Here is a 144,179-nt window from a genome sequence, read left to right on the forward strand (position 1 = left end):
GTTTTTGATTTGTTGATCTTTTCTCACATCTAAGCCCACATCAAAGGCTGAAAGCTATTCAAAAAAGGTGGAGAATATGGCATCTTCTCTTTATATGAGCTAATCCAAACCAGGAGGAAGCAGGAGAGAGGATTGATGGCCTGACGTAGAAACGTAGCTCGTAGTATTGCCAAACATCAGGTTCTGTGAAGCCTGTTTACCCCAGCCCTGCTTCAGAGGCTTTGGTGGAGAATCTACCACTGACGCTTTTGTTTCTTATGCTCCGAGTGTGCTTGTGCTGATTTGTGCACATCTGAAGCTTGAATTAATAAATTCACATGGGGAAATTTAGAGCCTTCAATTGTCACTATACCCCGGTCCCAATGCTAAACCCAATACTAGGCTAAACTCAAGCTACTGAATGTTTTAACTTCATCACATGACATAGATGGATCCAGTATATTGTTGGGAAACATAAGGATGAGGTTGGGTTCGAGTTGAGGAAGCTACCGTTTACAGGTCTGAGATTGGGTAGGTTTCAAACAGGGTTTATTTAAGTCTACCGTGAAATTTATAACCCTAATCCCAACTCTGAACAAACATGCCCTTAGAAAATGCTACTCCTTAATCCTAAAATCTTTCCTTTAGCAGCAATTTTTTTCACCCGAAATCAACAGGCTCAACCAAACTAGACTCTTTTATAAACTCCGCTCCTAATTAGTGGGCAGTTCCTGAAATGACCAGATGTGACTCATCAGATTAGTTTTTACTAGGGGAGCAGTACACTGTTTGCTCACCATTACCTGTAAGCTCAGTGGGGAAAGTCACAAAGCTGTAACTTAAGACAAAGATTCACACTAGCACATAAAAGGTTTAACTGTGTGTACACATGAACCTACATCACTTGAGCGTCTAATTATCCTTCTATTATAAAAGCTGCTGAGACCTGGAACATCACCATTTATAAAAAGATCTACAAATATCAGGTTTCCTAAGTTTAGGTGACAAAGCCAAGATGCAGTGGAACCTGAGAAAATAAAACAGTTTTCAACAAAAGCAATGAAGAGGGAAACAAAGGGCTTTAAACTGATAAAAAAACATGAACTCTACTGACAGAAAAGGAGAAGGAAGACAGAAACTTGTCGATGAAGGAATTCAACATCAAAATCACCTGGCAAAAGGATGGGTTTTGTTATAACGTTCAGGTTTGGAAGGATTTTTAGCTCAGAAAAAGAAAAGGGAAAGATCCTGGAGCAAGTGGGATGCTTCATCTGTTGAGCATTAACTGTTCATTCATCATAAGGGGAACGTGCAGACCACAGGATAACCTTCAGGCAAGTACAAATGACATAATCAGTGATGAAATCTCAGAAAACAAGTGTTTGTTCATTCTCTCCAGCTGTGCAACAAACTTCACTTTAACTGAATTTATGGACTTGGCTTTCAACTTAAAAGTCTTGTTTTGATAAAAACTGGAAAGTCATTTCCAAGGGATTGACTTAGTGTAAACTTGAGACATGTTGCAACTGTCGATTTTCTGATTTCGGACGTAATTATACAAGACTACAGTAACTTAATGGAGAACTGGAGCTTATGGTCAGCCATAAAACATCTCTTTCGAAAATCCTCCTCAGTCTTTGCTGGTTAGTCGACGAAAACAACAGAGAACAGATGCCCTGCAGCCATAAAAAAGGGAAAAGGGTAACGAAAACAAATCCTTTTCAGTTGTTTAAACTTGAACTCCAGCAGACTGATGGGAGGTAGGTTTTGGGGTCATCGGTGCCAGAAGGATTCCCCTCTAAGCGTTGCCTCCATGCGCACATCAAAGATCCTCAGCCTCTGCAGATAGCGGGTCCAACCCTGTGAGCAAAAACAGCTGGGCCCGAGCAAAACAAAGATGATATAAGCGGCTTCCTCCTCAGTGGCGGCACCGGAGCAGTCGGAGATGATAAGCCCCAGCTCTTATTGTGTTTGAAGCGCAGTGTCCCCCTCTCCACCACCAGCACCACCGAAAAACCAGACAATTTAGAGTCCCATGTAATGCAAGAGGAAATATAAACTGTGATCTTTTGAACCCTGTCAAAAGAAAAGGTCTGGCTTTTGTCTTTGTGGCCATTTTGGGGAAGTGGGAGTGACTTTGACTTGCAGGGACTGTGATCATTTAAAGCATTCAAACATGCCATCATGTCAGCAAGGGGGAATAAAGGAAGGATATAAAGGAGCTACACAGGATATGATGGGAAATAAAAATGATATACACAAGATTCCTCTCTGGAGTTTAAAGTAGAGCAAATTGTTTCCTTGTTTTTCTCTTGCTCATCTAAATCAGCCATGACAGACTGCTGCAGTTTCAATGAAACAACAGTTCCATGTGTATGTACCCCGGAGACAAATAAGACTCAACCAAGTTCTTAACATCTTCCATGTAACCTCACCACACCTACTGATGCAACGCAGACAACATTTTCACAATCAAAGTTTCCTTCTCAAACTAGGACACGAGTGCAATGAAATTCAGACGCAGCACTGAGCATGTTGACGGACACGGCAGCCAAATAAAAGAAATACTTCTCAAATGACTCAAACTGGGAGAAGCAGAACAGACCGAGCAGTCCGTGCTGACTGCAAATCTTTCATACGAACAGAAAATCTTCTTTAAAAAGAGGACATTTTCCTGGATGGCACCCAAGTTGGAGGTAAACATTTTTGGTGGGATGGACAATTTCCCGTTGGATTTATCTGACAGTGCTCCAGGCCTGAAGGACAAGGGGCACGCATGGATCCAACTTTAGAGGTTTCTCAAGTCTTGGTAGCACACACAAGAAATTTTCTTTTTTACAAACAGAAAACAATCTAAAATACTTTATTCCCCTACGTCTAAATGCATAGCCATAGTCATCTCTATTAACAGATTCTGTATGTGAATATGCAGAATTTGTAGATGAGCGACAAGACTTTCTGGTTTTCGTTTCTAGTTTGACAGATCACATTGGAGCAGGCTTTGCCCACAGTTAAACCTCCTCGTGTCTGCGTGGGTTTTCTCTGGGTGCTCTGGCTTCCTCCCAGCCGCAGATTGGGGTTAGGTTGACTTTAAATTGACCGTAGGTGTGAATGTGAGTGTCAATGGTTGTTTGTGTCTGAATGTTGGCCCTGTGATCCGCACAATGTTAGCTGGGATTGGCTCCAGCTTCACTCAAAGGATAAGCTGTGTTGATGATTCATGGATGGATGGATTATCATCTTCTTACTGATCGTGGCAGTTCTATTGTATCGATGATTTGGGCGCATTTAATGTTTTTTTTGGACTAGGCCCATACAAAGCCTCCTCTTGCCAGTTCAAGCTAACAGCACTTGACTCGAAGGAACATCACTGCCCCCCCAGATTACATTGACTTTGGAGAGCAGGAGGGGCCAGCACCCAGAACCCCCCCCTCATCCCCTAGAGGCCATCCTGAGCCACAGCCACGTCTGGTGAAGGTGTGACTTAGGGATCTCACAGTCAGGCTGTTACGCCTCCATCTGGGCCCCTGAATTAAACATCAGCGAGGCAGATGGGCGCCCTGGCTCTAGAGCTCCGAGGACCAGGAACTGAGGCCAATTAACCCGTGCCCGGTCTATTCAGTCGTTACTTTGTAGCCAATTAACAGGGCATGTTACAGAAGGGGATTAGGAGGGATGATAAAATGATTGGGTTTGATCGGACAATGGGAAAAATACTGACTGAAAGAAGCACTTTGACCTCTGCCATTAATGCAGACATCATGAACTAAGTAAATACATAAAACATGTAATGGATAATAATAATGATGATAATTTAGTTTACTTCTGCTTCCCTAAAGTTTCCAAGGGCACCTACAACATTTACTTGCAGTAATTAGAGGATAACCGAGCCTGTTTTATTGAGCAGTTGAATCCTGGACTTAGAAAATATCGCCCTGACACACGACACTGTCACATTTTATCTCTGTGATCAGACAGTAGTTTGTCTTCACTGCAGCTCAGTTCCCCTTCAGTAACTCTGACGTCCTTCTGGTGTGAGGAAAGACTGCAGATGAGACGAGGACAGGAAACAGTGAATTACAAGAGCAGAAGGGAACTGAATCAGGAATCTGTTGTTTTCTTGTACTACTTCACCAGATGGAAGTGACCCCAGATGTGACCTGCTGTACTAATGTACTGTATATTTATATTGTTATTATATATTTCCTCTCAAGAAAAACTATGATGGCAATTATATCACTGATTATATCACGCTTACATTAGTCAATTTAGTTTTTATGGAACGGTTTCACAAGTGTCCCTGAAAAATATATATGAAATGCATTTTTATACTGTGCAGTCTGTCAGAATTAGTGATGCATTTTTCATTGTTTTGACTTTGCTCCAGTTGGTTGAATTTGAAATTAAACCCTTTCTCTGAGGTGAAAGTGCTGACTCTTTACTCTGAGGGTGTTTGTGGATGTTCACATTAATATTAGATGATCAGTGAAGAACCTTTAGTTGGATGGAAGAGGAGCACACTATATGAGAACTGATCCAATTCCTGTAAATGTAAGTACCCTCTGTTTAAAATTTAAAGTCAGTGATTTCTTGATTCTTAAGAAGTTGTCACGCCTGAAAGTCACAACCAAAGTTCATGCCTTTGTTTCACATTTAATTGTGTCTGACGTTGCTGTGTTGTCTATTCAGTTATTGTATTCTCTAACTATTTTGAATAAAGTTATTATGGTATTACCACCAGCAAAATGAACACCCTCGTCATTTTTAAAGTTATTTTGTTGTAGGCAAAGACTACAAGCAGTCCTGACAGCCGCTTCCACTTCTTCTTCTATTGTTTAATGCCGTGTCAACTTCCTGAGGTTGCGCCAAAAGTCTAAAATATCCAAAGAAGTGTTTTCCCACTGCAAATAAACCAGAACATGGTTCTGTTTGATCCGAACTGAGACCGCCTCCTTTGGTATGTTGGTCCAGACCTTTCACTCCGGTTATTTTGGTTGGAACTAAACTGAAAAGTCACAAGGTCCAGACCAAGCAGGGTGCTTGCAGGTGTGAAAGTGCCTTTAGTCCCCATTTAATGTTAATACAAAGTGCTGAATCACAGAAGCGAAACAAAACTGTCCTAAAACATTCAAAATGTCCTGTAAAACACTGAGGTGTGTACTCAAGTTAGTCATCCAAAATGTCCATGTACATGTCTGTGCAATTTTCCTCATAATTTGCAGTGATTTATTATTGAAATGTGTCAGAGTTTCATAGGAACCAGATGGATCATTACTGAACATAGAAACCTACACTATGAAAGAAAATAAATCTGATACATGTTTTCATTTCCTCGCTTCATTTATCTTCGGCCGGTTGTGCTGACACAACTGCAGTGGATGCTGAAACTGTAAAAAGCTGGGTGATGAAACTTCCAGCTGACGATTTTTTTGCTGCCAGGTCCTGCAAGATGAACCTGGTGTTGCAGACCTTGATCAAAAAAGGTGTCGAGTGTGGACAAGGCTCGTGTCAGCTGTGATGTAAGACTCGAGCTTGCCGTAGGTCTGCTCACCTCTTCTTAAACCTCTATCTGTGAACCTGCTGCTTTCGACTACGCGCACACGGCACACACTGTCAGATGGCAGATATTATCTTTACAACATTTTTAACTAGGAGTTCATTGCATTCAGCTCTGGATACACACCCCTCCTCCGAATAGCTAACATTTTACATCAATCTATTCCCTCGGGGGAGGAAAAAGTGTAATGATGGGCCAAACTGAGAGAAACAGGTGTTCTTCTTGCTGTGGGTATCTTTGAAGGTGTTGAGAGTCGCAACAAAGAGTGTGAATCACTGCTAATTGCATGAGATTATAGTTGTGGGGTGTAATATGAACTCATTCCAGTGGAGCTTGAGCCAACACAGTTACAGACGCAGTGTTGAGTTGGTTGAGGATGGCATGAGTTATGGGATGATGTTGGTTTACTGGAAACGCTGCAAGGGATTTACTGAAAGTTTACTTGATGTTTGGACTGCATTCAAATGTAAATTGTTTATTTTATATCATGTTCACTCAAGTTTCAGACACACTAAATTAAAATCATAAGGGAGCTGAAATTACCTAAAAATTTGGGGATTAAAACCACTGAGTCAAAAGAGGTCAGAATGTGACTGGATCTGACTGGAGCCTCCGTGTTATTGTCTTTAAAATTAAATCAACTGTGGCTTAGAAGGAGATATATTGGAATAATGGGATTTAAATTTTAAATGACAGCATCGCCACCGTCTCTAATTACACAACACAATCACTCTTTAGTTAAGCTGCTCAGCAGAGGCCATCGAAAGAAAAGCGTTTACAACAGATATTAACACGAGGGGGTGGCCTCTCATTGTTCCGTGACTAAATCTATTTAGTTCCGACAAATAAAAAATCATCTGTATTCTTTGACAAACAAAACCCTATAACTAGGATAAATCATGGAAAAGCCAACATGGGAAATACCTGACTGACAGTCAAGTGTAAAACTACCTTCATGCATTTCAATAAATTTATATTCAACATTGTGTATATTGTATATCTGAAATATTCTACTGTGATTTGCTGACTGAGTTTCGTTTTCAAAACTCATATTAAGCCATCACACAGTTCCTTTTCTTGTAGTCTCTTTTTAAGTCACATTTGAACAGAATATGTTAAATGAGTTCAGTTTGATGCAAGATGTAGGGTTTTAAATAAGCTGAAAGTGATGCATAAAGGATGAATTAAAGCTGCATTCAATCAAATCTGAACGCTCAGAGAACAAGAGTTGCCTCTTAGCAGAAGATTATCAGCATCATGTCTGTGGCCGCCTGGCAAATGTCCAACACTGACCATTGTTTTGTTCTTGTTGCTTCTTTGTTCGTCTTTGTTCGTGTTTGAATCACCAACTACTGAGGAAAACATCTGCGTTTCAGCTGCTTCACTTGCTTCACCAGCCACTCTGTCACTTTCAGCCTGGGCAGGTACTTTATAGGCTGGTTCACATTTAGCTTGTTTGAGCTTGTTGGCTGTAATTCTCAGTGGAAATACTGGTGACGTTCTCATAGTTCTACCACTAAGCTCTGACAGGAGTTAAAGAGTCTGACTGGCAGGCAGAGTTTTGAGTGGCATGTGCAAACCAGTTCCTCAACAAAGACTTGACTTGATTCTAAAACAAATGAAACCATCTACTGTCTAACCTGATTTCAGAGGGAAATATTGTACTTTTTACTCCACTACATCTACTTCAGCTACAAGTTAGAGTACTTGATTATTGATACAAAATAAATATATATATTTACAAATACAAAAATCAAATAAATTATGACATAGGCAAAAAATTATCAATCAATCAAATGTTATGTGTATATCCCATATTCACTTTCATATTCCATATGCTAAGTTATTTAGCTTTTGCTTATTTTGATGCTCAAAATTTTGAATACTTATAAACTTGTATTAGAGTATTTGTTACTATTCGTACATATTAAGTAATAAACCACAAAGTGAGTATCTAAAGGTTGTATTGTTGTAATGGTTGTGTATGAGTAATGAATGACACATTAGTTCAAGTGTTTTTAAAAATAGAAGTAAAAGTCATATGGTGTTTAGCGATACTTTGGCCATCAGGTCAAGCCTGGAATCATCACAGTTAGTTACGTACATAAGCCGCAGATTTCTAAACACATGTGATTGAAACACAGGAGTGGAAACTGGGAGTTGACACATCACTTTAGTCGTCTTCTGAGAACTGAAAGTAGACTCTTGGCTAATAGATGTTCCTTCCTGCTGAAGAGTCACTTCTCTTGAAGTTTGTCACTTGTGTGCCACTTATATTTTGGATCGCCAGTGTGAGGTCTCATCTTCACAGGACGGCATCTCGATCACCGCTTGAATAGATTAGATAAGGATAGTTTAACGCTCAAGTGATTGATTATTCATCACAAATTTCCTGTCATCATTCAGAAGGGACATCTTGGGCTCCCCTTGGTTATCATGGCATGTTTTGCTGTGATCATTCTGTCTGGATTCATCAGCATCTCAGCAGCAAAGGAAGCATGTGATCACTATGCTGCAGTTGGACAGAGTCTGACTCTGCGTCTTGACTTTAAGGGACTGAAAAACACACATGGGCTGAGTTGGTATCACAATGCTAAGATCCTGTTTGACAGACAAGGAGGCAAAGTTATTGTTGGAAAGCCAGGGGACGTTTCTGCAACCGGAGATCTTCAGCTGAAGAACCTGCAGTTCTCCAGTGCAGGCATTTACCATGCAGATTACGGTATTTCGAAGGAAGATTGGAGTCTCTGTGTGATGGACAAGGTGTCAAAACCTCAACTAACTTATGTGTGTGACTTCAAGTCCAGCACTGTTAATCTAAACTGCGATGTATCCAAGCCTCAGGGTTTGGATTTCTCATGGATGCCCGATGACACGTCGTCAACGAGACAAACGTTGAGCGTATCGTTCAAAGAGCAGAGGAGCTTCACATGCAGCGTGGGAAACAACGTCAGCAGTGCGAGGAGTGACACTGTTCGTCCAACCTGCACACATCCATCACCGTCACCACCCAATTTGCTTTGTTTTCCATCCAAAACTGTTGTGGCAGCGGTCGCAGGAGGCGTGAGTCTGATTCTGCTTTTGATCGTCATCGTCATCGTATTATGTTTCTACTACAGATGCAACAAGACTCAAAAGGGACTCAGGGAGAAAGGGGCCGTCAGAATGCTTTCTGTAAACATGCGAGAACCGGACATCAGCCCAGATTATGAGACCATGAACCCGACTGAGAACCCTCCTCCCCCGAGCCCCAAGCCTCCACCGAGAGTATGTAACCAGAACGTTCCTCCGCCCGAAGCTCAGACTGGAAACGGCCTTCTGCAGCTGTCCACCGTCGCTGAGAGACAACCACCTTCGCCTGTGCCGAAGCCGAGGACCAAGACAACAAATATCGGAATGTGTCTCCCTCAAGAAACTTTCAGCGACAAAGAAAAAATTTGTGGCTTAAACACATACAACTGAAAGTTTACATTTTTATCCTGCATAGTCTTTATCGCTGTGTCAATATCTTTGTAGGAGTGATGGGTTAAATGTTTATAAATATGTGGCGAAATTATATTTCAGAATAAAAAAGATTTTGTGTAAAAAAGTGACGGTGCAGTAGATTGAGGATGGGGAGGTTGATGTTCTGTATTTTTATTAAAGTCCACAAATGGAAACCAAAGTCTTGTTCTGTCTTCCTAACTTCCTGAATCGTGTCTGTGACACTCGGCCTGAAACTCACCACATTAAGTTGAATTTGTTAACATCATTTACTAAAACAACAAGACAGTGTAGAGTTTAGTTTCTCAAACAAGAGTAAATTGTATATTTATTGGGGACTGTACTTTCAACACCTTTGTTGCTTTAGTGCCTGTTTCCGACTGCAGGTGTGACTGGCTAAAAATAAACTGCAGTGTTTTCATGAGGACACATGAGTGACATTTCTTTAATATAAAGTAGGGGATTTTTCAACATTTACAAGTTTTTTTTCTGGAGAATAATTCATGGGTCTTTTAAAATAGTTTAAAATAGCTTTAGATTCGGTTCAACTAATTCTTGGTTTTGTCCTTTTCATGAAATTTAACAAGAATGATAAAGGAAACTTAAACACTTTGAAGCTAAGGTGTCCCACATTACCCAAATTCAAATAGTTACAGTCTGTTTATTTCCTGTTCCAACAAAATCTAGTCAACAGGACTTTTACAGTAAGTGTAGCATGGACATCATGTGATTGAAATCACTGAAGTGATATAAGTGATATAAGTGTCAACTTGCATTATGGTTATAAATCTGTCATAAATAAAACAATGTTACTAATTGTTATCAAAGTATAATAGTTTGTGATATATTCAAGCAACAAAATATGAATTTAGTTGTGTTTTAGTTAGTTTTTTTTAAAAACATTTTTTAGTTGTCCCACTTTATCAAACATCCCTGATAATGTGGGACATCATGCGTTGGGTAATCTGTGACAGTCATTTCACTTCTCTAAATGGGGAAAATATGTATTTAAAGACTTCCTAAAGTTAAAAATAGACTAAAGACATGTAGCATATGATCTGCAGTTGTCAGACAGGAGTAACTGGTAAACTTAGTCTGTCCCTGTCTGTTTAAACTGATTGTCTGGTTAACTAACTAGCACATAATTCAGCTCTGTAGGACAGCGATGATCCAGAAAGCACAGAAGAGTTTCTGTCCTGTCGTCTGCAGCCATTGGTTTCACCAAAACAGTTTGTAAAACAGATATCAGAATAAGTCACAGAAGTCAAAATTGCAAAAAATGTCAAGGATTACCAGAATTCACCATATTGGAATTGTATGAGTAAAATGAAATTGACACAAATAGGAAAAGAAAACATAAACATGACTTTATCTCTTACCCAAGATAGTTTATCCAGTAATCTTTCAAGATTAATAAGCAGGTTTCCTGTAATATAACCACACTGAGTGTTTATATATATGGCTTGTTATAAATAAAGTTACATCTTTACATCTCTGTTTGTATGAAACCTACATTAAGCAGCTTTTCCGTGTCAAACGCAGCCCCTTTGTTCCAGCCTCTTACACGTCAGCATTCTTGCACTTATTAAAATTTGCTTGCTTGCAAGAAGTTATTAAAGGGGAAAAAAAATCAATAGAGGGATGGATTAGCTAAGGCAAATATCTGTTATCTCCAATGGGTAAATGGTAATCCACACATGAAAGTGTTTGCTCTCTCGCCTAATGCTGTGTGACAGCCACACAATGGAATCCCCCTGAGCGTCATCGCCTAAAACTTACAAGCCAATGTCATCTTTTGTCAGGGCCCCCGCTCCACTCCTGCTCCCTTTACATGGCTGAAATTTCAGTCCAGCCGGCAGGGATTTGGCAGTAAAGCTGGTATCTGCTCCTGGAACAATGTCATTTGTCTTCCTTGAGAAACACTGAGACTTGGCTGGCAGCGCGCCGAGTCACTTCCCCTCGCCAGCTAAAAGTGTACACGATATACATAGGACATACACATGCACCTACATCGGCATGTTGTGTTCTCACACACATTTTACACATGTAACACACAAGGGAGGGCGTTCCATGATTAAACTTAATGAAATACATCTCATACGTCTTTGCTTGATCTGTCCTAGATAAGGAGGGAAATACTTGTGAAATGTGTTTAATCAGTGGCTCTTGGAGTCTAGAGGATTTACCCTTTGATCTTTGGAGTGTGTGTGTCCAGGAAAAGGGTCAATTATCCATGGAAGGTATTTATACTCATGTCAGATCATTCCTTGTTACAGGCCTTTAGTTGTCATGTGCTGCCAAGTCTGGGGGAACATGAAAAAAACAAATCAGAGAATCAGAGGTCAGCCAGAACCGTGGCCTTTTTCATCAGATTTGTCTGAAAATACAGAGATGATTACGGACGTTTAGCATTCTTCAGTCAACATGACATCCTTTGACCTCGGGCCTTTTTCAGAAAATTAAACCAGACAAAGCGATGAGTTAGTTAACCGGTAAATGGACTAGTTTTTCTAGTTTTAACGACCACTCTAAGGACTTTACAGTCACATTGACCCGTTCACACAGGCATTCATACAGTTTATATATAGAGCTTCTGCATCCATCGAAAGCCGTTTTCAGGCATTAACTCCGGAGCACCCAATTTGCTCTTTCACACATGAGGAACACAGCAGGAGATTGTCTGGGTCAAACGTGCTAACAACTGTAAAATGTACGAAACATTCAGGCGAGGGGTGGCGCCTGGATAGAGCAGGCACTCCCGTGCAGAAATCACATGTTTTTGTTTTACAGCACATCAACACCGGCATCGACCCTCATCGTCAAAAGCTTTCGAATATCGTTGTCTTTCCAAGTTGGCATCTTTGTCTGTGTCTTCTTTGTGTATGGCTCTTTTTTTCATCCTGAGATATTTGTATTTTTATATATTTTTTTTTTCAGTTTTGCTTCTGTTGTGTGTCACCAACACTCGCTTACTGCAAATTTCCCAGACATTTTACCAGAGAAAGGTTCTGGAAAATTAACGAAGAAAACCAACTTATACATTTGCCCAAAGTATTTCTTTATCATAAACCATTGGTGATATTAATTAATACTGAAAAAAGGTATGATAATAAATGATTTCTACTAGACATTAGAACATCAGTGCAAACCCTATGAGAAACAGCTCTACATCCACACTGTCATAGGGGACAATTCCATTTTTATTGAAAAAAGAAAAATGGCCAATCACTGTTTGAACCAAACCTGTGTTGTTTAGAGTGTGTTGTTTCCATGGAAAGCTGAGGCTCTGAACTTTCTGACCACATGACATGATTGAATTATCAGTATCTGTCAAAACACCAGTCCTGTTTATTTGTTCTCCTCCATATGTGCACCTCACATGGGTTTTCACACACTTCTTTTATACAGCACGTTTAATTTGTGGACCGGCTCTGCACAGTCTGCTACACACCAAATCAATTTCACAAATTTGCTGAGGAATCAGGCAGCACTGATTTTTAAATGGTGGCAGAATACTTTCCAGAACTCAGCAAGATTAAGCAACTCACAGTCCCTGGATGTCTGGGGTCGACGCTCAGAGCATTTCAGTCTTCTAACATTTGGCTGACTCTAATCTGACTTGTTAGAAGATTGTGTCCTTGAAGGTCGAATTGAATGTTCACCTGAGCACAAAACGTAGCCATACCATGCATTACTACTTAGGATAAAGAAATCATTTACTGACAGACTTTTTACGTAGTCGGTCAGTTGTCTTAGGATGTCCCATCCATTAACATGGAGAAGATAGAGTTTATGACCTATACTGTAGCCAGCCACCAGGGGACCATTTAGACACTTAGGCTTAATCTCTGGGAGCTTTGTTTTCTGTCTTCATATACAGTACAGTCTGTGGGCTATTGAAATAAATCTGACTTGACTTGATATACTGTTTATGTTGATTTAGACTGAGATGCCATTTTTATTGTTTTGGAATTGTAATTTAACCTATAGTGTGTTGTTTTTGTTGAATGAAACTTAAATGCTAAATGCAGTGTATCCCATTACGTTTTTAATCTCCACACCAAATGGCTAACACATGATTAGCAAATTAATGTTAGCATTGTCAGTCTAGTCAACAGGACGTTTAGTCAGTTTGCTACCAAAACATTACATTTAGCAGAGAATGGGTGAACTAATCTCTATATAAGAACTTGTTTGTGGGCTGGAAAGTTTAGGCCAATGTTCGTAATGTTTAGCTTGAACCACAGACTGTATAAAAAGATGGATGATGCATCTCCACTTCCTCCAACTTTCCAGACCTGAGGCCAAAATATCCTGGATCCAAACGCTGCCATCTTGTGCATTTGGAGCCAGTCTGTGCAGTAGTGATCGGGGGATGTTAATGAGGTCTTACCGATATGTGCACTTTTACAGCTTCAAATAATTTGTTAAAACCAAACCTACTAGAAAAATGAGTACTGGAAAAAACAATAGTGTGACAAGAACTAAATCAAATAACAGAAACCATCTTTAAGTAGAATTTATTGGACGTGTACTTTGACTTTTCAGTTTGGTCCATGTCCTGTGTTCACTTTTGGGGAGCTGACATGTCGTCCAACCTATTGAACCTATTGATCCGGTACAACTGTCTCTTGGGATAACAGGGATTGATTAAATGACATGTTTGGTATTCATGTGATTCTGTTTTTCTTAAGAATAAATACACAAACCACAGTACAAGTAGATACAAAAGTCATAACTTAAGTGGATATTTAACGTGAGTTTACAGTGGAAATTAAAAGCTCCAGGAAACCAAATAAAAACTGAAGACAGCTGTAAATTAGAAGGGATTTTCCCAGCACTGTCTTCATCAGCGGAGCAGACACTTGGAATCATGGCAGATTAAAGCCAGGACCTTCCAACTGGAGGACTTTTGGTTCGAGACCTTAAAGAACCTGAAAACTACATGTTTGTCACACAAATGATGCACAGGCTGAGAATCGTCAAGGACAGGTCACCTGACATTTCAGTTGATATGAAGTGTAAACCAAAAATGAATGACCACACATCCTGCCCTCGGAAACGTAGTTACGGGTTTTTCTTTGTCATGGTTACACAAAGATAGCTTGTTTAATCTCTGTTTAGAAAAGGATTTTACAGGATTTCTAAATACTCCATGATTCCATGAGAACCCATGACCAACAGGCTTCAAGCACGTCTCATATCTGCAGCCAATTTCATTTTATAATTTTCTTCATGGATGACTCATGGATGAAAATTGTACAAGCACATGTTTTCCAACAGGATGTTGGAATAAAAATGACAGAGTTCGATTGCCTCGGAGGGTCTTTGGATTCAGTTTAGTGTTCTGCTAATGTCTGCACATTAAAAACAACAGTTCATCCAAATTGAGTTTTGTAGGTCTTCTGAGGTCATGACGTACAAATACAAACATTCATACTGTGTCTGGCCAAGGCTTTGTGTGGGCCTTTCATCAGGGACACATTTACACTTATCATCACAAAGAAAATGTAGAAAATGCTGGTTGAGTCTCTAATTTGCCTTCTGCAACGGTTAGAGATGCATATATGAATCACCCTGATACCGTATCATGTGTCCAGAGAGTGAGACATCATACAGGAAGAATCATCATGCCAGGGAGTAGAAGAAATATTCTCTTAATTTTATTGTAATGCCTCGGCAGCTGCTCTGAGCCAAGATGCTGTGTGAAAAGGAAAAGGCAGTGAAAACAACAGATGTAGACAGAAGCACTGCTTCCTCTTCATGAAGGATTGTGACGACACCAAGCTCTATGGACACGATCATCACCGCCCCAACCAAACACGTCACTACTGTGGTAACAGAGATTTGATCCCTCACTGGTGTCTTAACTGTGACCTCCATTACACACGGACCGGGGTGTGATGGAGGTCACAGTCAAGCTGGAGATTTAAGACAATTCACCCTGGTGGTAAAAACCTTCCAGAACTGATTTGTAACTTTTTGGTCCTTGCCACATCCTGTAAATAAGTGTTTGAGATAATAAGAGGTGACCTGTCCTCTTTCCAATAAGTCAAGTTTGGACCAATTTGAATAAATTCAGAAACGTTAAGGTGTAATGGGCCATTTCACACCGTGATACAGCAGAGTGTTGTGAATGAATGTGGTGAAAAGTCAGATGAGGCTGAACTGATCAGTCAGCAGATCATGTGATACATCCACCACAATACACACGACTGCAAACTGTCTGTTGTGCTCATAGAGTCCATTTTGAAGAGAAGCAGGTCATAGGGTTAGTATTTCATATAATACATTTTTCATGTTTGAATTTGGAATAAACAGTGAGAGCTCCACATCACGATCCACTTGAAATCTGCCAGATAACTGCCAGATTTTCTTCCCTCTCTTGTTTGAAAGAAGAGCAAAAATAAACAGGTTACTGGCTGGTTCGAAACCTCATGCACACAGTTGCACTGACTGTAAAACTGAACAAACCCCCTTTATTAGTGCCATCAACCAGGCTTTGCACTTAAAATGGTCTTAAGCCTGAATAAACCCTGTTTATGTTACCTTCCCATTAACCCCCTAATATGCTGTAACTGATATCATGTTAAATTCCCAAATCCTGTCGTTGTCTTCTAATTCTATTAATTCGGGGGTTTTGAGTGATGCACCAACTGGAAAGTGCTGCCATTATGTATCTGGTGTTTTATCATTTTGTACAAATTTAAAATTGGTTTATTAAAATTGGTCCCCTTCCAGGTTCCCATATACTGTACAGTCACAAAAAACAATTAATACAACTTTATTTCTATAGCATTTTTGTAAACGAGGTTACAAAGTGCTTTACAAAATACACAGGAATACAACAACACATGAAAATATATGACCAAAATAAGAAAGATAATATAAAATAAAATATAAAAAACCAACAATATCCTTTAAAACCAGTTAAAATCCGGCATTAAACTGGTTCCATAGCTGGGGGCCAGATGCTGCTAAGCTTTAAAAGTTATTAAAAGAATCTTAACATCAATCCTAAATTGAACTGGCAGCCAATGACGTGAGGCAAGAATTGAAGAGTTATGGGCCCTAAGCTTGGTGTTGGATAAAATGTGAGCAGCAGAATCCTGCACCAGCTGAAGATTAACAGGATCACTTCAGTTTTTTAAAGTCAAAGTCTGTGTTTTATATCTCTATTACTTTACTGAGTGTGATAATGTCTAGATGGTGTGAGAGATGTCTGCAGTGGTTGAAGGAGGCTTTCCAGGAGGCTTAATCTTGTGTGTTTTGTTTTATCCCTCACCAGGTATATCTCACTGCTCGTCTCCATCGTGGAAGCTGCCAGGAGTTCCAGGTGAAGCTCGTGCGCGGGGATGAGTCTAAACAAACATTCCAGGAGAATCAGCTGCAGACAACAGCAAGGGGGTAAACTCCAGTCCACAAACTCTGCAAAGCAGGCCTATCATTTCCAGCACGACCACAGCTCTGTAATAAAAATGCTTCCATCAGCCAAATTACCCATCCACAGACTTACACCTGATATAAATCAGATGGAGGAAAAATTCCACCTCCAGCTCTAATAAGCATCTTTTGTGCACAGACTCAACACTCATTACTGAGATCAAACATTCCTGTAACATTCTTGGAGATATAGTGTGTGTGTGTGTGTGTGTGTGTGTGTGTGTGGGTGTGTGTGGGTTGCACAAATTACAACCTGGCAGAAAAACAAAAGGAGGAAAAGTCAACACCCCGCTGCTTATGATGTACATTTAGCACAATAAGACCTTTTTGCTTTGACATGTAGGGTAAAATCATTTAAGATGATTCCCTCAGATAGCTATAATTCCTTTTGAGGAGCACCAAGAAGAGATCATTTGGATTGTCTCGGTCTACAGGCCTATCTCACGACAGAGAAGACAATCCCTTGAGCCTTATTGTGCGTGTGGATTCATGCAGGGATAACAGCATGTCAGTGAAGGGCCGTGCAACAATAGGTCAAGATGAGAGAGGTGTAAAGGTGCGACAGAGGGCCGGCAACACAAGGCTTTGCTTTGGCTATGCCGTGACTATCAAGCGAAGCATCAACACAACACTCCTGTGGACTCTCTGTGTGGCCGTGGTTTCTTCAAACGTCTTTGAAAAGGTACACTGCGCTTTGCACTGGCCTCATAGTAGAAAAACTGCCTTGAAAAAAGTTTATGACTGAAATAGATAAGAGCTTTGGGGGGGGGGGGGGGAATGTGTGTTTACTGCAGCCATGGAGACAAAGGGGTTGAGTGAATTGATAAAAAAAGTAAACACAAATTAAAGCCAAGTAAGGCCAAGAATAGAAATTTGCAATACCTGTAAAAGTAAAATATGAAACTGCTATTACATGAGACACGTGTCATTGTTAATCTTTTTTTTTACAAAAGGAGCATTAACAGGAATAACAGCAGTAAAGCAGAAATGATAGTAAAAAAAAACATTATTTATGTAGCACTTTTCAAAACAAAGTTACAAAGTTCTTCACAGGTCAAAATGATAAAAAGCAATACATGGCAGATTAAATGTCAAGCAATCATTAATCAAAAGAAGCAGGATGAAAGAAATAAAGTCAAGTAGAACAATATGAAATAGTTTTAGGGGTTATGATGCCATTGTATAAAATTGGTGTTATAGGGTGTCTTTAGAAAATAAAGTTTTAGACCACAAGCCTCGTAAAAGCCCATTTATACAAACTTGTTTTTAAGAGTGATTCAACCAGTCTGATCTCCTCGGGGAGATGGCTCCATAGCTTGGGCGACCTAACAAAAAATCCCCATCACCTTTGGTCCTCAGGTTGTCTGTGGTGTCAGAAGATCAGTGATGAACATGCGTACGAGTCCAGAGCCAATCCATTAAAAGGTTATTACCAGTGTCTTGAAGTCAATTCTGAAGTTTAACAGGAGCGACTGAAGTGATGTTGAAATTGGGATAATGTGCTCACTCTGTTTGTTTCGGTGATGAGTGTTGCTATGGTTGCTACGGCATTTTGGAGAAGTTACAAAGTTCAAAGTATGAGCCACTTATAAAAAGACATCATGAGGTCAGGAGTGGTCACACAGACAAAAGAAGAAGTAGAAAATAGAATAGAAAATAGTATATTAGAATAATAATAGGTTATAACGCTTTATAGGCCAATTATATGCTGTGCCATATTAGTGATAGGAGCAAACAGTACAAATCATACTAACAAATTAGTACGCTGAAGCATGACTGTTTAATTAGAATACGTCTAATCATGTGTCTAACAAGTCGTCTGGGCCAATTAATCGGAGTCAAATCTTGGTCCTTATGGCAACTGACAGACAGTCTGGTCGAGGTGGCCACTGACGCTGCTCTCTGTGCCAGGAAATGTGTCACAAGCAGCTGGGTACTGTACGTTGTTGAGCTGCGCTACCATATGGAGTGTTAAAGCCGAATCATAAAACCCTCCTGCCAGCGTGGCATGCGAAAAGCTCCCGATTACTCCGTCAAGGAGCAGAACATTTCGTCTGACACTGAACAACCCGTGTGCAATATAGGAACAATGGGTTGGGGGCATAAGGCTTAGATTTGAGGTTCTTTGGAAAACAACGCGGGAGGCTTCAGTAGAGAACGCAGCAACATGCCAGCAGAAAGATTGATCAGCTGTCTTCTGACATGGAAGTTAAGAATCCGTGCTAAAGTTTGGACGTATAGAGCCCACAGTCTCTCTTTCCTTTAGAATATTATTCAACTCTCCCAGTTAACAGAGAATGTTCCCTTTTTATGGCATCAGTGGTAATTATGTACAAACGCAGGAACAGCCAGAAGCTCAAATGATCTGTGTATGTACAACAGTTCTATGTTCTGCATTTCATTACTTTCAATAAAGTCAAACCTTTAACACGTCTGTAAAACACTTTTACTTAATTACACTTCAATTAATATTTACATTCTATCTAGTCTAGTGCCATATGTATCGTGTCATATGTGGTATTGATAGATGTTTGTGTCTCCTTGTCTGATTTTGACTTGAACATTTGGTTTTACTTGAAGTTTTCAAGTGTTTATTTATGAATTATGTGTCCAGAAAGGCGCCATGAAATAAAATGTATTCTGCATTATGCGGAGTCAGTAGCTTCCTTTAAATTATAGAAGAAAATGTACTTTGATGGTACCGCATTCCCTGATTTGACTTTTTATCATTGTTTGGGAGATTATGCTAAAAAACACATTTAGTGTTGTTATGCTTTGGTTTAATTTTTCAATTCTTTCTTCAAATATTTACTTTACTATAGAGTCTTCATGTGTCCACTCTAATTTTTTGGGATTTTTTTTTTTATTTGCTTGTATTTATTTTTTATTTTTGAAGCACTTTGTTTTGAGATGTGCCGATTCAATAAAGTTATTATTATATTGTGGATAACACCTACATAGACAAAAGACTTTGGCACAAAAATAACCTAACCTGCACGTTTCTGGACTGAATGGGGAAATTCTCACAGACTCAAACACATTCAAATTATATGTAAAACTAAAGATCAAATGCCTACAACAGTACACCTGACTTCAAAAAACAATGTAATCTCATCTCTGTGCCATAGACCTCTACCCTCTCATGTGCACATTTGAATGTAAGTATATGATAGAATATGCAGATGGAAGACAGATGCTCACACGATAGTGTGATAAAAGCTTATCATGTGCTATTGTGCTGGTCTACTGAAGTGGCTTTGTCTGGGTCTGAGTAGCACCATCAGTGTGTGTGTGTGTGTGTGTGTGTGTGTGTGTGTGTGTATGTGTGTGTGTGTGTGTGTGTGTGTGTGTGTGTGTGTGTGTGTGTGTGTGTGTGTGTGTGTGTGTGTGTGTAGCCCAGACAGGAAGACATGCCCAACTCGACAGCGGCACTTAGACTGGCTCCTAATTAGAGCAGGTAGACGGAGGGGTGGAGATGTTTTGGGGGGAACGACATTGTTGGGGTTTAAGGGCCGTTTGAAGGATGAAAAGCTGGACGATAGCGAGGCTTTGTTGTGGGTCTAATAAGATCACACCCTCGTGCAAAGAAACACGGATTGATAATCACAACACAAGTTCTTTTTTATTGAGTCCCGCGGATCGAGTGTGCAACCAAGTGTCTGGGAATTTCCTATTTTTCTCTCGTCTGCAGTTTGTATCTTCCCTCGACAGAGCAGGACTCGCCTACATGTCTCTTTGGTAGAAGAAACCAGATCCTATTATTTAGTCAAGCACAGAGAAAAAGTGGCTTATGAGAGCAGAGGACCTTCAGAGTAGTGATTGATGTTAGTTAACCCTGTCAAATGCAGGGTTATGGATCAGTGCAAACCGGCACATAAATCACTTCCAAATGGTCTGACCTACCGCTGTTAGATCCCACTGATACACTCTTTGCTCTTTCTGCCATCTCTGTGAATGTCTAGAGTATCACTGTATTCTACCATTTCAGCTGCTTTATTAGTACAACTGCAGGAGTTGGTTACCTCTGCTAGGTTATGTTGTTATCTGCATCTGTTATTGAGCCGAATTATGCAAAAACGACGAGATGGATTTCCATGAGACTTGGTGGAAGGATGTGGTATGGGGTCACGTAAGAACATTTCGTGCAGATCTGGATCAGGGGGCAGATCCAGGAATTTTTTCCCCCCCACTTTCTTTAACGTTGCCAGAGACTGCGTTTGTCAACATTTCCGTGGATTTCTTAGAGAATAATTCATGGATCTTGCTGGAAAAAAATTGACAATTTAAAGGGACATGTTTTTACGAGTGTGTGTAATTTGGTGCAGATCCAAATGAAAATCTGGATTTGGTGAATTTTAATGTGGTTTCATGAGGGGAGCGTTGGATCTGTCATGTTAGCCAGAGGTTCTTTGTCTATTTATCTCTGTGAATGTATTAAAATCCTCTAATCACATATTCCATCCTATTATGTTAAATCCTGAAATGTAGCAAAGTATTGAAATGTTAAACCTCATCTTTGCCAGAAACTGGACTTGAACATTTAATTTAGGGGGGAAAATACAGAAATTACCATAAAGATTTAATATTACACTAATAAGAAAACATATTCATGTTTTGTATCTTACATTGTTTTTATAACTTACATGAACTTAAGTCCATCAGAGACATAGGAAAGAGCAGAATGTTTTCCTTATAAATGTTCAAATAAATAAACTACAAAAGGAGAATGCAAATAGACACATTTTAGATTTAGGAGTACCACTGTGTAAAAAGTATTGTTAACACCAACCACTGACATATAACACAACTAGAGTAGCACTCAAAAGAGCACATAGCTTCGCTAAGGCCCAATAGTCCTCTTAAATTCAATCAAGCCACATCATATATCAGTCCCACAAACATTTCTGAATCTGCCCTCTGATCCAGATCCGCACCAAAATTTCATTGCTTCTTTCTGGACCCATACCGCATCCTTCCACCATGTTTCCTGGAAATCTGTACAGTATTTTTTGCGTAAACCCAAAATTCCACTGTATTTAACCAAGGAGTAATGAAGTACCAAGAATTCCGTATAGTTTTTTATGAGGTGGCTTCATGTCTTTGAGGAGGAGCCCCCCCTCTCTGTGTATTCATCCTCTATAGAAAACACAGTCCTCCTCAGCAGGAAAACAATTGACTATGGAAAAATGGACATAATCTATTCTGAGGTACCTTGACAAGAATTCCCTCATGACCGCTAACGTCTTTTTCATAAGCTTTGCAAATGTTTCCACTGAAGACATAACATGTCGCCTCACAGTATGAAACCCCCGAAATGCTGAAGCCACAAGAAAAGAAAATGTGGGACTTTACTCTTTTTTTTTTTCTGGAGGAGAATTTGAGTTGCTTGTATGGCCTGTTGTCTGTCTCATCACATGGCAGGGTGTGTGTGTGTGTGTGTGTGTGTGTGTGTGTGTGTGTGTGTGTGTGTGTGTGTGTGTGTGTGTGTGTGTGTGTGTGTGTGTGTGAGAAACTGGGCTCTACAGTATGTAGCTCACAGGCCTCGTGTTAGAGTGAACTTTCTGTTAAGAGGTTTATTAAACCCTGATGACGTGAGGCACAACAGTGTGTAAAAATCTGCAGAAGGCTCATTTGATTGGAGCGCTAAGCTGTTAAAAATAATAAGCTTTATACCACCCCCCCACCTCCTGTTATCGAGAGTCCTGCCTGCACACACACACACACACACACACACACACACACACACACACAATACTGACCACAGCTCACAGTTGTAGCCGCACTGGCCTTTGCCTCATTCATTCTGACTATTCTGACGTGGGGTAGCATTTTCCAGCGCTGCTTAATGGTCGCAAGTTTTACAATGGGAAAGTATTTTCTGCAATGAAAACACACCCACTGGTCATAATGTGTGCATTTCCTAAATGTCAGTCAGGAGGCTTTTATGACTATTATGCTTTGTTCACTGTGAGAACCAAAGTTGGAGCATTGGTTGGGTAACTGCATTCACATGCTTCTCTGAAGGTACCATTTAAGTTGTGAAGTCGTATTTAAACAGCACCTTGACACCTATTTCCAATATGTGCATAATAATGAAGCGTTAGAAGCCACCCGCCAATAAACCGAACTAAGAAGAACAAGAAAGTTCCAGGTGAGACAGGCATATGAATAATTAAAAAACGGATGCATGTTAATAATAAATTCACCTATTTGGACCCTGTTCGCACGGCGGCCATTTTCCTCTGATGTCACGCTCAGGGTGGGAAGCTCTGCTCTGAACAGACTTATGTGTCAGTGCTGTGATCCAGGTTTATAAGTCACATAAACACAGCGACTGTGACAAATTGTTTTCATTTCATAGGCCACCAACCGATCAGCAACTGAAAGGACAATGGTTGGTTAAAACCTGGTGGGACCTGTTAAAATAGCTTGAAGGTTTAATGAGATATTTGATCGCTCATGAGCTACAATTAGACAGCGGCTCTGATAGTTGCACAGTGGTCTCTGGTGCTTGTGAGACATGGACATACAGTGTATTGTTTGACAAGTTGACATTAGAAGCTACTATTTAGATCTTATTGTAAATGATGTTTATTGGCTTATAAATAACTGGAACCTGCCTGTTTGGAATGGGCTGTTTGCTTGACCTGTTATGGGAATGGAATTTGCTAATGTGAAGGAGCTTCATCCGAATTATTCCTTGTCTTCAGTGAGACCTCCTCCAACCGTTCTACAATAGACTGTCCCTCTTCATTCTTTTTGTGCTGGACATTGTGTGCAGAGCTTTTTATAAACTGTCTATGGTGCAGAGAGAAGTGTATCCTACCTGGTTTATCTGCGATAAAGATTTTATAGTGTGTTTTTCACTAAATTTAACTGAATTTACAAAACAAACATGTTGCTACCAAACAGGGAGTGGGTCTGTGAAATGTTGCTGCCATGACGGAGATCAGCACATGTTAATGTCTGTGTCCGTCTGATATGGTGAAATAAAAATCATCAAATTATCACAATGATCTGACTGTAAATTTGACCTCCGGTTCGACCCAGTTGCCGACCACTGCTGTAGTTTATCTGAGGACCTAGAAGGAGACATGTTCAACTCAGTCCACAAACTGAATTTTGTTTTTGTTTTTATTGATATTGAAATCGTGTTAAATTCAACACTGCACTTCTCTGAGCCACTAAGAACACACATGCCAAGTGTGAAGTCTATAAGATGAAGAAAGACAGGCAGGGAACATGTGACGTTTGTGGAATTAGTTGATAGATGACAACAGCAACTCATGGACCAAACGTTTTGCAGGCTTTTCCGAATTGTTCTGAGTTGAGATGACGTTCACGGGAATTTTCCCAGTCAAGACTATTTTTTTCCGATTGTTCTGACACTACTTGCATGCACAATAACAAATAGAACATTCTATGCTCAACAATGTCAAACAATACCTCGCTGTTTTGTGTTCAATCTTAACAAAAATCCTCCGGTGATTTGTGAGAGCGTTCTGATCTCCGGTCGCCTTAATGTGCGATTCATGCCAGAGTCTCCTGTTCACGGATCAAACAATGCGAGTCCATTTTTCATCAGACAACATGTGCGTACGGGGCATTCGCACATACTTGTGCACCCCAGGGGTCCGACACCAACCCCTTACCCCCTTCATACCTCCTCCAGTCGGATCTTGCCCGTCCCTGACAGCATACCACCCCAGTCATGTGCAGTGAATAGGTGGTCAGCTTTGGACCAAGGCACACACACACACACACACACACACACACACACACACACACACACACACACACACACACACACACACGGCACACGCAGCTGTTACAAAATGGACACTCTAGACATGTAACACAATACCTAAAAATGACCTCATTCAGTCTCAGCCAGTTAAAGTCAAAGCTGACAGTATTTCCTTCAAAAGCATTGGCAGCCAGGCTGACAGTACAGTCCGTAACGCCTGTGAGGCAAAGTGCCAACAGCATCTAACCCCCCCCCCACCCCAAAAAAAAAACTCCTGATAGCCCTGTTGGCAGCGGAGATAACTGTGTAATCGTGTGTGGTTTTCATGGATTTTGAAGCAGACATGGTGCATCAAAAGATGAAACTGATACTGTTCAAGGCCAACTGTTCCACCAGAGGATGTGTGTGAGTGTGAGAGTGTGTGAGTGAGGGGTGGGAGTTATGTGAGTATGTGTGAGGAACCGTATACAAGGATTTGAGCTCGCTTAAACAACCTCCTCCTGCTGCAGCGGCTCTCGGTGTGAAAATCATTTCAAGGACTGCTGAACTGGGAAACTGGATGTTTGTGTCCACTGCTGTTTATACAGATGCACATAACCAACGCTGTGGGAAAATATAGGAGAGGAGCTGGAGCATAGTCTGGATTACAGACCTTGAGAGTGTGGAGGAAATCCACTATTTTATATATTTTACTTTCACACCACTTCAGTCAGGCAATCACCATGCACACACACACTTGTCTTTCTATAGTTGTGACAACACTCATTGACATAGTGTATTCCTTAGCCCCATACCCTAACCTTACCATCGGAACTATGTCTAAACCTAACCCCTTACCCTAACCCCAAAATATCCTCACAACAATGGTATTCAACCAAAATTGGCTCTCAAAACTATAGAAAGACAAGGACGCACACATGCAAACATGCACACATACACACAAACACACGCACACACACACACACACACACACACACACACACGCACACACTCGCTTCCACTCTGTGGTGACTACGGACAAAACCTCCCAAATACCGCAAAGGCAGGGCATGTATGACACAGTGTTAATGTAAAATACATTTGTAGGAATTACTTATGGAAATAAACTCACTTAATAATTGATATACATCAGTGTTTTCTCTTGGGCTCAGTGTTAACCTGCAGTAGTCTAAAGAAACTCCATTGAAGCAAGCAGTGGTTTTTCTAATGTTTTGTCGCCATCTACTGGTCAACAGTAAAAGTGCTTTATGTTTTTTTTACAGTGAGCTTCATCAGTTCAGTTCCATTGAAAGTGTAAATATAGTGTTGAATTGTAAAGTTCCTGCTGGTTCTCTTCTACAATCTTTGTGTGTGCTGTGGACCTGAAGATGTTGGTCTCAACACAGACACTCAGGAGGAAATGCAAGGGAGAAAGGAGGTGCTGATATCAGTGTTGTTTCTTTCAGGGTTTTCTGTTCATTGTGTTCAGGAATCAGTAGCATTGTGTGAATAAGTTTACTAGTTTTCTTAAGGACATTTCACATTGTCTCACAGGTTGTCCCAGTCTCAGTTTTTAATGATATGCCTTATGTTGCGCCTTTCTTCTTTGTTCAATGTAACAGTATTATTGGATGAATATGCTTTCACCTTTTCCACCAACCTCTCCTCTCTCCCCCATTTCTCTCCCCCCAAACGGTCGAGACAGATAGTTGCCAAGTGTTTGCTTTTTTTGTCGGGAACTGTTGTGTTTCTCTGTAATATTCTAAGGTCTCGGCCTTACTATGCAAAGTGCCTTAAAATAATATAATCATTCATCATCATTATTATATATAATAATATAATCGCTGAACAAATATAATCGGATTGAATTGAAACAGCCATAACTCACCAGCATTTCATATTGCTGAGGATTTTGTACGTACCTTTTCACGAAGGCTTGTGTGTAGCCACAGCATCTGTCAACAGGGGACAGTAGATGTAGAGTCTTATATGGTACACTAGGGGTCACTGTTTGCTCAGTTTAAAAAAATAGAATTTCATTGGGTCACTCTGTGGATGCTTTGCCTTTTGGTCTAAATTTAAGTCAGTGTTGTTGAAACGTTATTAAAAGTGCTAAATATTGTATTGCAGATAGAGATATTGATGCAATCTTATTGCAGTGATAATAAAATATATAATATCATATAATTACTTGTCTATGAAAACTGAGTAAAATTGTGATTTGATTGGATCCAGTTAAAACACCTCATTAATGTAACCATTCCTTGATATCTTACCTAAAAGTGAGATTAATCAAAGGTCGTATATGTGTTGTCTCAGTCAGTATGAACCAGTTATAACAGTCTCTGGATACTTACTCTTCAGAGCAGGTTGCAGCTGCAGATTACACTGAGACGTCTGTGCCGTTACCTCACAGCAGACTGCTCCATGGTGAACGTTCATCATTAGTGTCTTTTTATGAGGATCCTCTGTGCGTGTTTGTGTTTTTCACTTCAGTCATTAAAGATGTCTGGTTTATGCTCTACAGCGAGCAGAGCAGGGAAGCTTTTTCCTAACTTGTCCATAGCCCAGAGAGCCTGAAAGGACCTGAGCACAGCTTGATTTCACTGGAAAACTGCTTTGGAGGGGAGTTGTTGTCGTGCTTCAGGTCTCTTCCAAATCCTGAGATTAGATTTTGGGAGCCGAGGCAGACTTCTGGCAAGAAATCAAAGCAACTCTTGAGGGACCGCTGTATCTGTTTTCATTTAATGTACAAAGCTATCTCAGTGCAATGAACCCTGGTGGAGTGGCTTGTATATGGACAGTTTGCCTTTGGCTGAAGTACCTGCCCCTTTATTACAGCGTCATTCTGGTGATACAATTGCTTGAAAATGGTACTTTCCAAGTTTTTGAAGCTTACTTGGAACTTAGCTCAGTCCTTAATTCAACATAACAATTCGATGACATCGCCTCAGCTGTTTCCAGATCCTGAGAAAACGTGTGCTTCAGTGAGAAATGGATTTAAAGGTATCACCCTGTTTATGTGTCTCTTAAGTAGAACTGACCTCAAGAGTCATTAGAATCCTTTCACTAATAATAAATTGGCCTCTGTCAGGAAGAGGAACTTTTCAGTGGTGAAAATAAGATTTGGCTCAGCTTTTTATGTTGCGCCTCTTTTTGTCTGTGTAATATTTGAAATATTTAAAAATGTGTTCTTTCTAAATGTTTGACCTTCACTGTGCAGTAACATATATTGTATATGCAGAGTTTGACACAGACAAATTCTGAACTGAAAAATGTTTACATCTACTCATGGTGACCTTATTTATTCAGGAACAAAGATTCAATCTTGTAGTTTTTGGTAATAGAGATTTTTTGTGAAACAATCATACCAGATATAATTATTATTATTCCAAGTGGATAATTATTTGATTTATTATATATGTTTACAGGGGATCTTTAATATTGCATAAATGTTTATGTTTGAAATATAAAACTGTAGTTACAGCCCTGTGGTTCCTGACATATTACATTCACAATAACATGAGGTGACTGTGACAGTTGACCCCTGAAATCTAATCAGTCTTGAGTCCAAGTGACAATTTGTCAAATTTAAAGAAATTCCCTGAAGGCAGACTTGAGATATAATTTTCAAGAGGCCAAAAACATGTTGTGTTCTTGATTACCTCAAATTTTTTAATCAGATCATCCTTTAATCCAAGTGAATGTTTGTACAACATTTGAGAGAATTCCCTCAAGGCTTTCTTGAGATATCATGTTCACAAAACCAAAAACAAGTTTTGTTAAGTCAAAGTGACCGTAACCTTCGACCATCAAATTCTGATCCGTTCATCTATTAGTCCAAGTAACCGCTAGTATCAAATTTGAAAATATTTCCCGGAAGACGTTGCTAAGACAAGGCAAAAATTGTGTTTTGTGAGGTCAAAGTGACCTTTGACCACCAAAATCTTTATCAGTTCATCCTTGAGTTCAACTAAACTTTTTGTTCCTTCAACTTATTTTGAAGATGTCGTGTTCACAAGAATGACAGACGGACAACTTGAAAACGAGACGCCTCTGGCCAATGTCTGTCGCCGACATAAACATAAATAAATCAAACAGTAAATCAGCTGAAAGCATGTTTTATTAATACTTATGTCTGGACAGTGTTAGTACACGTAGTAGCATGGCATACAGTATTGGTACGATTAGTAACCATAGCACCAGAATCAATCATTCATTTCTTTTATACAGGCTACATACATACTGTAGGTACATATGATTCTTAAAAACATCTTTGGATAAAGCATGGCAAACAAGCACACTATCTCTCTATTCAGTACAATGACCATTCAATATTTAGCACACTGTTTACAATTCAAGTATGAATATTAAAAATACACATATATCATAAGTTACAAATCTTAATGGTTATTACAAAAAACAAACAGGATTACATTTCTACAAAATTCATGGCACATAGTGCATCAAGTATTCTTTAAATTTCTGATACAGACCTCATAGAACAATTGACCATCATAGAAATGAATGATAGCCAAAGGTTTTCTAGCTGCTCATTGACGTATTTATCATTTATCAGCCATTCTTTAAATCAAAAATAAGCTGCATTGTCTGAGAAGAAGAAAAATAAATCTGCATCTATCTTCTAACTTTGGTTAAAGCTGAACATCGGAGTAGCAGGGTGTTAGGTTGTTTGTGGTGGTGGTCACGGTGAAAGTCGTTTATGTGTTTGACAGATCCCGCATGCTAGTTTTTTCTCCAGCTCCATTTATAAGAGGAGCATGGCATACATTTATAAGCTGATGCTACATACAGAATGAACTGAAGCTCTGCCGCAGCACATCTTATTCCCCAAAGCCAGTGTTTTCCTTCTCAAGTTGTCTCAGAGGTAATTCCAGTAGTTCAAAAGCACCATTCAAAAGATCCTCATTTAAGGTTAGTGGTTATACACTACAAACTGCAGGCTAATAACTTTCTCTTAGCGAAGCAGACAACGGCTTCTCTGTTGGTAGTAGTCATTGTACATTAACACAGAACGCATCTACGATACAGTCAATACAGAATAAATATGGTCAGACATAAATATATTACAACACATATCTCCTAGACAATGGATGTGTGTGAGAGGTAGGGGTTGCAGGGACCCACGGGCCCAGTGGAGAGTGTGACGTGAGTCATCACACTTGATACTGTGTCGCGGCGTAACAGATGAGAACTTGTATGAGTAATGTCATCGAAGAGTAACACTAATAAAACTTCAAAAATAAAAAATAAATCCTCATGGTTTTAAAAAACTCCATGAAAAATGTTTATGCAGTAAATGAACACCAGGAAATATTGAAATATTTCAGTTATTTCCTCACAGCACTGGTGTTGATCAGTCAGTGGACAATTGTCAGTGATTCTCTGAAATGACCAGTGTTAGGCAAGTAACTGAAAATGAGGAATTGGTTACAGTTACTTCTCTCCAAAGTAACTGAGTTACCTTTCCAATAACTGCATTCAAAAAGTAATTAGCAACTAGGGAAAGTAACGTTCACTTTAATAATGTCTACTTCACTTCACGTCTCCACCACATACCTGTGTGGAGGAAAGGGTATTGCTCCAATGTGGAACAACACAAGTGTCAAACTGGATCTATCACTGTTCCCATCACCACTGTGGCCTTCAACTCTAAGTCAGTAATACTGTTGTAGAAGTTTGAAATGAACTGTTTCTCAGATATTTACCAGGTGCTTCAGGAGATTTGATTTACTAATTGAATGTGGACGAGGTCCTCACACCAGTGCATAGAATATCCGCCCTAAGAGATCAGGACACTAGTGATCAGCGTTCAGTTCACGTGATAACACCCGACATTGAAATGTGTCCTGAATGTGTCTCCTGTGACCGCTTGTGATCAGATCTCACTTCCCTGCTCTGAATGCAAATAATCACGTATATACGTCATTTTTGTTCATAAAGAGCAAATTATGTCGTTTTAACCCAGTCTGAGTTTAACGAGGTGTTCGATGTCACTGTGTATGTGTGTGTGAGAGAGAGAAAGAGAGCGAGAGGAGTCAGGAGGGATGAAATGAATGGATGTGTGCAGCTATGAAGGAAGATTTTACCAATTTTAAGAAAAGTATTAGTCATAGTGTGTCCCTCAGTGTTGATATTGTGAGTGTAAACGAACACATTTGATTCATTGTGAAACTGTAGCAGGTCAGAGGATATACCAGCAGAGAAGATGGGTCTCAGACAAACTCCCTATGTGGTTTGAGTGAACAGATCTCAGGACACATTTCGGTTTGTTTAAACCTGTACTCAGCGCTAACCACTTGTGATCTGATCACTCAGGATGGATTTTAATACCGAGTCTGAACAGGGTTTATAACTCACTAGTATAATTTTATCCTTATCCTCTAGGACAAAATAAAAAAATATATATATATTTCCAGGGGAAACTGCTTGGACTCGATTGTTTGGGCTGATGGCTAATGCAAGTTTAGTTGCGACACAGTAAAGTCAGGTGAAGGCTGTAACTGAGCCAGTCTGCAGCCTTTCATCTCATGTTAGGAATTAGTTACACTACTTGTTTCTGTCCAAAGTAGTCGTGTTACAGAAACACTACTCCCAACTCTGCAAATGACTGCAATGACTACAAATACACTAAAAGTAAATCCTAATCTTAAATGTATTTTTTTCCTAAAGGCTCCTGCTGATCTGCTACAGTTTGACCCCTGACACGAAGCAGATTAGGAAGAATGTCAGTAGTTACTTGCTACGTCACTGTTTGTATAAGTCCTGCACCCTAAAGGAAGAGTTTACAGTTTGGTAAATAAACTGAATACGGTGGTCAGTTGCTTAGTTGCTGTGTGTGCGTAGCTACAGTAAGCTAACTGGCAACTAACTTAATATTTACTGAAGAGACGTGAGAGGGTTGTTGAACTTGTCATCTATATAAATACCAAAAATGTTGAACTATGCCTTTAAGGCCAAAACGTGAGGTGGCACAGCTTTTAGCATTTAGTATAGTCGGGGAAAAAAAGGTTTTGTATGATTGTAGGTTTTGTAAAGCAAAGCCATCCCTCTCATCCTATCCTCAATGTAGCACTTCTTCATCACTGCAGGACTTCAGTTGTTATTGCACACATACAATGTGATATTTTATGTTGTCTCCTCGATTGCAAGTCAGTAAGATTGGTAAGGTACAATATAAAAAAATTAGTAATAATGAAATCCTGGACTTTTAAGCATAAATGTTCTTTTGTTGTTGTTTTTTTTCACATAATTCACTTCACAGAATACCAGAGACAGCTGTTTTTTTTTGTTAAGATTTGAATTTGTTCCTTGAAGAGAGAGGAGACGTCTGTAAATCCTTTCCCAATGTTTTGAAGCTCTTTATCCCTTTGTATGATGCTAAAAAAATTCACAACAGTATCAGAAAAAGAAAACACTTGAGGTTTCAAAGCACAGATGTGTTGGATCGCCACTGCTGGCTCCTCCTCAGAGTTAGCAGTTTGGATGAGGGACCCGACAGTGGCCCTGTGAAGCACAGCACAGTACGTAGTGTGTTGTATGGTTTAGCTGCCATTTGGGAACTGGGGCTGTTACTACAGGATGATTAGTGTTGCATGCACCTCCACCAGACTCGTACATGCCTATTCCATGTTCCTGGGCCACTGTCTTTAGGGAAAGATTTAGGGGTTTGGTCTCTGCATGGCCCTCAGTAGACTTCAAGGAGTAGGCCATTGTGAGCCTGGGGAATGCACTTCCCACAGAATCCACCACAGCGGCCGTAGATTCTTGTCCCGTCCTACGTACCGAAACAAATGAGAGGGGAAGGGTTGGGCAAAGGGCAGCCTTTTACGCAGAGAATGAGAGCTTCATAAATGTCACTGGGGATTCCTCTTCAATGAATCAGCGAGAGATACGACATGACATTTCAGATGACATTTCACAACCACACTCCAAGACCCGACAAGAAGGACAATTATCCTGACAACTTTACATTCAGGCCAAAATCCATGACTCAAGAGTCACAGAGTGTCGGCCACACCACAGACAACCAGCTTATGAGTCGACTGTTAGATTCTTACCTCAGATCTGTGGACTTTGACGGACACGTAGTTGCCCTGAGATGTCCACTTGGTGGCCTCAGATACTTTGAGGCCGGTGCCGATCAGATTGATGCTGAACTGACCCTGTGAGCACACAGCACATCGAGCAATTTAAAAGCTTATTTAACCAGGAGGGTCAAGCGTTTAACACACAAACAGTAACTACAGATACATTGTGTTAATGAGAACTCTCAAATAGTCCAAGAGAGTCATAGTGTACACTTGAAAAAGTGGAGTAAATATTTGTATTAGTCTTAAAGCTAGGGTTTGTAATCCTGGAAAAGTTATCAAGAGCAGGCTACACTTTGAAAATATGTGTCGTTGGAAGCACTTAATTTCTTCAAGTGCATATTCCAAGTAGCTCCAGGGAATTATAGCAGCTTTTCTCTGACTTTCAGGACACTTTAATACAAAGACACATGAATGACACCATGTACTGCGTTTCACTCACCTGTGGACACTTGGCTGCACTGTAACAATCTCCTGCTGTAGCAAAGGGCACAGGTCGCCCGAGAAGAGTCTGGGAAAACTGGAGGTCCGTGACTGGTGAACAGAGCAGACGCAGATCCAGAGTCACATTGAGGTAAACACAGAGTGGAGGCAGCTGCTCAGAAGTAAACAACCACTGCACAGATAGCCACAGAGCATCAGCAACTACACTTTATGTCATTAAACTTCACTGCAGGGTTGATGTCACTGCACTGTCACTTTGCCAGATGTTTTAAAAAAAGAACTTTTCCACTAAAAGATTCTTCCAATGAAGTTGTAGCTTGAATCTGAAATAAGCAATAAGAAATAATGTAAATTAGATTAAATCCTTTGTCAAGTCTATTAGGTTCAGTGATTCAATGATTTTAAGTCTCCAAAGTCACAAAAAGTATATTTTTTAAGAATAAAACCTCAAATTAAAAGTTGCTATGCTGTGGCAATTGTTAGTACTTTTGTTAAAAACCTGATTATTTTGTGCAATAAAGTTTTGATGAGAGATGTATTACTCATGGAAGACATTTGAATCTAAACATTTTACATTTGACAGTTGTAAGAATTCAGCCATAACGATAACAGCATACTTTATATATTCTGTTTGTGAGTAAATCAATTAAACCTTTTTTTTTATAATAACAGAAACTTAACATAACTCACCAAAGAACAGACGAACACAATAAACACAACATAAAAATCACATTAAACAATACCAGACCAGACTGAAACATTCACACAAGCACAACCGTACCAACAGGCGGAACAACCTGATTAGTTCAACAAGGAAAAAAATAAAGGAATAAACAAACAAACTACATGAATAAATAAATAATATTTTGGTTAAATAAAAGTTTCATTCCAGGGCTCAGCCTCAATGAACTTTACCCATCTATCCCGATAATTTGAAGTCAATCATTTCTCTTTGCCTCAAAATAAAGTAAAATTTCATTAAAACAACAATCTAAATTAATAAATATTCAAAGAATCCACATCCTTGGCTTTAAAAATTAACCTTTTTCAAAACAAAACGATCAAGTTATGAACTAAACTGTCTGTTTTTGAAACATCTCCCAAAACCATAGAAATTAAATCAGGGTTTGAAACGTGATTTCATTGCTGCTCATAAACAAAATGAAAGTTCCATTGTCTTATCTTTTCTGGGGCTAAATCAAACCTTTTCCTCTTTCATTTTGAATTGAGTGACTCGATCTGGATCCTGTCTGCGCGAGTCTTTTGTTTTATCATTTTCCGTTTACCCTGCAGTGTCACACACGACGTCGAGGACCTCATCCTGCCCTTCCTGTCACTGTGCCTGCATAAAATGATGATTAAGTTCACGAGATGCGCAAGGCCCACTGCAGCAGAGCCTCCTCATAATGATCCCTTCATCTTGAACTCATTACCCCCCCCCTCCCTCAGCTCTCTTCAAGCCGCTTGAAGGCCAAATGAGTACCATGCAGCGGGAGGGAGGGTGGGAACATGTGCTGTCAGGGTCCAGACGAGAGGAAGAGGATGGAGGGATGAATGTGTAAGTTATAATCCAACTTCCCTTATAACACACACACACACGCACGCACACACACACACACACTGTATGCTGTATACTAATCCACATACTCTAATCAAAGGCATATGTGGACACAACGGGGAAGGTGGATCTGACTGTTATAATGAGCAGAGGAATATGGCCCGGAGATCCGTGTGTGTGATTGCTTGTTTGATTTGGATGCGACTACATGCACTGGTGTGTGCCTGCTTCTTGTACCTTCACATCTCGATGCGTGTGCTCGCAACAGCAAAGACGTGCGAGGCAGCATCACGTAGCGTATGTGCTCGAGAGCAGGCGTGTATGTCTCTATGTGCATGCATGCATTCCATTATTCCCATGCTCACATGTTTGCACAGAGGGGCCCGGCGTCAAGTCCTCCCCTGGTGATGTGAACACGGAGCGCTGAAAGGTCATTATTTGGATTTTCGGAGGAGAGAGCGTGTGGAGAGAGCACTGCGTTTGGACGGCGCAGACGTTTTGAGGGAGGTCTTATTAGCAGTACGAGGCGTATGAGGGTTAAAACAACAGCGATGTGTGGTCTCATTACAGCAGACAGTGTAAGGCAATCACACAGTAATTACGCACTCATTATCCTCAGGGAGCTCAGGTCCAGACGAACTTTGTGGAAAAGAGTGTATCCCGCTGCTGAGTAGTCGTTCCTGCAGTCGCAGTCCTGTCTTCGGCTGCCGTTGTACGGGCATTCAAAAGGGTTCAGCAACCTTTGCATATAAGATAATGAGTTTAAGAAAAAACACAGCAATCTCAACACAAATGGTGTATTTTCATGGTGTGGCAGCAAAACAATCCTGATTTACACGTTACAAGATCCTAATACAAAGCCACACTGTCATCACCACATTATACACACCTGTGACCGTAAACCTCCGAGAAGTTGTCCGTCTGACCGCTTCGCAAGGTCACGTACTCTTTGGGGAAATCAGTCTGCATCTCAGCACAGTAAATCTGAGGGCAGACACGTTTAGACACGATGTGAGAGCCTGCGGGAGAGTTGCCAGGTTGAGTCATGATGTGTGCAGGAGCAGTTGTGACAGAACAGACGCACCTGTAGGATCCGGGACCTGACTTTGAGATAGTACTCGCCATCTATCCTCAGACCCTGTCTCATCTGGACCTCCAGACAGGACGCCAACAACTGGCCTGGGAGGAGGAAAATGTAGGGAAGAAGGAGAGTGAGGAAACAGGAGGCTTTGACTTTAAAGACTACCACAACTTTTCAAAGTTATCTGAGCTCTCTTTTACGACGGAGTATTAGGGCCATACGGAGAAATAAGAAATTGGGAGCTCTCAAGAATAATGTCGTAGTATTACGAGGAAAAAGTCATAATATTATGAGAATAAAGGAAAAAAAAATCTTTCACTGGAATTCCGCTCCTTCTGGATCTAGAATCTTGACTCAATCTGATAGTTATTTAAGAAACTTCAAAGATCCTTTGAATAAAACACTGATGTAACCAACGTTAACCTGACACTCGACCACTACCAAACATTTTCTCCAACTCTGACATAATGTCAAATTTTAGCCTTTTCCTTAAAAAACTAAAGCGTATTCATGACAATTTTAGACTTTACTAAAATTTTTGGGACTTTTTCTCATAAAATTACGAGATTATTTTTTCCCCCTTTAACTTACAACCCTGTCATACTCTTTAGCCACTTCTGCACATTAGTGCATGAATCATTTGCCGAATGCCAGAGAGATAACAAAAAAATTTAATAAACACAACTAACAGAACGATTTGTCTTCTTAAATACGAGCTCTTGTTAATGTCCCATTATTTGTGTGGCCTCCTCTGTTGTCCAACAGTGCTGTAGAGCTCCCATCACGCTGATTAGCTGATTAGCATTAATACTTGACTGCAGAACTGGCTGTCATCCGAGCATATCATTTTAATTTTGCTAGTGCCTGACTTGGCAGAAGCCAAGTAGGGAATGAACAGTCCAGTGCGCCAGTACTGAAACATCTGAAATGTGGGGGAGCGAACCTGCAAACTTTGGCCCGCTGCCGAGTTTTACACTGCCTGCAAGTCCACAATGTAGGCAGCTCCCGACACACTGCCCTGCGGCGCGCTGACAAACTCTCCATATCACAACTTTGTACAAAATGAATGACTGTCTATTTATTGCTCCAGTAAGTAATCACTCCGAGAAGTTTTCAGTGAGGGCCGCCGTTCTGCTCAATGTGCTAAACAAAGCAAAAGGTTGAGTTTCTATAAACACAATCAGATACAGGGTTGGTGGCAATATACAGTACAGTCCATTTGATACTATTACTGAGGAGATGAGAGGAAGAGGAAGAGGAAGAGGAAGAGGAAGACTCACACTCTCTGTCTTGACATGCAGCTTGAGACTCAGGTCTCTCTGATGGACGGCAGTGTTTGGAAGGTTGGCCTTTAGAGTTCACACACTCCACCCTGCGCTCCATCACTCCTGCACCACAGGTCTGCGAGCACTGGTACACACACACACACACACACACACACACACACACACAAAATGATTCCCACACACCGTAACAAAACAATTAACAAATAAGCTGCAACCAAATCCACAAATGTGATTCATCAGCAGAACTGAAAAATGCAAAGGTCATCGAAAGGTTTTGTGGAAACAGCGATTGGCGGGAGGAGAAGGTCTCCCACTGCCGAACAAGGATTTTGTGTTTCACCTTGCTCCACGGGCCAACTTTCCAGTAGATCGTGTGCGGGCAGTCTCTGAGGAGGCACGGCCGGCTTCCAGGGGGATGAGGCTCGGAGCAGTAGGTGCTGCTGGCAGCGGACGACTGGGCAGCAGTGTACGGGTGAGCAGCCTGGGAGGAGGGAACCACGGAGCAGGAGACAATACGCTGCTGGTAGCCAAGACCACAGCTGGCAGAGCACTGAGACACACACACACACACACTAACAGTTACTAACATGGACATGAGTAAACGTTTGTACGGAGCAGTAACATTAAACACAGAAGTGCATCTCTTCATCTGGGCCTCTGTGGCACTAATGCACTAATAATGTGAATCTATCATCTTCCTTCTTCCTTTTTTTTTACACCTATATTTATTGAAAAATAGTGATTATATATGCATATACAGTATAAATCTGCTCGTGAAAGTTTTCACAATATTTCTGTCAGTCAGGTCTCTTTAAATGTATTGAGATTTATATACTATTCTATTTCTCAATTAATAAAAAAAATTAAATTGAATACAAGAGAATTTATGAGGCAAAATTACATAATCCTTATTGCCCTATTAAAAACATGTGTCTCCAAGACGTTTACATATTTGTTTATGTTTTTTAGCTGATATCGTTGTTTTTTTCTTGAGATTATCTGAAAAGTTAAAAATCACCTACGTTGGAGGATACATTTAGACAAAGGGGGTCCACCTTGTTTGAGCATTTGTGTTTTTTGTTCCATATGATTTTTGAATTTGAACTGTTGGTTTAATAAAACTCTCATGACTACTTTTTCCCAGCTATAAGAACAAAGCTCAGGGTTCCTACCTGTGACCACTCCCCTGTGATCCACATGTAGTTGCAGGGAGCTCTCGTGCACTGCTGGTGTGACGCAGGCCGGGACGGCGGCTCACAGTAATCGTCCTGGACGGGTGTCATCCCTGGGCCCATGCACCCCACCTTCCTCCCCTGCATACCCTCTCCGCAGGTTGCGTTACACTGCAAGAAAAGAAGGAGGGAAGAACTGAGTAGGAGTGGAGAGGAGCTGGCAGAGGGGGGGCAGTGTTGTACTTCCAGCAGCAGCAGCAGCAGCAGCATCATTGACCTCTCAGACTCCAGCTTGTCTGTTTGGTTCTCCAGATGGTCACAGATGAGCAGCCCTTATCGTATAAAGCCTCTCACAAGAAGACACATTTAATGGTTGTGAGACAGTGGTACCATTACCTCACAATCTCAAATGTGTTCTGGTTGGAAATGTCCCCATAAAAGATAAAAAGTTCCGCTGGTTTGCCTTGGGCCTAGTGATCGTTTATAGGAGTATTTAAAAGTAAGGATATGGAGCACAATCTTAAAATGTACTCATGTAAAACAAAAAAAATCTGCTGTGTGTGGATTTTAATGTCATTTTATTTGCACCTCTTGAGAAGAGAAAAGATCTCAGGGCCGAGCTGTGAATGGAAGGAGTCTGCGAGTTCTCGAGGCAACGCAGACAAGAATCTGAAGAGAGCAAACATTCCTGCAGCAGGAGGATACAGCGCTGCGTCCCTACATGGTGCCCCTCTTTTCATGCCTCACTTTTGAGGACAAAGCACGGGACATTAAAGATAGATGAGCCAAGGAAAAACAAACAGACTGCTCAGCAGAACCAAAGGGATGATGCCCATCGCTACCTCGAGGTTTGATACAGAAAGATATTGTGACTGATGGTTATCACTTAAGCCCTCACGACAGACGCAAGGCAGCGAGGGTATCTACAGGTCGTCTGTTTAATGGTGCAGAGAGAGACGGAGGGAGAGAGAGAGAGAGAGAGAGAGAGAGAGAGAGAGAGAGAGAGAGAGAGAGAGAGAGAGAGAGAGAGAGACCTCAGCCAATAAAAACCTTAATAAGATGGTTAAACATCTCTACATCTGTCTCACCCTGGGAACGAGGACGAGGGGGAATTACACGTAGAAAGAGGAGGAAAAGAGTCTCTTACTTACTTCTTCCCATTCACCGGCGACCCAAGAGTAACGTGTGCATTCTGCCGTTTGGCACGGTTGGGTAACAGCAGGACGCTCGTGAGCGTCGCAGAGATCCTCCCTGACCCGACCGGTGCCCTTGAGCCGGCAGTAAATGTCTCGGCTCTGAACTCCGACTCCACAGGTGACAGAGCACTGGTAAAAACACACACATCGATATGAGAGAAAGGCAGCTACATGGAAAATCCGTTTGTGACATGTTTGTTCTTGTGTTTCTCATTCAGGAACAGCTGCAAGGAAATAATGTAATATAATTATAATTTCCAGGCATTCCAACCTCATTTGTCTCACAGACTGGATGTTACACGTGAAGTTCAATTTACTTGTCGGGAGGAGAATTACTCAGCTTTGTGTGTGCGGAGTGTTTTCTGTGTCTCTGGAGGACACTTTGCAAAGTTTGATCAAATAACCCTGATTATAATGATCTCACTGGGGTAATACTGGCTTAGGCTTACAGACTTGGGGTATTTTTTGTAGAAAGTTTGCAGCACAACTTAATGGGTGCCATTGAAAAAACAAGTGGAAAACGTACCTCAGTGGCTAACCATGGTACTGCAACTTAAAATATAGTGAATTCCAACATTTCTCTTATAGAAGACGACATATGTAAAGACTTCTCTAATCTCCAAGAATGAAAACTTTAATGGCGTGTTTGTTAGGTGAGCAACTTTAATTGCAATTCATGGGTGGAATCTTAAGGGAGACATATTCTGCTCATATTCTTTATATTACTTGAAAAGGTCGACGTGCTCTAATGCTCACTTTCCCCAATCTGTCTATTGCTGCAGCTCCTCTTTCAGCCTCTGTCTGAAACACTTTGTTTTAGCTGTTTTAGCTCTTTAAGGGCCCCTTTCCGATAAAGCCCAGTCTGCTTTGATTGACTAGCTACCCCTCTCTGTTGTGATTGGATAACTGCTTCCAGCATGTGTTGGAAATGTCTGCCTCTGCTCTCGCTTCACCTGGCTTTGTTGGGGGCCAGACTAATCGCTAGGCGTGCAATGTGCAAATGTGGGGCGTGTGACATCCCAATGATGTGGAGGTATCAGGAGATGTGTTTGCTGTGGGGGAGAGGAGCTCCCTTTACCAACGACTGGGGTTTTACATACAGAAAAAAACTTATAACACACAAGAAAAAAAAGAAAAGAAAACCCACGATATGTCTCCTTTAAAATACTTATTATATTCAGTTATCCTAATACAGGTAGGGGGGAATTGCAGAATTGCAGTGTGGGATGTAGTTATTTATTTGTTGCTAACACAAACCAACTAGTTGACATAGGCTAATGGCCTTACCAGACCAAGTAAGCAGCAAAACTCGCCTGAGTGCATTGAATTGATTTGACCACTTATGATGAGTGAAGTTGTTATTTGCAAGAGGAAGATTGAGATAATTCCTCTTTCAATGATTTCAAAATGTTTGGTCTGCTGCGTCAGAGTCGCTGCTTTGAAGCTCCAGCACCATGTCCTCCATTAACCCAGTTTGTCGCTTCCTTGCGAGCTGTATCAGTTGGGTCACACAGAGGTCTATCTCACCCATCTCTTTGATGTCCTTTGAGAAGCATACCTGCATACTGAGGAAGCACTCTGTAAGGCTTGAGCTGATTCCCCCCCCCCCCCAGACCTCAAAGAACCATGCCAAGCTTCAGCAAATTCACACAGTCAGAAAATCTGCACATTATAACACCGAGTATCAAATTCCCCCGAAAACGTCCAGATGTATTTGTGTTGTGCGTTTCTCGCTGCTGCAATTGTGACCGTGTTATCATTGCAGAGCGTGAGGTTAGATGTTAAGGGTCAAGTCTGTGAGTTTGGAAAGAGAACAAAAAGCACCACAGGAAATCTGACCTTCAAATCAAAAGCTGTGTTTTTAAAACTCGTACAAAGCCTGAAAATAGAACCTGCTCTTGAAGTGACTCTAGCAACTGTTAACTGCTACAGCTGCAGTGTGTATTCCAGCGAAAATGAGCTGCAGCTCTTTTATCGCAGATGGTGGGGACGCCATGAAACCGTGGAAGTGCTGAGTGAGCAGCTCCAGACGTAAAAGGGTAATTTCACCCAAAATACAAAACATATTTTCTCACTTATCTTATCTTGTGGGTATTGAGCCATGCAGTTAATTTTAGTTCTTGGCCATGCTTAGATTTCTGCTGCCGCGTTTCTAAGAAGCGTGGGCAAATAAAACCTAAACTGAAGCAATATAAACAACTTAGACGGCTTTGGGCCAAAAGTAGAAAATACATTTTAGTGTAAATCAGATAAAACAACCTTTTAACTGGAATTTAGCATTAGAAAAAGCGGAGAACGGTTCTCGAAAACCAGTAAAATGCTCAAAGCCTACACCCTCCTAGGCTTCACTGACTTGCTGCCCATTACACCCCCAGTCAGAGGTGACTGAGAGGACTGGGTAGCTGTGGAATAACTCAAACAGTGGGGCTGAGGTTTCAAAGTTGTCACATGCATGGATATTAAGATATAAAACATGTCTTTATGCTCTAGTTGAGGATTTCATGGTTGCTGGTGGTATGCGGAGGAAGATGATTGCTTCCAGACAGCGGCGGGGGAGAGAGTGAGAGGGGAGGAGGACACCCTCAAAGAGCGGGGAGTGGCAGGGAGTCCTGTGGAGGGAGGTGGACGAGGGTCTGCCTGGACCTTTTGGGATTTTACACTTAAATTGAAAAGAAGAAGAAAGAAAAAAAATTACCAAGAATTTGTAATATTGGACAAATATCCTTCAGCGGTGGATTCATAGTGTCAGAGGAGATGTTGACACTTCCCGCATCAATCAACAGATGTCATATTTCTGTACTTGAACACACATGCACAGTGCTCCTCAAGGTACTTAAATTTGGTTTTGAGCGTTGCCCTCCCTCCGTGAGCTCAGCGGGACTCGAGGCCAAAACTGTGTGGCGGCTGCACACGGAGCCTCTTGGTCGCAGATACCGTGACTGTGTGGTCGGCTCCAAGATGCCTGTGACCTCAAACCCCCCCCTCCCCAGGGTGACTCCTCTACGCATGGCTTTTACTTTTCCAGTGTCTGGTTGCACTAGTGTACGGTGGTACAGAAAAACCCTGCAGCTCCAGGACGTTCATCATGCTGGATCGCAACGCTTTCATCTGCAAGGGAGGCGCTCGACCACATCAGCTGCACCTCTGGATGCTCATATTTACTGTGTTTCATTACGACGGCTTTTTGTGTATTTGAGCTGCAAACACATCCTTAAAAAGATTGAGTGGATGAAATGTGATTTGCATGAACATGCTTTTGTGCTCTCGGATCGCCTCTGGTCCGCTTCCAAAGGAAAAAAACTATTTCAACATTTTGTTTGAACATTTTAACATGATATATAAATGTCCTGAGCACTATGTAAACAGATTTGCACATCCAGCCTGCGGTGTTTAGTGCACACTTAGGGGAAAGGACACATTTCGTTTGAACAAGAATAAACTGAGTGGTGATTGAACAGGTGCTCTGTGTGTACATGTCCTACATCTGCAGCCTCTGGGAAGCCGTCGGTCGTGTTTGTGCTTGTGTCTCAGCTGCTTGCAGCAGTCGCTGTTATCACAAGTCCCCGAGAGGCTATTCTGTGAGGCAGAAGAGAGCAAACATACCTCCCTCCACTTATTGGCTTTCCAACTGGGGCATCCCCGTGCCCGACAGGCCTTCTGTGTTCGCGGGCGAGGCAGATGGCTGCAGTGCTCCTCCTCTGTTTTGGTTTGGTTCTGGAGAGCGCAGGCTATCTCTCGCTTCTTGGTCCCGCGACCGCAAGTCACTGAACACTGGGGAGGTAAGAGGAGAGGGGGGGGGGATTAGCAAAGTCCTGTTGAAGTTCACAACATTATATCTTTACCATTCGTGCTCATGATTACAAAAGTAAAACGCTTTAAAAACAAAACTGTAGGGTTATGCTGCATTGAATTTTGAGCTTATATTTTATCCAATTCAAAACTTAAACATTATAAGCCACAATATTTTTTTATAAAATGTTTGTGATTTATTGGGTGTCGAATTTTTTTATAGATAAAGTATAAAGTGTGTTGAGACAGGACACTGTTTCCAGAAAGACACTTTAATAACCTCCATATTCAATTTTGTATTGTTTGTGTGCAGAGCTTTTTATTAATGGTGCAGAGTGAAGTTAGAAAAGTTTGGTTTATATATAAGTTTGAATGATTTACTGAACTGTTTTTCAGGTCTGTTAAGCATCGACACGATCTTCACACCCAAGTTCAAAGCTTTTTCAAAATGAATGCTCTGTAATTTAGCTCGATATAAAGCATTAAAGCAACAAACTGAATGTTGTGCTTTTACTTAGTAGGCAATTGCAACTTTTAAAAATGATGCTGCCATGACGGAGACCAGCCCCCACTACACCCATGAATGTCTGTGTCAGTTCGATAATAATATGATTATCAAAATGATCTGGCGGGACACATATTATTGGTTGCAGGCTGCCAGTTTCTATCCACTGCTATAGTTTATCAGAGGACGTAGAAGAAGACACGTTCAATTCGGGCTGCAGGCTAGAGGCACACTGCCCCTCCCCCACTGACTGCCACAGAGCGCTGGTCACTTGTTTATTCAATTTGTATTTGTATTGAACGTTTTATGGGTCAATGTCAGAAATGTATATCGCTAGATACCTCAAGCATATCCAGACATCAAATGCCATCTAGTTCTTTTTGTTTTACGTTTTGAAACACAACACCGACAAACAGCCATAATGGACATAAATAATTCCCTCAGCACCGCATAACACAGGATTTAAACACAACTCAACACAAGAAACCCAGCAGCTTCCTTGTTTAATTTCATGGCCAACTGAACTCACTGCATACAAATCTCAGCTCAACAAACCCAAATAGATGTCACTGAAAACCTTTTGTCAAACACACGCACGCTGATGGAATGCAGCCAACTATTTAACCTGTAAACAGAGGAATTACTTTTAGAGCTGCTGCGAACGGCAGAGGGCCGGGGCAGCAGAGAAAAGATGCAGAGCCAAAACGTGGATGCATGGCGAGACAATCATCTGGTACCAATAAGGAACCTCGAAATTCTGCAGGACAGCTAGAGAGAGACGACAACGAAGAAGAAGAAAAAAATAACCCGTAATGAATAAAAACCAGACACCCTGATGAAAGCCTTGAAAAAGAGAGGCCTTTGCCTGTGATGGCAGATGAAAAATATTCTAGAGTCCACGGTCCCCATGAGGCCAGACAGCAATTAGGGTGCCCGCTATTTCTGCTTGACGAGTGAGCGCCCCTATACAAAGCCACTCCAAAAATGGGGTGCTGGAATCAAATACACAAGATGAGAAGAGTTACATTTTGTCTTAGCGTATTTTCCAGTCCAGATAATACACATAATATTGCATTGTCCTCTAATTATGATCTCAGAATGTTGCATAACACCAAACACACTTTTTTTCATCCTGTGTGCTCATGGCACTGATCATACTACAGACGGTGATGGGGGAATCGGAAGAAGAATCTAGATTCACGAACGCGTCTCGAGGACTTTTTGTCTTTTTGCTCTCCACTTTTCAGAAGCTGAAAGACTTTTATTCCCGCCGGGAAAAGAAAAAAGGAGTCTACCGATCAAGATCGGAGTACCCATTTGAACCTTTCAAACAAAGCCACCTCCTGGTCCTGTTCTGTGGTGCGGGCAGTGGTTTGACACTGCACACACATGCATCACACACATTGTAATTACACAGGCATTTTAAACACAGGGCTGGCTCAGCTGACACAGAACATCAAAGCCGAGGCCGGACCTGAGCGACTGGTCCTGAGCGTGGCAGATTCACATACCCGCTGCACACCCCCTCAAAAATGATAACAGAACTCCCTCTACCTCAGACAAAAGCAGAGACAGGCAAACATGTTGGAGGGGGTGGTGGTGGTGGTGGTGATGGAGAGGGGGGTTGGCCCCTCCTTACTGCTGTAGAAGCAGGAGGAGGAAAAAAAAAAGAGAGAGAGAGAGAGAGAGAAAGAAAAAAAAGGAGAGGAAGAAAGGAAATCGCAGCCATACGGGCTACGCTCCCCCGGCTGAACTGTATCTGCGTTTTGAGCGGTGAGAGAGAGGGGAAGACGCGGCGTACGGCGACACGCTCCTCCCTCCACCCTGCACCCTCATCTGTCAGCCATTAGTTAATCAGGGCTTCCAAAGACGAGAGCACGGAGAGCTGGCACAACGCGTGGGACCAGAGGACAGCTTCACCTCTGAGAGCAAGAGGAGGGCAAGGACTCAGGGACCTCTGTTTCACTGAGCCACAGCTGGGCTGCTTCACTCAGCAGCACCCACTCAGGTAAGGCTCCTCCACTTATCACCAGTCTCAGCTGCTCCCAGCCTGACATGGTGCTATCTCGCTGCTCCGCTCCCTGTTACTTAGAGAAACAGTTGTGCCTGCTTTTTGAAGAGTGTCAAAGTTGAATATGGAGGTCGGCTTTTTTTCTTTTTAGAGATTGCTGCATTATTATAGCACGAGGAGCTTTTACTGATAATAGTGATATCAAATGTACTTGTTGCTTTTATGTGTGTTATGTTGGATTTAAACAGGTGTTATCCTCTTGTCTTTCTGTGATACAAGGGATCTGAATGTTAGTTTAAAATCCTCTGGGGGCACAAAAAAGACGCCTGAGAAAAACCAGCACATAAAACCAAAAGCTCACATGATAAATGAAACACTCTTGGAAAGATTTGCCCTCCCACGTTGTCCCAGCCATTAATTTCACATGATTAGGTGGCTTAAATCTACTATAATCCGCTGAGGTTCATCTACACATGATTTCTACGAGTCGCAATGACTCGGTCTCTTTGAATTTGGCACAAAGTTGAAAACACGCCAGATAAAACAGCTTTTGTGAAATCTTGATATTTAAAATAATATGTGAGCAACGGGCAGATCTTAGTAGGGACAACATTCTTGAACCGATTGGGTTTCACAGCTCTGGAACAAATCACATAATTGAGTGTTAAACCAGACACATATTCATGGATTTTCTGGCAAAGTATGAAACCCCATAATAGCCTGAACAGACGTCTGATTTAGTGTAGTATATAGTAGTATATTATAGTAGCCGATATTTAGTATGTAATAATCCAGCATGATTTCTAACAGACATATTTCTTCTATCAGACTGATATTAGAGACTCTTTTCTCAGCACCTTTGTCTTTGTCTGGCAGGCGGCACCCTCAACATGACCCCGCCCACTGCTTCACTGTGAACAGGTAAGCCAATAGGACACATGGAAGCTGTTAGACGTCCCAGAGAGAGACTCGACCATGTGGCAGGCAAACGGTTAATGCTGAATACGGCACCAGTGTGAATGTGCTCAGTGATCAAATACACTCATCGCTGAGACCTTAAGCAACACAGGTGGGCGATAAAAAGCAGAAGTCAGTGTTTGGGGAAAAAATGGTTTATGTTGTGGATTGAAAATCACAAAGGACCTAATTACACATCATAATGTGAACGATGAGAAATGCAGAATTACGTCAAGATCAGTGCCAAAAAGAATATAACTTACTTACTAACTATATAACTGACTGGTTTCAGCTTGTTTGTTTTTTTAGCCACTATAATGATGTACAACAATAATGAATCTGTTTATAGGACTACAGCCAAGTTATTTTGTGTCTAAATTTATTTTTCTTGATTGTCTCAAAATAAATAACCTATTATTAAATATGAAGGGATAACAACCAAAAAGGCCATTTAGTCCACATATGAGTTTTTGTTATATATGCCCTTCTTAACATGTGAGAGCCAAGGTTGAATTCCAATCACATTGCAGCACGCTCACAATGCAAGAGGATGGTAATACCAAGCATATGGTAACTGTAGTTACAGAGACTCTTCAAAAGAGCTCAGCGCTGACCTGGAGCAAGAACAAACTTGCAAAGCGTCGACTGCGTGAAGGGAGTGTAGAATTATACCCTAGGCAACATGTTGTCAAGGTTGTGAGCTGCGGTATCGTCACACAAAGCTGCTAGCTCACAATTATCAAGTGATAGAAGGGAAGTGAATGTGCTTGAAGATAATGCCATGTCTCTTGTTGCAGCTTCGCCGGTTTCACTGTGTTCCCTGGTTGCACTGATTAAACTTGAATCAGCAGAGACGTGGGGAGACGAGAGGGAGGAAGATAGAGTCATGGAACATTCACACTACTTTTCCATTCAGGGTTTTGTTTTGTAAGAAGTCAAAACAACACATGTTGTCAGCATGAGGACAGCTGGTAAGAGCGGCGTCATGGGGCAGAGGAATGTCAAAAGTCATAGATCTTTTCATCCATCAGGACATAGTAGCCACCCAGACTTTTTGAAACCAAGCACACGGCCGGCGTGAAATCCTTGCATTAATATATGCCACTCGTCTCGTGCAATTTTTGCCAATAACATCTCAACAAATTGAGAAATATCAAAGGATCAATTCATCAATACTGAGGATACGCAAGTGCGATATTTCCAAATGCAAAACAGGCTTATTTTGTTTTTAGAGTAATGTTACAATACTGAGTGATGAATTTCAGATGGGAGACATGATTTTGCCACATAATTCATCTCAAGACGTAGTTGATTAGATGACAAATAATGGAAATAATTTCCTTCCCGTCTCTGCCAATGCAGCTCCTGACAGCGCATCTTTCGATTGGCTGAAACCTTCCAGCATGTTCTGCACTCCATGCCAAGTATGACTTTGCCACGTCCGAAGAGTTAAATAAACACTCGCTTGAGTAGGCATATACAGTTTCTTCAACACAGTTTCCTTTTTAAGTCAACACCACTCAGAAAAGATACACTGAGCGGCCGTAAGTCAAAACGGAATGACAAAACAGGCAAGTTTTTCCGTTTGTATAAACATTCCACTGAGAGCTTTTTCCATTACCGTGTTATACTGAAACATCCGGCAGTGCTCATGTGAGTACTACGCTGCAGATGGACTAAAAAAGGAGGATTGAGCGCATTTAAGTTAGAAGAAGAAAAGAAAAAAATTCTAATTCCTGACGACAGAAGTTGAAAAATACAAACAGCAGAGCAGCCGTAAAGTTATAAAGCGGTGACCTTTGACACAACACATCCCCGTCTAACTCCCTCTTCCTGCTATATGTTACACAGCTGCTTTTCTAATCTGTCATAGCAACCAGTTTACCACAGCTTGCAAGCAGGGAAGTATGGAAAAGCTCAGAGAAGGGGAAGGTCCTGACCTTGCATTCATGTTTATCCAAAAAGTTTTTACCTAAGTTTACTTAAATTGGCATTACTTTTTAAACCATACCACCCTAATCCCTTTATCTGCGTCTGGGACTAGTTTATAGGTGGTGGCTCGTCTTGGCAAAGGAAATGTGCCTCAATCGGAAAAACACACCCTTAAATACATTGTATCAATGAGAAATCAAATAAAGAAGTGTTTTTTGTAATATTTATAAACAGGTTGTATTTTCAGCTCCTTAGATTCGACATATGGAGGATCTTGTTGCTGATTCACCGTTTTACGTAAATTCCAAACGCAAAAGAGAAAAACGTGGCAGGTAACCAGAGACAGATAGAGGCAATAGAATTGTTCACTGGTAGGAGTTTGACGAGCCAATGCAAAGGTCAGTTATGGGTAATACAGCTCCTCCCTTTCATTTGAACAAGTTTAACAGCCTAATAAAAAATAAGGCAGATTAATTGAAAGTGAAAAGAATTGTTAGGTTGTTCTTATTATCTACAGTGCACAAGAACGCTGAATGGATATTTCCTGTGATTGTTCCTTGTTTTGTGTGGAGAAGGCTGTCGACCAGTGGCCCAGATAGCACAGGTGATGAACGAGAAGAAACAGACCGGACATGTAGTTAACTGAAGTGTTAACAACACTGTTAGAAGTGTACAACTAAGACAAACAGTACAATACGAGTACAGATCAATCGTTTACTCTGCAACATCCCAGAGAGTGGTCTAAGACTTTTGGACCGCTGTACATTGGAGTTGGGTGGAAGAGCCATTTCCTCCCTGTTACTTCATATGGGCCAAATCAGCCAATCAATCATCGTCTTTCTCATATTTCCCGAAAAAGACTCTTTGAAAGAGTTGTTGAATCTCCCATTTCCCATTTCACTCCGTCAGCCTGATAGGCCTGAATAAGACCAGGCCCCGGTAAAGTATGATATGGTTCAGTAGAGTGTCTCCTAGACGCCTAAGACCACTTCATAATAACCAACAAGTTGAGGATAAGCAGACGCTCTCTACCTGTGTCAAAGTGAAGCCTATCATCCGATGGGTTCGGGGTAGACCGACCTAAATGCTTCCAGACTTTCACGCCCTGTCTCCTCTCATTTCATCTCACTGCATCTCTCCCAGCTCCGATCGCCCACAAAACAGCATCTACCCTCACAAGAAGGACTCCTCCCTTCAAGTTTCAATAATCCAGAACAAATGTATTATGAGTCCACACTTGTTTCTATAGCTTACTTCTACAGGGACAACATCCATAGGATCATTGAACTGCTCTCAAAGATACAACGGATACAATGTCTATGCAAGAAAATCTATTTAACAGTGTGCAATGTGTTCTCCCTTCATGCTATAAATCTGTTTGGCTTGCAACACAGGGTCATCCCCGATGTGAAAGCCATGGTGTCATCCAAATATTTTGAATTTTCAGATAACATCTCACAGCATCTGTTTGTTTTTGCCTGCAAAAGTCTTGATGGTTTGCCAAAATCCCTGGGCCATATTGCTTGGCTTCTAACCAACATCAATCATCCATTTTGTGTATATCTCTGGACTCAGATTTAAGTTTAAGACATGATCCACACTAAGGAGGACCAGGGAGTGTGGAGGGGCCGGCCCTCCCAGCCACCACTTCAGTTGCTCAAACTCAACTGGCATATGGGCAGGATGAGGAAACGCAAGCTGAATGATGTCAGGACCAGGTGACCCCCGGGGTGACAGGTTTGGAGAATGTTCTACCCTCAGGCCAAAGTCAAGTATGTCAATGTTGCGCATGTGGATTTCATCTGAAGCAGCAGCATGATTAGTCCACAGACGCTCAACTGCGATCCCCCTCCATGGGAAAGCCTCTCCTGACAGGAAACGGCGTGTTTTTGTTAGCAACAAACAGGCATAAATTACTAAAATGGTGCCTTGGTTGCCAATTCATCACACAGAGCCGTATTGTTGTTCCTGCACACATTTGACATCGACATGGCTTTAGGATAATTACCATTACTTAATGATATTTACATTCTGGAGGGTTTATGTTAAACTGTGTCTGCTATTCTAATTGTGTGCAATAAATGTGATAATTGTTTTGTGTCTTTTCTTTTTTACAAATGACAAAATGTGTTTCAATGACCTGCACATACAGCAAAATAAAAAAAAATGATCCAGGGATGCGGACGAAGGAAGGCAGCTAATTTGAGAAATCCTGGGATGTTGTCAATAAAGTGAAGCAAAGATTGAAATGCTAAATTTGTAAAACTGTGTAAATGTATCATTAATAAAGCCATTTCATATTTAGGTTTAAGAAATGTTTCATTTCATGTAAGAGTTGGCTTGACTAGGATGCCTTCATGGTATGTGTTGTGTTGACATATATTTTCCAAGGATTTATGAGCTACTTCTGTAAACTGATGTGACTGATATTGGTGCAAAAATGATGAAAAGTAATTAGCAGAGAATAAAATATTGGGGATTGTACCAAGAGAAGAGGCCATCACACGAGGTAAGACACCCACTGCAGCCATGGCAAATACAAAAGAGCATCAGCTCCTACAAATACTGACATTTCATCAGGAATATGTGTTCAGTCATAATCTTTTGAAATGTAAAAATGATATAAGACTTTTTCTATAATATATGAGCTCACTTGCATGGAGGTAAATTTAGAATTGATGTTTGCCCGTAAATTAAGTTCAATACAATACAGAAGTAAATTGGATGAACTCTATTTCATTGCATTTGGTATATGAGAGGTTTCCTATGGTCACATTTCGTAACATTGTCTATTTTAGGTTTGCCTATGTTCTAATTTAAGTATATTTGAGTATACTACTTTTTAACTGATGCTTTTACTAAGCAAATTTTCACTGAAATATAATCTCTTCTAATGTTATAATACAATAGAATATGAAGGTAGAGTATTAATTAATATCTATATTCAGGCAGGGCTTTTCTATAAATACTGGCAGAGCTTTGCTTTTGGATCTCCTCAACTTAACAACCATGCCAGCATGAATTAATACCAATTATTGTTGTAGTAAAAGTAATACTCTGGGTCTTCAGTCTTCTGCCAAACGCATTACAGAGCGCTCCATTATTACAATGGTAAACAGATGTGCCACCCAGTGCCAAAGTTTGATTTGGCCTGTGTATGTTTTCTCCAGGGAGATTGCAAAATAAAAACGTCGAAGCACATAAAAGGGAAAAGACCTGCAGTGTTTTTACACTACATTATACCAAAGTATGTTAAGTACTACAGATGCAACAGAAACAGGTCTAAGTGCAGCCCTCAGAGGTTGAGCTGTTGTGAAGATTACTGAACAAGACATCCAAACGGAGTGAAGTCAATTGAGGGTCAAATACCAAAATACCACATAATGACCCATGAGTCAAGTCCCTGACGAGTTGTTTACAGTAAATCGCCTACACACCATACACTGCCTAAGTATACTGTACACATATTGCATGCTCATATTGAACTAGTGGTGTACTAGAAAACTATGATAACTGCTGTACCTCAACAAAAACTGCTCCTCAAACAAGGCAATAAACTTTATATTTCAACCCTCATTGCATGTTTGTATATTCTGTCTTCTCATCACAAACTTGTTCTCTAGTGAGACATTATGTTCTATGTTTTCATAACCTTGAACATAAAATGTGCTTTCTCTTAGCACTAACCGTTACTACAGTCCTGTATTTTGTTTTCAGCAAAATACTGCATTGACAAACAACACAAATTTCAGTTACGTTTCTTTAATATTCTTTACAGTGGGGAAAAAAGCTAATTCAACATATTATGTATTTTTCATGAGAATGAAATAAATAGCAAAAAGAACAATAACAAAACCAGAATATGCTAAATAAAGTAGCGTTGCCCTCTCAAGTTTGGCAACTTTGCACCGCATGCTCAGCAAAAAAAAAGAAGAGTGGGAGTGAAACTGTCATGGCTGAGGAGTCTTGGTTGTGAACGACACAGTGAGAGGAGCAAAGAGTGCAGACGTCCTCGCTGAAGAGGACGCCAACATAAACACAGACTCACGTGCAAAACACTTCACCTGAAATATTTGTCATGATAACTTTGTGTGATGTCACGTTTAAACTGTTGGTAAACTGTTTGCAGGAGCCTGAATGTGCTGAGCTGCACAGGAAACTGTAGCCCTTGGCCTGACTCAACGTCCAACACACAGCACTGCGGGTCCTGCACTGAATGAGAGCTGCTTAGCTCTGAGTTCCAGTTCACACCTGGTATTAAAATGGGTCCTGAATGCGTCTCCTGTGACCACTCGTGATCGGATCTCGCTCCCACGCACTTTATGCAAATCATCGCGTACTTTGTTTGTGTTTGTGCAGATCCAATTATGTCGGAGTTTACAGATGTGTCCGATTTCCATGTGGTTGTGTGTGTCTGTGCCGGCACGAGCGTGAGAGAGAGCGGTCTAGAGAGAGAGAGAGGAGTCGGGTTTATCAATCATTATGCCTTGGTCAGAGTTTATTTTGTGGTAGAGGCTACAAACGTATTCTCACTGAAAAGCGTAATAAATAAGTTTGATTCATTGAGAGCGGGTCAGAGGACGTCCGCTGAGTAGGCTGGCCCAGGACGCATTTGCATTCACGCGGCGAAAAGAATAGGTCCCAGACCACCTTCAACCTCCACATGTGGTTGGAGTGATCGCATTTCACGACACAATCAGCTCTCATTTGGTTCACAGCTGCACTTAGCGCTGACCACTTGTGATCCAATCCCTCAGGACAGATGTTAATACCAGGTCTGAACAGGGTGTGAACTGGGAGTAATCACAGCAGGGGCGTGAAGCCAGTAAAGGTCAGCAAAAAAAAAAAGAAGGATTTGTAGCAGGTGTTTATTCCTCTTTCAGGCTGTAACAAGACAATAAGAGCAACTTGTAGAGTATATTGAGCTAAAATCTGCTCTTCACATTTAATACTGGCAGATTAACTATACAGAAGCAGATTTTGCAATGATTGTTTTCAGCATAATGCATAATGTGTGAATGGGGAACAAAGCTGAACATGGGTTATGGAAATGTATGTGACTCGTTTAGAAATTTCTGTTAATTCCATATAACTAAGCAGCAGCTGCTTCCCAGGTCCCAGGTCACATGACTGCAAGAGACCAAAGGGATCCGACCAGAACAGTTCAGGTGCCACTTGTGTATCATGACAAATAATTCAGGTAAAAGTGGTTTCATCAGTCCAAACTGGAGGAACAACATTGGAGCTGAAACAACTAATAATCTCTTTGTAAACAAATAAATAAGTTTCATCTGAAAAAAATAAATCCTTCAGAAATACAAAAACAAAAAAAAACTGGCCAAAGGAATAAAGAGACACAGCAACAAATGACTATAACTTTATAAAGAGGAGGTATCTGTGTGCTTATGTTTGTGTTATGGACACTGATCGAAGGGGAACAGGAACGGCTCAACGAGTTTCACTGCACTGACGGTTCCATGTGCAATAAGCTGCACTGCTGCTGCTGCCTGATATTCATGAATTCTTTCTCAGCCTGAAGATATGATGAACCTCCGTCTTCACAATACCAGTAACGCACCATTATTTAATGTAAACTATTACAGTGCCTTATCATAATGAGAGTCTGGCTTCCATTCGCAGACAGGATGTTAGGATCCACTGGTTCAGTCGACACATTAAGATGCTTCTTTGTATGTAAAGTCAAAAAGCAGGTGAATTCAAATATCCTTGAATGGAAACTACAGTGTAAATTATCAACAATTATGCCTGTTTTATTGTGACCATAAACCAGACCATATACTTTATTCAGTTAATGTTTAATGAATTTTATTTCCTATAATGTTTATTTTTTTGATATTTCAAGGCACTAGCTATTAATTTCATTTTGGATGAAGTTTAATGTAAATCTTTTATTTCATAGTTTACTTGGTTACTGTGACAGTGTAGATGTTTTAACATATTTTATACATATCAAATATGTGAAACTGTATTAAGTAAAAATAAAAACATTATCAAAAATACGCATGAAACATGATCTGAAAATATTTTCCTCTGTACAAACTGTATTAACTCATAAAGATACGAGAGGTCTGACCAATAGCACCAGCAAAGAAAAAATTAAATATAATATTCAGTACGGCTACTTGAAAAACAAAATCATACTGTACAAAGATACATATACAAAATACACTGACAGTCATCTGTTGCTGTTCAATAAAGGTCATTATATATACTCTTATACACAAATATACACTTGTGTACTTCAGATTCAGGGTGAAGACAGCAATAACAACAAAGAACATTTACTTCAAGCCTCATTAATGAAATAAATATTTTCCAGAGTTATGCCTCTACAAATATATGGCGATGTTGGACAGCACCGTCCACATTTATATGATTTCATTTGGAGCCTTGGCTCAAAATGGGTTCCATGTGTTTTTCATGATCCCCTGAGTGGAGCAGCATTCTGTTTTTGTGTATTTTTCCTTTCATTTTATTTTTTTCTTGATTCTAATCAGCACCACGCCCCTGCAGGGCCCCTCTGGGTGGGCTGGAGCGAGCGAGCCAACGGCAGCGCTCGATACCCATGTCTCACTCCAGAGTCACCTACAGTTTTATAGGCAAAGAAATCACACTCGCTACGCAGGCCGTTTTCAGCACACACAATGTCTACTCACAGTGACGCACACCTCGGTGGGGAGGGTGAGTGGCAAAGGAGAACGAGTTAGCACTATCATACCGGCTTCCATGGTCGGCGGTGCCAGGTGGCGGAGCCTGGGCAGGGCTGCAGGTTGCATTGCTCCATGTCAGTCGGCTTGTCCAGGATGTCACAGTTGTAGTTGTTGAGCCGCTGACCATTGGGCCTTTGACACACCACCAGACGAGTCCTCCTTCCTCCACCGCAGGTCTGGGTGCACTGAGGTTAGAAAAAAAAAACATTCGTAATGATTCTTATAAATTACTTTAGCTGGGTATTTCCTGACTATTTTAGCATCGGCTTTATAAGACTAATGTCCCTTGACCTAACTAACCTGACAAACAGACTGACTTTTAGTTTCAAAATGAATCATTGCTGCTACGTTTACGCCTGTCGTCCACAACGCTGCATAATTGTAGAGCGCCTAAACCGAAGTTTGGAAAAGCTGCTTTTCCCGTTTTAGTTCGAAAGCGTTGGGGTTGCGTTGTAGTCTGAACAAGCCGAAATGGAAACAGATGATGATGCAGTCACTTGCATTCACATCCTGATTGGTTCCTATCAGTCATGACTCAACTACCAGTGGTGAGGGTTGCTAACACTTGCTGTCTCTCATGTTTTTAAAATTTACTTTAAAGCTCCAGCATGCACACGATAACGATAAAAACTGTGTCTGAGCTCTAAACGTGACCTCACCTCTCCCCAGACACCGTAGTTCCACAGAGGGCAGGGCCCGGAGTCACAGCTCTTGGACTCGGCAGGTTTTACTCTCTCGTCACAGTAGCTGTTGCTGCGTCCATCAGCGTCCTGACAGACAACCACTCGTCTCTGGAAGCCTCCTGCACACGTACTGGAACACTGCAGAGCACACACGTGTGTGTCATTGAGGGCTACGACACATGAACACACAAAGAAGCCTGAAAAATAGAAAACCACTGGGAAACACCTGGGTACACCTAATATAGTATACGACCGATGTCGCCACACCACCAAAGTTCCCTACAAGCTCCAGAAAGCATTACTATACGTTTGTTAGAGCTAACATACACATTATACAAGCCGACACGCTGAATTTAACTCACTAAGACGACCTCCAGCTGCACAGTTCAAAACTGTTTTCCTAAGGAGGAAAAACATCAGCCAGTGAGGGATTGTCTGAGTCTCTGAACGACACAGCCTTGGACGGAGCGGTGGGCGCACACTGCATCCAATTAAAATGACTAATCTCCACTGTCAATAGGAGTGAGTACATTCAGAGCTCTGTATGTGTGAGGGAGGACAGCACTGAGTGAGCCGGGACTGCAGCTTGCACTCGACTTCATTATGTGAGAATGTGAGAATGAGCAGTGTGCTGAGATGAATGCCTCTTCTGGGGGGATTTTCAAAAATAGAAGAATTTTCTTCTCATGGCTTTCGGAGAAAAGGAAACCCTTAGTGGGATCGCTAAAGTTTCACAGAAATAAACACATCTGTTGATGGAGCAATGGCCGTCTCATTAAGTGATTTATTAGGTATAAAATTTAAAACAGGAAAATTAGGGGGAAAAACATTGTGATTTTATCCAGAACTGAGAAGCTTTACCAATTATTGATGAGTGGGCAGCAGATTCCTTCTTTTAAATAACACACTAGGTTCTACTTGTATTGAACTGGACAGCCAATAATTCTAAATCTCTCTCTGTATGTGGCTCTCGAGAACTGTTCATCTTTTTAGCTTCACACTTGGCATGTGTTTGTTAAGGATCCAAGGAAGGACAGTGTTGAATTCGGTGCGATTAGGTCACGTGATTCGTTCAATATTACAATCACACAATCCAAACCATTACTTCCTCTCATGGGTTCATGCTGTTCAGGTCTCTTTCGCACCTCAACCCCTGAAGGCCGGACACGGCTCTTGTGTTAGTGTTAATGTTGGCCTGGGTACACTGGGGCAATTTCATGGCAAAATGGACTCCAAAATAAAACTTCATGCATTAGACACAACTTCATCTGCACCGATCTTGGCATAAACCAACTGAGCTACCACACATGGGTAAACACAGAGAAGATGAACTTGAGCCCGATGAAAATAGCATCCTGCCTGCATCTGAGCCAACACGACTCAAAGCCAAGAGCATGAAAAGCCTGAATGGCTCCGATCCGTTTGGGTTCGTTCATGCCCAATCGATTTCAACCGAAGAATTGAGGTCGTACCTTCAAGGGATGATTCTTTGGATACATAGCTACAGTATATTAAACTGATGTCTATACTTGCACTGACAAAACATTTATACACATTATATACACTCTTCAGTGTATGTATTGCAATTTGTCCCTTGGTGCTGTTTGTAAAGTCCTTTACCATGTATGGCCCTCTGCCATGGGAACTGAAAACATCCGCTACCTCACCCTCCCAGTGGTCACAAGGTTGTGTTTACTCACAGACAAACACAGGATTTCATAGACTTATGTTATATATACTATACACCAAACTGGCCAAACATCAAATAATTCCATTCATCATTGGCTTTTTCAGATATAGAAGTTAATCAGGCTCTAAGAGAAGATAACACAAAATACTACACACTGCTTTTCATCCAAAGATCATATGCTGAACAAACATACTGCGCCCCAGGGTCCAGTCCTCCACTGGTTGTCTGTGGAGGGCACGTTCCAGCTGCTGTGCCCTGGATGGCGTCCTGGGTCCTGTGGATACCCGTAGGGCTGGTTGTTGATGCGCTGGCGGTGGAAGGTAGAGGAGCAGGGCGCAGCGGTGCACTCCTGTTCTGTCGCGGGCTTCTCATCCGGGTCACAGAAGGACTGGTCCACTGGCTGGTGGTAGTTAGAGCAGACCACCTGTCTGGTGGTTCGTCCCGCGCCACATGTTACTGAACACTGTAGCAGGGGGGGGGGGGGGGGGGAGTGCAACACACAGATGTGAGGAAGGGGGACAGGAAATATCACAAGCAACAAAGAGTTCACACAATGAAATGTAATTTAATATTGAAACAGAATGAATGTGTTCCTGTGATTCTGAGAGTTCACTTGGAGAAATAAACAAAGTAGAAATCTGATTTAAGTTAAAGTCTCGACTACACAGTCTGCACTGCTGTAAGAACCATGTAGTAAACTAATGTCATGTGCTGCATCGGCATAGTGGTGAGTAGATAATGAGTGCATTTTCATTAATCGGTGAACTATCCCTTTAAGCGACCAAATGAGTTGATTCTATACTTTCTAAATGTCAGAATCCTTGTTTCTCATCTTTGAGATCACATTCCTGAATGACCCTGTCTGACCTTTTACACTGCGACTTCTTCTCCAAAGATTTTTCCAATCTATGTCTAAAATAAATTGTTTGTCGGCAAGTTTCCAGGTTCTAAATCAACCTTAAGCCCGGGGGGGGGGGGGTTGTTTTCATGTATTGTTTCATGATGTGAAGCCGTGTGATGTGAAGCCCCATGAGTCTGTAACTGTGAATACAACAGGAGTAGAAATCAACTTAATATGACATGAATTTAATGAACTTAAGACTTTGTCCCCTCAGAGAAATTTCCTCTGGGCTTTTATATTTAAAAGGATTTTCATTTCACATGAACATGTGATTGAAAAGATCAGAACAGAATCACTGTAAATCCTCCCTGGCTCCTTCACACTGCCAGTTAGACGACCCCACCTCTGGTCGTTCGGTGACAACATCCAGAGTTTTGTCTCTCTCTGTGTGTTGACGCACACAAATCAAGACTAAACTGTCCAAGATCACAGCAGTACTAAAAGTGCGTTATTGCCCCGGGCGATTTTAACGTTTCAGAATGAACTGATTGATCACTGCCAGTCACTGTAGTGGAAAAACAGCTGCATTGATTAGACACAGTGTTAACTCACAGGAGACCACTCCCCGGCACGCCATTGGCCACAGGGGCTGAAGCAGGCGGAGGTCTCTGGGGGGCGTGGCAGGTGGGCGCAGTGTGATTCGTCGGCCACTCCTCCCTGGGCATCTCTGCAGCTGACATAACGCGCCCGCTTCCCCTTGCCACAAGACACGGAGCACTGCAGGACATGCAAATACAGGCAGAGATGACATGAATGTTTGTCCCATGGAATTTCTGTTATTTTCATTTTCATTTTTCACACACTGTGGTTTTTAAAGTGACGTGTGAAGTGTGTGATACTCTTCCTGACTTACCAGGAGGTGCCATGCTGTTTAGATAAGGAACCACAGAACTGAGTGGTTTGAAGTGATATGTAAGTTGTGTTATACAAGTTGTATAGCACTTTTAGGCAGCCCCAAATGTCAATGAGGGGGCGTAGAATATGTACAGTATACTTCATGTATCTAAAGGTCTACAGTATATGATATATATTACAGGAAATATAATCAGCTTTTATAAACTTAATTATGAAATTAGTTTCAAGGTTAATGCTTTTAAACCTACTTTTTCTACTTTTCAACCAGCGTTTACAATAAACAAGAATAGTGTTGGTGCATTAGACCTTCAGCTTCAGGTTTGTTTGTCTGATAGGACTAAATATTTATTTTCTACTGTCGCTAGTGTCCTGAGATGACTCTCTGATCACCTCTCACCAGCTCGTAGTCAAACTACACCGTGTCATCTCAACACGACATCATAGCAAACATTTCTGAGGGGATGAATACCTAATGCTATCAAATGGCTCCAGCTCAAACAGGCCCGTTAATATCCCTCTCATATCAGTGACACTTTAAAGACGATGGCAGTTCCGCTGCTCGGGGGAATGTATGCATGTGTATACGTTCATGTGGTGTGTGTATTTTGTGTGTGTGAGTGTGTGTGTGTGTGTAAGACCACACTGCTGGCCTCTTTGACATGTGAGCTCACAACGACTTTCAGATTGACAGACGGGGTTCAATCTACGAAACCGTAGACTTGTGTTTAGATGAAATCTGGTTTTCATTTGCAATGAGTAACAATGCAAAAGTATCAGGGAGACAGAGGGGCCTCTCAGCCCAGACAGTGGAGTCTGTGTGTGTGTGTGTGTGTGTGTGTGTGTGTATGTGTGTGGGGGGTGCGTGTGGGTGGGTGTGTAACAGCAGGGGGTAAAAGAGACAATGCCAAAGAGGATCATGAATACAGTATGTACAATCTGAAGGAATGTAGGGATATACAATAAATTGTTGAATATGTCAACCTTATATTTGTAAACATACAACCAGGAGACCCATCCTTATAGGAGTGTGGTTTCCTTCTATTAAAAACACACACACACACACACACACACACACACACACACACACACACACACACACACACACACACACAGTTCTATATTCTCACATTTCATTCTTTGTCAAGACAGAGGTCTTTGACAAAGAATGAAAACATAATGAGAGGTAAGTCTCACTCTAGAGCTCAGCAGATAATTTACCCTCAAGCTACACACACAGAAAGATGAATGCAACAGTACAATATATTAACAAAGTGCATTGTTCATTTATACAATTCTCTGGACTGCAGAAGGTAAACCTATAGACTGTAATTTGATCTGATAGACACAGTAAATCCTGTGTGTGTTTCCTTACCGCCGTCCAGGAGCCGTATCTCCACTGAGTCAGGAGCTGAGCTGTGTTGTCAGGTCGAGGTGTGCTTTGTGCCGAAGAGGTCCATGGACATCCTGGCATCTCACAGTCCTACAAATACAAACATGCAAACACAATATAATGAGCTATAAGTCCTATGTGAGCCATTCAGCAATAGACTGAAGCAGTGGAAGAAACTGCGCCACACAAACATGGGTGTTTTTTTTATCCTATCGTTATTCAAGAGCGTGCTCAGCAGGACTTGTTGATTTCAAGTTCAGATTTTGCAATGCCCACAAATGTGCCTAGCATCTGTCAATATGGTAGGTGACCTCAATTCCAGCAGCCAAACAGATCTCTTATCTGGAGTCTGAAAGGTCATCAGTTCACAACTGTCTGCCTTCAGTGCCCATCAGTGTCTAAAAACCCTTCAGCAACACACTTAAACCACTCAGGCAAAGTGCACTGCAGCCGTATGGTCTCTGTCCTCGCTGACACAAACTTGGGACTTTGGGTCAAAGTGGAGCAGAGCAGGTAAACATATAAAGAGGCTGCTGATGATGCTAACCAGGTCACAACCTTTGCCTCATTGAAGTTTGTGGTGAAGGTCATATCTTTGATTTAAGGGTGTCGTCACAGAGAGAAACGATCAGCAGATGACTGATAAGAGCCATCCCACACTTAAACATCAACAACTGGAAAAATCTTTGGCCGTTTCTCCGGAACAAAAATTTGAGTGATCCTTGCTGAATCATGCTTGATTGTAGATGTTACGATGCCCGGTTCAAGTCATTGGTTACAATGAATGGGAGGTGAGAGACAATGAGATGGCTCTGCTTGTCATCCTCATCATCTAAACCGCATCATTTTCTTGCAGCTGTCTGGCTCACCAAGCTCTCAGTAGATGGTTTCAAGCTCAAATCTCACAGAAACTAGAAGATATACTTCCACTAAGGCTAACGCCCTATCCAAGCCCTATTCCGTGTTAAAGAAAAAGAAAACTGTATTCCTTGATCCGCCAGTTAATCCAGATCCATGCCAAAGTGTAATTCTTTCTTCCTTGGGTCATGCAACACTCCTCTAATAAATTTCATGGAAATCGGTTCAGTAGTTTTTGAGTAATGCTGCTGACAAACAGAATAACAAACAGCAATGAAACATAACCTCCTTAGAAGAGGTAATAATTTAACCAGTGAGGTTCAAAGCTGTACCAGCCAATATCTTTTTACATTAAAAAGGCATCAAACATGTTATATGAAAGGGGATACTCATAGTGGGAGTAGGAGCCCACTGAGAATTAGTGCAGAATTTTATAGTTCCCCTAAGATCTATGAAACATTTGAGCTTTTCCTTATTTTGGTTTTCTGGCCGACAACGTTACTGTTCATTCTTGCAGCTCTAATTATTCCAAACCCAGTAGGTAGCTGCTTTCACTGCGTTGGTCGGTAGACGTCTCTTCCATCAGTGTGAATAAAGCTAGGTGTGTAAAGTGTGAGGTTGCATGGAGGTGATTGGTTCCCCAGCTCAAGACCTGCAGTAATTGGCTCATATCCAGATGATGCACTCAGTTTAAGGAGAGAAGATGGCTCCACGCAGCACGGGAGGATAAACTTCAGTTTTGTCCAGTCTTGCTGCGCTGATGGTAACTAAATCTTTAGAGTCATTAGGGGCGGGCTTCCTCTTGAGTTAAACATGTGTTCTCTTGTTTATTATATTAAGGAGGGTAAGTTAAGGTCCGTTGCGTTTGTTATTTTTGCCCTAATGGCACAACCAGCTCCGTCTTTCTCTTTTTCTATATTATATTATACATAAACACAACAATCATCAGCTAAGAATCTGACTTCCGAGCATTCTTGGACCTGGAGCAGCATGAGGCTCCTTCATGTTGTGTCTCAGCCACCCCTAAATAGGACATGACACTCAAAGCAAAGGTTCTGATAAACACAGTCAGCGACGAGCCAGTGATCATATTGGAGTATTTATCAGTGCTCTGGGATTCCCTCAGCAGTTGGTCGAGATCAAACACAGAACTTAAAGAAGGGTGAATATTGGACTTAAAGCCAATATATTAACATGTATTTTGAGTCACAACTACAAATGAATGCCAACATTGCTTTGTGTCTGCTGAATGTGTAACTGGGAACCCTCAGTTCCTTGACTGATCACTGATCTGTAGCTGGTATGTACAGTTGAAGGATTCACAATAATAATCAGCAGTTCTTTATAGCATATTTTTAAGTTGGTCCTGCAATTCACTTTAAACCAATGTTCTCCATATCTGAGAAACATATCCATCTCCTTATATAAGAATATTTGGCCATTTCTAAAAAAAAACATTGATGAGGCACTTTATCAATGCACAATTCTTGTTGTATCTAAGGATAGTTGGTAATAGGCTTTTATGTTTCTGGCTCCTTCTGATTGGAATAAATTACCTTTAAATATCAGTTCTCTGTCATAATCTATCTTATTCAAAAATATTTTGTCTTGTCATCTTAAAACAAACCGCTTATGCTTTCATGAATGATGTCATTGTTCCATGCTTTCTAGGATTTCTTGTATTTTCCTTCTTTCCTTTTTTATTTACAGATTTACACTCTCTTTTGATAGTGTCTAGTTTAAGTTAGTAGCTTTTGTCTTGTCTTCTTACTGTCTTACTTACCTGACTGTCTCTGGGCCTCGCCGCAGCGTTGCACTCTCTGTCATCCACTGTGTTGCCGTAGTCCCCCGACACACACCTCACCGCCCTCATCTGGTATCCATGGCCACAGGTCACCGCACACTGAAAGGCAAAATCACACACATACATTCACACACACACACAAACACAAAGAGAGAGGCCCAGTCAAGCGCAAGATATCTCAAACTCTATCTAAGTATGTCAAGGTTGATATCTTAGACGGGGCCTCTGTCAAGGTCCAGCTCAGCAGAGCCTGAGTAAGACGCCGACATGCACACACACACACATGCACGCACAAATACATTCACACACACACCCGTACTCTCAACTCGACCCTTAACCTAGTTCTTAACTCACATACGAGTTGATCCAAGCACGTTTAGTTACAACACGAGAGCAGAGGAAGCGCCACAGGATAGGTTTATTTGAGCAGCAAATTATAATTACAGAGGCATTAACGAGCCGATTCATCCCAGCTCTGTAAATACCACTATCTGACTTCATACAAACACGTGTGGGAGGGCATTAGATCTACGTGTGTAGAGTATGAACAGCCAAGGACACCTTTACATACACGGTTCATTCAAGTTCGTGCTTTATCTTAACAGTGCTACATCTATTAATAAACAGCTGGAAACCTATGTGCTGTTGAATGTATAAGGTGTGTGTGTGTGTGTGTGTGTGTGTGTGTGCGTGCGTGCGTGTGTGTGTGCGCACTGTGGATCAGGTTTAGTCTGACAGGATATGAGGGCAAAGTGAAAGCACCGTGGAGGAAATGGCAGCTGGAGTCAGGGCACACTCCTCTGTAACTCGCTGCTGTATCAGGTTCCACGCACAGACACACAATTGAAATATACGCTGTCTCTCCTACACACCACATTCTCTCTTGGTGACCACACACACACACACACACACACACACACACACACACCCACACACACTCAGTGTAAAAGATACGAGTCAAACACCAAGACAGCAAGCCACACATGAAACCCATTTCCTTGGTCAAACACTGCACCATGTCACCTTGCGTCTATGTCTTATCTGTGTGTGTGTGCATGTGTGTGTGCATGTGTGCGTGTGCGTGTCTGCAGGACTCACCGCTCCCCAGACGCCGACCTGCCAGGACGCACACTCGGGCAGCTCGCAGCTCCTCACAGCTTGCGGTTTGGTGGACGGGTCACAGAAGTGCTCGCTCAGCTTCTCGTCCCCGGCGCCTGTGGTGCAGGACACTTGCCTGTGTCTCATCCCTTTCCCACAGGTCACCAGGCACTGGGAGAGGGAGGAGGGTGTGGGGGTGATGGTGGGAGAAGGAGAGAGAAAAATAAATTATAGCTGCGAAAGTGAAAAAATCGCTTCCATGCTCACATTTATAACAAGACACCCCACTCTAACAACAAGAGCTAACGGGAGACCCTCATTTGTGTATATCTATATAAACTTATGTAGTATACACTATTTTTCTTACTTTATGCATTACTTCTTTATAACATTGCTGAGCTGACCTGTCCTCTTGTCCAACACTTGGGCCGTTGACCTTGTGTTAACGTTATTCTCTATATTCTCATGATATAATATAGTGACCATGCCCACCTCGCTCCACTCGCTGACGGTCCACTTCGGACACGGCTGCTCGCTGCAGGTCTCAGTTACCACCCTCTGGTATTCATTGCACTCGCGGTCTATCAGCCGTCTGCCCAGGTTGTTCATGCAGTAAGACTCTCTGCTCCGGCTCCCACGTCCACATGTCTTGGAGCACTGTTCAAAAGAATAAATCAGCCTTTCTTTGCCCACGCAGTCATGTGTTTTCATCTATTTCTTATAGAACCCCAGAAAGGGATATTTATATACATCAAAGCCACGTTCGACTACATTGAGCACTCAAAATGATGTTGCGTAAGCAAGAGATACACTTACTTCTCATCTTTTGCTTAATTTGTTTTGCACAAGATAAAAAACAGATAGCACAACAGGCCAACCTTTACCATTTAACATAAGGTATTAACACAAAGTATATATTAAATACATAGATATACAGGGACGTCTTATGTGGTACTGATCTAAAAATATTAAAAGCTTAAGTGCGATATATTTCAATCCAACAAGGAAATTCTAATCGTGTGAATCGTGGTACTGTGTGAAAAACAAGTTGATTTCTAATAACTTTCGGGTCAGTGGCTTTTTGTATATATACATGTATCACCTGTGCACAAATTTATCAAAACATGGAAACAAATCATCAAACAAATGAATGAAAGAGTGGAAATGACTTCTATCTTGTGAGAAGGCAATAGGATATTTAATATAGTTTCTTCATATGACCCCTGTGCTCTGTATTTAACCCTTGAAACATTATATAATAATATGAATGAATTTCTAATGCAAATCAGAAATAGTGGTTGAATAAAGTTCCATAATTCAAGCCTAGAAAATAAGTCTCATAATTGCATCTTTCTCGTGTTTCCTTTCAAATGGTTCTTTTGGTGTAAATCCTCCATCGACTGTACCTGTGACCAGGCGCTGTACTGCCAGTTCTTCAGCAGGCAGTCCCCATGGCAGGTCTCTCGGGCCTGAGGTTTTGCAGCAGCTCCACACATGCTGGCCTCCATCCTCTCACTCTGTCTCTTTATCAGGCTGTACTTCATGCACTGGACATCCAGGCTGCGGTAGCCTGGACCACATTTAGCAGAACACTCGCTCTTTCCAGCAAGATGCCAGCTGTGTGAGGGGAGATGCAGGACAAATGTTTAACTGATTGTGCTGTGCAGGAATTGATACTATGTGTGTGTGTGTGTGTGTGTGTGTGTGTGTGTGTGTGTGTGTGTGTGTGTGTGTGTGTGTGTGTGTGTGTGTGTGTGTGTGTGTATGTGTGGAGTAATGCGCACCTGACTTCACAGTCAGTGTTGCAGGGCTCAGCATCAGCAACGGGACGAGGTAAATGCTCACAGCGTTGGTCTGACACCTCAAGGTGATCGCTCTTACGCACACATACTGACTTTCGCCTCCGTTCACCTTAAGAAACACACACACACACACACACACACAGAAGAAGAAGAAGAAAAGGTTCATATCAGAAAACATCTGGCAGCCAGTCCGCTTGCCAAAATATCACATTTCTCCACCTCCAACTACACCGTGCAGCTCTCTGACATGTTGGTCTCAGACCCCACAGACTCATCTCTTTACTGGATCCCACTGTGACCCACTGGGAGTCTGACTAGCTCACTTCTAAAAGAGACATTTAAAGGGCTTAGTCGGGTTAAGGGCCAGGCCAAGGGGAAAGAGTCGGTGAGGTCACACTGGGGTTGCCAGGAGGGGGATTTATGGAAGAGGAGGGGGACGGGTGAGTGATTAAGGTTTTAAATCCAGAGGTGTGTGTGTAAGCGATGCAAGAGAAATGCTGATTCTAATGTGCACTGACACTTAAATCTGTGCCCTTGAAATAAGATTCCCTTGTAATGAGAGCTGTAAGACGCATCGCGGATCCTATAAACTTCACACTTTTTACAGATTTTTGGTGGTGAATTTTTATGCTTTGTATTAAGAGTCATGTGGAAGTTGGCTCTCAGCTAGGCCACATGATTCGACAGCAATGAACTTTTTCTTCTCAAAGTCAAATATTATAATATGTGAAAAAACAATGACCCCAAAAAACTTTTTGCAAGTATCACACCCGCACAAAGAAAAGGTTTTCAGGATTCACGTGGGTCTGAAGCCCCTTTTTCCACTGGTCAGCTTTGATTGGCAACGGCAAAAACACGGTGAACGCGCTAATTTCTTCTTCTTCTTTATTTTAGCAGTGTAGAAGCTGCACCATTTCCAGTGGGACGTAATGACACACATTGAACGTTGGTACGTAAATATCTTGGGAACAATGTGCAACAACGTTTTTTTTCTTTGTTTTGTGCAAGATGCAACACTGGCAAGGCACCAAGTTAAGACAATTTATCTGTTTCCTGCACGTTCATGACGCACCGTGGAAAAAACCCCGAAAGACAAACTCCTCTACTGGCAATGGGAAATTAGTCTATTGCCTTTTTATAGCGGGTTTACCTGCGTATACCCCTAAATTTTGGTTTCAAACAAGTATAAGACAGATCATCATATTCTTCCGAAGTGGAGATTTTGAAAGCGCACTGAGACCTTACCCTGACAGATGCGGTTGCATTCAAGCCAGGAGCCCGAGGGGTCCCACACAAACTGCTCCCTGTGCTCCTCGATTGGTATGTTGAAGGAGTAACGGACGTCTGGGTTATAAAGGTTTCCCACACACAAGACCTGTGGAGAAAAAATGGTAAGAAAGGTGAAGTCAGAAGTCCACACAGAGATACCGGCCTATTAGACAGAGATCCGGCTCAGTATGTCAGGAGTTCGGAAGGAAACATCAAGACGATTTGTCGCAGATGTGACTGCACAGCAGCTGTTAGCAAAGACAACAGGGTCAGCACTGCTTGTACTTGAGGGCCATGTGATTGGAGCCTGACAAATCAGCAAAGGTTACGTCCTGACTGTCATTGTTTCCAAACATCTCAGTTTCTGCTCATTCAGACTAAAATTCAGCCTTTTTCAAACTAAAATAGGACCAGCAGCTTTTCCAAACTTCTTAGATTTAGCGGCACCAAAATTCAGGAGTAGTGCGGACGCCATCTGTAGCAGAGTTGATGCATTTTCGATTTGAAAACGTAGTAGCATGGATAAAGCCTAATACACAGAACATGTAAAGGAGGAATACAACTGATAAAATAAACTTAACATAAACATATTCAAAGACTATGAGAATGGTCCTCTTCCTACCTGTAGAATAAGCTCCTCCTCGATGCGTTCGGTGCAGTTGATGCGCTCCACTTTTGTGTCCGAGCCACTGTACTCTATGACAATTCCCTTGAAGGTGATTTCCCTTTTGAACATGGCCACCACAAAGTTCCCGTTCAGGAGGGAGTTGGACTGGCTATCGGCTAATGCTGAAAAAGGAAATGGATGGATGAGAACAACCACAAAAAAACCTCAACAGCACAAAACTCCAGCTATGAAAGGATTAGCGCAAGTGAAGGAATGTTTGGTTCCTGGAACGGGTCTTGTCTCCTGAGGAATTGAGGTTTTTGGGAATGTTTAGGCGATGTGGCAGTCATCAGTTCAGGCTGTATGTTAAAGTAAACAGTCTTTGATTGACCCGTCTTATTGTTCTGCAAAAACCATTGTTGCAGGGGAGGTATGCTGAAACACTGCCGGCTCTAAATTGCAGTTATTTGGAGTTAGACTGCATGACTCTTTTTAATGACTGGCACTGCAATGCAAACAAAGGATCTCCACTCGCTGCTAATACAAACAAGCATAAACATACAAACACGAACAACACACACATACAAATGAATAAACACTCACACATAAACACAAAAGAAAAACACCCACCACCTGTTTTTCACCTCAGATGTTGTGCTTCTGGGAAACAAGCACTTCGTTAAAATCTGAGAGAGCCCACTGAAACTATGCATCTGATTAACGCAACTTTGTTTACACTTAAGTGTGCACATAGTCCGATGCCAGATGTCATCTTTAGCCAACAGACCCTGTGGGGTTTGACAATCATCTACAGACTCTGGCTGTCATCAGTGATGCTTTGCAGCAACAAAAAGAAAAGAAATAATCCCAGAGTAAAATGTGCGGACACACAGCCACACACACACATTCAATATATGTATAAACATATTTAAGTCTCTGCCCTAATGTTCAGAGATGCTTCTGCTGAGGCTGATTTTTTCTCCAGAAAAACGTACAGCTAAATGTTGGAACAGCAAAGAAAATGACGTGGTAGAACAACACAACCTGAAGTTTGTTTTCTGGTGCACACGCTCTGAACACTGAATGAACCCTAACTTTATGAACCCCTCTAGCTCCATAAGTAAATTCCCCATTCATTTTCTCCATTGACATTTCAGAAAAATCCCTATAAAAAGAGTTTTAAGTCCAGAACCAGGTCGACCAGCTACGGAATTAATTGTGACCATAAAACATTTGATTCAGAGTGTTTCCGTGTGTTTAAATATTTCTATTATTAAGTATTGGTCATTGCCACTGAGATCTTTTCTGTTTTGAAGCTCCAAAATTTAGGCTCAATGACTTCAGAGTGCGCTGATCGTCTCAAAATAATTTCGACCCATTGGACCGGTTGTGACAAAATTGGCGGGGAGTGGCAAATATCAACCGTGTTCAATATAGACGGCACTCGCTCATGGCAGGGTGGCGCTCAGTGACGGTGGGGGTCGACCCTCTAACAGCAGTGTGTCGACGAACCTTTGCCAGATGTGTTTTCAGACTATTTGACTTAAAACATCTTGAACCTCACTTGAACCAACATTACAACACAGGCAAACTCCCTTTTTCCTGTTTCTCTCTCTGTCTGTCTCTCACATGCAAGCACACACACACACACGCGCACGCGCACACACACACTAAGCCCGGTGGGTCCATCTAACCCTATACCCCTATATCTACTTTCATGCAGCCTGGGCTCCACATGCCTCTAATTAGCACCTATTGCTGCCTCATTTATCTTTCTCAGGGGTTGACACTCCATTTGCTTTCCCAACCAACCTTCTCCGCCATGACCAGATGGACCAACGCCCCTACACATTTCCTCCATAACACGCTCAGTACAAATGACAGTTTCTTTTCCTCTAAGAAAATGGTTTGACAACCGTTTGGCCCATGTCTCCTTGCCCTCCATTTAAAAATCCTAAAAGCCTCAGCAGCTCGGGGTCAGCAAGTCTGGGTGGTTTATAGTCGTGTTAAGGGAATAATGGCATTGACCTGCCAGATGAGAACTGAACGGGTGTTATATATACGTCTTATTGGCCTGGACTGCTTCCATTTTGCGTTGATTCTTTCAAGGAAACCTACAAGGTTAAACTCACAAACACACAGACACACTCACCGAGGTAGTTGTCGTCTTCTGGCTTTCCAGAGTAGCTGACCTGCTTGATGTCAATGTTGGTGGCTCCGGCCGGGATCCGCACCACTGTGTTGTAACCTGAAGACGGAGAAAAGACATAGGGACTTGGAAAGTTAACACAACTTTAAAGAAGTCTCCTATGGGAGCAAAGTCATCACAACAACAGCGGTGAGATGTCCCACCTTGGATTTCATAATAGCTTCACTATGCTAAACCGAAACCCCCAGTCAGGGAAGTCTGGTTCCAACCGCTGGGGATTTAAATGTCATACTTGGAAAAATACCCCAAAAAAAGGTGTAGTCCTCTCAAATAACCTGCAGGAGACCTTGTTTTAGTCTCAGAGGCCCGACCGTGAAATGATATGTAATTATTCCCTGGACCTTTACCTTTGGCCTGTAATTACCACACCGAGCCTGTTGTCCCATGATAAACTAACATGGAAAATTAGTGAACACGAGAGACAGAGCATGTGAGTCAAGAGGTGACAACAAACATGTAGATATGAAGACTGAAATAGGCTAGATGCAAATACAAATGGGACAGTTAGAGGAGAGAAGACGAAAGAAAATAAGAATCTGTGTCTTAATGTGAGAATGACTGTGTACAGAATCATATTCATTTTGACGGATGTATATCAATAGCAGCAGGTATCAAAGACTAGAATCGTCCTCTCCTTTACTTCATACGATCATCCAGTTTTTTTTTATTGTGGATGCTTGTGTAAAAGCAGCTGTTTTTGTTTTGTTTTATTAAGTAAGAATAAGGGTTTAAAAAAAATATATACATTTTCTAAAAACTAATGATATTAAAGGAAAAAGTAACATTTTGGTGTTTATGGTCTTAAAGCACAGTCATTATGGCAAAATTAGTACCTACCGATCTCTAACCACACCACTTGTGTGAGCAGTTGCTACAGCTTATAGTGAACCCAGTATGAAATAGAATGGCACTCAGTAGGGCACATACCTCCACCCACGCCGAGCAGTCCCCTTAAATTCAATCAAGCTGCACACTCAAAAGTTCCCTAAATATGATTTTCATTGATTTTCATCAAAAAATCCGGGAAAACAGGGAAAAACTTTGTGAGATGTTAAAGGTAAAGATGAATAAAACCCTGATCCAGATCAACACCTAAATTTAGGCTGAGAGTTCTTTGTTTAGTGTTCAATCGTAGCTTTTGTGTAATCTTGCTCACTAACAAGCAAACACCAACAAAAGAGGTACATGTTTAAAACACAGAGAGAGAAGAAGAGAGACAACATAGACCAAATGTCAGTGTAGTGGGAACATGCACCGAACAGCCCTAACATTCAAAGCAGTTACTGGGTTTAATGTAACGGCTAAACGGTGGATTCTTGTTTATAGCAACACTTTGAGAATTATGAGGGGGAAGCGTTTATCCACACTGAACTCATGATGCGCAGCTGTTTGGTGCAATAACAATTTTATGTCTCTGGTCACTAGGTAAGTCTAGTAAAATCACTGCAGGTTTACAGGGATTGCCGTGGGTGTAATTATGTTTCTGTCACATTCAGACAGACACAGTGATTCATTTCTTTCATCATGAGAGATCAGCTTGAGGATTTTTGAACCAACAAACATTTGGCGAAGGCGTCGACTCACCCTCCCACGACTTGTTCAAAAATAAAATAAAAACAGTAAAGTAATGAAAGGAAGGAAACGTGTGAGCTGGTGTGACATGATGATTAACCTGACACCTTGAGCCACTCGGGGGCAGCACTTGGTTTACATATCTTCCTGTCATCTGCCATGGAGTTTCTTTTTCACACACACACACACACACACACACACACACACACACACACACACACACACACACACACACACACACACACACACACACACACACACACACACACACACACACACACACACACACACACACACACAGGGATGTCGAAATAGCACAGGAGGCTACTTTTCATTCATAAACATCACTATGAAACAAAACCACTTTACATATTCCTTCACAAGCCTTTGCACAGTTTCCCTTGAAGCTCCCTTGATGTTGCTTTTTGAGTGTCATGTCTAATTCCCTCCCAAACCACTTGGGACAGGATAAGCTCTTAAAAATACAGGGGAGCAGGAACTTTAGAAACCGCCAACACAGTCGCCCTCCGAGGACACACGGCATCCACAAGCCGCCAGAGGCCTCCGAGATCCCCCCCCCGGATTAGCTACTGACCATACACACAATCCTCCGCCACCACAGAGTGACCCAGAAATGAACAGTAAACACACCGCGGCGGGGGGAAAAAAAACACAGACCGTCCTACACTGGGGAATGCTGGGGTTAACCTCAAACATGCCTCCCCCTGCCACTAGCAAGAAAGAAGAAGATGTAGTATTAATAGCCCGAAGAAGAAAATTAGAGGGCGTCACAAGCTCGGCCCTGCTGGAATCTGCGAGAGGGTACGGGCTGAGTGGACGACAAACATTGGCTTGTTGTGTCATTACAGCGATGGTTAATCCCATTCTAAGGCAGAATGCGTTTAACCTTTCAATCTGATGTTGCCAGTTTAATTAGTAATTGCGTTAATTTAAAGTGAAGAAACAAGATAATTGAGGAAGCATAAACCTGCATCAGGTCCACTTGTAAATCTCCAGTACAGGGTTTAGGTATTCACTGGGTCCTGTGCAGCTGTCAGGAGACATTAACTGCCTGGTTTAATACAGAGTTGCAGACTTGGACTATTCAGACTTTTTAGTTAGTAATTGATGATGTCCAATCATAAATTCGGCTCGTTCCGGTCACTTTAACCCTGATGTCCTGGCTTTGCGCGTCTCATGTTGTGTGTAGCAGATGAAATACGTGCACACATGTTTAAATGCGTGCCTCATAAACGTCAGTACTGGTCAGGTCCTAATAACTTCTGATTCGTGTTGGTGTTTATTGTTAAAGTGTAAGAGAGTGGAGGGAAGACACGCAGACAGAGACTCTGACACGGTAACAGACGACCAGACCTTTAATGTGAGTCTGTTAATAATTATGCAGCTGCGGGATTTCGCTGTAAAAAAGTAAAGTAGCGGAAAACATGAATCGATTATGTTCCGTCTCTGCATCGATGCAGAGTCGTCCTCGACTGCCATCAATAAATAAAGTTGCCTGTAAAAACAAAAAGAAAAAAGAAAGAAAGCAGCTGTCTGTGGCTCCTGCAAGACTGTGATAAAAACGACAAATTAAATGATTCGCTGGAATACTCACTAACCGACCTGCGTGCCTTCATCTTTTATCAGTTGTGAATCAGTCAGTGCACGTTCATGGTTTTTGGGGGCGTAGCTTTGAAGAGAGGGCCAATTTTTTCAAGTGTAGCCTTCTCTTGCGAGCTTTCCCAGGATTATCAACCCTGGCTTTAAGTTAGAACATGAGACTTGCTTCATGCTGAAATTACATTACTGAACACTTTTATCAGTTCAGTCACTTGGCTGACACGGTGACGGTCACCAACTATATTTTGCTGTTTTTAATACAGGGTATCATTGTCCAAAAAGGGTCAAAGACCAACCAACTTCAATGTTCCACGGAAACAAACGTTACATAAGCTGTTTTAGGGCATGAAGTCTGGTAATGTACAGACAATTGTGACTGTTTGGGTCAGACTTGTTCACAACAGCAGGAATATTCAGGTGCCAGGTGGCGCCTGAGTAGAGCTGCAGAAGGCAGGGCTTTATATAAATTCCTCCGATAGAGCCCAGTGTTTTTGTTTACAGCACAATTGACATCGACATAGGCCCTTGTCGCCAAAAGTTCATGATTATCCCTGTCTTTCCCAGTTGACGTCTTTGTCTGCGTTTTCTACATGCGTTGAACCTCTTTTTCACCCTGAGATATTTGTATTCTTCCAGTTTCCCATCTATTGCGTGTTAAAAAGTAATGGACACACCCACTCCCTCACTGTGAACTTTCTAGATATTTACCTGCTGCATTTTTACACGGACTCATACGGACATTTTCTGGACATTTTACTACAAGGCAGGAAGAAAGAATTCTGTAAAATGTCCTGGTTAACTTTCAGAAATTTGCATTCTAACAAATACCTGGATTTGACTTCAGTGCATGTCTGAAAGCAGCTATACATACATGCGGACTCTGACACTCTAGCCTTTTTAGAACATCTTCATAAGGTAATGCTGTGGTTGTCACAGCATTACTAATGATCATTGTCTAATGAGGAAAAATACGCAGTTGTGTACATTTTCTTTCTCAATGCACCTGATTAGAACTCACTTGACACTGTACCATCCAAAGACTTATATACAGATAGATATATATAGCAACATTTTTTTAGCTGTTATGAATTTAAAGGTCAACATTTAGAGACTTGGAAGACATCTTGGCTTGTCTTTGCATTCCCCACAGGATAATAAGAACTCTATGGTTTTATCTCAGAGTTCAGTTTGTCTGGTCTGTTGAAGAACAGAAAGAAAGGTTGTGATAAATGCAAATATTAACACAAAGGAAAAAAAGGAATGAGACAAGGATAGAGACTAACAAATAGAGAAACAACACACAGAAAAGGACAAAGAGGTGAAAGACAGAAAGACGCCCAGGAGCAGAGGGATATCCTGCCTGGGCTGCACTCCCACTCGTGTTCTCTTTCTTCAGGTTAAGCCAGAAAGTTTAGGTCTGGTTCAGTTCAATACACTCCTCAAACCCAGTCCGCCCCCCCGCCCCCCCCTCAAACGGCCAACAGACTGGAGAAAGAAAGCAGATGGATAGAGACACAAAAAAGCTCAGCGCCAAACTAATGTGAAGTTAACATGACTGAAGCCACACCCAGGGCTTTTATGCTAATGTTTCTGCTGTTTCTGCCCGCACTTAAAAAAAAAAAAAGGGGGTCGGATGCAATCAGCAGTTGGCTGCAGTGCAAAAAGCTCGGTATTAAGCAGGACAGTTCAAAGGGGTGATGTCAGGTTCGTGTTTGCTCGACCTGAAAGAGTGAGATCGCTGTATTAATCAGTTTCCAAGGCTTCAGAGAAGATCGGTGCTCGGAGTTTTTCTAAATTTGGCCGAGACACGTACCAATGCTGAAATACGTTTAAACATAACCAGACATGACATCAGTGCCTAATGTGAGTATACGGCACGTCAGCGCTGCAGCCGCGTGGAACTGAAGTCTCGCCCAGCTCGTCTATGTTTACTGTGGATCACATAAATCATAGCTCATCTGCAGAAGCAGCTGACGTACAGTTTGTTAAATAGCAACACCTTTTTTTGTGAACCGTCAGCTATTAGTGTACTGTACATGTAATGGGAGCATCGGGGGGCTTACCATACTGTGCATCGTTGAAGGTCCCTGCCTGGGTTTTACACGATGAGTTGTCCCCGCCACACACTCCACACTTGTCATTCCTGGCCTTGGAGTTGAGGACGTGGTCGCAGCCCGCTTGCTAAAGAGCCACAAAAAATAAAAAATGTATGATTTGCATTTACTTAATTCAAAGTTTTCAAAGTGTAGTTTTGCCTGGACATCATGGGCTTGGCAAATGCAGGTGTTTCAAAATGTGACCTCAGTGGCGGATCTAGGATTTTTCTAAATAGGGGCAATAAAGGGGCCACAATTCACACTGAGTGGCCAATTATATGTCCAATTTCTATGGACAATTCCTGATCAGACCCCATCGGACTTCAGTGGGGTCTGTACCAGTGTGACATACAAATATCTTGCTGCAAATTCAAACCAAGTGTTAATGTTGTGTTATAATATGAGAGGGCCGAGATTAAGTTTGTATTTCTGTGTCGGTATCATCCTTAATTCCTCTTCAGCCAAGATATAACTTTAACCAAAACATATCTGACGCTACACACCATGATTAGTGGAATCTATTGTGTATGTATGTATGTGTGTGTGTGTGTGTGTGTGTGTGTGTGTGTGTGTGTGTGTGTGTGTGTGTGTGTGTGTGTGTGTGTGTGTGTGTGTGTGTGTAATTTCATTAGAAAAGAAGAAAGAAACAAATGTACCCTGCAGAGGCCTTGAACACAGATGTCATATGTGTCTGGCCCACACGGCGTGCCGTCGGTGACGCGGTCCTTCAGCTGATAATATGCCATCGTCCCAGCCACCCGGCAGAAGAGCTTACAGCGATCCTTCATCAGTACTGCATGGCGGAGGAAAGAGAATGGACCGCAGCTCTTTCAGTTAATGAGATTAATAAAACAAAAATTCTGAACAGTTACAAGATGGAAGTCATCTCGAGACTTGCCCGTACTGATTAAAATAAAACAAAACATAACTTCACATTTTTGATCTTGAGCCTATTTACAGTATTTTCTTCAAAGTCCTGCAGACTCTTTGTAAGAATTGCCAAAATTGTCCAAGCTTCACGGAAAACGTCTTGACAGTGTACTGGCTCTGGGGTTTTGGCATGTTGGCTTGTACAGAATCAATTAAATGAATGAATCACTTGCAGTAACTTAGACATGGTGGTCTTTGCCAGATGGTAATCTCCCATAGCGGGGCAAGGCATCTCCACAAGGAATGAGATACGGCTGCGAGAGGGATCGCTGCCAGATGGGTTCATATGGACGGGCTGCATACTGCGTCAATGTTGCGGATGTTGTTCAGTATCAAGTATAGCTTTACCCTGGGGTAACTCATCATGGGGATGTAAATCATGACAAAGACAAACAAACGCACACACACACATACGTCCACCCACCTATCAACAAAGGGTTTGTTATCCTTTCACCTCACAGACTTACTAATTCCACATGTGTGGCATTTGTATTTTAAGTGGCCTCAGGAAGAGCTGTTTTGAATTTTGGTGCATTTTGGACATGCGATAGGTTCAATTAGGTCAGGTTAATAGAATTATTATAATCCTAAGAATACATTCTGTGGACCTAGTTGAACATGTCTTCTTCTATGTCCTTAGATAAATTACAGCTGTGTCTGGCAACTGGCGGCCTGCGGCCAATTATATCTGGCCCACCAGATCATTTGAAAATGTTATTGTCTTTATTTCACCATATTGGAATGACATTCATTCACAGGAGTCACGGTTGCTGGTCTCCGTCATGCAGCATTCATAGAATCACTTGTCTAGTTATTTGTCTAAAGCACAACATGTGTTTTGTTGGTTGCAATACTTTATATTGAGTTGAATTACAGAGCTATTATTTTGAAAAGATTTGAACTTGGGTCTGAAGATTGTGTCGAGCATTCACACAGAGAGCAGCCCCATTCCAAATGGACAGGTTTACAATGGACAGTGCACTAGTGTATTAAATTATCAATGGATTACATTGCAAAGGCTGCAGATACACAGACATCACAATGCTGTGTGTCTTGGCCTCAACAAACCTCCTACACACAATGGAGACGGAGCGGTTTACACAAGCCCAAGTGCTGGTAATCAAACATAAAATGAATAACTGGGGGATTTCAAAATGGAAAAATGGAGCATTTAATGCATCAATCACAGTGAAACACTGGCCTCAAACTACACTGTACAGTTGGATTTAAATACCATCCAACTTTGATGTTGCGGCTCAAGTTACCACAAGACATCCAAATTACACGCTTCAGGATTACATTGGTGTACTCACTGCCACTGTACTTGGGGACCCAGCGGACGGTGGGAGGTAGACCGTTGATGTTGAAGTGCTTGCCGTCAAACTGGGAGCACTGCTCTTCGCGGAAGTCTTTCTGTCCTCGTGGACACGGCTCTGTGTTGCAGGAGCGGAATTTCATCCTGCGACCCACGCAGAACTTACCGCCATTTCTGGGCCTGGTGGGAGAAACGCATGAAATGACAGAGATGGATCACAGAAGCGCTGCACTCGATTTCAATGTTTGCCCTCGTTTGACTAGAGCTTTACGACTTCAGAGCAACATTGTTTACTTTGGAATTCACACTAAGGAAACAGGCTTTCTTCGACTGTTGTTTGAAATCAAGTTGAGACTCAGTGGATCTGACACACGGGCTTGTTACTCACTTAAGCTTGTTTACAACTCTTGATCATGCCTGACTGCTACTGCTCTTACTAGTTCAGAGTAACACCCATATTTACAATCTGTGATGGCTTTAACTGTGTGATTCTTCCTTACTCAGGCTTGTTGCATTCTCTGATGTTGCTCCGGGTTCCTCCGCCACAGGACCTGGAGCAAACGCTGTAGGGCCCCCAGGTACCCCACTCCCCGTGAACAGGTTGCAGGTCCAACTCCTTGTTTACACACATTCCGTGTCTGCAATACTGCACCAGAACACACACACACACACAGACACACACACACAGAGATCCAGTTAAAAAACGATGACTCCAACACCTGCAGTCCTGACGTCAAACGTGGACTTCGTGAGGCTCTAGTGTAGATTAAGTGCATGCACAGCTGGGAGCGGTGTTCCTCTTTGCCTTCTTAATCCTCTGTTTATATCTTTAGCTTTATTTGAAAAGAAATCCACATTCAGCTATTGTTTACCCTCAGGGACTGTGTGCAACTACCACAGCTGTCAAAAGAGAAATGGGAGTGTGAGGGAGAGACATGGATACAGACAGAAACAAAGAAAGAGGAAGACAGAAAGGAAACATGTCAATAAGAGAAACCTGAAACTGATGCCACCACACAAAATATATATTTTTGAAATGCATTTAGGGTGTGGGGTAATAAACTATAGTGGCGATGACAAAATTGCATGTTACGGCTGCAATATGGAAATCAAAAGGGAACTGAAGAAAAAATGAAAAGTGGTAGATCCATTTTCAAAAAGAAATTAGTTTAGCAACAAAGAGGAAGCACTTAAAAAAAATATGAAGAATATCCAGACTAAATGTTTCTTAAATCATCTTGGTCTTTCCGACAGTAGACCAGATGTGACATGAAGAATAAGGTGCCTAGTATCAAACGGTGTGTACCCACTAACTAACCTTTGCCAAGAAGTGCTAACACTGCTTTCATAAGCAAAGCATGGCAGGCCCACTTCCCTTTGTGTGTAACCAAATCCCCTTCCCAGCGACTAAGATATCGGAGGGTCCTGTTCACTGAAAGAATGCAGGACAAGACGGCGTCTGTCTGGGTACGTAACCTGCCATCCGGGCACACAGGCACGAGGAGGCAGTGGCACCGCGATAAGGAAACTCTAGAGTTGTGATAACAAAAGAAACAAAGTTCATTACTTGCCTGACATAGGATCACCACTTTAAAAGGTGCAACTTCCAGAGGAGGATCAGTTTGTTCATTTTCACTTTGTTTTGTAATGTTGATGTGCACGTTGTTATTTCAACAACCAGCTTCATCCAGATGAGAAATACATCTGGCTACACACCCATTGTGTTCAATCCCCTAAGACCGACTGAACTTTGCATGATCCAGTGGACTTTTCCTAATTTCACCAATAAACCAGAGAGGACATTAATCAAAGTCATCACTTGGACATTCTCTGGCCCATTTCTGCTTTAAAATAAATTTACAACTTGCAGCCATCATCTTTGGTGAACATCTGCAAAAAGTTCAAAGTCACACACACAAACACATGTAAACATACACACGGTTTTGCACCGTGGCCTCTTCTATACTGGCCTAGATTGCGTGTGTGTTTTTACACCCTTGCAGGTCTAATGATGGAGTGTAAAGTCTGTGCACAATGACAGACAGGTGTTAACAGCTGCAGGGTATGAACCAAACAGGCCACAAACATTTCCATAATCCAGACATGGTTTGAGTCATGGCCGGGTCCTTTCTACCTGTCTGACTCCACTGTAAATACAAAAATGAAGGTGCTGATAATTTTCTCAGAGCACTAACAATGGGTTCAGAGAACAATTCAAATAAAAGGCACTAACAAAATGTGATAAAACATCCACAAGCGGAAATGGCTTCCACACCACGAAAAGGCAAACAGGTGTTGCTCCTCCTAACCCTGGTTGAGCAACATCCTCGAGAGATCATGGAATCATCAAAGAAACTCATTTTATAAAGTAAAAAAGTAAAGGAAACATTTCCCCTCCTCTAACAGCTCTCACATCCCCTTCCCCCCCGCCTCCGTTTAGTGACTGACAACCCCGGACGTGAGCATCCCCTCTATACGTCCTCTCCGCTGTCACCCATCCCCCCCCTCATGCCCTTATGGGAAATTGCAAAAGGGCCACGCAGGGACCACCGCAGTGCAACCAGGAGGCGGGACCTGAGGAGCTGTCAAACACAAGGCGGACTGTCTGTCAGAGAGGACCAAAGTCCGTGTAAGCCTCTGAGACATTCCACTCCCCCCGCTGGCACCCTGTGTTTACAACCGTTTTGTTTGGCTTGAAAAGGTGATGTGGGTGAAAAGAAGAAAGGAGGACAAGGGGGGAGTGGAAGGAAAAAAACATCTGTGTGAGATGATGTATGTGCGTGTGTGTGTGGGTGTGTTTATGTGTGCGAATGTGAGCCTGCTTATGACTCTGTGTGTGTGTGTGTGTGTGTGTGTGTGTGTGTGTGTGTGTGTGTGTGTGTGTGTGTGTGTGTGTGTGTGTGTGTGTGTGTGTGTGTGTGTGTGTGTGTGCGCTTGGAGAATGATTGCACAGAGTCTGGAGGCATCTGGAGGCCACGCTCATTTCCAATTAGCCTCTCTTTCAGAAGTGCTCAAACACACTCGTTGAAAGACGCTGTGGTGACAGGCGGCCTCGGCAAAGCTCAAACAGGCATTAGGGACATCGGCCGACACTTTCCAAGTAAGATCGTCAAAATTTGCCCTCAATTGGGAACGTGGTGAGACATTTGAAGCTCTTGTGAGAGAAACCTGTCCAGCTGGGACTAGCATGTGTTTCAAATTAGGAATCTCCCAAAGACACACGCTGACTCACCCACACATACAGAGACATATGCACGTATCACCTTCATGCATTTTGCACTCACTGTACGTAGATGCACATGTAATGCAATCAAACACACACAATCCCTAAAAATCCCAAATCACGCAACAACACGCTGAGTAAAGTTTCAGGAACTCAGCTGTAGAAAGTGGCCACCAGCGAGCAAACCCTGACAGTGGTGAGCTGGGGACAGCAGCATCTGCTCCGAGCCGTTCGGCCGGCTGGGATGGAAGTGAGCACCCTGTAATTGCCAGGAAACCGTTGCAGGGAGCACCTCATTTCTGAACCTAAGCCATACATCAGGGCAGGAATGAGAAGGCAGGGGGCCGATTTAAAAAGCCCTTCCACTCTTTCATTTTAACACGGCCATTTCCAAATGGCATCATCTTTCATGCTGTGGTCTTTCTCATGGTTCTGGGTTCGGAGTTCACTTTGGCCTCTTGCCTGGTGAGATTTGTCTTTGCCTCCGTTGCTTTGCAGCCAGTCCAGCAGAAATAAAACAGACTGTAGTAAAAACAAATTGGTCAATGTCACGAAGTGGACCACTGCTGCTGATTTTCAATAAGTCCTCTTTACATGTCTGATGACTTGTGCAGCGGGTGAGGGCAGGTGGAAAGAAGCTATACAGTAGAAGATATGCAGATATCTTTGAGCTGACAGGGAAATGGAAATAAGTCAAATGACAGCTGACGGATTGAATCTACACAGACTGATTTTTTTGGTCTAGACCTTTCACCTGTTGGTTCCATATTTCATCTTTCCCCTGTGTTGAAAGTGTGTGAAGACAGACGGAGGAGAAATGATGAGAGGGTTGGGATACGGTGAGAAAGAGAGACAAAGCGACCGTGACCACAATCAACCTCTCCGCTTTACTACATCACCTTTCCCTTGTTTCCTATCCTGTTTGTCCTCTCTCTGATCCCTCCTCTCCTCACATGTTTCCAAGAACTGTGAGGGTTATCATTAAAGTGAATGAGTAGTTTCTTCCCGTGAGCTGTTCCGACACCTTTACGGTAGGTTTTCTCACTTATCATCATCTCTGTACTACTGACACATATATGGTAAATGGTATGTATTTATATTGCGCTTTTCTAGTCTTGATGACCACTCAAACATATATACATATATATATACATATATACCTCTTGTGATCTTTTAAAGCTGCACTTACTGATATTGTGTTCATTAAAGTATTGTCGACTGTATTTTTGCTAAATTGTTTAGTATTAAGACTTGCATTAATGCAAAAAAACGAAACATATAATGAATAATGGAAAAAAAATTATAATCAGAATTGTTTGGCCACCTGGGGGCAGCCCATCACACTGTAAAAGCATTGACATTTGCTGATCATATATGATTATGCACAGCAAATTGTGGCTTATTTACAAATTAAGAAAACACATAAACATTAGTTATTAATCTTGTTCATGTTCACCTGATGAATTATCATGCGATATTAAGTCTCTTTTTAGCAAACAATAACAAAACAGTAACTGAGACAAGAAACAGAAAGAGATAGAACATCGAGACAGAAATGCAGAGTCAGGTTTGACTATAAAATCGAGCTCTTTCATACATCTAAGCTTTGTCCCAAATCAGGGGCCTCGGGCGGCCGCATTTGAGGACCGGTTGCATCACAGCGGCACAACTAGGCTGTCCCATATCGAAGGCTCCTTCAAACTTGCCCAATAAATGCGTCCATCCTTCCCTGAGCAACGAAGGCTCCAACGGGTGGATCCTCTTTAGAACAGTAGCAGGAAGTTGTCTTAAACAAAAAGGTTCTGGTGAACTCATGGTATCTAAAAGGCTGCCAGACAAAGTTAGCAACATGCTGATAGCTTAGACACAGAAGCAGGAAACACTCCTCCTGATTATTGCAAATGTTGCTCTGAGTCTGGTATTGTTTGCTCTCACCTTTGTAATAACAACATTAAAAAGCACCGTATGTCCGGTGCGGTCTCTTCAGCTTCCCCTGTTTCTGTAATACTGTAAATATTTACACATATAATTTCACTTGCACATAATAATTTGACTTAAATAATGAGTATTAGGGCATTAATGGTCGCTACATTTTGGAACCACTCTATAATCATACAAATACATCTTTCTCCTTCTACGCAGCCAGCAATGAAAGCTCCACTCACTGGCTACCGGACGCAGTAATTCCATCGGCAAACTATGTGAATGCTAAAACAACAATCCTCTTGTTAGCCCAAATCCACAGATATGTCTGTGATGGTGGTAAATCAAAGTGGCAACATCCTGCAAATATCAAGAGATTAGCTGAGAGTGACACTGATACCAGTCTCACAATCCCAAGCTCCAGTGCAGACATATGCACACACAAATACACACATACACGCGTATACACAAACACACACACACCCCGTCCCAGCATCATACGACAAGTCTGTCAGGCTGCCAGGGAGCTCCAGCCAACACTCACCGCCTCAGCCAGCAGACTCCATTCTGCCCCCGCTTCACTTTTCAAGACCTCACTATCTCACTCTAATTGGCTGAAACCATAGCGGGCCGTTATTCTTTTCGGAGGAATGTTCTGGAAATCGAAAACAACTTCCCGTTTATTTACTTACACTAACCACTCAATTAAGTCCTTATTATCTGGGAAAGCTTTTTGGGGTTTTACACTTATTCAGAGGGGAGCTAAGCAAGCCGTGGCTGTATTGAAATCGTAAATTTGCGACAAAGTCCCCAAGAAAAAAAAGGGCTTTCAGGGGAGCTTTCAGTCAAGACCACACTCAAGTTGACACTTTTTTCTCTCCGCCACCCACTGAGTGATGATGTGGTGAGAAGCCGCAAAGGGGATCTACAAAGGGTGGGGATGTGGATGCAGGGCCAAGTGCTCGGCTGTAGTTTGACAGGCACTTATTGATCAAGTTGGCTGGCCCCTAATCTAGACGCACACATCTGCATATGTGTGTGTGGTTAGAATTAAAGGTTAGGTAATCCCACAAAACCGTTTATGAATACAACGAACACCAGGACATTCACATGTATGTACTTGCACACACAGTCAAAACATACACACACACACACACAGACACACAGAGACGCACACAGGCAGGATCCCTTTGAAGAGTGAGAGGGACAGAGAGGGGGTGTAGGCGGGTAAGCGAGAGAGACCAGGGGGAAGAGAGGATAGAGGGGAGGGAGGATGGTGGCAGTATTTATAGACAGCAAGTGATGGGATGCCCTCATTAGTGCATGGCCCACTGAGCTAGATGACATACGCCGCCAAGAGGTCATGTGACCGCATTACTCACTCCGGCGGCCTGTGAGAGGGCCCGTCGAGTAACAGAGAGGGAGCGAGCGAGTGAGGGAGGGAGGGAGGGAGGGAGGGAGGGAGGGAGGGAGGGAGGGAAGGAGGGAAGGAGGGCGAGAAAGAGGCAGAAGTGGAGAAGCGGAGGGAGTCAGAGAAGAAAGGAACACAGGGGGAGAAAACTAACCATGAACCCTGCCGTGCCCGTTGCCCTATTTTAACTAAGCTGTATACAAACAAAAACTCTTAATTTAGGGGACGTGCCGCTCTCCCAACTTTCTGAGCACTGACCTCAATTACCCGATGAGCCCGCAGCTTTGTTTCATAACCCTAATAGAACCACGCGAAAAAAGCCTTGGACAATGCCGGCTCAGGAGGTGACAGCCGTTCAGAAAATACGTACTTTTTTACGAGAGATCATGTTTCCAGTGTCAAAGTTTAGAATGACACGACAGGCTTTGGGCTAATGATAGGCCAGGAAAGTTGTCTTTAAAGGGGAGGTGGTGTGGTGGTTGCAAAGATAATGTGTGCCGCTAGTTTTCCCCCATTGAGGCCATAAATGTAATCCTCTATACATCTGACACCCCCCCACCCGCACACACACACGCTCCCTGTCAGAGCTGTGCAGACACCTCAGAGCGAGGAGCTGGACCAGAGACCCTGTAAAGCCTCAGACCTGGACCTCATGACTTCTGTTTGGAAAGAATGAGAAAGCGGTCAGGAGGAGTGCTGAGGAGGTGTGATAGAGGCATTGCATTAAAGGTAGGGTTGGTAATTTTTCCTGAAACTGTTTCTTATCTTATTTGTTCTCTTCACATCCCGCTAGCCATCAATAAATAAAGTCATCTGACAAAAAAGGAAAAATTCTAAGAGCTGTTGTTTAGGACCTCGCAGGACTGTAATAATTACGACTAATCATTTCATTGCAACCAGATTAATGGATTGGATGGTGGATCCATCACTTACTGACCTGCCCACCTGCACGCACCCTGTCCATGTTCTCAGTGCACGTGACTGGAGTCTTCGGCCAACGAGGCTTACACCACCGAAGCAGAGACGGTAGTCAGAAGTTGGAGAGCGAGTCACGGAGAAGTCGGCTTTGTAGCTTTGACGAGAGAACTGATTGGTGGGATGTATCGGTTGCATGTGTAGCCTACTCTTGCCTTGCTTTTCCTGGATCACCAACCCCAGCTTTAAAGGTGCTTGTAAATTTTATTATTGCCAATATTGCTACAGAATTACTCACCAATCTAGCAGAAAAATGCAAGTTCAGTATCAAACATCATTACTTACATGGCGCTTGGTGTGCTAGCGCAAATGACACCAATCACAGTTTCATGCTTGTAGAAAACTACATAGTAAGCTCATCAGCAAAAGAAAGAAAAATTTTACTAGGTGCATTTTCTCTATGCCTGTAATTACATAATTGTCGCAGGACTATGACGTACAACAACGATGTTGGCCAATGTATAATCTGACAGTATATTCAAAATATTTATTCTACATTCACTATTAATAGGTTTAGGTAAAAAACACAGTGAATGATCACCATTAAAAGTAGAAAATAAACTTGTTTGCCGCAAGTTTGTGCTGTCTCCAGTGGTGGAAAGCAACGCCACAGTTATCTGTTGTTTACTTCCTTTTCTATCGCTTTCCTTTTCTCTAACATCCAGTTACTCAGGGGACATATTATAACCTCTTGTCTTGTAAACAAAACAATGAAGCTCTTGATAAGACATCAAATCCACCACCCCCTCTCGCTTGAAACCACGTTCCGCAGCAAAGATACAAGTAGTGTAAGGTTAAGTCCAAAGAAAAAAATAGAAAGAGAGGCACAAAGACATTCAAAGAACAATACAGCACTGACACAAGAGAATCAAAAAGAGTCATCCGGGTTTACAGATAACCAGACATTTGAGGATGGCATGATGAGGAACACACACACACACACACACACACACACACACACACACACACACACACACACACACACACACACACACACACACACACACACACACACACACACACACACACACACACACACACACACACACCACAGAGAAGTACCACATAAAAGCGCTCTTGTATAGGCAGGTGAGTGTTGGTGAAGGGTCCCCCTGTCTTTCAACTCACGCTACTTCAAACAGCCCCCTGCATGCTGATGAAACCTGGGCCTCATCACCACAAACAAAGCTGGTGCCACTACTCACACACACAAGAAGTGAAAGAAAACTGTTTGTGTATTTTTTTTCAGACAGAAAACAACCACCACTAAAGGATCAGATTTTTTGTTTTTAGCTATTGCTATAGCTTTAGGGATCGCAATGTCGAACAGAATTAATCCCAATGACTTTGGAGATCCTCAGACTTTTCATCTCATACCACCATGAAGTTGATATTCATTCTGTTATTTGGCATCAAGAGACAGCTTAGCTGAATATGGTTTGAAGGTAACACTTGTTACTTTACTCAAACGATTTCACTGTGAAACAGGCCCTATAACGATGATTGGTTATACGTCTATAAAGGTTTTTCAAACAAATGGAACCTGGTTTTAATCAAGAAGTCTGACCGCATTGGATCTGGATTTTATCAAAAGTGTTTACAGGATTCCAATGAAGATCAGTCAACCATGGTGATATAGCTCAGTCACCTTAAGTTGGGTTAAGGTTTGTAGCTGATTCAACGAACCACTTGCTGTGATTAAACTCACACCATGTCTCCTCAACCTGTTCTCCCACATACATGCTGAGAACAGTGTGGGAGCAACAATCCCCGGACCATTACTGTTTAGTGCGGTTGTTGTAGTTGGATTAAGACGTTAGCTATCCCCTGTTAACCTCTCCTCACTGGACAGCGCTGATCCAGGGCCTAACATGGTGATCAGGGAGATGGAGCCACATGAAAGGATATCAAAGATATAAGACTTACATGGGCCCACACTGCAAAGGACTCCTGGAGGGCAGGGGGTTAAGGAGAAGAGAGACCCTCCTTCTCTCGTTCCCTGTCTTTTGCCCTCTCATGCATGTTCCGAATGTTAAACACCACCACATCCTCGTCCCCCTGTACCTCCTCCTCACTCGCCTCTTCCCTCCTCTCCTCCCGCCTCCTGCCCTTCAGAATCACTGATGTGAGGTCTTTTGTGAGAGCGCTGGCTGGCCTCAGCCTGGGCTCTGTTACGGCCTGACCACTGACCCACTCACCCGCCTTTTAAAGAGGTTTTAGGGTCACGGGTTCACAACAAGGTGACTCAACTGTGAACGGCGGGCGGCATCCTCTTTCAAAGAGCCTACGTCTTCACCTTTTCCCTCTCAAGAATCTCTCTCCCTCTTTTTTTGCTCCCTCTATCTGTCTTTTCTTTCTTCTTTCTCTCTTTCTCTTTCTCTTTCCGCCCCCCTCCCGTGCAGCCCTTCTCTCCATGTATCCTCAGAGACTGACCCGCCGTCTCAGCCCTAATTAGCATAGCATCCCAGAGCGAGGAGAACATGAAGGCTAATGGGGGTTGGGGCCCCGTAACAACACCAAGGGTAAAGCTTCAAGTTTCTAACTAAGGCCATCACCTGACCACATTTACATGGGTTTCTGCAACCAGGATGCAGGCAGCAGAGTAATGCATGATAAATTATTCCTTCCTATTTGTGGAGGAAGTGAACTAGAGGGGAAAGGCATCAGGATTCAAAGCAGTGCTATATGGAAGGTATTTCGAATTTTAACTAAACTGTAATGAGGGGAGCTTTCATAACTACGGTGATTGTGGAACAGGAGGAAACATATTCAGATGAGTGGGCTTTGCTGCATCAGGATAATTCATTGTGTTATCCAATTAAACACTACCTCAAAAAAGAGGATTAGGAGTTTCTTATGCGAGATGCATTTTTACACACGTATATACGAAAATTGGACAGATCATTCAAATACAAAGCTCCCTCTGATTGGTATAATCCCTTTTTTGACATCCATTACTTCTTTCCATTGCTTCAGTTCATCTTAATTTTCTCATCTCAATACAGTCGCCTCCAAGCAATTAGTTTCCCAGTTTGAAACCCTGCTTGGCTTTCTGTTCTCCCCGTTATGTTGTCCCCATGTCTGAGTGGGTTTTCACTAGGTACTCTGGCTTCTTCCCACAGCCCAAAGACATGCCGATTGTTTGTATGATTGGAGACTAGTTTGGTGATAGGTGTGGAAGGCGATACACAGGTGACTTATCCAGGTTGTAACCCGCCCCTCGCCCCCTGTCAGATGGGATTGGGTCCTGCTACCCCGTGACCCTCAGAGGATAAGTGGTATATATAATGGATACATTTTTTAGTGTATGTAAAGCTTTTGTGGGTTAGGGTTAGGGTTAGGCTGTGTTCTCAATATTGCATTTAAAGGATATCATCGAAAATGAGATATATGCACATACACACCTTGTGATGCAAGAGTTTAAAGAGTTTTGCACAATATTCAGTTATTGGCCTTTATACAGTATAGAGGTCAGACAGGTCAACAACTGTTAGTCTCTCAGTTTTCACTTTGCTCTCAAAGGCATTTATTATCATTCACCAAACTGTCTCATCCTAGTTACAGGATACAACAACTTGATTGTTGCTGTTTTGAGACCTTCAGCAAACAAACAGGTCTGGAACATGCACAGTTAGTGTCATTCTAAGCAAAACATGTGCGTCAATAAAAAAGGACACACTGTTATAGTATAGGGAATCAAGTTCCTATGATCTGTTCATTAAGCAGCACAGATCCACATGTGGAGCAACTTACCATTCCATTTCCACAGTCGGTCCCATCAGCCAGTGGCATGTGCTGCGTGCGGCATCCTTTGTGGTCCCCCTCTGCGCTCGTACACCACAGCCTCTTGCACTGTTTCTGCAGAGGGGAAAAAAAGCATGCTTCTGCAATTAATCATTTTTGTGGCTGAATAGGAAACAAGCTTGTCTATAATGTGAGAACATTGTACAGACAAAATGTTTTAATTGAATCTGTGCCTTTTATTGGGCCCATCGCAGAATTTAAGTGTAAACATATTGCTTTGTTTCTTGTGGAAGGAAGTGTGCGTGATTGCAGCTCCCAAATATGTTTATTGGTTTCATCAAATTCTTAATATGTTATGTTTAATAAATATTTTTGTCCAAGTAGCCAGGAACTGACACTTTCTTTTGTGCCTCACTGGTTCCCACACATGTGCGAGATGCATTTTAATGCCTCGGCATCGGGTTGTAATTAATGGCTGTGCAGTCAACAACAGGCTGAGTTAATCTGCCTGTTTGTTTTTACATTAGGCAATGGGATTTACTGATGAAACCAATCCACACTATTTTACAATAAACTACACACATTTAACTGATTTAAGTTTCATTTTTTATGATATTTTCGGACCTACAAGAAACTGCTTTGCATAACCCTCGGACAGTTCATGAAGGTTCTCTACTTCCACTTGAAGTCTTACATCTTCACTTTTTCAGTGTGGTTCTGCTTTGATAGCAAGCCAACTTACCATGTAGGGGCAAATTTGGGAACCGGGTCCAAACATCAGTTCACACTGCCTGTTGGCATTGTATATTTGACCAGGGAGGAGGGTGGGCAGCTCGTATGTTCTGCCTACTGGCTCATCGAGGAGGCACTCTCCATAGCCGGTGCTGAAAAAAAAAAAGGAAGAACGTGTGTAGTGTAAATGAAAAGAGAATATAAAAACCACACAAGTCTGTTTACAAACACATATATGCACCACGCACACACACGTCATCATGGTATGACAATTCCCAGGATAATCCAGCATGTTCTGACCCAGAAAAGTATCAACATGTGTCATCTCTTTCATAAGTAACAAAGTAAACATCTCTGTGTAATTGTGTGATCATCCTCAGATGTGTTTCCCCCTGTGGGTGGTCTGGAGGGTTACCTAACGGGGAGGCTGATACCGCTTGCCCTCGATGAGCCTGTTAGTAAATGCTGTGCTTGCTTCATGCTGTGAAACTGGTGTCAGTTGCCGCAGACTGAATAAAACTGCATTTTGATACAGTCTGATACAGCATCTTCGTGCTGACCACGTTTTTATTCGAGGTGGAATTATAAAGCCCCTTGATTAAGTTACACTTCAGTGCAATGAATAAAGACTGACTCACAGCACAATAACCGAGACAATAAAAGCACAGCTGGACTAAATGTAAGTGCAGACACGCCACATACAGACTCATCGGCCTTCACGGACGTGAAAAGGCACTAGACAAACACGCTAGCAGAGCATGCTGAGCCTCAAAGGATCTCCTCCTCCTTGTTTACTTTTGAAAAAAAAGGAAACTGGAAGTTGAGGCATGAATAGATGTGTCATTACACAACGTGTCTGCACTGCTCTGACAAATTTCATCCTGGACCGAGCTGCTAAGGCACCTGCTCCATACACCACCAGCTGATGTGGAAGGACACATAATTACCCGGGATTATCCTGAGTTACCATCACTTTGTTTCTTTCCCCTTTCATTTGCAGCCGTGATGTAAGAGACTGTGGCAAACAGCGCTGGGATTCAAGGGGATGACTGCATGACAAGAATGAATCAGCAGCAGAAAATACTATGAATGAAGACTGTGGAGGAACCCTTTCAAGGAATCACACGGACACTCCCATATTACAGCGTCTGTCAGCAGTTGGTGATCTGTCTAATCAGTGTCCCGGAGCCTAATGGAATGATTATTAAGACCAAGACAGACAGAGGATGGAGAGGTGGTCTCTGTGGTCATGTTTTAAAATTTTATGTCTACCACTACTCCGAAAAAAAAACAACAACATAAAAGAGACTTGATTTATAAGATGACTTATACTTGGCTGTCGTGTGCTTGTCATAAAATAAGATCAAATGATCATTTCCATGTTTAATATACTGGGCTATGGTTTTTGAGTGAAGCACAGAATTGCTGGCTGAACAGTGTTTGATCAAACAGCAGCAAAGAGACATGCAAGAGTTTTTCTCTGATGCCCTGTAACAAGATAATGACAGAGGTTTATTTGAATTTGAAGTGACACGCTACAGAAAGACTCGTCTTGATTTCAAAAAAGCAACAATAGATTTAAAAAACGTCGATGACGATTTCACATTAGTGTTTTTCAAGAATGGTTAGGCCAATTTCTGAGGTGAGTAATGGAAGATGACAGGGCTTGTCCCCTTCTAATGATCATGCGGCTTCAGACAGAAGGGGCAAACACAACAATTAGTGGTTGGCAACAGTCAGAAATTAGCATTTTACTTTTAGATTTGGATTTTGAGGCTTAAATCAAACGGCACGGAGCCAGGGGGAGAATGAATAGCTGCTTTATGTAGCGGGCTGACGCATAACAACACTGCACAACAGCGGGACGCTTTTCATCAGTCCTCAGGTGCGGGAGTTCAGTGTTCACATTATTACAGCAACAGTGAGATAATGGGTGGGGGGTGGGGGGGGGTGTCCTCAGCCTTTCTTTTTTTCAAACTAGTAGGCGAGTGGTGGAGATTGAGTTTGCTCTTCAGGGGAAAATGGGCAGTCAAAACACTGACGTACTTGACCAGGTCAGCCCACTGAGCAGGAGTGGTACTGTAGAAGTGCGAGATTGAATCAATGCTTCTCATTGTTGACTGGAGACAGACTTCAAAAGCACTTAGATTTTGGTCTCGAGGGCCTTTCCCACCGCTGTGGCTCCCACACTGGAGCCAAGTGCTACTTCACTTTCACTACACCCGCATTATTTTTTTCAATATAATGTATGTTAAAGTTTATCACAGAGACATTTGATGTTCACGTCTCTTGGCTTTTGAGTGGTAAACACAGAAACCCAACACTGCTGATATGGCCCAGTCCTGATAATAAATAGATTCAGGAAGATTGTCCTCAAATTTAGTCAAATGTTCCAACTGCTGAACCTTGAGCTCATCACTGGAAACTATGCAGAGCGCAGCCTTAAAACTCCATAGGAGGCGTCACCAAATGCTGAGCCTTCAAGATGCATCTGGACCACAAGGCTGTCCTTTGTGAAGGCCTCCACAATTAACAGAGGAAAGGAGGCAAGGATTAAAGGGTCATGTCCAGGGAAGATCTAATTATAACTGACATTTCCCATCTTGAAGGAAACCCTTCACCAGGATCAGTGACCATGGTGCTGGGTAAGGAGTAGGCGAATGAGCAATGGCCCCAAGTTACGAGTTCTGGTGTGAAAAGCAAGCTAAAGTGACTAGATTACTATTTGCGCAGCATCTTGGGAGCAGGGCTCAGCCTCTGCAAGGAGACAGCTGAGGGACTGCTGGAGATGTATCGCTCAGGTCGGCCAAGGAAGACCCCAGGATTCAAACAGGAAATACTCTTTCAACACCAGGCAATAACAACTCCGCATAGTTTACATTTCGCCGACCTGTCTACAGAGCACTGCGAGAGATGTAGAATAACTTTGTTTAGATGGCCATGTCACAACAAGTAGAGTAAGTTAATGACAATCTTAAAATGTGAAAAGGGATTGTGTGAGAATGAAAAAGAAATTGAGTGGCATCACTTTCATCTGCCTGAGAAGAGCCGTAATCGGACATTTGTTTTGCTTTTAGAGTGTTTTGGTGTACACTGGGGCGACACGGTTTGAATCCCGGTTCAGCCAGGGTCTTTCTGTGTGGCATTCTCCCTGAGTTGGCATGGGCTTTCTCCAGGTAGTTCAGCTTCCCCCCCACAGTCCAAAGACATGGAGATTGGGGTTAGGTTAATTGGAGACAAAATTGACAGTGAGTGTGAATGTTGTTTGTCTCTATGCGTTGGCCCTGCTCTACGCTAGCAACCTGTCCAGTGAGTACCCCCCCTCTCATCAGATATCAGCTGGGATTGGCTCCAACTCCCCTCGAAACCCTCAAAGGATAAACTGTTTAGATATTGGACGGATCAGTTTACAATTGGCGAGAAGAGGTGACAGTACTCACTCCAAAAACTCTGTAATGTACTTGCGACTGCACTTGGACCATGACCAGGGATTGGTGTCGTAGTTGAGGGTGGGAGCCATGACGTGGTACTGGTGCTTCATGCCTGCCTCTCGACATTTTGGGTTGTCGTCGTGGGGCATGTTGAACCTGGTTTCAGAGAGGGAGAAAAAGGAAAAGGGGGGGTTAGAGACGGAGAAAGGGATATAAGGAACACACACAAAGTGATTATCAGCTGCTTAATGGCTCAGTCATAGAAAGAGGGATAAATGTCACAAGATTTACGTTCAGCCGTTTGGGGATCACCCTGCCTGATCTTGGCTGCCAAACATCTTTTTGCCTACCCCCCGCTCTATCTCCCAAACATTTATACAGTAAAATCCTGAAAAGGGCTTCAATAAACCTTCTAATGGGGAGTAGGCTGTGCAACTTTTTTTGTAAAACATCACTCTCCATCGATCAGCATCTATCTTCTCCACCATCATGGCAAGCAAGTTAGCGAGAATCACCTCTAGCTCACCACTTGGAGGTGAGAGGTCACCATCTCACATTCTCAAAGGGCTTAATGCTGAGGGAAGTGCAGGGACACCACGGACATCACTAGACACATGTGTGTACAGCCTACACATCACATAAGAACACAGATGTTTTTAGAATTGCAACTCATGATTATTTTAATTATCATCTGTCATGGTGACATATTCAAATTCTTTGGATTCCCTGCAAGTCAAATATGAAACCTGCACTGCTTTAAAACAGATCTGGATACAGCACATATTTGGCATTTTTTTCCACATGAATGACTTTATAATCTTAAATGATTATCAAAATTAATTTTCAGTTGCTTCCGTAAACAATTAATCAACTAATTGTTTTGACATCAGGCATTACAAACTCACAGGAAGAACAACTGTATAAAGTGGAGAACACAACAGAGCATTTGCTAATTAATGAGTTACTCCAGGAAGTCTGCTGTCAGCACTTTTCTTGTGTATGTCCAGAAGAAGAGTGCAGTCCAGTGTGGATGTTCTGTTTTGTGCTGCGGTTTGGCGTACGTTCATGGATACATGCAGTGCCTGCGCCAACGCGAGCATGTGTATTTATACACGCAACAACCCATGCAGCTGCATGATGTCCGAGGTGTTTACAACAGGATGTGGGCCAGTGCTGGGCTCCGGGCCTGTGGCTTAGGGTCAATCCATACCACCACACAAACAAGACCTAGCATGGCTGGCATGAGGCCCACCCTACAGGGGCCGAGGGCCTGAAGGAAAACACCCCGGCCATAATAAAGCCTCTGGCACAGTAATGAGCTCTGAACACACAAACTCAGGCTGCTGCCTCATGCTGACAAAAGCTAATCTGGCTCAAATGGTCTTTGCAAACTATTTTCTATCGCTTATGATGGCGGACAGGTGCATCAAGGTGATGCAGAGAGTCAGAGGCAGATAAATAAAAACAAAAGGCTCAATACTTTGCTGCAACATAAAATGGATTTGAGACAAGCTCCAAAAAAAGTTCTCTTAACACATTACACTGATTTAGGCTTCAGCCATACTACTATGATTATCCACACCACTGCTTTGGCTTCATATCAGTTTTTTATCCCTGTCCATACATATATCAAACACACCTATGAACACATATCACGTGACCACTCATATATACTGGGCATGTGCATGCTGGAAGCAGCAATGGCTACACATGTAATCAGTTGTATCATTGTAAAATCAGCAACACTTGTAATAGATTATCCAAGTTGCATTCGACACTGTTATCCAAGGCTAACGCTGGTTGTTTCTTCCAGAAAGGGGTCACGTGATAGGAGCATGACAAAGTGAAGTGAAGGCTACGTCATGACCAACAAGACCCAATCAGCAAAAAGTTGTCAGTGTCTACCTCATCATTTCCAAACATCCCTGTTTTTGGGACATCCAGGCTAAAATGAAGCTCGGAGTTTTCAAGCTAAAATGAGGACAGCATTTTAAACATCCAAACATTTTAGTGGCTTTAAAACTCCAGAGTACTGCTGACGCCAGATGTATCCATAGCAGAGCTGGTGCATTTTTAAAGCGTAGTATTATGGATGTAGCCTAAGTTTTATCAGGTCTGAGGACAACTAATGGAGATACTGGCTTGAAACCCTGAGAGCCTTTTAGTGTAATTAGCTTATAAATCAGGCAGTTTTGTGGCTCTCCTCCTGACAACCTCAGGGGACAGATCGATAAAGGGATGACAATGGGAGTGTACCACCTCTGGCAAAAACTTATTGGCATCCAGAATGTCATCCTTTTAAAGTTCACTCGCTTTTATTAAAAGCTCTTAACAAAATTAACTGCTTTGCCCTTTCCACATCGCAATCTTAATGCCATGCTGCAATCCCAAAGAGGTGACTTTCAGAAGGACATAAAAAGATTTCTGCTGAAAGGCTCATAAATAACATAAAGAGATAGACTTGTTGGAACGATGACAACCGGAGTTTCTGCAGATTGGCAATAAAAAGCAGTTGATTCCTGCATCGTCAGTGGGTTTCACCAGTTTGCTGCTTAAGGTGGATTTACCAACAAGAGAAATCCTCTTTGACAGCCCCAGTCATTTGATCCGCCTCGCTTGCTGATAAAATATGCGTGATCAGAACAATGCCAGTGATGTTCTGTGGTGTAGCCTGTCATATTCCGCCGTCTCTTGGTAGCTCTCCTCATTCTACTAATGACGGATCAAAATGTCAGAAAGATTTGGTTTTCACCTAAGTCACTTGAAGTCTTGGCGTCATCAGATGACACACTTGATAAATCCCTGTATGTGTCACCTTTGAATGGCTGTTAAGTTTCACCGCCTCGCCCGAAAACCCCCATGATGGCTAGTTGTACTCACACGTCTTTGCGGCCATCCGAGAAAGGCCTCCTATCCTTTAGTCTAAATCTTTCTTTAATCTGCAACACTCTAGAGTGGCTCCCACTACCTGACACCGGCTTTCCCAGAGCGCTAAACACCCGGGAGAGCTCGTGCCTGTGAATGCAGCGATTAACCACGCCAGGAGGCAGCGCCAACTGGGCCTCCAGCTGCTTGAACTTTAGCATAAACAGATACACACACGAGACGCAAGGGGAAAGAGGGCCCAGAGACTCGTCCATCTGGCTGCTGCTCTGCACTGGAAGAATGTGTGAGCGTGGACAGAGGAGGCAGAAGAATATCTTTCATTCTTACCCCGAATGGCTCAAAAGCTCACACTGACACTGCTCCTTTTTATCATCCACAAAAACAGAGAGGCAGACCGGAAAGAAAATCTGTCACTCACTTTCACAGCTACGCTCTGCGAGGGAGGTGGGCATGAGGAAAGGACGGAAGAAAAACTGACGGTTGCTTTGTCTGGCTTTAAGAAATTGCCCACAAGTGAGCTGGCAGAGACGGAAGAAAAGGTGTTCAAAGAAAGAAAGACTTTAGATCTGATGCTAATCGAGGTTCTAAAATTACATCTTAATGAAATCCACTGAACTACAAGACAAGAAAGAGGCCGCAGTGACTGATTTATGACAGTTTTACCTCAAATAGATGTTTAGAATAAACAGAGCCTCATATGACAGATAAAGTCATGTGTTTATGATTACGTGTTTAAGATTACTCATGGAAGGTTTTTTTCCTTCACATGATACATGTGGCAGTATTAGCTTGTTGTGAAAACACTGTCCGGCAGAGTAGCATGTTGTGATAACACTGCTTTACTAACTAACAGGCGAAGAAGTAGAATATGACGAGGCTGTCACATCTCCAGCTTCTTTTATCAGTCGTTGGTTGCTGATATTTCAAAGCAGTACATTTTGTCTTGTACTCTCTGATAAAGCTCTCTGTGTTTTTGTGTTTGTAGAAAAAAACAAAGACTGCGATAAAGGGAGCTCCTCGCCCCCACAGAAAATACTGCTCCTGAAGCTCTGAGTCTGATACTTCCGCAACATTGTGATGTCATGTGACGAATACTTGCATAATGCACGCCAAGCAGTTACTCCACTAGCCCCTAACAAAGCCAGGTAAAGCAAGAGCATAGTCCGGTATATCCTACATGCTGTGAAAGGGGCTGACAAATCACAACAGAGTGGGCCAGCTGGCCAATCAGAGCAGACATGCCTTTCTGCCTCTTAAGAGGAGCTGCAGCAATTGACAGTATGAAGAAAGTGATGATTTTCTGAACATTGGCGCAAATAAAAGAAATGTAAATAATAATACAAATCAAAATGATCACAGCACAATATGTCTTCTTTTAAATTATCTGGATTTTTCCCACCTCTCAAGACACAGCTCTGACACATACAGGGTTAACTTCTATTGCTGTAAAGTAAAGTAATATAGGCTGGCATGTTCTTACTTTATTATGTTTTGCACCTGTGTCTGCTGCGCCCTACGTCCCATGATAAGAGGGCTTTTGTTGGTCAAGTTTGGCTGCGAGTGGTGAGATAGGGTTTGTGCGTACAGTCAGGTACATGTGTGAAGGGTGGGGGGCAGAGTTGCTACAAGATGTGTGCAGCAACTTACACATGGCCAAGCTCATGAGCGATGGTGAAGGAGGCACTAATTCCATTTTCTTCACTGATGGAGCAGCTCCGGTACTGGTCGCACATGGTCCCCAGCTCCGCAAGCCCTAAGAGGTCACGTACACACATCGAGTCAAACACACAGATGCACATAAACACGTACAGCGCAGTGCTACTTGAAAAAGAAAAATGCTGCTCGAGTGTTAAAGGCGATTAAACCATCCAAATTTCTGTTTTGTAAGAGAGATTAGCCCCGACATCGACTCCCTCCCTTCTCCCCACTCTACCACTCTGTTCTGTCACTACAATATTATTAGCTGACAGCTTGCCATAAACTCATTACTGCACAGTTTATTGTAAAGTTAATTGAAAGAGAACTGAGGTAAAGATATTTTTTGCAATAGTTTACCTAACGTGTCACATTTGTCTTTCGCACGGCAGATGTCTTCTCTAAAAAGAAAGAACACACAAAATATACAATGATGTTAACAGTTGTCGAAGAGGAACATTTCCTTGAGAAATTTGGTTTTGCGTTCAAAGCGAGGAAGAGGAGAGGTTGAACCTGGTGATGAGAAGTGCTGTGTCATGGTGAGAGGGATGGCTGTCGTCCTGGACATTTTGGGTCTGCTGCCAAACACAGAAGTTGTGGAGAGTCGTAGCAGCGTTGAAGCTCACTGTTGGCCCTTCCTGTTTGGGTTGAAACACCAATGGGGATGTAACCAAGAAACTGGGTATACACATAATAATGTTTTAAGTAGTAACTGTAGTAAGTATATCTTAACTATCTCATATTTAGAAGGATACTGTACCCTGCATTTGTCCGATATGACTTTGGCAGGAATTACATAAGTTAAGGGTTAAGATTTGTAAACAGCTTTCCAAACCATTTTGGATTAACAATGTCAGCCTCTTGTTTTTAAATTAGACTACAAGTTAATATTGTATTCCCATATAAATCCAAGGGTACATCACGGCATACCTCTTGCACAAAGACCCCATAAGAACAGCTGGAGATTTCAGATAACCCAGTGGTTATATCTACTCTGACATGTTTGCATATGCAATAGTCAACATGATGGTGTTTCTTGATGAACGCATCCATCCATCTATCATCTCTAGTGTTTATCCTTTGAGGGTTGTGGGGTGGCTGGAGCCAAACCCAGCTGACACTGGGCAAGAGACGTGATACACCTTGGACAGGTCGCCAGCGTATCGCAGGGTCAACATATAGTAACAAACAACCATTCACGCTTACATTCACAACTATGGTCAATTTATCATCTCCAATAAACTTAATCTTAACCAACCAGAAAGACCAATGCCCAACTATGATATTTCTGGCTGTGAGGCGACAGTGCTACCCACTGCACAACCATACCACCCCCTTTGATAAATCAAGCTCTTTACCCCGATTATCTGTTTTAATACCAAGGTGTTGAGTAAAATGTTTATATGAATATATAAATGTGTTAAATATATCAGGTTGGAAAATTCTATGAGTTTAATATAACTGTTTAGGATTCAGTCACACAACTACAGTGAGTCTCATCAGCCACATTTGCAGGTGGCACCCTGCCTCACTATCATACCGTCTGTTTTCCAATGAGACCTCTCTTGAGACTTGAGACTGACAAGGTTGATAGTGTCCTTTCAAACAGGCCCCACAGAGAAAAGGCCAGGCCAGGGACACCTGCACTGACGTCACACATCTTTGAGACCTGGATACAGGCAGCATTCAATGTCCTGCACTCACCTGTTCATTGTGAACGACGACGAGCTTGACAATCATGATGTTGATTAGGTTTCCTACGCTGGGATCCTTGTACACTGCTGCTACCTGTAACAAAGACAAAACACAGACAAAAAATGCAAACCTGCACCAACCTCAACCAGAGCAGAGAAACAGCTATCGCTTTTACGGTTCAGCTCCATGGGGTTTGATCAAAACAGCAACAGTGCATTGAAGTCAAAAGGAGAAAAAGTCTGCTTCAGGGTAAGTTTAATCAACAGGGTATTAAAACCAATTACAATCCCTCCACAGACCTTAGCAAAGGAACAATAAACTAAACTCTGGACCCAGCAACAAATGTGAAACTTCAGCAAATCTGAAGTTCAGAGCCCTCTGTGAGGACAGCAAAACATTCCCTCTGCAGTTGCTCTGCTCCTCCTGCTTTTCTCGTGCACCCCTGTCACGGTCAGCCAGCGGTCTCCTGAGGCCGTGTGCGGCCCCCTGACAGGAACTCATTAGTCCATTATAAACATTTAGCTTGTCTTAGCCTGGGGGGAGGCAAACGTGGCCCAGGCCTGTCCAGTGTGGGCAAAGGGATCTGTCTTTGCTTGCTCTTAGTCCAACTGTGACGCAGGACCTTCCTTTGTACGCTAAATCCCAGTGTGGGTTGTTGTATGATCAGGGCAAAAAACTGACGTGAGGAGGGAGTGCAGCTTGCAATAGGCCATCACCTCAGTATCTCACACAGCCAGTTAGCCAAAAACAAGCTCTGAAGGCAGAAATAGCAGAACTGACACTACTGTCAAGGCCAAGATCTCTGTCATACAGTAGTTCTGGGACTTTCAGGATTTAGATGAAATGTCAATGAGCTTTTATAGTTTGATTACACACACATTATTTAGGATGTTTTTAAGGCTATATCAACATTAGAAAATGATTTATTAATAAAAACAACACTGATCAGCCACAACATTAAAACTACTAACTGGTGCACTATATAGTATATGGACCAATCAAAGGTATTTGTGTGTGTGTTACTGTTGCTACTGTTGCAAAGAGTTTAAAAAGACTGAGGTCATCAAGGTTTTGTTTAACTTCAGGGACTGGTTTTAATGGTGCAGCTGATCAGTGTCTAACTTTCCTTCATCAGCATAACAACTTACTTTAGATCAATCCACATGGATCAAACTTGGTACATTTCTCTATTCTTCTTAAGATTCTCATATTATGGCTGATATGGTTCAAATTAAGTGATTGACAGTCAATGTTAACTGGATGGGGAAAATGTGGTCCACCAGCACCACTGGTCTGCAGACATGTGCATGACAGACTTAATGTTTTGACTTAGCAACCTAGCAATAAAACTGACCTGCACATGGGTTTTTTAACACTGACTGTTCACCATCAGCCTCCCCTTAAGGATAACAGTCCACTGACAATCATTACTCCTTTATAAGTTAATGAGTTTTGTACAGGGTTCAGGCAGAGACGGCAGAGAGTACACACAGTTCAGTAAATCTAATAACCTGTTCAGCTTTGACACACTGATCCACCAACACAGTTAATCTAATACATACAGAGAAAGTCAATCACTGGATTGATTGACAGTCAGCAGTCCCAGACAGATGTGGGACTCATAAAGAGCTCAAACTGCTGAGTCAGGATTTTTACAATTAACTGGGCCACTTAGGCTGATGAAATGGCACTCTAAGGTCAAACCAGGGTTTCAAACCAAAATGTCCAGCACTAAAATCCACAGCTATTAACACAGAGACCTGGACGACATGATTCTGTTTGTGGCTGTGTTAAATTACACTATTCCTACCTCCCTTGTTTCCACAAAGATAGTTTTGGTTCATTTGATCTAAGTTTTGAGGAATCGTCTTTGAGATAATGTTAAAACCAATATAATGAAGCTAAATATAACTTTTTATGCATTGAGATGTGTATTTAAAATGACAGACTCAGGGACTAGTTCTTCCATCAATAGAAGGTCCAATTAAAGTTACCAGTCTGTTGACTATTCACAGTAACTGGGACCATTTCTGAGTTGAATTTTTCAGCTTTGTGTGAACCACAGAGGCCCTGTTGCAATGAAAATGGAAAATAAAATGTGCAGTTGTAAAGTAAAGTCAACTATGGTAAATTCAAGTAGCCCTGCCACTGTGTCATCAAGCTGCTAGTGCCTAGACTTTCAATTCTTTCAATCAAGAAGATAAGCCCAAACCACAAACTAACAAACAAACAAAAACAAAATCTTCCACATTAAGACAAAATAATAATTTTTACTTTACTTACTACTGACATGATTGTTAGGATGTAGTGCTCTAGGTTGCGCCCATGATGAAGGGCCATTTTGGCATCTGCTGTCACCATCAGCTCGACGTAGCGGGGATAGGAGAGGAAACGCTTGTGTCTTCGTGGGGATGTGGGGTGTGCGCCGGTGGAGTTGTTTTCATTCAAGTGCTGCTCTTCTATTGTCACTCTGAGAGAGTCCAGCTCCTCTCCCATATTCCCTCTGCTCTCAAACGAGACTGGCCCCTGTGTGTTCTCTGTTTTAGGAAAAGAAGAAAAAAAAGATAATTGTGGAGTTGGATTGAAAACTGCAACTGATTCACCAGCATTTAAAATTCACGACCAAAGTCACTGGGGGCTGGAGCCAATCCCAGCTGATATTGGGCGAGAGGCTGGATGTACCCTGGGTAGGTTGCCAGCCCATCACAGGTCTGACATATACTTACCTTGTCGCTTGATGGTGGGAGAAGTAAGCAGAAAATAAAATCCACAACCAAATGAACCTGGCCAGCTGACACACACCAGGTTCACCTCTGGTCAACTTCTGCCATATCCGCACTACACAAACATGATGGACCCGCAATGCAGTTTGAGAACACATGACATCACTGTTTCGGTTGATGCCTCCAATGCATGTAAACATGTGAGTCCAGCGATAAAGAGACAAACAATTCTCACATTCACATTCAGAGTCTATATCTGACCTAACCCCCTTCTGCTTGTCTTTGGACTGTGGGAGGAAGCCTAGGTACCTGTGACGCTGTACGGCGACATTCCTAACCACTGCACCACCATGCCTGAATTCAACAATAAAACACTCAAATTTCACCACACTGGATTCCACTTTATATAATAAATCATGAGAGGGGGCATTACATCTGCAGTTAAGGGCCGAGGGTTCTAGCGTGGCTGATTTCCAAGTGGCACAACAGAGGCACGCTGGAAAGAGGCAGGTCAGGAAATCTGCACTCCCTGCTGCCTGAGTGCAATCCATACAAACGGAGAAAATCCCATGACGGCATTTTATCAACACACAGAGGGACTATCCACAGTATATACTCAACAAGGAGATACTCAATGAACCCACTTTGTGACCCGGGTCATTACATTATCTCAAAATTGTCAGAAATGTAGAAAGCTACACCGAAATATAAATAAATCTAAAGTATTGAACAAACAGATTGAAATAACACCTTTTACAGACTCAAGGTGAATGCCTGAAGCAACAGCCTTAGAGGGAAAAAAGAAATCACAGCCATAAAATGTTCATACTCAACTGGAATTCGCTCAGCTGAACTGCACGTGTCGAGCTGGCTATTATTATAGATTCCTTCACCATGAATGAGTGAGGTTGAAAGAGGGAGACAGGAGCAGAAGCACCGACTAGAAAAGTGTGAAGAGCTTGTTTTATTGGGGGGGAAAAAGGAATCTGCAAAGTTGAAGCCTGATGCAAGGGAAATTACACGAACATGATGTTAGTCCACGTGGATGTTTCATCTGACAGAGTTTGGAAAAAGAGACAGAACTTGAGCAGGAGGAGAGGGTGAATAGAACCTAATGATTAAATGGCCATGGTGTTTGGGGGGGGTGGGGGTGGGGGTGGGGGGGGGGGGGGGGGGGGGGGGGGTGGGTACAGATGTCTGCAAGGTATGTCTGCAATTGACCAGCAAGTATGGTCTTAATATTAAATCAATAATAATATAGCACTGGGATGATATCCAGAGCTTTTTGTGTTTAAACTGGACAGTTGAGGACTAAGTACAGCCAGATTCGCACTGATGCAGCCATATGTAAGAAGGGGTTGATTGGAGAAGTTAAGTAAAGTGATGGAGAACGGAGAACTAACACAACAGCTGTACAGTCACAATCAGAGATTTCCTTGATAATTTCCTTCTCCATCATTAATAAAAAGCATTGGTCCATGTTTTGCAAGTATTTGCTACATTTTGGTGCCGATGCGGATCAGGGGGCGGATCCAGTTTTTTTCCACCTTTGTCTAACTTTGTGAGATAGGTTGTTTTACTAACATTTTCCCTGTTTCCCCAGGAAATCTGGTATATTTAGGGAACTGATATTTATGAGTGTGTTGGGCTTGGTGGAGACATGAGGTCTACTGAGTGCCATTCTAGATCACATATAGTCTCCTCTGTTACCTTAGAAAAGTCTTACAAGAATCGGTAATCAAGAGAAAATAGTAATATAAATTAAACATCAAATAACTTTCAGTAATTAAATGACTGAGAGTGTTTATAAGCTAAGCATTGTTTGGAGTTCGTCATCCTAAACAACCTCCTCAGCTTTGGATAACACGATTATAGAGAAGAGTTCCTTTGTCTTCTAAACACTCAATCTTTCCAGACAGCCAGACAGAGAGAGATTGTGTGGAAGTGTTAGGTCAGAGCGAAGCAAAAAAAAGAAGGACAACCCGTTGAGCACTCCCGAGATTATTCAAGCGATGCCCCCAGTGGGGACACAAGGCGGAGCGTGACTCCCTGGCACAATGGCACACAACTCTTGACGCCATGAGGCCCAGCCCCATGCCAGCGCCAACATCCAAGCCAGCGCCAAGCCTGTCTGTGCTCGTGCACACTGCCCAGGCGGCTGGGCCAGAACAGAGCTTTGTATTTTCCAGGAAAAATCTCTGCAAAGCCAAACCCACTCTGCTAAACCCCTTTAAACAGACTCATCACTGCAGACAGTCCGACATCAAAGGGATTATCAAAGCACAGTAGAGTATGTACGTATGTCCACAGAAATTGCTGTTCAATTTTAGAGCAAGTGAGTGTGCGATGAAAAAAGAAATGAAAATGAGGAGGAGGTTAAAATGTGGTCTCTGTTATAATAGCCTTTGAATCAGTGCAGATTAGCCACACACAACCTTTCCCAAATCGCCTTAGGTTCAAATCCCCCTCTCACTAGGTAGTGAGCTGCTACTTACACCATGAGAAGACAGGGGTGACTGCCCTGAACCGCCCGACACACAGAGACATGACATCATTCCTCTTGGCACCAAATCAGCATCACTGACACATCTAAATCTCTGGGACCAATATTACCCAAACATCAAAATGTGACATGTGTATTTTTACACCCGCAAAAATTTCATCAACACAAGTCCATAAAACTAAACTTCAACAGTTCTTCATAAAGTCAGCCCCGCACGGCATGAGTGTTAGAAGTTGGCTGCAGCATTCACATAGCTAAAACAGACCAACCCACCACATTCACTTTTCTGCTCCAGCGCCTATTTGATTTGTGAACTCCCAAAAGCCTTTTTATCATTGTGCCAAAGAATTATCACACACAATGAATATTATAAACAGTGTTAATCTAGTCATTCAACAACATGTTTGATCGCACATCTCAGGCAGTGCATCAGGCAATCAAGACTGAAATTTAGTTTGAATGCGCATGCATGTTTACACTTGAGCGTTTATTCAAATTCATTCATAAACATTAAAGTATGGATAAGGATTTTGATGTTTACGTATGCACTTCATGTTTGAGGCCATTTGTGTACTGTACACGAAGACTGTCCAGCCTAGATCAAAGAGCTGCTCTTTAACTCTCGTTCAGTTCTCTGTCAGAAGTATCAATGCCAAGAGCTCAACAGTGGGGAACACACATTTCATTGTTGAACTAATTAACATTCTTTTACAATGGCCTGCTGAGAGTTAAAGCATCCCATTTCCCCCGGGTGCCAGTTAAATAGACAGTATACCTTAGAGTGAGTATAGGTAGGGCCTTGGTTCTACATGAGGTCAGGCATGGCTTGCTGCAGTTTTACTGACAGTACAACTCGAGTGGGATGATGTTGACACTCCAGCAGACAGAGGCACAATTAAGTGCAATTCTGTGGCTAGACAGAGAGAAGCGCAGGCAGCTAATTGTTGCTGCTGAAGAAGGCTTTTAAAAGTGAAGTGGCATGGCTTCTGACCTCATTGGAAGACGGAGGGCTTTGTACACTTACAGTGCTCACAGAGTTCAGTTGTTATTTTCAGTTCAGAGACATGCTAAAGACAGCATGGCCGTCAGCTGAAGAATGTGTTTGGAGTAGCAGACCCCCTTTGAGGAGACAAAACACGGCTAATGGATCTGGACTCATGACGATGGTCAGGGGCCTGGAGTGTTTTCTTTAGTCAGGATCAAACTAAGACGCCTCTCACTTTCGGCTTTAGAGAAAGTTGTCCTTCACCAACCTTGATCAAGGCTGCACAAACCTTTAAGTTTGCTGTTTGAAAAGGAGAAATTGTTTCAAAATCTGAACATGATATTGGACAATCATCCTGAAGACCAACTGTAAATAGACGTTAGACACATTTACATGGAGACCGGTATTCTAATATTAAACCAAAAAGACGACAATCTGAATAGGAAATGTAAACAGTGTTTTCCGATGATCTTAATCTGAATAAGGACATTCTCAGAATAAGGAATAATCCAATTAAGACATGAGGAGTATTCTGACCTTTGTCACATTATGTAGACAGGTATGCTCAGGTAAGTTTCGATTGGAGTTTTCACAGGATTTTGCAGTGTTGACATTGGCCATGTTTGCACGCTCATCTCAATATGTCTAGCACCTTATTTGGTGAAGTCTAAATAACACAGCAAGCTTGGTAAGTTCAAAAGAGTAATTAGTATTGCTCATCCATCTCCTGTATTTTCAATCATACCAAAAACCAAGTGGGGACCCCGACACAGTGGTTTCAACAATACTTTTGCCTCGACGTAGCCAAAGCAGGTCTACAGTTTTGAGTGGCGTCTGGCCTCTTAGATGATTAACAGCCAGAGCCGCAGGCGATGACACCGATGCTTAACTGGCCACTGCCTCTCCCCAGTCCATCTCGATGGGAAACTGTCGCTCACCTGTCACCCCCTCTCACCTCTGACTGTCAGCCATGCCACCACGCAGTCAGTCGCTGTCACTCAAGTTGCTCTAACCATTCCAATCAGCCGCCACCTGTTAAGAATGCCCAGACAGTAGACAGTGGCAGAAAATAGCCCCAGCTGGAATTTGTCACGGGAACTCCTGAGACAACACATAGAGTTCAATGGGGCTGAGGCCTCGGGCAGGGCAGACACATGGCGGTTACTAAAGTTATAGACTGTCTATAGCTGCCCAGCCCTGTTCAGCCCTGTCCAAAATATCTGTTATCTTAAAATAAGATGACAACGAGTGCAATGGACCATGTTATTAGCTGCTTGCACTATCTGTCATGCAGTGTTATGAAATATGAGGCGATGATGAGACAAAGAACCATGCTTCTAGGGAACACTTATAAACATGTTGGCTGAAGAGTCCGAAGTCAGTGCATGCTGAATCCCATTCCAACTCATTGACAAGTATATTAATATCATCGTCCTGGTGTTCCAACGAAAATGCCAAGACCATTCGGGAGAGCAATCAAAAGACAAAAGAAATGCTGGTCCTTTTTGTATCCAGGCCAATAGCAAGGCAGTGGGGGATAAACCTACTTTAGAGAAGCAGGTGTAAAAGCAGAAAGGCGGGCAGTGGGAGCTCAAGAAAAGGCTGGGGCCTCTGCCAAGCTCTGGAGAAAGATCGACAGGCACATGCAGCGCAGGGCAGGATTGCTTAAACACATAAAGAAAGAAACCCCTTTCTCCATTCCTCTATATTGCTCAGTCAGCAATTCCCAATACTCTGTGGGACACTGACGTGCTACCCTGATGGATCCAAACAAACCCTCACAATCACACGACATCTGTGCATGCACACAAAGGCCCAAAACAACTTTTTTGACAAGTAACAATAGGTGCTTCCTGTTGGAGGAGGGCTAAGTCCGTCCAGGGGGCATGAGGGCACAGAAGAGGCCTAAGCCTTTTGGAAGATCCACAACATGTTAAGCCAGAGCCTAAAGGTGAGAGAGGTTGTCTGACTGATCAGTTCATCACACCCTGGCTGGCCACCTTTCCTGACCCCCAGTCAAGAGTCAGAGTTAAGAGGAAAACAAAGAGCTTAATTATGCACATACACACAGTTCCCACTGAGTCCCAGCAAACAAGTCAGCAAACCCAGCAACCACGCACCTCTAGGAGGGGAAAACCTCAAGGTCACATCCACCCGTCCAGTGAGTGAATCCAAACAAAGAGGGAAGTGAGGTCACAATCAACAAGTGCTTCCATTCACATACATGAAAGCGCAAAGGGAGAGCGGGCAGCGATTCAAGTCGGCTAGTTCAAACCCCAGGCGGGGGAGGGCATTTTTCCATGTAAATGAACCCATTGACCAAAAACCTGATGCTAGCATTTGAACTACCATGTATACACAGTGGGCACCAAGGGGGGAATCCTATACAATGATTGTGTTGAGGGTCAGGGGGCACAGATGCCATGTGTGCCAAGTATTGCCACATCAAAGGAAGTCACTTCGCTGTCCCAGCCTCCCTCAGTTAGCCACCAAGGAATCGTGTGAAACGCTCTGCAGCCAACAGAGGAACATTGATGTTTGGATTTTCAGCTGGTAATGTTTGCTGTCAAACTGTCTGTATTCAACAAACCGATACTAATTCAGACAAAATATGACACCCCGCAGCTTGAGACTTGCAGCCAACAACTGTGAGAAAAAGATACCGTGCAGCCCCCCCCCCCCCCCCCCCCCCCCCCCCCACCTCATGTCTTTAGGAGGGGGATTTTTTAGAAAGCTAAGGGAAGAGAATTAGAGAAGAATCTGCCCCTATCGGCAGCCACCCTCATCGTTGTGGTTATCTCTATTGAAGGACGGCACATAGATTCACATGCAAGCTTGGAGGCAGATACCATGCAGAATGTGCCATTAAGGGTCGGAGCTGTGCTGTGAATTGAGGTCGCTGAGCTTTCTTCCCCAGAGGCTCTTAAAAGCCATAACCAGGCACAACAAGCCATTCTGCGACTTTTAAACATTAATCACCCACTCAACAGTTATCTACTCCAGAGGTATTCTAAACAGCAGGGACGCCACCCAGGTTGGCTGACAGAGAAGGAAGACTTGTACAGTTGCTCACAATGTCAGTCAGTGAGGCCTAATAAAGATATCCAGATTATTTGATGTAGAGTTATATCTCTGATTCGCAGTCTTAGTCTGACACTTAATTTAAACTTAAAAAAAAAAAAAATAGTGCAGTGCTTTGTCGACAGCGCATGAACACACACAGTGAAGAAAAGCCGCTGAAGACAGGTATATGGCCTTGTCATGACTGCTGAAATAACAAAACATAATTTTCCATCAAGGTAACACTTTAAAAGCCCTCATCATTGCACTTCTACCTCTGACACTTCACAGTCATGACGGCAAATGTGCATAAAAGTCAAGTATTTGTACATGTCAGGAAAGACAAGTGCAACATTTGAAACAAATTCTCTGCTAAATTTATCCGTGTGGAAACATGGTCTTCCTCTCCTTTCAACACATCTTTCCATGGTGTGCAGAGACTGTACCAACTTTGGAAACTCTTACTCCATTCGGATACAGAAGTCCCAGTTGTTTTTGGCACCGACTGTAGTGAACTCGGGCATTACTACACAACATCATATCTGAGGGAACGGCTTATCCCAAAAGAGGCACTGTATCTTTCTGCCGATGCACATTTAGTTTCCTTGAGATCTGGTTGATAAAACACAGCTTGTTTCATGTTTCTACTGTTTAAAAAAAAAAAGGGGGGTTTCTTTTTTGGCAGAGCAAAGAGAAGAGGGGATTTTTAAAAAATGACTGCAGCATGACTTAGTCCTGCAAAACAAAGTCTTTACAGATGGGGGAGACTGACCAGCTAGCAGATTGGAAGCATTGATGCCTATTCAGTATTTTCAGATGTGTGGACCCACAAGGCCTCTTAACCTGCAAACCTCTTCAAAGTCTCAAAACTGCCAAACCCCTCAGCACTCAAAGTCCAGCTCCCCATTTTGATTTAAGACGAGTCCTCTTCAGACCATAATGAAAATAAAGCGGAGAAAGAAAGAAAGAAAGCAAGAGGACCATAAGATAACTAACTCTGCCAAATAATGTTTTATAGCTCTTCAAAAAGAGGACTTGAAGGGACACTTCATAATCTGCCATTGAGAAATGTGAATCAGTTGGATTGCCACTTTGAGTTGGCACACAATATAAAATGCCCTTTCACCTTTACTGTAGTGTGCAGTCCAAATATGATGCTCAGAAAAGATCCAGGTCCTAATTCCTAGATTAACAATGATTCTACTTGGTGGGTCCTGAGATCCTCCACACTAAGTCCTGTGAGGATACACACAGCTACTAAGTTTCCCAAGGAATTTAACCCATAAGTCGTGAGAGGCAAGTGTCCAAATACATAACCAGGAGCAAGTAGAATTTATACGCACCATGCCAGTGTTTATATCTAACCTGCTAGTAGCAGCGTGTACTGCACTTCTTCCCATAAAAAGACACGACAGGGCTGTTGGTCTTGGCTCGGTGAGGCCTTCAAAGAGCCCATTTATCATTGCATCTGGAGAGGGGCCTATCTGATATGGCTGAAGAGCCACAGCCTGGGACACCTCATAGTCCTAAAGCAAACCCCACTTGGTTCTTTTAATCCTCCTGCTCAATGTTTACCTGCGGCCCTTTGTTGAAGTCCCACAGGTGTCACGTCCACATAGGAGGTGGGGAAATGCATATTTTTTTTGATGCATCGCGATGGGGATGTGAACGACTCTGCATCGATGCAGAGACAGAACATAATCCATTCATGTTTTCGGCTACATTCATTTTTTTTGCGACGTCCTGCCGCTGCGTTATTATAACCACCTCTGCTTCTGGATCAGGACAGAAGCACATTAAAAGGTCCAGTCGTCTTTTACCAAGTCTCCTGTCTGAGTGTCCTCCCTCCACTCTCCCGCTGACCTGCGCTCACTTTACACTTTAACAATAAACACCAACACGTTTCATGATGCGACACCATCGATTAATAAATAAATACATGTGGTTATCAGTTTTTGTGAGCGACAGAGATGAGCAAACACACACAAACACAAACACATAGGCTGCAGACAGGAAAGAAGTCATTGCCACAGATTATCACACTGTTTTTTTTTTTTTACTTCATTGTTGCAGAAGAAGCGAAGCCCCGCTTATCCAGGAACATAAATATGAATTCAGCAGGTTTTTATAAAGGTCAGCTCTAAGCGTGAGTGACTAGAAAAGAGCAGAGAAGCAGAATAGACTTATTATAAGAAATAAGAAATACAATTTTTTGATGCATCGAGACGCATCGATAATTGTTTTATAATCGAATAATAGCCCTCTGAATCAGAATCGAATAGTACATCTACTGTTTGTAGATGTACTATTGGTTCATGGTTAGGGTAAAAAGTCTTGATGTATCTCAAGAAGTGATAAGTAGAAATTCAACAATAACTGGCTAAAGCATAAAGATAATTGAATGACAATGGATATTCCTTGAACATCAGAAGTCAGGAGTCATTCAGCAAGCCTACACTTATCCATTTCTTAGGGGAGAGTATATTTAAAAGTGCCTCAGAGTGGGGGGCTGAGAGACCCTCGAGATTTCTCAGCCTCTGTCTACCACACACAGACTGAGTGAGTGAAAGGACACAGCATATTAAGGGGGTATTGGCCTGGCCCATCAGGTCAGTCCAAGTTCTTTAAACCGCCGCCGCACACAATGGTTACCACCAGGCGACAATGGCCGGGTTCAGACAACAAGCAAATCAAGCGGCCTGTACATAAAAGATTTATTGCATCCAACAACAAAGGCCGCCCACGGAGCTCCCTGCAAGGACAACTCTAAGGCCCCTCCGTCGCTGTGAACTCCACTCGGTCACCCGGCTTTCTTTTGAGGGCCTCTCCACCGTCCAAAGGCCTCTACCATAAAAATTCAAATGATATTGGGGGGAACTTTCAAACCTCTCCACTTCTTTTCATCACAACCGCAACCTAAGAGGTGAATATTCCTCCTCTATGAGCAGTGCTGGAGTTTAATTAAGCTGAGGAGCTGCGAGTAACACCCCTCTATCAAGGCTGAAGCCTTTTGGGAATCCTTCAAGCCAAAGATCGTGACTGAGTGTAATTTACATTTTATGCAGTGTTTATTGCTATGGCTGAGAAATTGAACACAGGTCATCAGGAGGTGTTTGCGGGTGCAAGTCAGACAGACAGCGGTTACAGGCAGGATGGTTAGTCAGTCGTAGTCTGTTACCTGAGGCAGCACAGGGCTCTGTGTTGTTGCCGGCATTCGAGATGTTCCTCTTCCTCTCATGTCGATAGACCAGATGAGGTTTGTTGTTCTCTTCCACATATTCCTCCCCGTCAGCGTTTAAAAGAGGTTCCAAGAAATATTCACCATGTTGTGTTGTAAAAGTTCCAATCTAGAGCAAAAACAGAGACGTCATTGATTAGTTGTGTGAGAAAAGCATGCACTTGTGTGTGTGTGCAGACTGTACTGTATATTTGCAGGTTTAGTTTACAGATGGGGGCATAGTTTCATTTAAAGAGCTTGTGGTGTAATTGCAGTCATTCTGTTTTGCCCTTGAGCACCACTGAGCACATTATTTCCATGCCTTTGAACGAGCTCTGTCTTTTGACGTCTGCACATGAAAAGAACATGCTGACTCAGACAAGGTCGGAGAATACCTGTAACAGTTCACTGTCAGTCATTGTTGAAACTGAACCCCAAAAGACAATTGTGGGACATTTCAAGCCTTTTTACACTTTTATAGACACACAGGTGAGCCATCAAGTGTGCAGTAAGCCTTTTCATACTTTTTATGCAGTAGTTGTTATTTCAGAGCGCTTTTTATAACTGTGAAAAAACACATTTCCCTTTACAGCCTGACACCGGGAGGAGTGACATCATCATACATGGACAGAGCTGCTGACAGAGGAATGCTAATATTGATTTGGCAGCTCAGTCCCTCACAAAGCTACTTAGCTCACTTGGCCATGAGGAACAAGGGTGTTTGTATGGTCATTTCATGTGCACACTTAAACAGGATATTGAAGGCTGGAATGTTATCTTTACGGCAGCATTATTCCATAACCCTCCGCGCAAGTGATGGACATTTGGCAATGGAAAACATACAAATCGGATAAGGGAAACATGTACAAACTGCGCCTTTAGTCTTCCCCCCCTTTCAAAGAGTGAAGGATTAGTTGGCTTGCACATATGTCTCATACTTCCTCGAAAGTGCTACAGGCTTTGACTGCTCCATGTGTTCATTGCTGCTTATTTTAGAGTAAGATGTGCCAATGTATTGGATATCCAATTTAGTGAAAAGAAAAGAAATAGAATAAAAAATAAAATAATCAAATAATTAAAACTGCTGAATAAATAAAAGAGATAGTTTTAAAGACTGCCCCTTGAACACAAATTTATTTTCCTAATCTTATCTGAGGACATAATGTGTAAATTTAGGGAAACAGTTGCCATATATTACTATTAGTTACCTGCAAATTCCACACGTCCGTCTATATGTGCCGCACATATCTCGAGAATTCATCTTATCAGCTTCACATTTCGTAAATGTGTTATTAAGGGAATGTTGAATGTTGAATTTGGGTAAACTTTGATTAAACAGACAACCAGAAGTAGCAGTGACGTTGATCAAAACAACAGTCCGTTCAAGACAACGAGCATGTTCACGACAACGGCAACAATAATGTATTCTCAGTTCTCCAGGGTTCTGCGTACTTAGTCAAGCTTTACTGAACTTTGAATAAGCAGGTTCATATCTTTGGAATGCGTGAGGAAAATGGTTCACAAAAAAGGACACTAGTATAGAAAAATAATGAATTTTGTGGTTCAAATTTCACAGATATTTCCAACTTGTTTTGGGTCACACATTACGTTAGAAATGATCCAGTTAAAGAGCATAACCTTAATTATGAATCACTTACAATAAAAAATTGTATTTTGTCGTATGAACCATATTAGATGTAGACACAGCGAGATACTGTGTTGAGCTTCAAAGTTAATCACTGATCTTAGAAACACCAGTCGATGAATGGGATTGCCCAACTGTCATGGAATTTAAGAAGTTCAAATTCCCTTTTTGGGGCCATTTAAGGACTTTTAAACCATATTAGGTCTAAAAACATTCTGTTTTGCATTAACGGATTGTGTAATTTTAAACTTTTGTCAAAGAAATTCTGCATAAAGATTATTTTTTTCACCCAACATGAGAATGTTGCAGCCTTGCTGTTGAACTAATCTAAACATGATGAATGATTTATACAGACTAACAACTGGTAGATGTTTACCTGTATCTTGTAAATCACTATCTATGGTCAGTTAGCTTTAATTGGATAATTATGGCTGAGCCTTTCGGAGGTTTTCATGTGGTGTTGACTGAAGGCTGAACAGACAAATGCTCTGTTTGGAGGAGGGCAGAGTTTCAGGGTTTCCCAGCATTAGCTCAGCAGCAAATCTGGCAAACATCTGAACAGACACAATTGTTGCTGTTCAGTCGTGGGTTCTGAACTGGACTTTACAAGCGAGGAACTTCTATTTGAGGCAAGGACACACTCAATGATACGGATGAAATGACCGCTGGCCCACATCTGTTTTATAAAATCCCACACACTCAAATCCGGCAGTTGCTGCTGAGTCATGCGGACGTATAAAATACAGCTGCAGTCAATCTCTAAAGTTAAATAGGACATAAAGGCGTCATGAGCCTGATCTTTGCACAGAGGTACTGTACATCACTTGGTGCTGGAACGAAGGCAGCCTCATTTCTCAAGACAGAGTGACTCAACACACATCCTCTATTATGTGAGTGGATTGAGGGAATGAGCTTGGTCAGGAACTAACATTTCCCACACTGTGAGCAATCCTTAAGTCCCCCAGTAGCTTCATTGGCAGCTGTCTCCTCTTAACACGGCATTTCTCCCCTTTTCTGCCCATCACAGCTCACTTTGAAAAGGCCAAAAGCCCCTCAACCCTACCCCCTCCAGATTCCCCCCTGGGGATGGCTTTGAGCGACTCTGGACGAAAGGGGAACCTGCTTTTTTCCAGAATGACCCCTTTGTTTTAGGGCTTAATTATTCCTAAATGACCTCATCCCAACAAAATGTGCTTGGCCATTAAGGCCCAATGATCAGATACGGACACATTTATGACCCAATAGCCTCTGGGCTGTCTCCTTTGTCCTGTCATTCTCAATGAGTGATGATGCGGATAAGCAGCAAAGATTGCTTGAAAAAGGATGCAAACATGTTTGGATAAGTGAGTCATACATCAAAGTTGAGCAGTGTGACAATTAAAAGCTTATTACCCTGATAATTCCAGCATACCTCGTGTCTTAGATTGCTCCGCAAACACTTGTGGAGGTCTCTTTTCTCAAATGCCGGACTAAATAGAAGTTTATCCCCACTAAGAGATAAATCCCAATCATTTTTAATCATTACGTCATGTTTCAAAAGGAGTGCAATCACCGCATGCAGTGTGAATGTTCTAGTTCTAAAAGCTTCAAAGTGCAGCTGACGCCTATTCTGTGACATGCTATCCTGGTACTGAACGCAGTGCACCTATCTAAAATAAGGATTATGTCACTGATGGACGTTATGACAGGGAGGGAGACTCCAGGGCCTCCTGTCTGTGTTGCAGTGGCCAGCCAGACCCCACCACCACCACCACCACCACCACGCAGATTCCACCACAATCCAGCTGGCGCGACTGTGGTCAAACCCCTGCCCCTGGACCAGTAACCTTATGTGACCCAGGAAGTCATTGCCTTCCACACTTATTAGATTGTCTCGCACAGGAGTCCGCCAATTAAATGACACGGACATCAGGATCCTCGTAGTATAACACGGCTGTAAACTCATTATTACCCAATAACTCCATTAAAGCCCCATAAGATCTAAAAGATGTGCTAAAGAGCAATCAAAAGGCAAACAGCTGCTTTACACTGAATGACCACGTCTGGAGGCTGCAAATGACGAATTACTTGTATTGACAGCTGATGTGTTGATTTTAAGTCAAAAACTACTAAAACAACTCCCATCACAAGTGTTCAGAACCTGACGGAGGTGACATCTTCAAACAGAAACCCAAACCCCAAAATCTGATAAGTACAATGATACATAAAACGCAGCAAGGTGTCTGATTGGAGGAGCAAATGTTTGGAATTTGTGAATTTGCCAATAAAACAATATAAATAAACATGCCAGTATAATCATAATAATACTGGCATGTTAATTCATCAATAGCAATATAATAACAGTTAAATATGTATTGATATAATGCGTATGCGTTGTGCAAGTAGATCAATTAACACTAATTGATCTACTTCAGATTGGTAAAACGTTTTGCTGCTATTTATAAAACCACAATCTTCAATCAGAGGCAAAAAATCTGTCTTTGAAGTCCAAAATTATAATAACGTAACATTTACTTTTTTCTTCATATAATTTGTAGCCAAATTGCATAGCCCTAATTAACTGATTACTCCAAAAAAAATAAAATCAAAAATCTCCCCAGTGATCCAGCACAGAACAACAACCCCGGTTGCAGCTGATCAGTATCTCTTGCTCAAGAGCACTTGAGCAGAGTGGATGTCCCACTCTCTTAACACTGCAGCACCCTGATGCCCAGGCTGCACCGAGCAACAGCAGCATCAACAGGTAGCAGGATGCAGAGTCCTCTCTCCTCCTCACGCAGAGACGCGAGTCCACCAACACCCGGTGGGGGGGTCGCATGCACGGATGCACATCGTGTACAACCACAAGTTTGAGATAAGGTTTGATACTCACAAGGCCAGTGCACAGGCTGAACACCGCGGGGTACTCGCTCTTGGCGTTGACGTGTCCGCTGAAAAAGCAGTGGCGCATGTCGCTCGGGTCGTGGGACTCCGTGTCGTTGCCCCGTCGCGCTCCCAAGTGTGTGACCGCGTACGAGGGGGCGATGAAGCCGGAGTCCGCGGTCAGGTTGAGATGGAAGCGCTCCCCGAACGCGTCCACCCGGTAGAGAACCCGCAGAGCCGACAGGTCACCGCCGGGAGCCAGACTCCTGCGTCTCCTCCTGTAGTGCAGCTTGTGGGGGAACGACTCCCCGAAGTCGTTCAGTCGGAGCGGGGTGATGATTTCGTACGATGACAGCCGCTTGATGAAGCTCTCTGCAAAACACAAGAACGGTCATTTAACGCCAAGCTGCAGACTGACCAGCCCCCGGCTGCACATCTCCCCGGCGAACCAGTGTCGGGCGCCTCCAACGCGAACCGAGGCAGAACTCTTACCTTGTTTCGGATGCAGTCGGTACTGCAGAGTGTCGCGGACAAGTGCTGACAGATGACACGTTAGTCCAAGCAGCCACATTGCAAACTGCATGATTCCCCCCGCGAAGAAACCCTCCAAGGCGAAGTACCCTCCGTCTCTGCCGAGCGAGCTCCCCGTGCTCCCTCTCCCTTTCCCCCCGGCTTGTCAGCGGCAACAGGTCGCGGGATCCGCGGAGGAGGCTCTGTGCAGCGCAAGTCTCGCAAAGTGCACTGGCCTCATCGCATTGCTAAACCTGCATCCACTACCCCCCCTCTCTAAACTACGGCTATTTCTTATGACACGTTCATCCCCCCCCCTTGACCACAACAAAAAAAATTTTTGCTGCCTAATGTAAACTGCAGTCTATACTGAAGGGAGGGATCTGTGCCAAGTACGCTTTCCCTCAGCCATCCCTGGAACACCCCGTGCGCCCGAAGCACTCACCGAGTCCGAAGCAACGCCCCCGTGTGCGCTCCCGAGCCAATGGAGAGTGCGCCTCCACCACCACACATGGGGCAGGCTCCAGTGCTGCAGAGCTGGGAAGACTGGGATTACACTGTCAGAGCAATAAGATCATCGGGACCTCAGGGTTTAAGGTTTGTCCTCTGCAGTGGTGAGGCTATAGTGTAACATGTGACTGACGCACCTGAGGAAACTACTCTACCACACAGACATGATTCTATTGTTAGTTCTCCTGTGATAAACACAATAAAAGTGCTTTACATGATATTGTACCTGGGACTTGTGATGCATCTGAGGCAGCAAACACCGAGTTTATATTTGGTTAAGGTTTTAGAATGTAGAACTATGGATATATTGGACTATATCAGCTGCATGGATCAATATGTCAGCTGATATTAACGTCTGCCTCTCAGGTGATCGAGCACATCACCCACTGACCAGAAGGCCTCTGGTTTGATCCCAGTCCTCCAGCATATTTTCCAGTCCGCATGCTGAAGTGTCCATGGGCAAGACAGCGAACTCTAACTTGCCCCTGATGGCTGCATGTGCCGTCAGTGTGAGAGAGAGTTGTATTGTGCAAACGGGTGAACGTGAGTCGTAAAGAGCCTTGAACGCTCAATAAGATGAGGACAGCTGTATTTAAATATCTGTTTAGCATTTCCATGTATGAGACACATTAATATTCCATTTATATTTTTAAAAATCCGATTCAAAATCCCACTGACGTTTGCAACAACGCTAAAAACTAATAATCCAATCGTGTTATCTTTCTCGACAGCGTGCCATGTGACTTGATTCACATGTTCGGATACAGTATATGTGGCAGTTCTTTTTAAATACAGTCTAATATTGCTTATTCAGCAGCCTTTAATGAACACCATTCATAGGCCTTATGTTCACAGGCTAAACAGAGGTCATGGGGGTTGTGATAAGCTCAGACATTAGCAGCAGGACAGAGAGGATTGGATGCTGTAGATGTTTTTAAACAGCAGAGATTACAATAAGAAACTTCACAGTGGGGAATGTCGGTGAGTATTATGCATTTTGACGAAACCAAGATATGATGACGCAAGGAGCCGTGCTGCCACACATGTAGTGTTTTTTCATGAGAGCTGTAGTTTTTTTTTTACTTTGCTCATGATGTAAGTGTTGTTTACTTCCTTCCCTAAAGTCAGGGAGGTCTCAACATGCTATAGCAACGTGTCTAGTGGAAGCAGATTTGTGTTGGACAATAGAAAATAAACCGTACGCAAACGCTTCATTTAATTCATAGAAAGAAATGATGTAACTCAAGAACTCGTGGAACACATGCTCACCCAGATGTGTCACTACTTCAGCACTCCACGTGGGATTAGTGTATGTGAAGGGATCTGAATTTCAGATTCACTAATTGCATCACATTTGCTACTTCCAGCAACACTCTGTTTGGAGGTTTGTTTTTCTTTTTGTTTGATGGGAAAATCAGAAATCCGATGGTTTCGCTCAGAGTTGATGACAGTGCGTGAACCCCGTGACTGTTAATTCACTAATGTTTCATTTTCTGCTTATAGTAAAATAAATAAAGACATGTACAATGATGAGTTTCATAAAAGAAAGGTTAAGTGTACCTAATAAACAGGGAACTCAGTGATGAGTTCGTAGAAGCCTCTCAGTGCTGGCGACCTGACGGACTTTGATATGACATCAATGATTGTCAGTCTGAATTTAATATTACATTTTTAACTGATTCAACCGAGAAACTAATTGTGTCACATGTATCTTCATCTTTAGGCCTGTACTACGCATTTCATCTATAATTTCCAACAAATGGATCCACTGTAGTACGTGATTGCAACTCGTGGGAAAGTAATAGGCACTCACAGCACAAAATAATCCGCACAGAGGGCATTATGAGCCATCCCTCACTGTCATCTGGTGGAGGAAGTAGACTTCCTCGGCCATGATGTGGTCAGCTTCTCGTTAATCATTCGGGCACGTTAGGTCTTACACAAAGTTGATGGACGTGTGAAAGGAGTCTTGTTTTTCATGTCCTTTGAAGACTAATGTCACAGCATTGTGAGTAATTCGACTCGGTGGGCTCACCGGAAACACTTTTGGATCCTGTGAGCTCTTTCTTTGACGGAGAGCATCTCGCCTCCAAGTCAGGGCTTTTACTTTTTAAGAGTCTCTCTCTCTCCTTGCTCTCTTTCTCTTCCTCTCTCTCAACCTCCCTCTTGAAGTTTTCTTTCTGAACTTAGTGGTTTCCGCTAAAAGGAAGGAAGGCAGGAAGGAAGGATGGATAGATGGATAGATGGAGAGATGGATAGATGGAGAGATGGAGAGATGGATAGATGGATAGATGGGTTCCTTGATCTAGAGTAAATATGTGAACATCTGCTACGACGAACCCTTGTGATGTGAGCAAAGAAATAGGAAAAAATGTAAAGCACATCTGGAAACAGTAAAAACTAATAAAACAACAAGATTCACATATTCCATTTGCTTATAGTTGACAACATCTACAAAAGAAAGGACAGAACCAATTCAAATGCCCCGTGGGCTCAGTGCTCCAGTCAGGCTGCCGGAGCTGCGTCTGAATTTCATAGCTCCTGTGATGAAGTTATTGTTATTTTTGAGGAAAAAGTCTCTGCACTGTAAGTTGTCTGATGCCTCCCTGATGTGTTATTCATTCAGTCTCCGAGCCTCCTGTGAGGCTATTCATTCCACTAAACCCCTGTCGCTGTCCTTTCATCATTAAGATCCGAAAGGGGGAATGTTGAAAAATAACTGAATTTGACATTAAAAAAAATCTGTTGTGAAATGTTTTTTTTTTACAGATTTTCTTACAGAAAGCAGTTTCAGCAAAGCTGCATGTACATAAAGGAACAAACACCTTTCTAACATTGTTTGGAGAATAAGAGACATATTAAGAGTTTAATGTTTGATCTGACCAATAAATCTCAATTAAAATATACATTATAAAACGTAAAGATTAATTTTTTATTCGAATAAAAGTCGGGGTTATGGCAAAAGGACTGCGAGAAGCTTAAGGTAAGCTATTTAGGGTGAAAATAACGATGGGCCCCAGATGTGCAGCTCTCTCAGACTAACAACCACTGCAGGGAGAATTCTGGATCACGTGCTGCTTTGGCACACAGGTCTCCATGCAGGCCTCTAGCTATCACTGCAACTTCACTTCAGCCACTCAGCCACAAACAAGCTTTTATCACCTACAGCACATTTCAGAGTTAGCAAAATGATCACACTGGATAGCTCATTTAGGGGTGAGCGGCGCTACCCACATGCTCATTAATGCTCCGCAGATGCCACAGTTAATGGATGAAACATCCTCAATTTCTGCCAGATGTACATAGCGAGGTCTCCGCAGATGAGTCAGCGTCTGCCTCGGGCCTCTCTATACATCGTGGAGTCGTCAAACTCGTAGCGTGCTCCCACTGCAAAAGGCCCTGTCTGTCCTGTTCAACAGTTACAAAGAGCACTATTATTCATTAGTCCCCATTACGCCAGTCATGCTTTCATTTCTTATGTGTCTCAAACTAAATACAGCAGAAAGATGTGCCCTCTGCTGCCCCTGATTGTGCACATTCTGAGGTCATTGCTTCACAGATCAAATGACAGTGTTTTAGTGTTTTTTTTGGTCTCCACATGTTAACTGTCTCATTGTCTTAAACAAGCGATGATTATATACGCTGGGCTTGGCCCGCTTCCTTGCATGGCCTTTGCCCACAGTTGACCCTGCAGGTTCAGTGTAAAGGGGAGGTTGAGGTTTAGTGAAAGGACGACTAATGACTGAGAACCAGGCACTTTCCCAGTGTCAGCAGCAAAACATCAAATTCTAATTAACATGTATCATAATAAAATGCATTTACAAGCTCTTCTCTCAAGAGTCTAGTTAATAGTATGACCTACGTATAGGTGTTAATGCATGTGGGATTTTCCTTTTCACATATGTTTTTAGATTAACAACTGGCTTGGAGAGAGTTGTGCTTAGAGACCTCTCCAGCTAAAATGTATGTGCATGTGGAAAATATGGCAGAGGGTTTCTCCCCTTATGGGAACAATCAATTGTGGTGAACCAGACATCAGTGGAAAACATGCATCGAGCATGGGGCATTTGATTTCATGGTTTTTGATGGTTCTCGGTGCTCACCATAAAATATATAATTACATATCTATCCTCATCCTCTGTATTTTTTATCATACACAATGTGTCTTATATTTCTCAATTCTTTCCTCTATTTTTTCTGTGCAAGCCTTATACCATAAAACATCTGCTTTATTCTTTATTTCCCTTCAAGGTTTAATTGTTTGATCTTTCTGTGTCAATCACTGATTCCCTACTTGGTTTATTCCATATGTGGTGCTGTTACTCCATTTTGCTTAAAATGATCTTTGCTACTTTAAGGAATTCAGGGAAATAAATGAAAAGAAGAACACAATGTGACTCGGCTGAAGAATTAAAGATGGCTGACCTATTGAATACAGCTGAAACTAAAATATGATGTCATTACAAATACATATTATATTACACTGTATTAATAACATTTGGAAAATCTGATTAGTGAAAAAAGCTCAGTTATTTCTACTGTACACTCTAACTAAAGGCAGCAGTGGAAGCTCTTCCTCCGACATGTCAGGTGATTTATCATCCAGGGTATGACCCCCCCCCCCCCCCCCCAACCCCCTTCTGTTTTACCCTAAACTTGAGCAAAGCCCAGGCCTGAGAGCTCGAACAGCTCCAGAGCCACTCTTCCTTTCATGGTTCAATGGGTTTGAACTCCCCAGTCATAACAGTGATCTATACCTCCTGATATACATCAGGGCCTTGTCTACCAGCCACTTCCTGCCGTGTTGCAACCTCGGATTTCTGTTGACGTATTTTTGCATGTGTAAGAGGGTCTCCTGAGCACAGATTGTAATATGACCACAAAGAGGGGTTCCTCTCAGGAGGGTTTCCCGAAAACTGGAATACATCACCGCATATTATTTTAGTTGTATTTGACAACAAGTTCATCTTGACAATCCACAGAGCTGAGGCAAATACTTTGTAGCATTACATAGCAAGCATTGTGTTGCTACTATAATAAGATAAATACTTTGTATACGACTCTGAATAGCTGCTTCGGGTCCGTACATTTTCCTAAACTTTTCTGGAGGGGGTGTATGTGACACCTCAAGTGTTCGAGGCAGTTGCTCCAGAACCTTTCCTGCCAGCCACCTGGGAAAATATCCATAAAATGTTGGATTCAGCCCATGTGAGAAAACAGCAGGATTTCCAGAAGATTCACAGAAAGCGAGTGGGTGTGTTGATAACATTTCTAACGGTGCGTTTAGAAAAAATGCAAAGAAAATGATTACCGGAGAAACCAGCACTGTTGTGTGTGAGTCCACAAGATCATCCAGGGGCAAAGACAGCTCTGGGAAGTCCATAGACACCTCCAGCAGCTGTGTCTGGATGGCTGCCATCTCTAGCACTACATGAGTCAGACCAGTGGCTGGTTTGATGAACTGCTAACCCCATTTGCATTATTCATGTTGCCTAGTGCGAGTGACGTGAAATTTGCATTGACTTTGTGTGTAATGTTATTGCACAAAAAAATTTGCTTGGCGTTTGGTTTGACCACAGCATAACACGCATTGGACACAGCAACTGGAAGAATAAATACCTTGTGATGAAAAAGAGGGGTGCCATACACAGAGAAGATGCTGACGAAGGCTTCAACTTGAACAGAGTAAACATCACGGCTAAGTAAGCAGCTTCTCCTCCCACCATCTTTGTCGTGCTGTAAGCAAAAACACTGTGCTCTACCCAGGCGCCTAATCTCGCCTCCATGTTCTGGAAATGCTCTTATTGTTGTGAATGTTCCTGATCTCTTCTTATGTGAACGCAAACTCTGGATAATGTTACCACCCAATCAGGCATTTTACGAAGTCCATGTCTGAAAGCAGTAAATGCTGAACCACTACAATCTACATGGTGCTTTGAATCATCTGAGGATAAATGAAAAAGTCAGTGGTGTGTAGACAGCAGGTTACTGTGTCACTGAATGAGTTACCATAACATAGTGGTCACACCTCCCCTCTCCTGTCCTCCCACCTCTGCTCCCAGCCTCCCCCTCTCTGACCGTTCAGGTGGTTCTCATGGTGCAGTGATCAAGGAGCTCGGCCACCTGAGACTTGTGTTGGCTTGCACTGCAGATTAAGCCCCCCCCACCTTCCTCAAGAGAGGCTTCCGCCCCCCATTGCCCCAACGGAGCTTCATAAGCCGCTGAAATTCCAAGTGCCCTTTAAACACAGTGGTCTGTCAACCTCTTTCCTGCTCCCATTGAGTGAGGCATTGTCTGTCTTAGCGCCGCAGACAGCAGTAAAACAATGTGGAAGCGGCGCTCTCTCACCACTCTCCTGAGGACCGTCTCATTGATGAATCATCATATTATGGTAAAATAACATAAGAGTAGGACTGGAAACAAAAAGGTTCCTGTTTGCTGAAATGAAACAATGAGGTTTTCCATTTTTACACTGTGAAGAGTGTTGTATAAATAAAGGGTGAGATCTTGCTGCTTTCACGAATCCAGATCCTGTATTTTGACATCCTGCTTTCATGGAAAGGCCAGTGCTTATTTCCGTACCTCTGCAGGAAAAAGCAAGGAAGCTTTGTACGTGTCAATTATCTGTTACTCTTTCCAATACAGAACACGGGATAAATGATTATAGCATCGCTAGATTCCCAAATAACAATGAGCTCCAGGACTGCACAACTGATAATGTTGTGTAAAAGCACAGGCGTTGGAACAGTATGTTAATGAATCAGAATGTTGTAGTTAGATACTAGAAATCTATTAATCTACATACTTAAGCTGTTTGAAGACACAAACTGCGGAAAATGTCCAGAAAATAGTTTTTTTTTCAGATTTTGCCTTTCACATATGAAGAATGCAGCAGGAGATATTATGGGTCAGACACGTTCACAAAAGGCCATTATCACTAATACCTCTTGAATCTTGTTGTCCTAACATCTTTATATGCATTTTCACTTCTTTTCCATCCTGAGATATTTCTACTGTTCCAGTTTTGTGTCCATCGCGAGTTAGAAATGTCAATAACACGCCCACTCACTTGCTATTAATTTTCTGGACATTTTCCTGCTGCTATGCTCCCATGGGCTCACTCACAGCCGCTTTTGGAAGATTTCAGGAAAATTTCCGGACTTCAGTGCATTTCTGAAAGCAGCTTCAGAGTTCCTTTTGACTTATTCTTTATTTCCACACAACACTCTTGTTTGTCTCAGAACACCTGACTGTTTTAACCTCTAAAGAAAGACACTATCCTGTCTGTTTTCAAGCAAAGTCACTTCCCCATCAATGCTTCCACATATGCTTTGCTTGCCGTCCTCATTCTAATTTTGCAGTAATAACCTGGTATCACAGCTGCAACACAGAGGCAACACGATGAGAGACGCAATCCGTCATGGACCTTATCATGCTTAATAGAGATTCAACAGTGTTTTATGAGAACTTTATGCAGACTGTTGACATGTTGGGGGGGAAAAAAACTGCCAAGATGGATGGCAGGCGATCAGAACAGAATTTTGAGTTGCTACAGTAGCCAGAGCGGCTGCATGGCTGAAACTCATTTAACAACACTGAAGGTTGTTTTTTTTCGTGACGCAAAAACAGTGATCTGAGAAAGTGGTAATTTTACATGGAATCTACTAGTCTGCTATTTTCTATAGTGCAATTGTTACTACTACTAGGTCTACTCGTCTATACTAAAATGTTATAGAGAGAGTTAACACCCTTCCTAAAACAGATGTGTAAAACTGGTTTTAAATGAAGTGCTCGATTTCCTGTGCATCGGCAAAAATGTGAGCAATTAAAATTTGAAATGCTTGACAGGAATTACTTTTGTGTCAGTCAACAACTTTTTCAGAGTTAATCAGGAATGCCTCAGTAAAACATGCACAGCAGGTAGATTTATATATCTTGGAACATATTATATACTATCTTAGTAACATGGTATATTGGATTAATTTATCATTAACTAGTCCCTAGCTCCCCAAATGTACAAGTTCCTGTTGGTAGTGATTCAGTATTTTGTGTTCTGTTACCAACTCATTTTGTTCAAATCAGTTGTTCAGAGTGTTTTCTACCATTTGAAATCAATGACTAACAACCACAGAGGGTCAGGGTGTTCAATGGCATCCTTTTTGTTTTTGTAGCCCATTTTCTCACCATATGTGCAGTCAGTCACTCAAAAGTCAGGAGGGAGAGCGGTTTTTCCACTAACCAGAGGGTCTGCAGTTCAATCCCCAACTCCCCCATTCTGCGTGCTGAAGCGTCCTATCGCACCTCAAATTACCCCCGAGTGTATGCGTGTGTTATAGAGAAAGTGCTGTACATTGATGGACTGTATGAATGTGTGTGTAAACGGGTGAATGGCAAAACTAAATGTAAAGAGCTCTAAGTGGTCATCAAGAGACTCAAGAGAAGCTCTATATGAATACAAATCATCCACCATTTTTCCATTTACAGTCACTACATAGGTTTAACCTTGGGAGCAACAGCCAGATTCCAAATATTCAGAACATTACAAACTCCCTCATCTGCAGTTTGCGACTCTCCAGACTAGCAACTGTCAACATCTCCACTTCTAATAATAACAGTTTTTAGGAATGGTGCAGCGTGTCCAAGGGAAGGGACTGGTGTCATAAAGACCAAATTTAAGGCGTCACATGATGGTGTGAGTTACTCTAAAATGGGGAGACAAATCATACAGTCGAGCAAAGTGAGCTCGTGTTTAATTGACTCAAAAAAAGATCAGGCTCCAAGAGGAGAGGGGGTAATAAACTGTAATAAGACATCCCACTGACCGAATGATCTAAACAGAAGCTTCTCACCCAGGACGTATCCACCGTGACTCCGCTAACAACGTGATGCCGGCAGCGCACGTCATGTGACTGTCTCTGAGTGATTAGGTTTCACAGAGAAGTGTATTCTCTCCCCGCAGTTGTCTGCAGGCGATCGTGCATCCTTCCTAACGACAGAATTAGTGGGTGCTGATTCCTACTGACATCTTTCTCACATTGCTCAGCGGAAAGTGGAGATTTTTCCTGAGAAATGCTTTTGACTTCTCCAGCAAGTGGAAAATATGCTTTTTCTCTTCTGAGCACGGGATTCCACTTCATCAATTGCTGGCACTTACTGCACGATAGATATCACCCTGCAACCAGATATCTCTCACACAATGACTGAACGCCACACAACTCACCAGATGCACATCGCGTTGCCGACCGCTTCACTCTGCAAAGCTGTGTGTTTTCTGGTGTCACATTGTGGACTAATCCAGTAGTGATAAGTGGCAAAGGCCGAGCGAGAGACAGCTGCCCAGTATTTGTGATATTAACAGCTGTGAACTTTAAGCGGCCAGTGACTCATAAGATTTGATGACAGTCCAGCAGGGAGTCCTTGGATCTTTCTTCTACTCCACTTATAGTGTACACATAATATCCTGCAGACAGAGACATGTGTGTGTGAGGTCATGGGTAAGGATGGCTCTGGTTCTAGCTCTTTTTTCCTGCTCACTTATTAAGGATTATTACTGAAAACTGCTGGACATGAGCACAGTTCTTAAAAGTGGATTGCATGTGTGATCTTTTTTTTTTTGCTTTTACAAAACAAGTTGTGTAAGGTTGCAATTTGAAACTGATCCCAGTGATGCTCTGGTACGTCAAAAAAATTTGTAGATTGACTTGTTCATTAGGGAGTTTGATGGAGGGATGGTATCAGTTTTGACTGTGTTCAGCGGAAAGACTGATTGAGACGTGTTAGCTTGGTGCAGTGGCTGAAGGTGTGAGCAGCCAATTAGCTTCAGAACAAAGTTGTCTTCTTCATTGGGTTCCTAAAATTAGCCACAGGTGAGTCTGTCTAGATTCATGAGTCACTGGCTGGAGAGTTTGTGAACCGAGCTTAACTGGGTGAGAACTGGACTGCAGGAGTGCTGCTCCAATCGGCTCAACACTTTTGATGGTCCGTAAATGTCTCCGAATTGTAGGCCTCCTTTTTATTTGTACGTGTGTTAAATATGTCAAGGGGATGTTTATTTGTTTTTATAGAAATCTTTGCCATAACATTTCTTAATGCGAAATGTGCATGATTAATTAAGTGCATTTTCACCTAACTTATCAAGCAACGTAAGTGGGTTTTTGTTGTGTGTGCTTGTTTTATTGTGAAAAAGTGCAAAATAAACAAATCATAGTACTGTTCTACAAATTTTTTTTACAAAATATATTTCCATTACTGTACATATGCAAATGTAAAAGGCTCCTTGAAATTAAAAAAATATTTACTAAGCAGTGATTTGATTTTAACCTTAAATAATGCTGATTTTTATTCACTGTGACAGACAAACATCTCTAAGCGATTTAAACACAAAGCTGAGATCTAACTGCAACTGTTGCAGTAAAATCTATATCTGTTATGATAATAAAACAACGTATTAAAAAATAACCTGTTTGATTTTAAATGTATATAGAAGAACTGGGGTATTGTAGTTTGGTGGTCCATGCCGGTTGGTGAAGAGGGTATAGGTCCAAGATTTTCATCTTACTGTATACATCCATGTTAGGGATGATAGTTATAAGTCATCCTTCTAGGACAACATCTGCTCATTGCTATCTCACATAGACCCAGGCACAGGCTTTTAGGAATGGTTCAACATTTTAGGTAAACAAGCCTTTTCATTGTCTATCCAAGCTTTAGCTACTCACCTCCAGTTCTGTACTCAATGCACAGAAAGTAATGGGGTATTGATCTTATTCTAGTAAAACAGCAAATACTGTACCTGTGTTTCCCAACACATATTTAACACTTGCCTTGACTTTCCCCTTTTCTCCCCTTTTTGTCTCACACGCTAAATACAGATATTCAAATTACTTACATCATAACTCTCATAACTGCCCATTTCATTTTCTACAGTTCAGGGTGAACAGGTGATGTTTGGATAAATTAGAACTCAGGGGAATATTACTTTACTCCAGTTGCTTCCTTCTTAAGGGCTTTGTGCCTAAAGATGACACACACACACACACAGACACACACACACACACACACACACACACACACACACACACACACACACACACACACACACACACACACACACACACACACACACACACACACACACACACACAGCTGTCCTATTACCACTCATGAGGTTTGCTATCAACTGCGGTGAGGGTCAGTTTTCACAGCAGCACTGAATTTTCCATAAACCGTATCGCCTCATTTTCATATATAATATTATGATGGACATTGTCTATACATGTTCAGATGTGTAATTTAAATGACTAATGAACCAGCTGATTTCCATGCTTCTGAAATGAAGAGGTGAAATTGGATTATAAAATATGAAATCCCCAAGGACCACAGGCAGGACAACTGCTGCACTATTTGTGACCCAACCACCAAAATAACACTGAGGTCACATGGGTGTGAAATGCTGTAGATAACTCGACCCAATGAAAGTTCTGCTTGAGTGTGTTTCTGCCTCCATCACAGAGGCCCAGAGGTTTTACTAGAGAAAAACTGTGACTAGGTCCTATGCAGTCACATTAATGCACCTTTTCTAAACGTGGAACATTGTAGTTCATATGAAAAGCTGAGGCTACTCCTGCATTACACTGTATTTTATATGGGGATTCTTTATTTTAAAAGTCCCTTCACTCTATGTCTGGTAACCCTTTTTCTGCACGATGTTACACTACAACACCTCCGTAAAATTCTGCCTCAGTGAAGAATGAGCACATTATTTCATTTGTGATATGTTTCAGTATTGTACTGTTTATTTCAGTATGGAGTACAAATCTTACATTGACCGATGTTATTTTTCATCTTCCGACTTATCTTGTTGACATTCTGTGTAGACAAGCAGGTTTAAAAAAGTGCTGCTGTCAGCCAAACTAAAACCACTACAGCCTTTAAATTCTACATGTCCCTGAAGAGACATAATCCCACCTCCAACCCTTTGTACACTACCTTCTTTTAATTATGACAAGTTGCAGTGTTTCTACTGCTCATCCTTCCAATGGAATAAAAACACTGGTGACTCTGACATGAGAGGAAAAACAACTGAGACAGAGGGGTGAGTTCATAAACAAAGATTTTATCAAAGTGACTGAACAAATTGTAGTGGGATCCTTTAATCCTGTTTGGATTTACCTTTCCAAAAAAAAGTTCACAGTTCAAGTTTAAAGTTACAGTTGTCAACAATGTTCAATCTGAGACAAAAGACTCTTTCATTGTACATGCCCTATGTGGAGAGAGCTCCACGTGTTGTACATCCCATCAACCCCCACTGTCTCAAAACCAGGGATGGTACCTGTACTAAGCACAGCCACACCGTCTCTCAACCATGTTGACATCACAAGGGGTCTAAGAGCCAAACAGACTTGTTTAAGCCTTTTTATTTTCATTTGTATCGCATAGGAGGTGTGAATGTAGCCTCATGATTTGATTCGATTAGGATGCATTTGCAGTGATTGGCAACTAGCGGCCTGCAGAGTAATACTGGCCCTCCAGATGCTTTCAAAGATTTGATCATTTTTATTTCACCATATTGGAGTGACACAGACATTTGTGTTGCAGGTGCGGATCCTTATCATAGCATTCTTTGAATCCCTTCCTCTTAAGCACTTTATCCACAGAGTAAAAGCACATTCTCGTTTTGTTGCTGCAATGGTTTATACGGAGGTGACTTACAGAGATTTTTATTTTGAATAGTTATGAATTTGGGTTTGAAGATTGTGATTGATTGATTGTGATCGGCCAATTGCTTAACACACCTCTGAAATAGCCAACATGGAATGACAAAACAACCTGCGTTGTGTGGACGAGCTCATGTCTGCCCTTGACTTGGATCTCACAACTTCAGGCATGAAGACGCTAAAACCTTTAAGGTGCTATAGCACCTGTAGCACATTTGGTTTGCTGTGCTAATAGATTATGGTCCCCTGCCTTTCTTCAGTTCTAAATGTGCATGATGCATTACTGAAGGTAAAGCTGCCGGTGAACAGAACCATCACTCTGCCTGCTGCTGTCGAACATAACACCTCTGCCAAACTCATCAGCAGCAGTGAACAGAGTCAGGCTCCAAAACTACACAGAAAACATAAAGGCTGAACTGTGAGTCAACTGTGACATCTGCTCCGTGCCTGCTGCAATTTGATCTCCTAACAAATCAGAGATTTTGATTCTGAATATTTTGAAAAAAACAATTTCAAATGGTAATAAATATAGATTGGTTGGATTGGAGGCAGATGCTTGATGCAGCCACATCTGTGTCTCTGCAGCCTGAACCTCCTCCTCACCAGCCTGATCATCGGCCTTTTCAAATGGTATTAATGGCAATGGATCATGAATGTGAACCCTAACTGCCAAACAAATTGTCAGACGTTTGTAACCTGGGGAGGCCTCAATGTAAATCTGTTAAGTTACCTGTAATTACACCTCTTAAAACCCACCGGAGCTCTCTGATGCATGATGTGTCGCAGATGCTCTTCTAATGCAAACCATTATGAAGAGAGATTTGTGCTTCAGTCATTTCCTGCATGTTTTCTGTGTAATACGCTTGTCATATAAGGTTTATTTAGGAACATTGATCTGAAACTTTAGAAACATAAAAAGAAATGAAAATATAGATGAAAGGACTCGAACTTCAAGAGGATGTAGAATACAGCAACTTCATTTCAAAAGTAAATTAAAAGTAGCAAGAAATTCAATATTTTAATAATGTTGAATAATATGTTACTCTAACGATGACAAGCACAGAGCAGTGCAGAGGAGAAATCACCCTGACTTATGAAGACATTTTTATGTGTTAATGCAAATCCATCAGCTACCACTGCTGCCTCTTTAAGAGTGGACACTCTCTGTTCATTTTATGTGAGCAAAAAAATTGTGTTGGTACCTCCATTCAGAGAGTCGGAAGTAGATACGTACTTTAATGTGTTCGAGTGTATAGCTGCTTCATTGCACTGGACCAAACTGGCCTTTGCAGCTTCAATGTAAACTGATGGGTAAAGCTCAAGAGGTGTGTTCCACTTTGTCTTTAGAAGATAACCTGCAGTATGATGTGGTCAAAAAAAGCACTTCAGAAATTAAGCTAAATCCCTGAATTTAAAATTTTTAAATAAAATGAAAAGACATTTGTTGCCTTGAAATCTTCTTTCATCCATCCATCCATCGCTTTTGATGGAAGTCACCTGGTGTGAACAACATAAAGGTACGCCTCTACTTGACTTTGACATTGACCAGACACTGCAGTCATGTCAGCAGTGTAGGGCTGACTTTGAGCTTTAGTGATAAATAAAGCCCTACAAAATGACGACTCTAGAAAAATGAAAATGAAAATATTTTGAGAAGTATCAATTGTTCAATGGTGACTAACTTGCAGTCACATCACATAGCACCTGGGATGTGCAACCAAAAAAAACCAACAATATTCACTGAAGAAACAAATATCTGATTGAATCACATGTGTTACCCTAAATTAAAGACCAGCTGACTTGTTTTTTTTACTTGTTTACTTGCACGAGAAATATTCGTTTAGAAATAGAGCTTTTTTTTAGAAGCACTACAAAAGGATCAGGATTAATGGAGCTCACCAGTTGTACATGAGGCGCTGCAGATCATTTGTAGGCTTTAACAGTGTCAGTCTGTCTAAAGCAGGGCTCATCCTTTTACACACCCACTGAGCTCACCGCTATTCTACAATCTCACAAAGGAGCCCTGTGCTTTTCGCCTCATTTCATTCCCTTACAGTGGGATTAAGGCCTTGTAGCACAAAGGTGTGGTACACACACATGCACACACACACACACCGTAAGGGAAGATGAAAAATGGATTTTTAAAAAGTAATTTATTCTACAGTCAAATAGTGTCTGTAAACTGCAGCCTAAAATTATTTTGGGGTTGGGGTTAGGTAGGTAATAGGTATCAAAAATAAATCTGCATACACACACACACACACACACTCACACACTGTGTTCACTCTCTGCTCGAGCTGACTGTTAAAGGAGGGTTTCAGTGTGTCGAGGTGTCCCTTGATGAAGACCTGGTTCCCTCACAGTAAATGTTCGAAGCTCTCAGAGGACCCAGGGAACTTCGACCACAGATAACCTGGCTTCAGAGATACTAGGATGTCTAAAATTAGTGTTGCCAGAATGTTCCATGATAAGAAAGCTTGAGATTTCACACTGCACACTGGTAGTCACTTTGCTCCAAGTCCCACTCCTGCTCCAGGGAGTTCAAAGTTTGCGTGTCCGAGTGTGCAACACAAGAAGAGAGGACAGAAATACAAAGCATGAGGGTAATTATAATATAGAAACCAGGGCACAGTAACTGTGCACGTGTCACAGGCAGGGTCCTCGTTTAGGGAATAGATGCCAATCCATCCATTATTAAAGCATATATTAAAAGAAACTATTAAAGAACCATATAATTTGAAAGAAGTATTGCTATAGCATATTTTTGTCGCAATATCAAAACCATAAGATAATTGAAATTGAAAGAGAAGTGTGTGTGTGTGTGTGTGTGTTGTTAAGCTGAGGTCTGCCTGTTGAGAACTGTATGCTTGTTACATGAAGATGCACAGTAAAAGAGGTTTCTATGCTGAATCATGCCTGCTTGCCAATAATGGTAAAAATATTACGGATGTTTTAACAGACTTAAAACAGTGTCCGGATTTCTCCTGGTGCTGCCGCTGTGTTTCAGAGAGAGAGAGAGAGAGAGAGAGAGAGAGAGAGAGAGAGAGAGAGAAAACAGCACCACACAGCTCTACAAGCAGAGGTCATTTATGTTGTGTGAAAAATTGTACCATTAAATATAAATTAGATTTAATGATACAATTTTGATAAAGTGACCATGGTTTAATTTACTTTCATGGATAGAGAGCAGTAGCACAAGCAAGCAGAAATGTTACAGTAGAAAATATTTTTGCAACATCTTTGTGTCTGGTGTAACTAAAATGGGAGATTTGTGTGTTTATTAGATTAGCACAATTGTGGCTGTTCTACAATAAGGAACATATTTTGCAAATACCTGTGGCACAATAAAAGGTTTTCTACAACCTTTCGAATCAGAGGCTCAACGATTGGATCTTTGTGTGTTTTTTGTGTTTAAACCTGAGATTACTTGGAGCCAGACAGAAATTGACCCAACATTTGGTAATCGGCTGTCCACTTTTACCGTATCTCGAGACATATGTAGACAAGCAGTCTCCTTAGCTTATTTAATCATGTTATCTCTGTGTGTATGTGTGCTTGTTTGTATTTCCATGTGTGTCGGTGTGTGTGTGCTGTCCCTGTGTCGTACAGATGTATGTGATTTATGCTTAGTGCAACAAAGTCTTGCTGAGACCACTATCTAACACACAACTTCAAACGATCCTGTATCCACAAATCTAATCTTGATTCAATACCACCACGATGAAGACCTCAATTCTCTATGCATTCTGTAGAGGTACAATTTATCAAGTTCATTGATTTGATAACAGATATGATTTGGCAAAAAACAAACAGATATGAACATAAAAACCGGTGCTAATGTGCTGGAGGAAGTGCACAGTTTGGTAATAAAAACAATTTGTCCCTTTTATCAAACATACCTTTCAGACTGTAAATACCTAATCCAAAACAGACACTAGGAATCGCAAGATTGAAAATGAAAACATTTTGACACTTATGTCACGCATAGGAACCAGTAAGAGGACACACTCTCCTGTAGTATGACCTTTGGCTGTTCATGACATCAGACACTCCCGAGAAAAAGGTTCAGTACCACCCTGTTCTCCCCCACCTCCATCCCCCCCCAAAAAAACCTCACGGACCTGTTTCAAATCCAAAACTGTGTAAATCCTGTGGCGTAAGTCCATGAAGCAGTCCTGGGAGGAGGATAGTGTTTGGGGGATTAGCCCCAGTCCAGGTGGTCTTCATTTAGCCCCCTGCCCCCACCAGGGGACTGTGAGCTGCTGCAAGAGCTCTGCACGTGGTCATCACAGCTCCCACCCGGTTCTGATCGCCCATCCATCCATCTTGGCAGTTTTTTTTATACACACACATTTCAACGGTATCCATAAAGTACTCATAAAACACTGCTGAATCTCTATTAAGCATGATAAGGTCCATGACGGATTGCGTCTCTCATCATGTTGCCTCTGTGTTGCAGCTGTTGTCATTACTGCAAAATTAGAATGAGGACGGCAAGCAAAGCATATGTGGAAGCATTGAGAGTGCAGTGACTTTGCTTGAAAACAGAGAGGCTTGTGTCTTTTTGATGGAGTTAGCTAAGACTAACAAGAGTATGATACAAAGCTGCTTTCAGACATGCACTGAACTCTGGATATTTTACTGAAATCTTCCGTGTATGCAGTATGTGAACACACAAATGTTCGAGTCAGTTGTTCCAGACAGTTTCCTGAATTCTGCCTGCCAGCCCCATAGTAAAATGTCAGTGATCCCACATGGGAATACAGCAGGAAAATATCCGGAAAATTCACGCCATGCAAGTGGACGTGTTGATGACGTTTCTAACACGTGAGGGAAGGATGTGACAACATCGGTGATGACAGTTATCGCACTCTTCTCACTGAGAAGTGAAGAAAAGGATAAACTTAGGACAACCTTACTCAAATATATACTCCACTATATATATATATATATATACATATATATATATATATATATATATATATATACATGTCCCACTGCTCCTCAAATGGGTGTTTCAGGTATTGTCCCTGTGCTAGTTAGAGTTTGAAGTTGTGTAAACAGCATTAAATGGCAGGGAAGCTGCTGAAGATCTGAGAAAAACTGTGATCAAAGGCACCTTTACATGAAGCCGGTGTCAGTGGTGTGTGTCTGTATGTGTGTGTGTGTGTGCACCACAATGAGATGACAGACATAGATCTGTCTGGTGTGGTTCCTTCAGAAAGGCTCTATTGCATTTCGACAGCCTCTGTTTGCACAACACGAACTATGGAAAGCGTGCTCACCTGCACTCAGCCTCAAACAACACCTCGTGTGGACCCCTTCTGCTGGACTCAAATGAGTTTTTAAAAAGCCGATCCTTTGCAGATGTTTTAAAGAAACACTGGAAACAATTCAATAGGGATGGTTGAATGTACAAATTACTCCGCCTCAGCTAAATGGACAAGTTTCATGTGAGTGACAAATTCTCAGGTAAAGTCTTTGGGAGTTAAATACACCTTTATCCTTGACACCTCTTGAGCAAACAAAGAAAGCGAGAGAGAAGAAAGAGGAAGGGTAACAGAGAGAAAAGCTGAGGGGGTTGAGTCCAAGACAGCTTCCCTGCTCAGCATGGGCTGGCTTTGAAAATCCCTTGAACAAAAAGAAACGGGGCAAAGTAAATGTCTTTCCAGGAAGTCCAAACTCTGGAGCATTTTTGCAGATTATTGTTCGAGGTGACATTGCATGAGAGCTCCTTTGGCTGGGCTGCTTCCATGCAGTCCAATCCTGAGGTAAAGAGACCACCCATTAGCCTTGTCTGAAGAAATGCCCATTCAGTCTCGGCGCCTATTCACAGACCTGCCTGTCTCCCTGGGTTTGCTCCTGGCCAGGAATTGTAGCTGGGGAGTGGGGGGAGTGTCAGGGTTCCTAAAAGCAGAGATGTGGGGAATAAAGTCTGGTTGCCGTGGGTTGACGAAGGGGCAGAAGCAAGCCAGAGTCGAGGGGGTCTCCTGCTGAGGGAGAGCAGGGCTTTGATTCACCACTCAACTCCACAGCCATGTCCCAGAACAATCGACATCTAAAACCCCAGGGGCCAGGCTTGGTGAGAGGAAGGTTAGCAGTAGGGTGGGCCTATGTTGTGCATGGTGGTGACAGTGACATTGACAATGATGGGGGGACAATATGGCAGCAAGCAGCTGTGTGGGAGGTGACAGTGAGGTGAGGAAAGAGGTTGATTTTTCGAGGGGCTCTGCTAACAGACTTCTTAGACTGGAGTGTTGGAGTGAAAGGAGCCGTTTTAATCTGTCTGCCAGCCTACGTTTGTGCAGTTTATACAATTCTAGAGCACTCGTGGTTTAAGTTCTTATTATTCTTGTACACTGGTATACTGTGTGTGACTGCCAGATGGTGTTTTGAGGCAAAAATGTAGAACTCTATGTCTACAACTTGGGTATTGGTCAATTAGAAAGGAACATCTATGCCTGACTTTGTCGTTGTCTGCTGTATAAGTACTGTGGGGTTGAAGGGCAGCCTTGACGCAGCCTTCATGGTTTCAACAGATGGGACTGGGCCCACCTGAGTTCAGCCTCACGTGTCTGCTTCATATTACTGTTCCCAGCATCTGACAATGTGGCTCACATTATGGGAAGCTGCACAGCACTGCGGTGAGATCGGAAATTGATTCAGATAGTGTGCATTGGAGGGAATGACCTAATTACTCTGCGATTCATCAGATGCAGCAACCTCCCCGAGAGCTGCTCACAAATAGACCCCCCCAACTGTTTTAGTGCGTTTTATTGGGTGTCCCCAAAAATTGAATTTCCTTTGACAGATTAGAGAGCTTTGTGTGGTTTCTTTCCCTTCGTTACCTTGCATGAAGCCGAATCTCGCTGTGGGTTTGTGTTACAGCCCATGCAGATGAGAGTGCAGAGGGCCAGACCCTCTGTCAATCTGAACTCACTTTGCTGATCAAAACACCGGGAACAAGTCCTGAGGTAGGAAAACAAATTTCAAAAGACATGTAGCAGCAGATTGTGGTTTTAAACTAACTTCCACATGCAGCAATTGTTCGGTTTCAAGGACCTTGTAAGCAGACAGTGCTCATAGCTTTGAACCACTTCAATATGGACCATTATTATGCCTGTCTGAGATAATTAAATAATTTTCTTTTCCTTTTCGGTGTATTTTCACTCTGCAGGAGAGAGCCTTGCATATCCTGCCATATGTTGCACTTTAAAGACCTAGATAAAGTTAGAGTAAGTTTTCTCCGAGACTAAACGTCTTGGGTGGAGTGGGGGGTGTAGGTGCTTCCCAGAGCAGCTACTATTGCTGCATTTACAATACAAGAAGTTATAATATTCAGTCTAAGCAACGCTACTTCTTCGGGACAGACAGGGAGCTTTAGTGATTCATTATAGAAAAATGACGACATAGTCCAACTGGACTGAAGACAGGAGACAGCTCTCGGTGAGTAAAGGAATTCAGATTAAACTGTGTTAGATTGGTAAGTAAACAGCTGTTAATGCTAACCTTTGCTATGTAGCAATAGCAAAAACTTCATTATTGTAGCTAATATTGATAAGATGGTTAATTGGCTTGAGATTTACAATAGATACACAGCCTATACAACGCATGCAAAGAATACATCCATAAAGTTCAGTTCAACAATGTGTGGAAGTTGTAGGAGGAAAGTGTGCAACAAGTCAGAGATTTAAGAATGACTTCATTGAGCCGCAGGGTCAGCAAGTGCATGTGAAATCAGATTCAGTGTCTTTAACGCTACATGCCAACACAGCAGAAATAGCGAGTCTCATCCCAAAAGAGACTCCCGACTCAGAACACCTCCCTCCTCCTTGAGTTAGATGGGGCCCGGAGAAGGAGTCCCCAGAATGCTGATAACTCACCCCACCATTCACCAGCACTCTGGTTCATATTTTTGTGGAGGTCCATTGACTTTCTCCTTTTCAGTCTCCCTTTAATCCCTGGGTCTGTGTCCTCAGTGGCTCTCTACAGAGGGGCTATTATTCAGAGCCTTATTACTGCGCCCCTCGCGGCTTATCTCCTTCCTGGTGACAGTCTTTTCAAGCCTCTCCCTAATGACCTGGGGAAACTCACATGCTCAACTTCCCAGGGCTGCGGGGCCCCGCTGATGTCAGAGGGGGTGGCCCCCATGCAGGGGCTCCTGGTCCTGCCAAAGAAAAAGAGAGAGGCACGGAAAGGTCCCGCCACAGCCACCAACGCATCACACATTCAAACGCTGCGCACATCCCCTACCTCCTTCTTCTCCTCGTGCAGGTGACAAACCCAAGCCCAGCATGCAGAAGGACTCCGCAGAAGAACTTGGTCACTCTGATTAAAATGAGCTCATAAGCTCTACTCCTCAAATATGCTGTCAGCATCTATTTGGACTCTGACACCATGATGTGCTTCTTTCATGATTTAGCTTTCTGTGATGATGGAAAGAAATCCGAATTTGCATTGCCACACTGAAGTGACAACAGCAAAAGTCAAGTAAAACAAAACTAAATCAAGTGACGCAATTTAATAAGTTATAAGATCCAAACCTCAGGTCTACATTCAAAAGAGGTGGCTGTGTTTTATTTTATATTCTTAAGCGTTGATTAAAGTCTGCTTTGCCCAAATACTCATCTTTGTCAACACAAGCCAGGAGTTTGAATTGCATTTGTATGAGTGAAAGCTTTTCATTCAACTAACATGGATGTTTTTTGTCCCAGTAAATCAGGAGAATGGATCCCCAGACGGGACCTGTGTTTCCATTCAATTCCTCTAGATTGTCCAAAACACTGCATTACAATGTACAGCAATATGATGCATAGAGGCCGCTGAAGCATAGCAGCCTCCAGCTGTTTGCAACCCAGCTTGCTCATTCACATGCAATTTCAAATCACATGAATGCTGCTGGAATCAGTGAGGAGGAATGAACTCTCTTTTTGGTAATTGTGAGTGAACACGATGTCCTACTGCTGCAACTTCTAATTATCATCTCTATCTCCCTGCTAAACCCTGTGGTGTCTTTGGAGAGGTTCGAAAAGGACATTGCTGTCCATTATTCTTTTATCATCTGGGGTTGGACCCCTAGGAAACAGTAAGCAGACTACAATTCGGTCATCAGAGCAGACAACAACGTGTCTGCTCTTAATGGAGATCACAGGAAATGTGACACAGGTGTCTTCCTGCTTCCTCACATGGTATGCAGGCCTGTCGGCCCCAGGCCTGGAGGCAACGACGGTCCTTGGTGTTTGTGTTTATGTCTCTGAATCATAAACTACTTAAGAGTTTGGGAAAACATGCACAACTGGTCCAATTAAGAAAGTAATGACTTTAGTGAAGCTATTTACAGCACAAAGGGGCAGGAGACATGCAGGGTAAGCCCTGGAGGGGATTATGTAAACTTCTGCTTGGATTTGCCTGCGTCGCTCTTCTGTCTCTCTTCCTTCCTACATCCACATCTGGTCTATCTCTGCAGCTGTGAAAAATTGCATAGCAGTGCTGGACTGTTCAGTGAGTAATGAATAGAAAAAAACGTCCCTTTTTTGTTGGCCATCATTCAAGTCCAACAGGGTAAAACATAAGCAGTCGGACAATTGTTTTACACAAATTCTAGGTTTTATTTGGTGGAGAAGATGAACCAAAATGTCCTTTATAAACATCAGTTACAGTTGCAATACTCAGAATACCTGCAGATTATTTGCGACATTTTGGGGTCAGCAACTGTCTGTTTTGACACCAAATTAAGTGCTTCAGGTAATCAGATTAACGAAACTAACTATACTCTTAGCTAGTTAACAACCCTACCATCAGACTTCTCCTGTTTCTTTTTACACTGGACCTCAATTTTATTATCTAATATCATGAATAATAAATCTTGCCACAAAGACCTTGTCTCGTTGGGGCAGCAGTTCGACCAGGTGAGCTATACGCCGCCCCCACTGATGGCCTTTTAACCCTGTGCTTTAAGTATTCCTTGGTGCTCTTAGCCTAAAGTAAACACACTTTTAATTACCCTAAAACACTGATCCTCCCCGTCTCCATTAACAATGTTACTGAGGGGACAAAAGAATGAGTGGGCGTGGGGGTGAAGTGTAACACAAACAACTGCACCGAGCAGTGGAAATCAGCAATTCACAGGTTGAAACCTCATCAGCAAAGTATCTCTGCACTGATCAAAAGAGGAAGATAATACTCACATTGCCAAAAGGGCCATTAAATTGAGTAGAAATCAATTTACCATCATTGTAGTATCTGATTTAACTTAGCCACATGCATCAGAGATTGCATTTAGAAGACACACAGGAAAGTTTCCAAATTCACAATAACAGTTCAATAGTGAGAGCAGATTCTACAAATAATGTTTTACAGAGAAGCAACATCCTGCTTTGTTTAAGGATGTATATAGAACATGCTTTTACTTGTATATTATTGTATGTTCAATCATACTGTGATACTTTTACAATATAATCTTCATCATCCTGATCTCACTTTATTTATAACATGAAAAGCCTGTTTTCTGTAGGCAGCGCAACATATTGAAACTGTGTATGAATGAAAGTTAGATACAGTATTGTGTTGCCTTAATCCTGACAAGTCAGCAGCGTATCCTGAGATCAGGCACACAGACTTAACTATTGTTGTTATGGATCCTGACAACAAAGATGAGCTAAAAAAAAGTCCCAGGAACTGTGTTTCTTCGCAGTAACAACTAGCATCAAAGGGAAAAGGGGGGAAGAGGGCTCTGATGATAATGGAAAGTGTTTTGACATCCAGGGTTTAAGTAATTATTGGATTTAGATAAGAGGGGAATTCCATCCGACGAGAGGTAAAACAAACAGGAGATGCAAACTATTCCACCAACAGAGCAGCAGTCCTACTGTAGCCTCGGGGTGGGTGCAGCACACTCACATTACATCATGGATGTAACAACACATGGAACAATGGAAAAATGCATGTTGGTGCAGTGTGTTAGAGCCTTGTAGCCTCCCTGAAGGGTCAGCATCAGGGCACAAAGACTTTACTGCACAAAAGAAACATATATTTATGTTAATATATATTTCTATTAAGTGAAGCATTGTCTTCCAAAGTAAAAATGATAGCACGTAAACTGATTTATTACAATTAAATGAATATGTAGTGATAACCTTCTCTGTTCCAAACTGTGCAACAAACTGTGACTCAACTTGTTCCACATCCTCTGTGTCTGTGTGTTCTCTAATTAGAAATGTTCCAGCAAAATGGAACATGTAATCATAGCTTGGAAGGCACTGGTCTTTTTTCCAGATACAGGTGGAGGCAAATACAAATTCTTTTGGAAAAAAAACTCTGGGTTTTAACTTTGCAGATGCACAGACTGAATACATGTATCTTGGCAAAATAAATACTGCAAATTGTGTGAATTAGTGTCCCACGGCTCCAAACTGCTTTTGGCTTTGCCTTTAACCTTATCAAAATTATTACCTTATCTTATCTAAACACATGTTTGTTGTATAGCTCTGTGAGCTGGGATGGACTCCTCCTGAAATCGTACTTGCTACTTAGTTCTACATCCCATTCACTAACATGGAGGAGGTGGGATTTAGGGTGACCTTTACTGCAGTCAGCCACCAGGGGGTGATTGAGATGCTTAGACTTCACTTTTAGGAGCGGTCATGTCGTCCATCTTTAAATACAGTCTATTGTTGAGGTAATTGATGGGTGTGCAGACGTTTGGTCTTTAATGTTAAAGTCCAGAGATTCCATCATGTTTCAGACGAAAGGTTTCTTAACATAACTATCACCCTGTAAAGTTGAGATGGGAATCATCATAGCAGTTGCCGATTTATAAATAAAAACTGAGAACTGCTTCAAGTTGAGAACCATTGAACCATTGCTTTTGTCCAAACTACTGGGATATGCCTCAGACCTTATCATTTCCCTTTCAAACTGTGTCAATGCTGCAGGAAACTCGCAATCCTTAAATGAATCAATAAGGTAAAGGACTGATATGCAGAAATAATAATCAATGTCCATCCCTACTGTTAAACTAAAACATTGAGCTGAAAGATTCTCAACAGATCGCAATATAGCTGCAGAGAACTACTGATGTGATTTGTGGAGATAAATGAGTATTTTATTGAATGTAATACTAGGTTTTGTTTGGTCTAGTGATGAGGCTACTCAGAGACAAACATGTAGGTCACATGATCTCCTTTGGTTGAGATCAGGATGTCCTGAGTACAGACCAATATGTGTTGTATATGTGAAGCTGATAGAGGAATCTAAAACATTTCGAGGTGAGCCATTCCTTCGACTTTATCTTTTTCTTTATGACATCATTTTCTGACCTTTTCTGTTTATTTTGTCCAGACTGTTCCTGTGTTTTCCCAGTCACAAATCTATCTTCTCCTCCAGCAATAGATCAGCATGTACCTTGAGCCTGACGCAGAGGAAGACAAAGTGCACTCCCTGCCCTTTGACCCACTGCTACTATTTGAAAGGACACTAGAGGTAATAACACCCTTTAAGACATCACAAGAAATCACTGCTCTATTACTCACGGACATTATTCCTTAACAGCCCTCAAACTCATTCCTCTACGTCTCACTTAAGCCGTTTTCAGACATGACCTCCAGGTAAAATCTGGAGAATTGGCTACAGACTTCACCCGCAGTTTGCCTTTCACACATGCACAACACAGTGGGAGGTTCTCTGCACAGACGCGTTCAAAACAGCATCAAATCCTCCGCGTTATTCAGGCGAGAGGTGGAGCAGCCAGGTGCAGCAGACAGAGACAGGAAGTGACGTATTAACTCTGCTGCGTAGATCACACGATCATGTTTACAGCACCCCGACACCATTGTCGACTCTTATCAACACAAATCTACATCGCTTTTTCACCAGGAGATGTTTGTTTTCTTTTGTTGTTTTTTAATTCATTTTTGTCTGTGATGCGTGTTAGAAGCGTCATCAACCACAAAAGCTGCGGAACATCTCACTCTGACAAATGCACCTCCTACGGAAAAAATACGGAGGAACTGCAGAGTTCAGTGTGAAATCAGCTTTACTGAAAAATGCTGTAAGCAAATGTCCTAACCTCCTCCTTCCATCACACTTAAAGTATATGACCCATTAAAGGCCCTGTGAGTATAAAGTGGTACTTGGCAGGTGGGGGAACTGTGGAGTTTTCTGGGTTTCGTCCAGCCCCCTGTACCTAAAGCAGTAATGCTAATGCATGTTGCTTCCAAGGCCAAGGAGAAAATCCATTAGCTAACAAGACTTTATTTCTGGGGTTGCAGGTTTTGCTAGAAAAGTCCCTGCTCAGGTCTGGAACAGATACTTTATAGGTGCCGGTCTTGAATGCTATTGGTTGTAGCTACTGTGGCTAATGGGGACAAAACTTAGCAAACAGTTAATTGTCCTGGTCGTCAACGAGGTCTAACTGAAAACAGACTTATCTGGGGTCCGATCTGACACACAACCCTCCCCTCTTGTTCCTCTTCTAGCTGTAAGAGTCACAGAGAAAACTGGGTGACCAGAGCACAACGGAGAGCAAACAGTCTCCTTCAGACGTGGCGGCATGCGTCCCTGATAGCATCTGTACTCCATCACTGACAGACAGACAGGGGCGTGGTACGGTGGATTCAGGAGTTTGGGATGTATGCACGTCTGTTTTTATGGTCGTGAGGCAGGTGATGGTGGGATATAGGGGGCCTGCTGGACAAACACTCAAGGTGATTTGTCAGGAATGGTATGGAAATGACTACCCATAACCTTTTTGTATTGGGACCAGTGACTATTCTCAGGTGTCTAAGAGTAAGTGTTGAAGAAATATCTGCAAATCATCAACTGCAAAACCCTGTCCTGTAACAATGCTTTAAAGAAATGTCAGAAAAGAATTACAAGTATTTAGAATACGTTTATAGATATTCTCATTTTCAGTAATTTCCTAAAGTACAGCAATGTGAGGGGGGATTTTGTATATATGTATATATAGATATAGCATATAGCAAATACACACATATCCACACATGCAAATGGCAAGTGTGTGCAGGAATTCAAGGCAGAAAACTCTTTCTTATTTAGACATCTTAATGTAATTCC

At 42.2% G+C, this 144,179-nt stretch overlaps 2 protein-coding genes across 2 annotated transcripts; one reads left to right on the top strand and one right to left on the bottom strand.

Moving 5' to 3' along the window:
* Nucleotides 1-7,788: 7,788 nt before the first annotated feature.
* si:dkey-11f4.20 (T-cell surface antigen CD2) lies at nucleotides 7,789-9,125 on the top strand. Its single transcript, XM_034589073.1, has one exon. The coding sequence runs from the start codon at nucleotides 7,973-7,975 to the stop codon at nucleotides 8,996-8,998; it is 1,026 nt and encodes a 341-aa protein (XP_034444964.1). The 5' UTR covers nucleotides 7,789-7,972; the 3' UTR covers nucleotides 8,999-9,125.
* Nucleotides 9,126-30,681: 21,556 nt separating this feature from the next.
* On the bottom strand, nucleotides 30,682-117,526 carry LOC117763247 (A disintegrin and metalloproteinase with thrombospondin motifs 20). Its single transcript, XM_034588206.1, has 39 exons — nucleotides 116,863-117,526; nucleotides 116,381-116,742; nucleotides 111,825-111,993; nucleotides 101,659-101,912; nucleotides 99,385-99,468; nucleotides 98,194-98,318; nucleotides 98,041-98,081; nucleotides 97,633-97,738; nucleotides 93,109-93,255; nucleotides 89,679-89,820; nucleotides 88,946-89,050; nucleotides 78,161-78,306; nucleotides 77,659-77,840; nucleotides 76,072-76,208; nucleotides 75,383-75,500; nucleotides 70,071-70,166; nucleotides 67,934-68,100; nucleotides 67,288-67,417; nucleotides 66,025-66,151; nucleotides 65,647-65,857; nucleotides 64,733-64,897; nucleotides 64,241-64,411; nucleotides 63,122-63,241; nucleotides 60,463-60,570; nucleotides 58,788-58,952; nucleotides 57,528-57,797; nucleotides 55,621-55,782; nucleotides 54,970-55,146; nucleotides 42,640-42,807; nucleotides 38,992-39,165; nucleotides 37,841-38,011; nucleotides 37,009-37,218; nucleotides 36,663-36,792; nucleotides 35,386-35,480; nucleotides 35,191-35,285; nucleotides 34,908-35,041; nucleotides 32,742-32,833; nucleotides 32,270-32,374; nucleotides 30,682-31,986 (listed from the first exon to the last, which is right to left on the bottom strand). Exons 1-39 carry the CDS (start codon nucleotides 116,951-116,953, stop codon nucleotides 31,897-31,899), a joined length of 5,742 nt encoding a protein of 1,913 aa, XP_034444097.1. The 5' UTR covers nucleotides 116,954-117,526; the 3' UTR covers nucleotides 30,682-31,896.
* Nucleotides 117,527-144,179: the final 26,653 nt, after the last annotated feature.

The sequence above is a fragment of the Hippoglossus hippoglossus genome, chromosome 6, assembly GCF_009819705.1.
Source record: "Hippoglossus hippoglossus isolate fHipHip1 chromosome 6, fHipHip1.pri, whole genome shotgun sequence".
NCBI classification, from domain to species: domain Eukaryota; kingdom Metazoa; phylum Chordata; class Actinopteri; order Pleuronectiformes; family Pleuronectidae; genus Hippoglossus; species Hippoglossus hippoglossus.

Excerpts from the sequence above, each read along its gene's own strand:
- si:dkey-11f4.20 (XM_034589073.1), top strand. The coding sequence starts at position 7,973 with ATGGCATGTTTTGCTGTGATCATTCTGTCTGGATTCATCAGCATCTCA.
- LOC117763247 (XM_034588206.1), bottom strand. The coding sequence starts at position 116,953 with ATGCAGTTTGCAATGTGGCTGCTTGGACTAACGTGTCATCTGTCAGCA. Across the intron at positions 78,307-88,945 it reads CCGACTGTGGAAATGGAATG|TATTGCAGACACGGAATGTG; the intron begins GTAAGTTGCTCC and ends GTTCTGGTGCAG. Across the intron at positions 37,219-37,840 it reads TCACAGGGGAGTGGTCACAG|TGCTCTGCCAGCTGTGGTCT; the intron begins GTAGGAACCCTG and ends TGTGTGTCTCAG.